The 106,955-nt window shown below is 41.9% G+C and overlaps 2 protein-coding genes across 3 annotated transcripts; one reads left to right on the top strand and one right to left on the bottom strand.

Moving 5' to 3' along the window:
• The first annotated feature begins 23,871 nt into the window (after positions 1 to 23,871).
• CC2D2A (coiled-coil and C2 domain containing 2A) lies at positions 23,872 to 75,652 on the top strand. The gene is made up of 35 exons (XM_033160039.1): positions 23,872 to 23,971; positions 28,262 to 28,350; positions 29,366 to 29,453; positions 30,001 to 30,008; positions 30,750 to 30,851; positions 31,548 to 31,730; positions 32,221 to 32,383; positions 34,572 to 34,708; positions 35,596 to 35,727; positions 36,623 to 36,832; positions 37,160 to 37,266; positions 43,953 to 44,093; positions 45,434 to 45,590; positions 46,848 to 47,101; positions 47,627 to 47,804; positions 49,127 to 49,283; positions 50,406 to 50,553; positions 52,275 to 52,413; positions 53,026 to 53,229; positions 53,951 to 54,043; positions 55,462 to 55,553; positions 56,900 to 57,067; positions 59,164 to 59,269; positions 60,016 to 60,125; positions 61,355 to 61,451; positions 62,796 to 62,897; positions 63,074 to 63,250; positions 66,565 to 66,768; positions 66,978 to 67,067; positions 68,972 to 69,085; positions 70,561 to 70,695; positions 71,838 to 71,960; positions 72,810 to 72,868; positions 74,130 to 74,307; positions 75,343 to 75,652. The coding sequence occupies exons 1-35, from the start codon at positions 23,941 to 23,943 to the stop codon at positions 75,529 to 75,531; spliced, it is 4,665 nt and encodes a 1,554-aa protein (XP_033015930.1). The 5' UTR covers positions 23,872 to 23,940; the 3' UTR covers positions 75,532 to 75,652.
• A 1,578-nt stretch (positions 75,653 to 77,230) lies between these two features.
• Positions 77,231 to 103,795, bottom strand: FBXL5 (F-box and leucine rich repeat protein 5). 2 transcript variants are annotated; one of them, XM_033160040.1, is made up of 11 exons: positions 103,606 to 103,795; positions 98,707 to 98,922; positions 96,577 to 96,672; positions 94,711 to 94,906; positions 93,292 to 93,474; positions 91,498 to 91,623; positions 90,114 to 90,262; positions 89,823 to 89,905; positions 86,665 to 87,387; positions 84,685 to 84,833; positions 77,231 to 78,044 (listed from the first exon to the last, which is right to left on the bottom strand). In XM_033160040.1, exons 1-11 carry the CDS (start codon positions 103,687 to 103,689, stop codon positions 77,968 to 77,970), a joined length of 2,082 nt encoding a protein of 693 aa, XP_033015931.1. In that variant the 5' UTR covers positions 103,690 to 103,795; the 3' UTR covers positions 77,231 to 77,967. The 2 variants fall into 2 exon arrangements, with proteins under 2 accessions (XP_033015931.1, XP_033015932.1); XM_033160041.1 differs by having other exon boundaries at positions 94,717 to 94,906; positions 103,606 to 103,794.
• Between the last annotated feature and the right edge of the window lie 3,160 nt (positions 103,796 to 106,955).

Here is a 106,955-nt window from a genome sequence, read left to right as displayed (position 1 = left end):
GAGTCGTTCGCGACTGGACCTAATGGTCAGGGTTCCCTTTACTTTTAAGCATATAATATTTTAAAAAAAGGTTAAGGACCCCTAGACGGGGCCGAGGAAGCCGACGTTTGTCCACAGACAGCTTTCTGGGTCATTTATAGCATGACTAAGCCACTTCTGGTGCAACAGAACACCATGACGGAAACCAGAGCGCACAGAAACGCTGTTTACCTTCCCGCCACAGCGGTACCTATTTATCTACTTGTACTGGTGTGCTTTTGAACTGCTAGGTTGGGAGGAGCTGGGACTGAACAACGGGAGCTCATCCTGTCACGGGGATTTGAACCACCAACCTTCTGATCGGCAAGCCCTAGGCTCTGTGGTTTAGACCACAGCACCACCCGCATCCCTGCATATATTATACATAAGACGACCCTGCTGGAGCAGGCCAACAGCCCTTCCAGTCCAGCATTCCATTCTCACAGGATCCAACTCGATGCTTGAATCCACCACTGCTTCAAGACAGGGTGATGCTCCACTTCACCCTGGAATTGATGACTAAGATTCTACCTTAACCGCCACATGATGCTGAGGATGTTCAGCGCAGCCAGCTTAAATGCATCGCTGGCCAGCAGGGTATGAAAGCAGAGAGTGCCTGGCCAAACAGTGAGACACTGACCAGAAATAAGGGCTTCTGATTTGCCCACTTGAACTTAAGGTTTTGTCAGGCCATTACATCCAGCAGACCAGCCACAACGTGATCTCTAACCACCTGGGGATGGTTGCTAGGAGAAAGGGGGAGGCCGTAAACATGGCCCACCCAGGAAAGGGGGTGAGCGGCCATTGCTGAGCCCCCAGCCCTTACCCAATTGTACGCTCATTGTTTTCATCCCTGCTTATAACACATATTCACTAGCAGCTGCTTCCAAATTGATTGTCCAAGTGATAACATGGCAAAAGGCAAAAATAATTCATTAATTCCAGCTGTGCTCCTGCCTCTGAGTGCAGCTGCTCGCCCTCTGTGTTAACAGCCACATAAAGCTAAAATGAAGTGTGGACTCACAAGTGTCTTAGCCACACCTATGACTGAAATTGAGTCACTAATATACGTAGCTGGAAAGACAGATGTTACCCTTTAACGGGGTCGTGACAGCAATGGAAAAGTGAGTTCAGTTTCCTTAGATTTCCCCACGTGGATTATGTATTTTCAACTGCTGAATAATATTGGCATGCATTTCCTTAAACAAGAAACACCTTAATCATTGCTCTTGTAGGTACTGGCAAAAACCGCTTAGGAATATGGGTGTATTTTGTAGAGACACACACAGCGTGCCCCACAGCTACCGCCCATATTCAGCCCGGCCATGTTTACCTCAGCGTGGTTGGCATGAGGAAAAGCCACATTTTCCATCACAGGCTGAGCCAATTCCAACTGCTCAGCCCCTCTCCCTTGCCTCAGGAGGGTTCTGGCATGGACTGTCTCGTACGGCACCAGGGAAGAAGAAGGATCACAGCCTGAAGGATCCTGGTCCCACATGTTCCTGTACCAGATTTCAGCACGAAGCAGCTCCAATGAGTAACAGCTACAGAAATAAGCAACACATATAGAATAAACAAAGAGTAGCGACTATAGAATAAACAGCACATCCACGACTTCGTAGCTGTTCTTGAAATACACTTAATGGTGATTTACAACAAGCCTGGCAATTTATTTTTCACTATTTGGTAACAAATATGGGTCGCAACTGACCCCTTTAGCATGCACAAATCACTGCAGGTCTTTCTGCTTGCTCTTGCTCCCCACCATCATTCTGCAACCCATTTTATTTATAGCTGAATGCTGAGTCAGGAGTCTGTCTTGCCCCTCCTGGTGGCAGAACACAATCCCTGGCATCTCCCAAGTAAAGCAAGGAAACACTGCAGCCTGAAACAACTGCGTCAGTATATAGACAATAATCAGCAGCAAGATGAACCTGTAGTCTGACTCACAGTGGGGCAGCTTTGAATGTTTACATTTTCTTTCTTTAAAAGAAATTTATAATGCTGTGTGCGCATTCATTCAATGTTGTGTACATTTATTGCTCTTTAAGAAAAAAGGTAGCATTCATTTTTAAATATTGAAAAGACTTCTTTGGGAAGTGAGTTAGTGACCTGACTTGTTTCTAACAAGCCACTGCTGTGTACAACAGCTTTTGCTGCAAAGAACGTATTTCCAAGAGAATTACATCAAAGTTCTATTGAAAACTTATTGCCTTCAAATTTATAAACTTCAGGGAGGAACAAAAATGTAAATAAAATTATTGGGCACTGAATTCCTCCCTCCCTCCCCCCAACTGCACAGGACACAGCTAGGCCTGCAGAAGATGTAGAAGAGATAAGCAACTCTCATTATTCACAGGTATTGCATGGCAGATACAGAAAAAGCTCCTCTGAAAATATCAATACTGGCAAAATAACAGCAAGATTGCTTGAGTGTGTGCTTTCTTACGGTGCCTGTGGCATAGCATGGGTTGCCAGTGCCCAGGACTGTGCAGAGGGGGAGGGAGGGAGGAAAACAGACAGAGCATGCATTCTGTCCACTACCACCCCACATTCCCAGCTGTCAATAAAGGTAAAATAATACATTTCTAGCATTTCATAGAATCAGAGAATTGTAGAGTTGGAAGGGACCCCCCAAGGGCCATCTAGTCCAACCCCCTGCAATGCAGGAATCTCAGCCAGAGCATCCATGGCTGATGGCCATCCAACCTCTGCTTAAATGTTGAACAGCTCTTACTGTCAGAAAAATTGTAGAACTTTTGGTATTAGACAAAATGAGTGGGAACTATTCTGAGTGCCTTTTCCTGCCGCCCAAAAAATCCTCTAAGGCCTTTGTACTAGGGTCGGGGAAGGCCGGGAAGCTGTGGCTCTCTACAGCTTCCACCATCCTGACCACTGGCAATGGATGGCTGGGAATTGGGAGCCCAACAACATATTGATGACCACAAGGACCCTCATGTCAGTTTTGTACCATCCGTGGCCAGTTCCTGGTCTCTCCTCATGTCTATTTACACAGTTAAAACACTTTCCTTCTAGCTGTTAAGTGGTGCTGGCGAATGCCCTTGCTACACCATTCATTCCAAAATGCTGCCTGGCAGCTGAAGAGTCTGCAGTCGGATCTCTTTACATCTGATGGTGCCTGTGGCATAGCATGGGTTGCCAGTGCCCGGGGCTCTGCAGAGGGGGAGGGAGGGAGGAAAATGGATGGAGCATGCATGCTTATTCAATTGCCTAATGATGTCCATGACACCTAGGAGATAGCAGCTGCAGAGATCAGAAGAGTCATTCCTATTTCTGGGGAGGGCACTTCCTGGTTTGCATGGAAAAGCCATTTTCAATGGAACCTGTGATGGAAGCGCACAGCTCTATTGAGGCAGCACCAGGTGTTGAAATTTTGTGCCCCTAATAATTTTGCGCCTAGGGCAACCACCCCAGTGACCCCCCACACCCCATGCTATGCCACTAGATAGTGCCCAAGAACACTTCCATAGCCATTTAGGAACTGCACAACTCTGGCAGTGTAAAGGAAGGAGATCTAGAACATGTGCAAGGAATCTGAAAAACAAAATTCATCCCAAGAGCAAAAGTGATGCTTGTGATAAGGAGAGTGAGGACACAAGTAGACATGATGTGGGAGATTGCCTGTCTGATGGTACTATCGGTCACAGGGGGAACCTGTAGATATTCTACTGGTATCTATATTATTTCTAAAAGAGCAAAGGTAGCTGTGTTTGGCAAATTCCATGGTAGGTCAAGCTCCCTGTAACTCTTCATAAGGCTAGTTTGCCCCCCCCAAAAAAAAAGTTCTGGAAAGTTCCCAAGTATATTCATTAGGTTATAGTGGCTGTCAAGACATAAAACCTGTTTACATAAGGGAATGTGAACTAATGCCGTGTTCTAAAATACCCATCAGCATGACTGGCTACTATGCAGTGCCCATTGGACCTTCTGTTTCCTGGTAGAGGCTGAGCACATTTTATTGTAGGATATAGGAAAAGTGTCTTGAGTGTGTGTACATTATCGCCTTGCTTCCCATTTTCAATGAAATAAAACATTTAAAAAACAACACCACCACCACTTTTTGGCAGTAACAGATTTAGCATTTGATACATCTTTAATATGCAGCACAGGTTTATTGATATTTTAGTGAGAAATTTGGTGAATCAATAAATGGTAACTGTGGCTTAATGTAGAGCATCCAGTTCATTTTTATAAATCTGTTCCAGAAGGTGATAAATCTGACTCAATAAGCCATCAATCTGAACCCCTAGGTGATAAATATGGCTAGGAAAGCCATCTATCTGAGTCAATAGGTTATATATCACCAACTGAACTGCATCTGCCCTGTCTTATTTAATAGTTATATCTTTCCCTTTGAGTAATTTATCTTTTCAAGAAACAATTTATTGCTTGCAGTTTAAATTCAGCATGTAGGACATTTATTGAAGGAAGCATACACATTTCAGTAGCATGTAATGTGCCACGTGTGATTTTTAGAAGCATCTCATGCACACATCACATTAGACTGAAGGAAATGCCAAGTGCTTTAGGGATGATCTTTCCATGAGACATTTTTTCTCATTTTGTTACACATTTCTGACTTGCCATCCATCATTTGTAGAACAAAACGTTAGTTTAGAAAGTAAATTAAAATGAGAAATGTAATCCAGTGTACTTTGTTGCTTTTTTTTTTTTACTGAACTTGTTGATAGTAAATCACTTTCAGCTGCTAGAGGGTGCTAAATCCCACTGATTTGACCAAAGTCCAGTTCCTCAATTAGCTCTTTGCAATTCAGAGCCATATGTAAATTAGCCAAGGTGTAGTGCAGTATTAAGAATAAACTCACTTGGTAAAGCCACCTCCCCCGTGGAATTTCTGGTTGCATTCCATTATATTCTTGCACATAAGAGTATGGTTGCTGTTTTCCCATATAGGATAATTTAAAAAAAAAAACAGACTGCTGCATCTGCAGACACCATTACAAAGGCAGCAAAGTACTGTATATTCACAAATCTGCCAGTGGATGGTCTCATGTGTGCAAACACAGTATATCTTCAAGAACAGACTGCACAAATATTTACTGCATTCCTCTATTTAATGCACACAAATATTTATTGCACATATATTCCAACTGTCATAACGGGAGTCATAGAATCATAGAACTGTAGAGCTGGAAAGGACCCTTAGGGTCATCTAGTCCAACCCCCAATGCAGGAACCTTTTCGCCCAACATGGGGCACAAACCCACAACCCGAGCCTCATGCTTTCCTGAGCTATCCCACATAGTTGGCAGCCTATTGGGCCAGAGAGATCTAGGTTTATTAAATCCCTGCCCGTCCACAAAGCTTAAAAGGTGACCTTGGGCCAGTTACCTGCCTCACATGCTTGTTGTGAGGACACAGAATAAATTAAATCAAAAAGAAGCAGCAGCAACAAAGAAGGGACACGCTGCTTCTAACGTGGCTGGCAGCAGTCCTCGACTTTGCACAACTCTCTGGGATCCTGTTGTTTCACATATGCTGTGCCAACTCTTTATCCTCATAGCACTGACATGAACAATATGCACCGTGATGTCTAGGGAGCAGCGCCCCGCCCCTGGGGGGTGCCCCTGCGTTTGCTGCTCCGGGCGGCAAAGGGGCTGTGTATGGGTCAGAGCTGCATATTCCTGCATTGCAGGGGGTTGGACCAGATGATCCTCAGGGTCTAGTCCAACTCTAAAATTCTATGATTCTAGTAATCCTGAGATAAGAGTGTGGAGGATTGCAGCCTTATTTATCTTTACATGGAAGACTGGGCTTTGTTTGGACAGGGCTGAAGGAACAATGGCTGACTCACTTGTGCCCAGTCACTGCCACTGTAAAATGTTGGTTTTCTCCGTTGAGTCCTGCATCGCAGGGGGTTGGACTAGATGACCTTTGGAGCTCCTTCCAACTCCACGATTCTATGATTCTAGAGTTCGCAGGGTATGTGAAACAGGAGGATCCCAGAGGACTGCAGAGTGCCAGCCAGGTTAAAGCAGCCTGTCCCTTCGTGTGATGTCATGCGTAGGAGCCAACTAGGGGTCTTTGGCCCCCAATAAAATATGTGAGGGGCCCCCCAGGATCAAAACTAGGGGGGCAAGCCATGGTCATTCAGGTTGTGACATTTCAGCACGGAAAGGCGAATGAAACCAAAATTTTAGGGAAATTATATATAATTATAGCAGTGCTTTATTGCGGTAGTTATTACAATTATTTGCTTGAATTTTTTTTTAATTTTTATTCTAGTTACATGTCTTATACCAGGGGTGGCCAACTCCCAAGAGACTGTGATCTACTTTAAGCAGTGATCTACCCCCGTTTTTTGGGGTTCAGCTCAAAGTTGTTGACCTTTTTTGGGAATGAGGAATGCCCCATTTTGGGGGGGGGGGGTTCGGTTCGTTTTTAGATTACTGACCACATTATGTAAACAGCAAACAAAAACAGCTTCAAAAAACAGAAAAACTTCCCCCCACAAACAGAAAGCCCAAAATGGCTGAAAAACTCAGTTTCCCAGGATCCTCAGCCCTCGCAAAGGAACTACTCACCATGCAAGGGAACCCCCCACCCCCCCTGGGTATGCCCCTGACTACAACTCCCATTATCCCTGACCCTCGGCCATGCTGGATGCGGCTGAAGGGAACTGGAGTCCAGCAACACCTGGAGAAACACTATGATTAAGATTTCGCTTGTGTTTGTGTAACTGATTACTCAATATGGTGAGCTGGCTCAAATATATTTACCTAATCAGTTAACACATGCAGACTATAAAGTAAAGAACACTGGATAATTTATTAGAGCACCAGATTCCATGCACTTTGTCTTATATCAAAGCAGTCCCAGGCTTGTCTGCTTCTCAGCACCCAAAATCTACCACAGTCCAAGAGTATCCGAGAGCAAAGAGTTCCCCGCTGGCTCCAGAACACAAAGCAGCATCTTGGCTCTAAGGATGGCATGTTCAGGGCCTCCTCTGACATCAGTAGCCCAGGGGCAAGTCCAGAGTCCAGCCAAGACTGTTGGGAAGGTTCCTGTTGCGGCCATCTATCAAGCCACCGGAGGCCCAAACAGGTCCATAGTTTCCACCACCAAGGAAAGATGCTCCAGGAAGGAGCCGATGGACATGCAGAATCCGGGCTTCATCTGCTCTCCATCAACTGCAAAAAAATAATATATATATTTTGTGTATACTGAAACATAAAACATCAACACTTGCACTACACTTAAGAGTCCTATGAACATGCCACTCCTTCTGCCAATATCCTCATTCTATTCCAGTCCTTGAGCTTCCCTTTTACTCTTGCCAGACACAGGGCACCTGGTCCAATACATTTTGATGCCAGAAAATATACTGTTTCCCTTAATTAATTTATTCTTATCATAGCACCACTTGAATGTAAAGGACTCAACAGAGAGGATGGGAGGAATTATTCTTATTATCCTCCTCCTCTATATAGGATCAGCAGCATGTATAGCACTTTACAGAAAATACGAGGGGATAGATCTCTGCCCTGACAGGCTTACAGTTTAAAATTTGGCACAACAGAGGAAGGAGAGAGACGTGGGGGCAGGGGAAGGAGGCGATGATTTGACTGAGAAGTGTTCAGGTTTAGTTAGAGGCCTGGCTGCTGTAGTGTCCCTGCTCCAAGGGCTTCATGAGAAAACTGATGTGGGGAGGCTTGAAGGAAATAAGCGAGGATGCACAGAGGGGTTCTGAGAGGTGGTACCAGGCATATGGGGCCCCATGGAGGAAAAGGCAGCGAGATTTTTCGGGGAACAGAAGACTTCTAGAGGTTGAGGAGCAAAGATCACAGCCAGAGATGTAACAGGATACAAAAATGCTGTCATAAGGATGGGAGAGGGCCTTCTGGCACTTCCCTCCTGTGAGAAATGAGGTTACAGAGAACAAGGCAGAGGGCCTCCTCGGTGGTGGCACCTGCCCTGTGGAATGTCCTCCCATCAGATGTCAAGGAGATAAATAACTATACAACTTTTAGAAGATATCTAAAAGCAGCCCTGTATAGGGATGTTTTAAATGTTTTATATTTTTATATCTATCGGAAACTGAGGCAACCTGGTCAGATGGGTGGGGTACAAATAATAAAATTATTGTTGTTGTTTATTTTTTTAAACAGAATTTATTAACATTTTCATAATATAACATAAACCCAACCCCACACCTACAAATAGAAAAACAACTACAAATACACATAAAGTCAGGATTCTTCTTCTTACTTGTAACCTTACAAAAAAAAAATTTCTAGTTCTGAATCTTGACGTTTGACTTCCCCCGCCTTTTCACCTTCGGTTTTAATTCAATATACTATTTCCTTAACAACTTTTCTCTATAAAAACAATTTAACTTTACTTAAAAAAAGAAAACATACTTATCTCCAACTTTGCATTATACCTTAAATCTTAACCAGATATTCTTATAGCTAAACTTATTTCTTCTGTCCTTTATCATGCTGCTTTTGACTTAAAGTTCAATATCTCCTTACTTATTTAAAATAAACTTATCATTAACCGACTTCACACTCCGACTTCGGATACCATGGCAGACCATTTAGATTATACATTTAGTTCTTCAACCCACTCCTCCTCTGTCCATTGTCTTTTCCTGTCTTTCTCCAGCGCCAAATCTCCCATTGTCTTGCTCCAAGTGTCCACAGGTCCAGGCTGCATCCACAGCAAATCCCGCATCGAGCCTCAAGGCGTTCCTCGTCTGCGTTCTGGGCTCCTCCGTTTCTTTTGCTTCTTCTTCTTGTAAAAATTTTAATTCCATGTCCCTCGCCCCCGAGCTGCCACCTCGGGGTCTGGATGTTGTAAGTTTTCCCATTTCCCGTTGCTTTTCCCGGTTTAAACCCTGGTTCAAGTCCAACAAGCCATCCATTACGGTGCCACCTTGTCTCTTGTGCAGGAGACCTTCCAGCAGGCTGCACCCAGGACTCAGAGCCCACCATCTGCCCCAACTGCCACCACACCTTGTGAAAGATACTTGGAGTCCAGTGTGATTTTCATGCTCTTTATTCAGCTCATAGTAGTGAGAAATGTAGTTCCCCCAAAACGTTTGCTTTATATACACTATTTACACAATGGGCCCCACGTGATTGGCTAATTCCAGGATACTCCTGTATGCCAATCAGAGTGCGGATTCACTTCCACCTGGAGCTGGATTGGGTGACTCCTGCAGACCAATCAGACTGCTGCAATCTCAATCCTATTGTTCTGGGACCAATCAGACTGCTGCAATCTCAATCCTATTGTTCTAGGACCAATCAGCCTGCTGCAGTTTGGATCCTATTCAACTCAGTACATAACACCTTGCCTCTTGTAGAAGGGGGTGCCAGAACAATACTCACACATGCAAGATGTCCTCTGTCACGTCCAATTCCTTGCTGATCCCTTCTTTGCGGGGCTCAGGGTCAGGGGCCAGGGAGCCCAGCGCAATCTCGGCCAATGATGATGATGGGAAAGGGATCCTCAGCTCACAGATGTTGGGGGCAGCGATAAGGAGCATAAAATGTACAAGAATGTTTGTATATTTAGGTTACTGTCTAAACAAACAATGCAAAATTAAGAGGCAGTCCTATATATATATATAAAAGAAGTAAGATTTTTGTTCCCTATGGCAAGGAGTGCTAGGATGGGAAGCATCCATGTAGTCCACCTTGTCTTAGTCACACACCAGTGACCTTGCTTCATTTAGCTCTTAAGGGGGAGAGAGAGAGAGAGAGAGAGAGAGAGAGAGAGGTTGCGTTGGAAGTAAGCAGGGACACCGCAGGGGCTTGAACCCCGTCCTGGAAACCAGGAGCGCCGACCACCAGCGTCTTTTGCTTTTTTTTGGCCAATGCAACAAGGTGAAAAGCAAAACCTGAGAGAACACTCTGAATACAGAATGTTCTCTCAGGAAAAAAGAAAACCCTTAAGAGTTATGAAGTTGCAAACAGAACACCATTGAGGTTTTATCCCTTGCCAAGCAAGGGATATTCACCTAGATGTGTTTAAGTCACAGAGTGCCATGTTGACTGCCATTAATTTGCAGGGCACAACAGAGAGACTGGTCCCAGTCTTCAAACTCTGCCTTTATGCTCACCTTTTTGTTTGTCCCTCTGAAGTGTGAATCCATGGGCCTGGAAGTTCATTCTGCTGGTCTGTGAAAAGCAATCTGGACTCATTAGTTTGTCCCCGGCCCTTTCCCGCCAATTCCAGAGAAATGTTTTTTGAACACAGCTGTTCTTACTGACCTGACTTCTGCAGGAAGAGCTGGCTTCACCTGAGGGTGGTGGGCTCTTGGGCAGAACTGTGAAGAGATCAAGCGGGGGGAAATGGAGAGGCCAGCACAAAAGGATTGTACTGAAAAAGATCACTGAATTGTGGAGTGTGAAGTTCACTTGCCGTTAAGTTTCCTGAAGGCTTGCAAAATTCTATTTCTCGTGTCCCTGAGATGCACATGGAAGAGACTAGGGTCTTCAGCAGCCCTCCCCTCCAGACACAGGAGCAAAAACAGCCGGTTACCTAAAGCAGCGCAGTCAAGACGCAGGTGTCTCTCAATCCTACACTGCAGATGTTCACTTGATGTATCAAGAGCTCTGACACTGCCTCTTACTTGGCAATGGAGCAGATCTGCTTCCGGCACAGGTAGCTCTGTGAGGTCTGTAAAAAAAAGAGCTGCAACAAAACAAGGATGGCTGCACCACCAAAAGATGTACCTTATTATGTGGTGGCAGCGGCACAGGAAAGGGCCTCCCCTGCAGTGGTGTCCCGACAATAGAAGTCCCTCCAGGTAGAAGCACGGAGAGCGACTACATTAGGCTTTCGAGTTCGCAGCTCTTCTGAAAAAGTGATTGAAAAACCAACATGGCTTAATACAAGCTCTTTGGAATATTTAGTTTGCATATTTGATGTATTATTCCAATTAAAGCCTACCTTTTCTCCAACAGGCTCCGGGTGCTTGAATGGTCCCCCTCACTGCGACCTGAAAAAATCTTTGTACAAAGAGTTGAAAGCAGAACACAACAGAGATTTTCTCCTCAGCCAAGCACAAGATACTCACCTAGTGGACCTTCAGCCAGAAGACACACAACTGTATTGCTGCTATAATTACGATAGAGCATTTAGAGATTACTTGTTAGTTATTAGTGCCTATCGCCACCTCTGATAATTCAAAAGGTTTTAATAGAAGCTACAATTGCAGTTGAAGGTAACCAAGTGAGAGGTTACAGGCAAAGGAAGCAGTTTCCTACACTAGGTTTTTAAATATATTGCCTTAGGAACAGAAGTACTGGCAAGGATCCAAATTTTAGTATTTGTCAGAAACCCAGCAACTATCAACCCTATCATGAAAGTTTTCACCAAAAAGCCAATTTGGGTCAAATGAAATTTCTAATAAAGTCTCAGCATTTATGGATCATGTTCCCTGCATTAAACAGACATACCTGTCTGTAGCCCAGGCAAAGAAAATTGGGAGCTACATGCCTCCTTTATCTACAGGATTTAAGGGTACAGACCTCTATTCCAAAATGTTTGACAAATGTGGGTTGTTATCATTATTTTGTGTGGCCCCGCTCTGGTCATTAGTGGAACCATCAGCCACCCCCTTATGTATGAGTCAAAATGGCCAGAGCGTCCGGATTAATAAGATTTCAAATATTTTCACAGTCAGTTCAGCCTTACCATTAGCAGACAAAATCTTCTGCCCTTTATGTACAGGAAAAAAGGGTCAAGGCTCATCCTTCCTAATTCTGAATATGTTTGTGCTTAAACGTTTGCTGGACTTTTTTTGCTTTAAAATGGTTGGCAAAATGGTGAAAAACTCTACTCACTCCAACGCCTCTACCAGGCCGCCTCTACTATTGCCGTCAGTAGATTCACCCTCAAAATGCCTTATTTGCTTTTTCACACTGAAATCAGCAAGGGAGCTGTTGCAGACAAAGGAAGCAGTTTGATGCATCAGGTCTTAAAATGGGTATTCTAAATGGGAATTCTACCTTAGGAACAAAAGTACTGGTGAGGATCCAAATTTTAGTATTTGTCAGAAACCCAGCAACTATCAACCCTATCGTGCACATTTTCACCAAAAAGCCAGTAATACAATTTGGGTCAAATTCAATTTCTAATAAAGTCTCAGCATTTATGGATAATGTTTACTGCATTAAAGAGACATACCTGTACCCCAGGCAAAGAGAAAATTGGGAGCTACATGCCTCCTTTATCTACAGGATTTAAGGGTACATACCTCTATTCCAAAATGTTTGACAAATGTGGGTTGTTATCATTATTTTGTGTGGCCCCGCTCTGGTCATTAGTGGAACCATCAGCCACCCCCTTATGTATGAGTCAAAATGGCCAGAGAGTCGGGATTCATGAGATTTCAAATATTTTCTCAGTTAGTTCAGCCTTACCATTAGCAGACAAAATCTTCTGCCCTTTATGTACAGGAAAAAAGGGTCAAGGCTTCATCCCTCCTTATTCTGAATATGTTTGTGCTTAAACATTTGCTGGACTTTTTTTTTTTTGCTTAAAAATGGTTGGCAAAATGGTGAAAAACTCTACTCACTCCAACGCCTCTACCAGGCCGCCTCTAACCATTGCCGTCAGTAGATTCACCCTCAAAATGCCTTATTTGCTTTTTCACAATGAAATCAGCAAGGCAACTATTACAAAGGAAGCAGTTTGATGCATCAGGTCTTAAAATGAGTATTCTAAATGGGAATTCTACCTTAGGAACAGAAGAACTGGTGAGGATCCAAATTTTAGTATTTGTCACAAACCCAGCAACTATCCACCCTATCAGGCAAGTTTTCACCAAAAAGCCAGTACAATGGTACCCCGCAAGGCGAATGCCTCGCACAACGAAAAACTTGCAAAACGAAAGGGTTTTGCGAGTTTTTAGTTGACTTGCGAGACAAATTCGTCTATGGCTCTTTTTCGCAAGACGAATTCGTCTGGTGAGGTACCACTGTAAGCCGGCACCGGACCGCGCCGCGCCGCGTTTTAAAGCTGCAGTGAGCGAACAGCAGCGGTGCTGTTCGCTTGCTGCAGCCTTAAAACGCGGCACCACGCAGCTCCGGTGCCGGTCGGGAGGGGCAGCGTCGGATCGCGCCCGCCATCTTGGGTGGGCGGGCGCAATCCGACACCGCCCCTCCCGACCGGCACCAGCACCGGAGCTGCGTGGCGTCGTGTTTTAAGGCTGCAGCGAGCAAACAGCACCGCTGCTGTTCGCTTGCTGCAGCCTTAAAACGCGGCGCGGCTCCGGTGCCGGTCGGAAGGGCCCCCCGGACTTTCCCCCCCATAGGAACACATTAATTAAATTTTAATGCCTTCCTATGGGAAACGGTGCCTCGCAAGAGGAAATTTCCGCAAGACGAAAAGTCTTGCAGAACGAATTAATTTCGTCTTGTGAGGCACCACTGTAATACAATTTGCGTCAAATTCATTCCCCTCAAAATGCCTCTTCTACAGTTTCCCAGTAACTACAATTAGGAATAATACTCTCACCCTTGGTTGTTGTTGTGTTTTTTTTTTTTTTTTGGCTGCTGCTGCTCCTTGTGGCCTTTTCAGTTATTTCCCTCTTTTTGCTTCTCCCACCACTACTCCTTGGAAGCCACATTATAAATAAAATGAAGTTCTGCCCATTAGCGAAGGATCTTATCTATAGCCCCCAAGAAGCTATCACAACATGGCTGCAAAGGGAACCTGAGCTAATATGAAATTATATGGAACTATGTTGTCTTCTCCCCCCTCTGCTTTGCTCTTCATCAAATGCACAGATTTCTTTCCCCCTGGATCCCCCTACCCTTCTCACTTCTAGGTCTTACCTGTGTTAAAATCTTACCAGTCTTAGTTTTTCCAGCTTCTGAAGTGAGGTTCTGGAGTGAGTGGTCGCAGACCAGATCCAGGTGCTCTTGGAAGAAGCTGCTTTTCTGGATCCATTTCAATCAGGGTTGAGGCCTGCTTTTGGCACAGAAACTGCCTTGGGTCGCCCTGTACAGTGACCTCTGTCAAGAGACAAGGGAAGGCACTCAGTGACCCGGAGTGCCTTCCATCACCTTCGGCTGGTGCCCCTATCTGGATACGCCCCTCTCTGGACAGGGATAGCCTGACTACTGTTGTCTATGCTCTGGTAACCCGTTATTGGGTTTTCTTTTTGTTTTGATTGTGTGTGTTGGATATTTTATGTGAACCGCTCTTAGACCTTTGGGTATAGGGTGATATAGAAATTAAATAAATGATGATGATTATATTAATAACTTCAGCAACAGAAATGCCAGCCTTCTTTTTACAAAACGGCTTTTCCAGTTGCCTTTCAAAAGAAAAGCCTTCTATTTTCTGCAATTATTCTTCACTCTGCTTGAAGCAGACTTCATATCCACCTACCTTTTCCTCTGCTCCTTCGTATGTCCAAAGACTTGTTGGCCGAAAGGTAGTAAATAAACTTGCTTTCGCCCCTCACGTTCTTTCATTTGTCTTAGTTTTCCCTTGGCTTTTCTAGTCATCAGGTTTATCTGCTTTTCTTGATTCTCTTTAAAATCTTCAATGTGGTATTTTTATGAGTTTTCAGTTTAAATTTTGCTTGGCTAAGCTTTTTTGGGGGGGCTTTCTCAAAGTCTATCATCTGTCCACAATTCACTCTCCCTGTTTTATTATGATTCTTTGTTGGTCTTCTATTTTCTTTCAGTTTCCTTTAAATTTAAAATGTATTGCCTCTCCTAACACTTTTTAGGGAGTTACTGAATTAAGCTATCTATCTACCTCTTTATCTATCTATCTATCTATCTATCTATCTATCTATCTACAAGCAACATTTACAATTGCCAACTGTGGAGATCACAAGTGAAAATTTGTTGTATCTCTTTTTAAAGTTGTAAATACCAACTTCAGCTCTGACCAGTGAGAGGACTAAAACCAGTATTACAGCCAGGGACAGTCTCACTCACTAGACTCTGGCTCGCTCCTTCCACCACCTGTTGGTCATAATGACACATAAAAAGTCCCTCGGCACATTGATACAGTGGATACAAATGTGTTTGTTTTCAACATAGGATCATTGCGCATGGGTGAGAAATTAGTACCGGCCCCACTCCGTAATAACAGGGTTGCTGCGGTGCCAACTTGAATAAAATATGGAGGGAGGGCGGCAAGCCCTGCCCTACATAATCACATGACACACCACACACCATTTAAATAGCAATGCCCATCAACTTGAGGGGGGGTCTCTGGCCCCCTCATATGTATTTGGGGGGGGGGTCTTAAGAGGAGTTTGCTCCTAAGCTGGGGTGTGTGTCATTCCTGGATCAATGTCTTTGCTTGCTTGGCTATGCGTAACACCTGCTGTGCCTTTTAATGGCATTTTGTCCATGTATCGCACTGATCTGAGCATTAAAGATTTTGGTAGACACTGCAGCCTGAGTGTGAATTCTTTGAGTGGGAGCCAGGAAACTCTCCTCCACAGTGTGCTTTTTTGGAGGTTCTCCTTGTGGGAGGGGCCCCAGGGCCCCAAAATGGATAGCCTATCGCTTTAAGAAAATGCTAAGAAATTGTTAAAGAAAGCTCTCTCTCTCTCTCTCTCTCTCTCTCTCTCTCTATATATATATATATATATATATATATCCATCCATCTATCTATCTATCAATCTATCTATCTACAAGCAACATTAAAAACAACAACTTTAGCTCTGACCAGTGAGAGGGCTAAAAGCAGTATTATTGCCAGGGACAGTCAGTGGTGGAGGTAGCCCCTCGGGCGCCTGGGGTGCGAGCTTCCCATAGGGGTGGGGCGAGGCGAGTCGCCCATAGGGGCAGGGCGCACCATGGGGCCTCCGGAGTCTGCCTGCCTCCTCCCACTTAGTCGCCCTGCAGCTGGGGGGGGGGGAGAGGCAGCAGACAGACCATTTGAGCAGTGTGGAGCCTGCGCGTGCCCAAGCCACTGTGTCTCACCCAGGAGAGACGCGTGGCTCGGGCACACTGCAGGCCCCGTGGTGAGTGCCGCCCTACATTTTGTCACCCCCCTCAGTGGTGACACCTGGGGCGGCCCGGCACCTACCACACACCCCTTCCTCCGCTCCTGGTTGCAGGGCTATCAGAAGAGTGACCGTGGTCAAAGATGGAATATTATGGTTGAGAACCCCACCCCCCAACCAAAAAAATGTGAGCCACGGATCCCTGTTTAGTTTATAACCGATTATTTATTTATTTATTCTGCCAAAATGGTACACAAGTGTTTTTGCACCATTTGTTCCCTACCGGGATGGGGCTTTCCAAACCATTGGAGCAATGGAGAGACAAGTAACCAGTCATTTTTGTTTCCTCTTTTTGGCAGGCCTATTCACACAACATGTGCATGGTTGGTCCTTAATGCAGGAACTGGGAAGCTGCGACCCTCCAGACGTTGGAAGCCAACTCTCACCCTCAGCCCAAGTCAGCATGGATGAGGGAAGCTGTAGGCCAACAACAGCACCTCACATCTCAGAATACAGTGGTACCTCGGGTTAAGAAGTTAGTTCGTTCTGGAGGTCCGTTCTTAACCTAAAACTGTTCTTAACCTGAGGTACCACTTTAGCTAATGGGGACTCCCACTGTTGCCGCGCAATTTCTGTTCTTATCCTGAAGCAAAGTTCTTTTTTTTTTTAACTTTATTATATAGATTCAAAACAAACAATCTTTAAAATATGTACATCCTTTCAACCTAAACAAACAAAGAAAATAAAAATTAACAAAACAAGTTTTTGGTGTCATATATAAAAATAAATATAGTTCACATTACATCTGCATGTAATAAATGTAGTATTACATATAGACTTTAAAGGAAACATAACCTTTACATTATTTTCTATTACCCTTTAGCGATACATATCTTTATCTTATTCCTTCAATCTAATTATATCTCTTCTTTTTCTACTACCTCCTTACTCAAGGCTTCCACTTGTCTGAGTCCTGGTAATCATTCTAACTCTCCTTTTACCACTCTGAAATCTTCTATGAGATCCTATACTCCTATTTCTACCTCATTTTCCTTTCCTTTGCTTCCTTTATTCTTTCCTTTGTTCAAGATACAGGATATCTAGAAATGGAGCCAGCATTTCACCATGGGGCACTGCTTTTTAAAGTATTCTCCAAACTTTCCCCAGTTTTGTTGAAAATTTTGGTCATTGCGTCCTCTTATTATGTCCGTTAATTTGGCTAAATCAATATAATTGAATAATTTTTCTTGCCATTCTTTAATTTCTGGTGTTTCTTCCTTTTTCCAATATTGGGCTATTAAAGTTCTGGCCGCAGCGGTAGCATAGTGGAATAATTTTTCATCTTGTTTTTTTATTTCTCCGTCTATAATTCCCAATAAGAATAATTCCTGGTTCTTTTTAATATTATATTTCATCATTTTTTTTATTTCTTCCAATACCTGGGTCCAGAATTTTTGGATCTTCTCGCAGTGCCACCACATGTGTGAAAAGGTCCCCTCTTCTTTATGACATCTCCAACAAGAGCTGCTCTTAGCTTTATACATTTTGTGAATCTTACTTGGTGTCATATACCACCTGTAGAACATCTTGATCAAATTTTCTCTAATCCCCTCCGCCGCCGTGAACTTCCACACCTTTCCCCACAATCTCTCCCACTTTTCAAATTCTATTGTTTTCCCCAAGTCTTTCGCCCATTTGATCATAGTTTCCTTAATCATCTCGTCCTTTACCTCCCACTCCAATAAGATATTATACATACTTGATATTAGTTTGCTTCTATTATGTAAGAGGTGTTTTTCTAGCAGAGAAGAGTCCTCTAAAAACCCTTTTTGTGCTCTATCTTGGTTGAATTTACTATTTATTTGATGATATTGGATCCAACCTGTTAGGAAATGTTTAATATCATTATAGTCTTTTAATTTTAGTTTCCCATTTTTTTCCTCTATCAGATCTTTATATTTGCCCCAATTTCCGTTTGAATTTCTTTTTTTGACTGTAATTATTTCAATCGGAGAGACCCATTTAGGTGTTTTGGGTTCCAATAGTCTCTTATGCTTTTCCCAAATTTTTAATAAAGATTTTTTAATGATATGGTTATTAAACCCCTTATGGGCTTTAATTTTGTCCTCCACCAGGTATGCGTGCCAGCCGAATTTATTTTCAAAACCCTCCAGATCTAGCAACTTATGATTTTCTAGTACCATCCATTCCTTTAGCCACATAAAGCCTGCCGCTGTATGGTAAAGTTCTAGATCTGGCAATGCCAGACCACCTCTACTTTTTGTGTCAATCAATAGTTTGTATTTAATTCTCGGAGGCTTATGGTTCCATATAAATCTTGTCAGGTCTTTTTTCCATTGTTTAAAGATGTTTGTACACGATCCCAAAATTGGGATCATTTGGAATAGGAATAGCATTTTGGGGAGGGTGTTCATTTTAATCGCTGCGATTTTACCAAGGAGGGATAATTTCAGTCTACTCCAAACCTCAAGATCTTTCTTTATCTCTTTCCAAACTCTGATGTAGTTATCCTTAAATAAATTATTGGTATTGTTCGTAATCCATATCCCCAAGTATTTGGTTCTGTCCACCACTCTCAATCCTATCTCATTTTGCAATCTCAGTACTTCTTCTTTGGACATATTTTTAGTCAAGATATTAGTTTTACTCATATTTAGGCTAAACCCAGCCAGTCGTCCGTATTCCTCCACTCTTACTATACTTTGTTTAATGCTTTCCGTTGGGTCCTCTACCATGATAATTACATCATCTGCGAATGCTTTAATTTTATGGACATCTCCTCCGTTTTTGATACCTTTAATTCCTTCATCGTTCCGTATGTTTTCCAACAAAAACTCCAAACTCAGTATGAAAAGTAAAGGAGATAAAGGACAACCCTGTCTTGTGCCTCTTTGTATCCTTATTTCTCCTGATATTGCGTTGTTTATTATAAGTTTAGCTCTTTGGGTCTTATAAATTGCTTCGACTGCATTTGAAATTTTTTGACCAAATCCTAGTAAACCTACTGCCCCTTTGAGGAATGGCCATGATACTCTATCGAAGGCTTTCTCGGCATCTAGGAGTAGAAGTGCTGCCTTTTTCTCTTTCTTTACACTCAAATATTCCAAAACACCAATTACATTCCTTACATTACTGTGCATTTGTCTACTTGGCAAAAAGCCCGTCTGATCTTTGTTCATCTTCTCTCCCAATATTTTCTTTAACCGATTTGCTATAATTCCAGTGAACAGTTTATAGTCATTGTTTAAAAGAGAAATTGGTCTGAAATTTTTAACCTGATTATTATCTACTCCTTGCTTGGGGATCACAGAAATGAGTGCTTCTTCCCAAGATTTAGGGATAATCCCTTTGTCGCAAATTCTATTCATGACCATCCTCAAAGGCTCATTCAAAAAATTTTCAAATTTTTTGTAGAATAACGCTGGTAGACCATCCACACCTGGGGATTTACCTGTCTTAGATTTTTTAATTGCTTCTTTTAATTCTGTTGCCGTAATTGGTTCGTTTATAATTTGTCTCTCGTTTCCATCAATTTCCCATAGGTTGGTTTTCTTTATATACTTCTCTATCTCCGCCTGATCTGATTTCTCTTCTTTGTATAAATCTGTATAAAATTCTACAAATAGATTTGTTATTTTTTTCGGATCTGTGATCGGTTCTCCCTGATCCATTATTTTCTCTATTAATCTTTCTTTTTCTTTTTTCTTTAGTTGCCATGCTAGATATTTGCCAGTCTTATTTGAGAATTCAAAGCTCCTTTGTTTAAGATATCTTATTTTATTTTCTATCTCTTTATCTAATATAGTAGAGACCTGAGTCTGCAGTAGTTTGATATTCCTTTCTATCTCCTCTTTATTCCCTTTCTTAGTTTTCATTAATGCTAGTTCATTCTGTCTTATTTCCTTTAATAACTCGTCTAGTTTTTTATTTTTCTGTCTTCTTTTCCAAATACTTTGGCTTATAAAGAAACCCCTAATTACAGATTTCCCCGCATCCCAGACCGTGTTTATATCGACTTCTTTATTATAATTCACTTCAAAATAATCAGCTAGGACCTTTTCGGCTTTTCTGATTACCGTCTCGTCATTCAACAAAAGCTCATTTAGTCTCCATCTCCTTACTCCTTCTGCTCTTCCTGATAGCTCCATATATACTGGGTTATGATCGGAGAGGGTTCTGGGCAATATTTCTACCTTTTCGCATCTCAGTAGTAAGCCTTTTGAGACCCAGATTGAATCAATTCTACTTTCTGAATCGTTTGGGTGGGAGAGGAAAGTAAATTGTCTTTGTGTGGGATGTCTACACCTCCACGCATCTTGTAGGTCCAAATTGTCTATCATTCCGAAAAAGGTCTTCGGTAATTTCCCTTGTCTTAAACAATTATCTTCCTTTCGTTTATCTATTTGTGGTGATACAACCCCATTCAGATCTTCCATTAGTATAATCTTTTGGTCCATATAGTCCAATAATATATTTTCGACCTTTTTATAAAATTCTGCTCTTTTTTCATTTGGGGCATAGATTCCCATTACAATGATCTTTTCCTGCTTCTCTTGAAGTTTAACTACTATGATCCTACCTTCGTTATCTTTGGTTATTTGTTCTGGCCTTAACCTCGGATTGATATACATCACTACTCCTCTCTTTTTTTTTATGTCAGATGAAATAAATTCGTCCCCTAATTTCCTATTTACAAGTAACTGGCGGTGGGCTTTTTTGATATGCGTTTCTTGTAAACATATTACATCTAATTTTTTCTTCTTTAACAGATGTTCTACCCGGTTTCTTTTTACCTTATTATTTAGTCCATTTACGTTCCAAGTAATCACTTTTAGATCCATATCTCTTAGTCAAAAGTTTATTAAAGCATAAGTTTTAAATCAGCTCTTTGGAGTTCAAGGTCTATTGCTAAGGGTTTTTTTTTTTTTTTAAAGAACCAACAAAGACATGCTGCCATGCGATTTCTGTTCTTATCCTGAAGCAAAGTTCTTAACCCGAGGTACTATTTCTGGGTTAGCAGAGTCTGTAAACCGAAGTGTCTGTAACCCGAGGTACCACTGTATATGGAAAATAACTGTGTACAGCTGAAAATGCTGGCAGTGTGAAGATACATTAAACACAGTAAATAATGCTTGATGGATGTAAAAGTGGGAAATTGATTTGAATGGTTATAGTAAAATATGCAGGGATATAGGATATGTAAAATGAACCATGGAAAGAGAAGAAAGGAAGTCATTGGATATTTTAAAGTTTGTAAAATGTTTATTTGAAATTGTAAAACAGAAAATTTAATAAAAAATATCTCTATATATATATAAATGTAAAAGGTGGATGTTTGTGACCGATCGATCTTCTCCGTAACCGCTTGACCGATTCCATTGAAATTTGGACACGTTACATGGCCATATGGGAGTGTTCGTACGTGCTTACATTGTACACGTATAGCTTCCAGGTCATGTGGCCGGCATGACTAAGCCGCTTCTGGCAAACCAGAGCAGCACACGGAAACGCCGTTTACCTTCCCGCCAGAGCAGTACCTATTTATCTACTTGTACTTCGTGCTTTCGAACTGCTAGGTTGGCAGGAGCAGGGACCGAGCAACAGGAGCTCACCCCGTTGCGGGGATTTGAACCGCCGACCTTCTGGTAAGCAAGCCCTATAAGTCTTTATGGTATCATAAGACTCCCTGCAGTTGTTTTTGTCATCCAAGAGCCCACCCAGCTCCTTTGCTATCAATGTATTTAAGTAACTTCTTGTTAGAATCATAGAGTGGAAGAGAGCCCAAGGGTCATCTAGTCCAGCCCCCTGCTAAAGCATGCCACCCAACCTATGCTTTGTTGTTGTTCAGTCGTTCGGTCGTGTCCGACTCAACCTCCAAGGAAGGACAGTAAGTCCACAGCCTCCAGAGGGAGTCTTGTTCCACCATCCAACAGCTCTTACTGTGGGAAAGTTATTACTGATGTTTAGTTTGAATCCCCTTGCTTGTAGCATGGTTTGTGTCCTACCAAGTTGATGGCCATTGCCATTCAAATAGTGAGTATGGGCTACATCTTGTGAACAACTACGGGGCTTACCTGCCCCCTATGTGTGTGTGGGGGGGGCGGCGGAGTATAAATTTGTTGTTGTTAAAGTTTGCACCCCGATTTCATATGATTTGAAAGGGCAGCTCCCGCCCCAATCCCAGGGGGCAGATATCTGAAAACCCCGAGGGACCTGCCTCCGTTCCCCCCCCCTTGCATTTCTATCCCCCTTCATAGTGACTCTGCGACGGGAGATTCTGGGCGCGTCCCTGGACGACGGAGACCCCCTGGCCGCCTGCGAGCGAGACTGTTGGCGGGCCTGGCCCTTGGGTCGAGAGGCAGGCGCCCAGCGGGGAGCCTTGCGCGCGGCTGCCGACGGTGTCGGGGGCGGTGGGCGGAGCGCCACGGAGAGCCGCCTCTCGCCGGCCGCGTCGAAGCGCGCAGCCGCCGCAGGAGGGAAGCCGCGTCCGCCCCGCCCCGAGGTCTCCGGGGGAACGGCGGGCCGCGCCGCGCAGTCGGGCGCGCGCTTCCTCCGGTCTTGCGCGGCCAACGGGGGCCGTCAGAAATGACGCTTCCGCCGCACGTTGGCAGGGAAAAGAGGGGGCCCCTTCCGCCCGCCCCCCGAGGTGTAAAAGGTATGTGCAAAAAAGAGAGAGGGGACGGAGAGGAGAAGCGGCTGGGAAGCTGAGCGCCGGCCTTCCAGGCGAGCAGCCGCCTCAGGAAGCCGCTTTCTCAGATGCATGGCGTGCATTTCTCCGCTGGGACGCCTTCCTCGGTGTGGCGAAGAGAGGGGGGCAGAACGGCCATAGAAGGCGGCCTGTGGCATTTCTGCGCAAAACCCCAACATGCGAATGGCGTCTCACACCAGCAGCATTCGGCGAGGGGGTTCCCTGTCATTCATGTTCCAACATGCGAACATAGGTGCCAACTTGAATAAAATACTTTGGGGGAGGGCAGGTCAGCGCTGCCCCGCATAATCGATACACGACGCGGTGTGCGCTCACACCATTTGAATGGCAATGCCCATCAGCTAGGAGTTGGTTCTTGTGCACAGTGACCCTTCTGAAATTCGAAATTAACCACATTGTGCCACTGTTCCAAAGTTGTTCCAAAGGATTATTTCAAAGACACCACCCCAATCTGTTCCCTGTTTTATGCCAACTAGCTGCAGTTTAACCTGAGCCCTAAACTGTAGTTACTCTAACTATGGTTTATTGAAATAGCCATCTTCAAACCATAGTTTATGATGCAGTTTAGGGTTAAGATTAATCACAAGGGGAGGACAGTGGAAGAACATCCTATAAGCCCAGTGCTTGTCTATGTAATGATAAACCATAGCTGTTATGTCGAAATGCAGTCATATCTGATTATGCTGAGAAGCTTCTTTGGAGCAAGCTGGTTTTATGGTGGCACTGGCATTGTGCCTTCGCAGTGAGCAGCTATTGAGTCACTGGGTTAGCTGCAGATGCATCCCATGCCACATTTACCTTCCATCACCTGTTAATGTGGCATGGGACCCCAAACTTGTTTCTAACAACATTGCAAATCTTTGTTTTGCAAGCGATGCTAAAGTCATTTAGATAAAGAAATTGAGAACCTTCTCTGGCAAGCTCAGTCACTTGCTTCTCATTCACGTACATAGAATAAAGTGTTCAAGCGAGATGCTCCAGGAATGAGCAGTGCATGGGTGTGTGTGCACTAGTGAAAAGCAGCCACACACATTTATTTCTTGCGTCTTTGGGAAAGCCATCTTCCACCCGTTGTTGCTTAGCAATGGGATCTCTGTTGCCATTCACTAACCCTCCTTCCCCCCTCCCTCTCTTCTTTCCCAATCAGACTTGTAAGCTGCAGAGAGAAGACAAGTAGTGCCTAAGAGATAGGAGGCTGAGTGAGAGGGACATACTATGGCAGCTACCAGTGACCGGTCACCACGCAGTAAGTGCTCCAATCATTTGGGACTGAGGGGTGGAGAGGGGCCTGTCCTTCCCTTGACTCATCTGCAGGAGTGGGCCTTGTTGAGCACTGATCACATTTGCCTGCCACTACGAGAGGGGAATCAGTTCTGTTGGCTCAGCAGAAATTAACCATACACTTTAGCTACTTTGTGACTAAAAATCAGCTACAGTAGCTCAAAAAGGAAGATGAAAATAACTACAGTAATACCTCTGCGAATGTCTGCCCCGTCGACCATTCCGGCGAACATCCGCGGCAAACCCGAAAGTAACGGAATGGGTTACTTCCGGGTTTGCCGTTTGCGCACGCACAGATACAGTGCTTTGCCCTGCATCCATTTCGGCTAGCGGCCAGGGCTTCGGAACAGATCCCGGTCGCCAAACAAAGTGCGACTGTACAGTGGTGCCTCATGTTGCGAACGGGATCTGTTCCAGAGCCCCATTCTCAACATGAGCAGAACGCAACATGGAAACTTTGCGTCTGCGCATGCGCATGATGTCATTTCGCACATCTGCGAACCGCTGAACCCGGAAGTAACCCGTTCCAGTACTTCCGGGTTTGGCGCGTTCGTAACCTGCGTCAAACGCAACCTGCAGCGGCCGTAACACGAGGTATGACTGTATTTTGTGAGCGTGCGTTTTGTTTTGCTGCTTTTGTAAGTTGCACTCTTTCAAGCTTTTCTCTTTGATGCAACCACAAGGACTAAAATCCTTTTCATAAGAAGAAATTGGTAGCAGTTACTTCCTATTATTTCTTATCTAAAGTACAGGGCAGAGAGCTTTCTAAATTGTAATGTAATTGTGTGACAGGTGGTTATAGTGCTGGGTTGTTGGGCTGGACTCTGCAGAGCCTTTTCAAATATTTAAATATTCTGTAGCAGAGGGAACTAAATAATGCAACTGTTCCCCACCTCCATAGGAAATAGTCCAAAATTCAGTTGAGTGTGGCTTATGTTCATTCTAGGTTAAGAGCCACCTGCCATATCAGACTGAAGCCCAAGTTAGCTCTGTGTTTTGTGTCAAGCAGTGGTTTCCCAAGTGCCTCTGAGAAGTTCACAAACAGGGCATATCATGTCAGCTCATCCTTCTTTATCCCCCCAGCACAGGTTACTTATAGCGAGAATGGACATTCCATTTACCTAATATTGTCATAGTTCTATTAATTTATCTATTTTTAAAATAAAACAATGCCTTAAGTTAGTTACTTCATGTATATCTTTGATAACTGGATGGTTTGAGCTGTTCAAAGTTATGCAGAGCCCTGAATAATTCAAAAGCCTGCATGCACTACCACTGTTAAGTCACTGGAATAAATACAATCATCATTCCTTGTCAATGTCCCTGTGCTGTCCATTGTGGCAGTTGAACTGAGCTACCTACAGACAGAGGTGTATGGTGCTGCATACCAAGGTGTGAAAGAAAATGAGGTGGGAAAACAGAACAGGAAGCTTAAGGGCTGTGCTCTTTGCTTGTGTCATGCTGCTTCCATCACGATTCCATCACACTGAGCCAAGTGCAGATGCAAGCTTAGTGGACCTTAGTGGACCTTAGTGGACCAAATGACAGGAAGGCTAAAACGAAGCAACTTGCTTCCCTTCAGCTCAAGGTCTAATGGGGAGTGGAAAGTGGATTGTTCCCATACCACTGTCAGATGACTCTCGCTCTGAGGTTGATCTAGACCCTCCAGAAACTTAGGAACAGCCCAGAACAACAACCAAGGAGCAGCCATGACCCTCAGAAGGACCCTTCCTGCAGAAAGGGAGCTGAGCATCTGAAGTAGGAGCAGAACAACCCCTTAGCCCCAGGAGGGATGGCAACTCTAGTCAGAAGCAGCTCTGCTTGTGGAGTAAAGGGCTACTCAGGAGTAGGTCCCTCAACATGTGAAGGACTCTCTGTAGAAACCTCTAAGAGGCAACAACTAGGCCCAGGGTATGGTTCTGGAGCTCTGGTTTAGAAGCCTCAGTGGGAGACTTCTGATCATGACCTTCTGTTTACCTGGCCCTTGGACTGCCCCTTGCCTGAATCCTTGTTAGATCCACTGCTTGCCTGAAATTGGACCTTGGTGAAGTTCCTTTGGAGGGGGATGGAAATAGTTTAGAATTTTAGGAGTAGGTCAAGAATGGACAGTAGAATATAGCAGGTTGAAAGGGACCACATGATCCACAAGGGCCTAGGTTTTGTGCATATGCCCCCACCCACAAATATTCCCACCCAGGTTATTCCCACCCTCTAGACCAGTGTGCTCTGAGCAGCATTGGACTGGATGTGTTTTCCTTGCTAAAAAGAATTGTTCAGGAAACCCACATTGGCGTCTGTGCAGGCAAGAATTCTAATTTGCTGTTCTCACAGATGCGATAACATATATGAGATTAGGAATCCCTGCTTTCTACCTGAAAGTAGATCACATGCATAGCTAAGAAGAAGGTTCCTTTTAAGATGGCACTATGTAACTTGATCTTCCAAAACATATATTCAGTATGCAACATGTCCTCATTAACTCTCTCTGCATTCTGATCTCTGCCTTCTCATGAGTGCTTTTACTCTGATTCTGGTTCCTTCCCCCACTAAATAGCTGTAACTTAATCATAATTGTTCTTGAAGGTTGGGGATCTGCTGTCTCCCATTTTTTAAACAGTCTTGAAATGCTGAGATTATTCTCATTTATTTTTGGGGGGTAGAGTGGTGGTGAGGAGGAATTGTGGGATGTCCAGAATCTACTCAATGTCCCTAGGAGCCACTCAGTGTAATATTTATTTTGTTATCCTCATTCCCCGTCTGACAACGTGTATTTAAAATTACATCCATAGAATGACTAACAATTGCAACAAGATACTTTCTTTACCCTTTGAGTATTGTTCAACGGTTTCTTTAGCCTTTTTAAAGGCTAAAGTCACTTGGCAAAAATCTTTCATTTCCCTTTTGTTTAATCTTTGCAGTCTCTTGGATTCAGAACTACCATTTTAATTCCAAGGCACTGGCAGTATTTTAATCCACTAATCAAGCAGACTAATAGTGAATAGAAAACAGCTGTGAATAATGAGGAAAAGGTGTTTTAGGAGACGTTAAGATTTGACATTTATTCCCATGACAAATGCAGGAAGATGAAAACATTGTGGAGTTCATTCTCTATTTGTAGTGCTGTTGTTAAGATGGCCACAGGGGTCGTGCCTCAGTACATTTTTATGAGCCGTGGGGTTTTTAGGAGTCTGCACAAGTTCACACACAAGGAGCAGTATCTGTATTTAGTCTGTCAGATACATATCTTGATTGTAGTCATTGATTTTTATTTTAATGAAAGGAGAAATGTTGGCCTGTTCCTTTCCTAGCTCAAGTGTTACTATTGCTGTAAAGAAAACTGTCCCTGAACAGCCTCTCCTCATTTGTATTCCTTACATTATTGTTGCACACAGACATTCTTTCACAAAAGCGCGAGGAAAGAAGTTAGAGTGGATTTCGTAAGAACTCTGCTTTCCTTACCCACTGCCTATGGCAAAACGGCCTGAGGATCCCACTGCCCTTGAATACATTCCATGCAGGCATTTATCAAAAGATCCCAGAGTACAACATCAATACATAGCATAATAATACACAAACAGTCCCCCCCCCCCCCCGGCATTTAACAGGCCATAGATTATTTTAATGGCTGAGGGCTTGGGTAAAGAGGAATGTTTTCACCTGCCATCTAAAGGCATGTAATGATGGCACCAGGCAAGGCTCTCTGGGGAGAGCATTCCACAGATGGGGAGCCACCGCAGAAAAGGCCCATTCTCATGTTGTACAAAGCTAATGTTCATGTTAGTTGATTCCTACCCAATTTTGCCTCTGGCCCTGGCCACCACTGGCATGTAAACCTCCCAGCAGGAACGTTTTCTAAAGAGCATGTGGCCTGTGGACTGAAAAAGATTCCCCAGCCCGATGTAGTGTGATTTAGAATCAGTTTACTGGGATAGATGGGGTAGATGTCTGGTCCAACAACGCAGTTCTTAAGTTCTTAAGTGTTTGTATTCTCTGTTTTGATAGAGCAGAACTTACCAGCTAGATTGGTTAATGTGTACAGTCTTACTGAGAGCCTTGGTAGCTAAAGTATAAGATTTCAATAATAAAACATGTTTTTTCTTTTAACCTTAAGTGTCTTCTTTCAAAGTTGATTCCTCTCTAACTCAGATTTCCAAATGCTGTAAATGTTTTGAAAAGTTCTCTTAACACAGTGTCAGATTAATCTCTATTGTGAAGATTCTTTTGTAATTTATGGGTATTGCTCTCTCCTGTATAGGCTTGCCTCCAGCTCCATGCACCTCGGGGACAAGCTTTGCGGAGTTCTCCATGAGAGAGCGAATGAGAGAGAAACTGAAAGCTGCACGGGTGAGACTACGTGTGTAAAGATTTTAAAGTGAACTCTGGTGGTTTAATGCTTATCAGTCTGGAAATGGAACAGGGCTGCCCTAAAACAAGGAAGAAGTGGCTGCATACTTGGAGACTCCCTAGCCATGCAGAGCTACCAATGGTTTCCAAACGCTTGGCAATTTGGCCTGCAAATGGCCTGACCAAAGACCTGTGAGCTTCCTGATTTGAGGACATAGAGTCAAGGAAATAGTAGAGATGTTCCTCTCATCTGGGGAGAGGATTTCCCAAGTCCACATTGAATGCCATTGTAAATCACATTGAAGACATGAACTCCTGTATCTGCAGAATGGGGTGCAGGGACTGAGTGGGAGGAAAGAGGTGCTAAGATCCAATCAAAGCTAGGTGTGGGTGGAAAAAAGGCATACTAGCCCCCATACCCACTCCAAACCTGAACTGTATTGAAAGAATCCTTCTCTAGGCTGGCTGGAGGCCTAGACTAGAGCACTCCTAGGTTACAGGGGTACACTGCATCATTCTCTTGCTGGTCCCAGTAACATACAACATTTCTGATTTCTTCCTTAACATACCTATTAATGTGCTGCTTGCTGACACCACATGCTTTCTGATAAGGACTCTTGTTACTGATTTTATACAGCTAATTCTAATAATACACCTGTTATACACCTGTTCTAATAATAGATTGTTGCTTGGAGGAAATATTTGTATTCTAAGTTGAGATTTGCCAAGATACTTAAACAGCTATGAAATAATATCACAATCTGTACACAGTTTGTTCATGTTAGCAAACCAGAAAATTGAAAGAGTTGGGCTACAACTTTGAAGCCTGGAGATTATGTATGCAGGAGTAGCATCTGGGTAGAATTCGGGAGTTTCTTCTTCGCCTGCCCTAATAGCCGCTCTGTGTGGAAGTTTTGTGTAAGCTGCCAAGCTGTTTTTTGTACTTCCTGGTGGTAGACTGTTAACGAAAAGCAGCGCATAACTAATAAAAGCTAAGATTCTTCCCTTTGTTTAGTCTAAAGCAGAAAGTGCTCTTCTGCAAGAAGCCTCAGGTCCTCATCTGCGGTCCCTGAAAAGCCTCAGAGAGATGAAAGCACAAACTGGTTTGGAGAATGAGGTGAGCAGATTGTGAATCCCTGTGTTGTTTCCCTTCATTACATCAAAATGTTTCACAAGAAAGAGATGGGTTGTCTGACATTTGGAAGGTTAATTTAATTCCTTTTTGATGACTTATACCAGTTCTTACTCTTATTTTTTTGTAAACCATTCCCTGTTTAGCAGAAATTGCACACGGTAACCCTGTACACTGAGTAGGAATCACTAAGTTTTAGGGAATCAAATGAAGGTTGCAGCCTATGTGAGGTTGAGCAAAATAACCTTTTGCACCAGACAGATGTCCTCGGTGTCACCCTTAATTGTAGTTCTTTCATGTTGTTATGCCCTTCCTCCACAGTGTTCAGGGTAGTTTTCATGATGTCACTTGTTCCCTTTTTACACCTCTGACAAGTCTGTGAGACGGGTCAGGCTGAGAGATGATGACAGCCCTTAGAAGATCACCCAGTAAGCTTTGTAGCTGAGTAGCCATTGTTTTGTTTTTAATTTTGCGGCTGGACAAGTGTGTGTTTTATCAGCCAGCTGTTTTTTAAAAAGAGATAGGAGTTTTTACTCTATTCCTGTCATCCCCAATGGAAAAGGACCGAGACCTGACTCTGCAACGTTGAGAACCCTTGTTTGTGTTGGTGATGCTTCCATTTCAGTTGAGCAGGCATTAACCACTGCTTCCAGCAGCTGCAGCTCAGCAGCAGTAAGTGGGTGAAGGGAACAAGTCCAGAGTCAGCCTTCAGCAGCAAGGAACTGCCTTATCGCATGCCCAAAAACTGAGTGGGAATTTGAACCCAGGGCTCCCTAGTCTAGGTCTAACATACTGTCTGCTACTCTACACTAGCTCTCTGTATCATGCTTCCCTCCTGAGCTTGGCAGAACTATTACGGTGTGTTCTAGGGCAGTGGTTTCAAATGAAATTGGGTGCTCAGCCCTTGATCCCCATTGCAGAGCCGCAGGGGGCATGCATTGTAGTGACACTGCATGTAGTGATGCCATGAACTGGCTTCAGTCTGGAGCACAACTTGACACACATTTGCTGTCTCTAACACTGGCCAACCTGACCTCTGCTGATAGAGATGCAGGGGTGTGTGTGTGTATGCATGTATATATGCATGCACAAAAACATTTTTTTTATTTAGATCCCCCATCATTTTGCACATGTTGGGTGGCCGACATGTGACAACACCTAAAATACACACCTCCCCACATTCCACCACTCATAATTAAGGACATGTTGGTAGCATAAATAAATTTGATCATTAACAGTGTGTGTGTGTGTGTGTGTGTGTGTGCAGACAGATGAAGGTGAACTGAGTGCAACAGAAGAGAATAAATGCAAGGTGTCAGCAAGAGTAAAGTTCCATGATTCTGTCAGAAAAGTCAAGCAAAAATCACAGGTAAGGGCTGATCTTATTTTGAAATAAAACATGAGGTGTATAATTGCAATTTAAAATACACAGGCTGAGCCCGCCAGTCCTTTATGTGTGCCATCTGTGATGTGCTGCCTTCCTCTTCCTTCTTGGGGAGAGGTCCCATCCCTGGAGCAGCAGCAGGGGGGGGGGGAGCATGTGGCAGGTGACCGGATCGACCCTGTAGTTTGTAAAGCAGCCTGCAGTCTCTCCAATTCTTCTACAGAAAGAGGCCTCCCTTCTCAACTCCAAAAGTATGCACATTCAGTATGTTTGCTTCAGTATTAATGAACAAAGTAAAACAGTTTTTTATTAAAAAGTAATAAACATATCAGTTGGTTGACAGTATAATCCCAAGGCTTGCTGAGCCTGCAAATACTTGCAGAGACTACGAAATATTAGCTGCTGCGTTTAATGAAAAGATTGCGAAACGTGACTTTTCAACAAGAGAGTTGGCAGTATATGATGCACAAGTTCAAATATTTTGGTTTGGAGTGTACAAGTTTTTTAAATAAAAAATCTGGGGGAAGCAATTTGTGTTTTTGTATTGTAAACCACCCTGTGATCCTCTGATGAATGGTGGTGTAGAAATATAAATAAGAACATAATTTTAACTGTTTTGCATGCATTGAAATATTGCACTGTGAAACTGATCTATAATTACCTTTTCCCCGTTCGTTCCAGGCTAGTTATCCTTCTTCTGAAGAAGCCTATAACTTCTTCACTTTCAATTTTGGTCCTGAACCAGAGAATGCTGTGGATGAAATGCAAAACAAGACTAAGGGCGTGTTGAATCTAGATGGCAAGGAGAGGGAAAATCAGGAATCTGCACTCAGCCCCCGAGAAGAACAGGAAGAAAATGAAATGGTACTAATCCCTACCTGTTTAGGCAAGGTTTTAGTGTTAGTTATTTGTTTTGTATTGTATATAAAACTTGGAAGTGTGCAGCCAGCAGCTGATGGGTAGCAGAATCCTATCTGTATGACTATTTGACTTGTCCTTGCATATTGAGCTTAATGGTACACCTGACATTTAAGCACATAATGTCCATCAGCCCAGACTTTTGTCTGAAACTCTGGTGATGCACTGCAAGTAAGTGTGGGCGATGCTGACCTAGTGGGACCAATATTCTGACTTTGTAGTTTCCTGAGTACAGGCGTGATTTGTGCAAGAATAGCCTTTGTGCTGAAGATGCTTGAGTGTAATTCAAATTATGAGTGGGAACTTTTTACTATACCAGCAATGCATTGGCTGAAAAAAAAACATTTGCATATTCAGACCTATGAAGTATGGTGTCGTTTGTCCAGGGATTGTGATGAAAACTTATTTTTTTAAAACGTTTGCATGTGAAAAGCAGGATGAAGAGGAGCATCTTGTTCATGAAAAAGAGGATGATGACCTATTCCTTATAGAACACACAGCCCCGGACTTCCTAGTGACTAGACCTGCAGAATATGAAAGCTACTCTGCTCGCGTGCAGAAAGAGAGAGAAATATTGTTTATCCCAAGTATGCTAAGAGGTATGCCTGGTGTATTTTTACTGTGAGGTTTTGTCTGTTATTCAAGTTGTTAATGTGCCACTTGTAGTTGCAATAATTATTAGTAGAGCTTATGGGTCTATAAGTCAAAGGATGTGTTTTCAGAATGATTGGGATATGAAATAATTCAAGATATACTTGGTGTACAAAAAAAACTGCTCTAGGTGGGTAGTTTGTCTCATACATCGCCAAGGAAACATCCATTCAGACCTTGAACAAAATACCTGTCATTAATCTCTGTTGGCTATCACTTCTCAAAAACTAAATGTACCCAGTACTGCAGTCCAAAGCACAGTTAACATGGAAATAGTTTAAATAGCCTCTATCTCTTTATTTTTAAATTCAAAATCAGAGAGACAAATCACAGTGAAAGTAAGGGTATGGTCAGGTGTGTAATTTACTGATGGTATGGAAGTGCCAAAATAAGCTGTAACTTCACAAGGGATTTTTTTTGCTGTTGCTGCAGAATTCAGAGGGGTGGTACTAAGTGGACGTGGTTGCAATGTAGAACTGAAGCTGCAAGACCAAGACGAAATGTACATGATGAAGGGCCAAAAAAATCAGTGGCAGGGGACATATTTTGTATGGAAGAGGTCACAGATCTCCAGACAGGACTGGGAAATACGGCTGTCTGCACCTCTGAAGAGGCATTGCAAGTCGGCATAGACCATTGTTTCTCAAATTTGGGTCTCCAGCTGTTGGACTACAACTCCCATCATGCCTAGCTAGCAGGATCAGTGGTCAGGGAAGATGGGAGTTGTACTCCAAAAACAGCTGGAGACCTAAGTTTGAGAAACACTGGTATAGACAAAACTGAGCTTGATAGACCAGTGGTCTGACCTAATATAAAGCAGCTTCCTAAGTTCCCAATTTGTTTTAATTTAAACCACTGAGAGAGATTGGAATAACCATTGACTTTTTTTTTTCAAGGAAAGTGCAGACATCTTGCTGTAAATAAATATATATTTTACACTGGGCAAACCTAACCCTTAAGGTTTGTATCCAATTAAGTCCTACTAATAGAAGAAGACCCATCAAAAATAACCGTGTTAAATCAGTCATGCCCATTAATTTCAATGTGTCTGCTCTGAGTAGGACTAAGATTGTGTTGTTGTTGTTGTTGTTGTTCAGTCGTGTCCGACTCTTCGTGACCCGATGGACCAGAGCACGCCAGGCACCCCTATCTTTCACTGCCTCCCACTGTTTGGCCAAACTCATGCTAGTCGCTTCGAGAACACTGTCCAACCATCTCATCCTCTGTCATCCCCTTGTGCCCTCCATCTTTCCCAACATCAGGGTCTTTTCCAGGGAGTCTTCTCTTCTCATGAGGTGGCCAAAGTATTGAAGCCTCAGCTTCAGGATCTGTCCTTCCAGTGAGCACTCAGGGTTGGTTTCATTCAGAATGGAGAGGTTTGATCTTCTTGCTGTGCATGGGACTCTCAAGAGTCTCCTCCAGCACCTTAATTCAAAAGCATCAATTCTTCGACGATCAGGATGTACAGACATTTACATAGAATGTATGTCCTGCCTTGTGTACTACTCAGGGCATCTTAAAATTATTTGAACTCACGAAGCTATATAGAACAGAAATAGTACATTAAAATTACAGCATCCTCTCTCTCTCTCTCTAAATATATATATATACAAGTATATATAACATACAGCCTGAATAATTGTTCTTGTTTTGTTTTTTGTTTTTGTTTTTAAAAAACCCACTATTTGTTGTGGTGGTTGGTCCTAAGAAAAGTATAATTTTACCACCAGTTTTTCCCTTCATTTTTCTGTAAAAATATAGTTTAATTGCTCAAGGTTTGTGCATACTTTTGCGTTTTTCTTCTTTGATGATTCTGACTCATCGATCTTCACAGCAGATTATTAAGGTACATTTGTATAGGACTACACAAAAGCTATTAAAATTTCATTCTTATTCATCTCAGTTAGATAGAGCCTTTGACTTAAGGACACCTAGAGTTATAGTTCTCAGCCATGTGCTTGGCTCATTCACTACTTCTGTCTTGAGTTCTTTCTGTAAGATGGGTATGGCAACTCCTCTCAAAGCTAAACAAATATTGCAAAGAAGAGTGCATGTTGAAAGTGCAGCACATAATGGCAACATTAATGGACTAGTGGCTAATGGTATGTTTGTGTACTGTGTGTCTCTTGCTTTTAGTGCCTGCCTCTCTGAAGGTACCAGAAAATATGCAGCCAAGGTACCTCGAGGATGAAGGTCTGTACACAGGAGTGCGTCCTGCTGTGTCACTGTCAAACCAAAATATTGTAGAGAACAGGATTCTCAAGCAGGAACAGGTAACATTGTGTATGGCATAAGAGCTGAAAATCAGCTCTGTGTGTGTCTTAATTAATCAACAAAGTGAACGACAGGCAGCTGGTTGTTTCCTTTGAGGTTTTCAGAATGCAGATATGGAACTGACAGAGCTGGTCAGACCGTATTTTAAACATTTAGCTATCTTCAACCATGCAGTCTTATCTATTTATTTTTTAATAAAACAATGAACAGAGTATGGGCAGAGCTGTCAGTCAGTGCTAGCTGAGCACTGAGGAAAGCGCAGGCATAGAGTTCAGCAGTACCTCAAGTAAGTACTGTGTGCCAGACAAAAGGAAGAGCTATGGGAGGATAGAACATTTGTTCCTTTAATGGCCTGTTGTGCTGTGTACTTGGCAATCCCTAAAGGAACAAAGCTCTATGGGGTTTTCTGCTGATCCCTTTGTGAGTGCGTAGTTATTCCCGCATGGAAGTGTGCCGTGCCCAATGTTGCATATCCCATCGCTTTAAAAGTACTTAATTCTGGTGATGGACACATGAATCCTGGATGCACACACCTTGCAGAATCACAGCAACTGTTAAACCTATTAAAAGCCTTTCTAAGCTACGCAATATCTACAAATTCTGGACAGTGTGCAGAAATAAAAGCATAAAAGCTTTGAAATGGTTATCATAAAAACAGAGATTTAGTAATTTGTCTGTGGGTCAGGGAAAGGCTGGACAAAAAGATATGACTTTGCAAGATGTCTGAAGCAGCTGAGAGATGATGTTTGGCAGAGAGAAGGACGTGGCAGAATGTAGGGTTAATGATGGAAAGTCACTGGACTTCCATTTACTGAAGAATTCTTTAATCCTGCAAGATAGTTTTGAGTGGAGTACAGGCATTTTTATTGCCTTCTGTTGTTTGTAGGGGAAAAGGTGGTTTGGAGATGATGGCCAGATTCGGGCTTTGCCCAATCCAGTTAAACAGTCTCTAACTAGACCTCCAATATTCCCAGTCGAGGACGGTAAAGAACCAGAGCTGGTGACATTTTATAAAAAGGTGAGTTTGTTACAACCTCTTACTGATCTGTCAGAGTAGTGTGGCTTGCTGTATAAAGAAGATTAAATTATTCTGTCTTAAAAGACTGGGCAGTTTTTCAGCCTTGGAGACAGCTATTTAAACAGACCCCAACTCCTCCTGTGCAATTGGTGTAGTTTCACATTCAGGTTTGTGAAACTGATACAACTCTAGGCTCCATAGCAATGTATTGAAGTGTGGCTCACACTGACTTCAGGAGCATAAGAAGGAGACTAGGATTTGTATGCACAATTCACCTCACATGAAATATTTTGTGACCTGGAGTGTACATAAAGATTTCTGTACACCTTGTACTTGCAGTCTATCTGCCTTACTAATTTTTGGGGTTTTGTGGCAAATGAATTAGGTGTACAACCAAAGTTTCATGTTAAGTTTTGCATATAATAGGGTGGGTGAGGGAGACACCCTAGATTCATTTATTCCTCCCTGCCTCCTTTCTTTGCATGCTGACTTTGGTGCTGCAATCCTTGCCAGTTAAAACCAGTGTTTCCCATTTCATGCAATACAGTAACTCGGGTTTAACATTGGTTTGCTAACTGGGAACTTATATCACATTCCTGGTTAGTAAATTGCCATTAAACTAGAGTTCCTAATTTTGGAAATAGTGGAGAACTCTGTTTCAAACAGTGTTGCAGTACTGAAGCCAGTGTATGAGGCGTGGGGAAGAGTGAGGCTCAATACTCATTTCCAGCTTGGCAGCCCATCGTTTAGCAAGCCAGGATCATTACATCCGAAAGGGGCCAAGATTTGTGGTTTGATGGCTGTGTTCTTTCCTGCTCTAATGTACACCTCAGAGAACTGTTTTATTTTTTTTCAAACCTCTGCTTTGTGTTTGCATTCTTGATCTGCTTCCTAGGCCATAAAAATGAGGCTTGCTAATCAGTACATTGTCGGATCCGGGGACCCTCAGGGGCAGTTTCAGCTGGATCTCGATATTTCTGGATTAATATTCACGCACCACCCCTGCTTTAGCCGTGAGCATGTCTTGGCAGCCAAGCTGGCTCAGTTGTATGATCAGTATCTATCAAGGAGACAGAAAAATATTACCGAACTTCTTACAGACAAGGTAATGTCATAGTTTTTAGAAGCTTTACAGTAAAATAGAAATCCTGGTGAAGCATTGCAAATATACCTTTCATAACATGTTTGATGAGGATATAGCAAGTGTCTAAAGATCCATTTTTATATACTTTATGTGACAAAAAGAAGCTATCGCTAGCCTGTCACCTGTCTGTGAGTTCTGCCTAGGTGTAGAATCTTCTTTTCTCTGCCAGTTTTTTAGGCTGAGTACTGTAGCACAATTACATTATATTAATTATTTGCTGGTCTATGACCGTAATAAAGATTTATTATTCTTATATTAATTAAACCCTCCAATTGATTTATTTTTAAGCTGCGTGCTCTGAGAAACGCCTTGGAGAATATTTCAGATCCTGGCGAAGGTGGGATTCTTAATCCAGTAGCAAAACAAAGCAGAACTGAATACAAGGTTGAAATAAGGCAAGTAGAGGACTGTGTTTTGTGCATGCATAGAAAAGTTATCCAACTTGGTGTTTGAAGGCCTAGTTTCTGTGACATGATCCGCTCCCTGAACCACTGCTCTAGTTTGCTCATTACTTGTCCTGTCGGAGACACTTGCCAAGCAGTCAGAAGAGAACAAATGGGTGCCTTTTTCCTTTTCTTGTCCCCTCCCTTTTTTTTCTTTTTTTTTACAAAGATTATCAAGCACCCTTCGTCCAGCATGCCTGACAACCTCTGCAGAAAGTTTTGGGAAAGGGTCCAATTCATTCCTTTCCTGTTTGTTTGTTTTTTTAAATAATATTTTATTATTTTCGTATAAAGAACAAAAAAGAAACACTACACATACACAAATACACAATAAAAACACAATAAACAATAAACACATCCAACAACAATCACAATAAACCTAAAGAAAAACATATACATACCTAAATAAACACTTATCTTTATACCATTCTAGTTTCTATCTTCTCAACACAGGACGGGACTTCCCCCGCTCCCTCCACTGCATTCAAAATCCATATATATTTTGGGTAACTTTGTATCCTTTTCCTTACACATTAACCATATCTCTTAATAATCTTTTAGATTTAGTTAATCAAATATAGTTCATCGCTTAAACCAAATATCCTAAGATATTACTAAACAATTAAATCATTTACAATAAAACCTCTTATAAACAATTTAATCTGACATTAACTAGCTAAAGCCATTTCTACTGGCTAATTCTGCTCAGAAATTCAATTTTACACAATTAACTAAGTAATCTTTAAATTTCTTCCACTCCTGCGACACCTTCTCCTCCCTCTGGTCTCGGATTCTCGCGGTCAGTTCGGCGAGTTCCATAAAGTCTATTAGCTTCATCTGCCATTCTTCCACTGTCGGGATCTCTTCACCTTTCCAGTTTCTTGCAAGTAAAATTCTAGCAGCTGTTGTGGCATACATAAAAAACACTCTGTCCTGACTGGGTATCTCGTCGTTAGTCATGCTCAGGAGGAAGGCCTCTGGTTTCTTACAAAAGGTAATTTTCATTACCTTCTTGAGTTCATTATAAATCTTATCCCAGAAAGCCTTTACCCCTGGACATGACCACCACATATGATGAAAGGTACCTTCTACAGATTTACATTTCCAACACACATTACTCATTGTAGGATTCATCTTAGCTATCTTAACTGGTGTCAGATACCATCTATAAATCATTTTCATTATATTTTCTCTTAAACTATTACAGGCTGTAAATTTCATACCTTCCTTCCACAACTTCTCCCAGTCATCCATCATGATATTATGTCCCACATCTTTCGCCCAGTCTGTCATTGTCGATTTAACCAGTTTATCTTTCGTATGCCACTCTAGCAACAGATTGTACATCCTGGAAAGGTTTTTAGAGTTCGGTTCTATTAACTCCGTTTCCAGCTTTGATTTCTCCATTTGAAAACCAACCTTTTTGTCTGCTTTAAAAATCTCATAAATTTGGTGATATTGCAGCCAGTCGGCGACTTCATTTTTTACTAAGTCATAGCTTTTCAACTTGTACAAGTCGCCTTCTCGCTGCAATATATCTGCATATCTTAACCATCTTGCAGACATATTAGGTCTCTTGTAGGCCTTGGCCTCCACAGGTGAAATCCATCTAGGCGTCTTTCTCTCTAATAAATCTTTATATCTCATCCAGACCTGATACAGGGCTTTTCTCACTATATGATTCTTAAAAGTCTTGTGGATTTTTACCTTGTCGTACCAAAGATAAGCATGCCATCCAAACATGTTGTCAAAACCTTCCAAGTCCAACACATCAACATTTTCTAATTTAAACCAATCTTTCAACCAGCAAAAGGCCGCGGCTTCAAAATAGATCTTTAAGTCTGGCAGGGCAAAGCCTCCTCTCACTTTAAGATCTTAAATTTGATTCTTGGCTTTTTCCCCTGCCAGATGAATTTTGACAGGTCCCTTTGCCATACCTTAAAGCAGTCCAGTTTATCTAGAATTGGGATGGCTTGGAATAGAAACAGCATCCTTGGTAGGACATTCATTTTAACGGCAGCAATTCTGCCCATCAACGAAAGTTTCAATCTTGACCATATCTCTAAGTCTCTTTATCTCTGTCCACACTTTTTCATAATTGTCCTTGTACAGATTCAGATTTTTTGCAGTAAGATTGATACCTAGATATTTTACTTTCTTAACAAAATTGAGGCCAGTGCAGTCCTGTAATTTCTGTATCTGCTCTGTAATCATATTTTTCGTCAATACTTTGGTTTTCAGTTTATTTAATTTGAAACCGGCTACACGCCCAAACGATTCAATTAATTCTAAAGCTTTGGGGACACTGCTTTCAGGTTCTTGTAGGGATAACATCAAATCGTCCGCAAAGGCGCGTAGTTTGTACTCCTTCTCCCCCACCCTTATTCCTTTTATCTGTTTCTCCATTCGTATCATCTTTAGGAGGACCTCGAGGACCGTGATAAATAACAAAGGGGAGATAGGGCACCCTTGTCGTGTTCCTTTCTCAACTCTAATTTCCTCCGATATCACACTGTTTATTATAATTGTGGCTTTTTGTTCTGCATAAATGGCGTTAATGCCATTTTAAAATCGTTGTCCAACTGCCATCATTTCCAAATTTTTCTTCATAAATGTCCAAGATATATTATCAAAGGCTTTTTCAGCATCTATAAACATTAGTGCCGCATCCGTATTTATGTTTTTTTTCCAGTTCTCTAAAATGTCCACAATAATTCTTGTATTGTTATTTATTTGCCTTCCTGGTAAAAAAACCCGCTTGGTCTTTGTGAATGCACTCCTTCAGCACTCTTTTTAATCTTGTAGCCATGATATTTGCAAAAATTTTATAATCCACATTTAAAAGGGAAATTGGACGATAGTTTTTCATCAAAGCCTTGTCTGAATCTGGTTTTAGAATCAGTGTGATATAGGCCTCCTTCCATGTCTCTGGTGCCCTACCTCCTTCTAATATTTCGTTGCAAACTTCTTTCAAAGGCTGTGATAGCCAATCTTTCAGAATTTTATAGTACTTTGCAGTCAATCCATCTGGTCCTGGGGCCTTCCCTATCTGCATGTTGTTAATTGCCTCCTCTATCTCTTGGGTAGATATCGGGTGGTTGAGCATGGTTATATTATCTTCTGGGACCTTTTGCAATCCATTTTTTTCCAGAAACCGGTCGATCTCTGATTCTTCTATTTTGTCCTCCTTGTACAATTGTTTATAAAAATTTTGAAAACACCATCTAATTTCCTCTGGACTCTCCACATTTCTTTCATTTACTACTAAATTATTGATGACATTTGCTTTCTGCCTTTTCTTCAACTGCCAGGCCAGTAATTTTCCACATTTATTTGCAGATTCAAAGGTTCTCTGTTTCATCATTTTAATTTTCCATTCAATATCTTGATTCATAATTTTGGCATATTGGGACTGCAAGTATTTGATTTCTTTTTGAATACTTTGATTTTTGGGATGTCCTCTTAGTTCTTTTTCTTTTGCTTTGATCAATTTCAAAAGTCTTTCCATTTCTGCATTTTGTTGTTTTTTCTTTTTTGCTTTTTCACTTATGAGGAACCCTCTCATCACCGCTTTACTTGCATCCCAAACAATTCTCTTTTCCACTTCAGAATTTAAATTAATTTGAAAATATTCTTTTATCTTTTTTACCGTTCTTTCTACCAGCTTGGTATCTCTAATCAAGGTGTCATCCATTCTCCATCTAAAAGAGTCCTTGGAAATTATTTTTAAATTCAATTGTACAGGATTATGATCAGAATACGTTTTTGGGCCGATTTCTGCTTTTTGTATTTTTGGTATCAATTCATTCGATATCCAGATGTAGTCTATTCTCGACCATGACTTCTGAGGTTCTGAGAAATAAGTTGCCTCTGTTTCAGTGGGGTTCCTTAACCTCCAAGCATCCACCAAATTCAAATTTTCCACCATTTCAAAGAAAGTCTTTGGGAGTTTCCCATCATTTGTTAGTTTGGCTCTTTGTGATCTATCCATTAATGTAGAAACTGCCCCATTAAAATCTCCGAGACAAACTATTTTATGATCCAAATAGTCCAATAGCAAGTCATGTATCGTCTTATAGAAAATTGACTTCCCATCATTCGGTGCGTAAAGTCCCAGAATCAAGAATTTTTCGCCTTGTACTTTAATTTCAATAGCGATGTATCTCCCTTCTTCATCTTTGAATAACTGTCTAGGACTGTATTTTTCCTTGACATAAATTATCACTCCTCTCTTCTTGACTTTATCCGATGATATAAATTCTTGGCCTAATTTTTTGTTTTGTAGAATTCTTCTATGCCGTCGAGTTACATGGGTCTCCTGTAAACATACTATATCCAAATTCTTTTTTCCAAACTATAAAAAACTCTGCGTCTCTTCGGTCTCTGATTCAATCCCCGGACATTGCACGTCATCAACTTAAGAGCCATTTCCCCCTTTTTTCTTTTCCTTTTTCAGTCTCCTCCTCCAGCTGCTTCCGCTTTCTTACCTTCTTCAGAGTCTTTTGAGTCGCTTGGTCCCGGTACCCCTGGCGGTGGAAATGCTCCTGGAAGTCGATAGAAGAAGGCTGGATCTAGTGCTGTACCTTTAAAATCTTCCAGATGTTTGTCCAAGAATTTTTGCTTGTCAGCCGGGGATTTTATCCTTATCCTCTTTTCCTTGAACGTAAAGGCGAGACCCTCTGGGAATTCCCAACTGAAGGGGATATTCCTTCTTCTTAGCTCTGAAGTTAAATCGTTGTACGATACTCTTTTGTCCAAGAAGTACCTGGGGATATCCTTATACAAAATGACTTTGCTCTGCTGTACCACTAGGTTGTTCTTATCGTGCAGGTCCTTTCCTGTTTGGTCCCTTTCCCCTCATACCTTTAGCTGGTGGTACAGGCTGCCCTTGCCATGTCTTTCTTTCTGCCTGTGGGAAATGAAGGTGCTGGGCAAGTCCACCCGGAACTTTTCCTTCAAAAGAGCAAGAAAGGAAGTTGTGGTTCCTGTTGCTAAGGCCACACCATAGAGTCCAGCCCTGGCAGCTCCTCTGTGTGAGAAAGTCCTTTCTGCTCATGCGGATCTGGACCAAAGTCTTAGTGTTCTGAGCCCCTCGTAGGCATGACTTCAATGGCATTGTTTCATAGCAGAAGGAACCAGGTTGTATCCAACTAGGTCATACTCAGAGTAGACCCATTGAAATCAGTGGACTTGATTAACTGAAGTCTATGTATTTCAGTTGGTCTACTCTGACTATTAGCTCATTGTTTTCAATGGCTTCATTCTGTTTGTGCCTCTATTCAGAAAATAGATAATTAAATATAGGGATATAAATAAATTGCCTTCGTGGTTTGTTTTCTTAACTGACACAATAATACATACCTTCAGTAAGTATTACTTCATAGGATCACTGAAATTGCTGTTTATACATGCTGGCAATAATTCATGTGTATGAATTTTCTGGCTTACAGATATTTGTTGGCAGCCACAACCATTGGCATGTTCCTGATGTGGTTTGTTTTAATGAACTCAATCTGAGCTGGAGATCTCTAGTTGGCTATTAAGAATCACATAATGCAGGTCCAAGGAGCTGCATCCAGTTATGGGATAGTGGACTGAGTGTTGGGCTAGGACTGGGAAGACCTAGATTAAAATTCCTATCAGCCATGAAGCTCACTGGGCAATCTTCAAACAATCACTACCTCTCAGCCACATCCACCTTATAAGGTTGTCGTGTAAACAAAATAGATGAGAACCATGAGCAAACTGGAGCAGGAAATGTGGGATAAAAATACAATAAATAATCGATAAAATAAAAAAATCATCTTTGTTTTAATGTTTTGTTTGGTCACATTTCTATTTGCTATTTTGAGCACCTCCAGTAGAAAGGACAGATAAATACATTTATAATAACGTTTTAAGCAATGACCAAACTAGATGCATGACAGTGTACGTGAGTCCTAAAGGTTTTGGGCTTTGTTTGTATTTCATGCAGCCACAATGACATTTTACTTGAGCAGTAGTAAGGGAGAGGGAATGCTTTAATCATTTTCCCTCTTGGTTATTTCCCCAGTAAAGGTAAAGGTGAAGGGACCCCTGACCATTAGGTCCAGTCGTGTCCGACTCTGGGGTTGCGGCGCTCATCTCGCGTTACTGGCTGAGGGAGCTGGCGTACAGCTTCCGGGTCATGTGGCCAGCATGACTAAGCCGCTTCTGGTGAACCAGAGCAGCGAACGGAAACGCCATTTACCTTCCCGCCGGAGTGGTACCTATTTATCTACTTGCACTTTGACGTGCTTTCAAACTGCTAGGTGGGCAGGAGCTGGGACCGAGCAACGGGAGCTCACCCCATTGCGGGGATTCGAACCGCCGACCTTCTGATCGGCAAGCCCTAGGCTCTGTGGTTTAACCCACAGCACCACCCACATCCCTATTTCCCTAGTAGCTTTACCCTAATTATAGAATTATAGAATTGCAGAGCTGGAAGGGACCACCAGAATCATCTAGTCCAACCCCCTGCAATGTAGGAACCCTAAGGCTCAGTTGAATCCAGCGCATTGTAATCGGGAAAGTTAAATGTCAGCACATCATTTGACTTTTAATGGTGCATGTATTCATTGTGTGGTTTCCTCTAATGGCCTGTGTGTTTGTGTGCACAGGCAGACAAGACGACTTCGTGATGTTGAGCAAGAAAGAGATAGGACATTGCTTAAGGCCATTATCAAAGTTTGGAAAGAAATAAAATCCCTGCGTGATTTCCAGAAGTTCACTAACACACCCCTGAAGCTCTACCTGAGGAAGTAGGTTTTTACAGGAACTTCGTTGTTTGTTGTAGCAGTAAGATAAGATTTAATCATGCTTCCATTTGGTGCTGATTCCTTTCTAAGGTCTAATGTACTACCCTAGCCTACTCACGGGATTGAATGTTCCTCCAGACCATAACATAAAAAACCCCAACAAACAGAAATCTAGCATGTTAACCCAAAGACTTATTTCATTTTATTTTTAAATCTTTGTATCCTACTTTCCCATTAATAGAAACATCCAAGGTGCCCAACAAGAGTTTAAGATATTCATTAAAAACAAGTACAGTAAATCAGTTGGAAAATAAAGTGTAACATTGGCAAAACCAACACAACTGGTGACATTAAGCCTGAAGTCCAAAAGACTTCCAAAAATTTTAACCCCACATCAAAGGAGCAAAGGAGGCAGATGGAACGGTCAAAGTTGTCACTGTATTGGTGTTACAGGCTGCCTCTCCATAGAATCATCGAGTAGGAAGAGACCACAAGGGCCATCCAGTCCAACCCCCTGCCAAGCAGGAAACACCATCAAAGCATTCCTGACATATGGCTGTCAAGCCTCCGCTTAAAGACCTCCAAAGAAGGAGACTCCACCACACTCCTTGGCAGCAAATTCCACTGTCAAACAGCTCTCACTGTCAGGAAGTTCTTCCTAATGTTTAGGTGGAATCTTCTTTCTTGTAGTTTGAATCCATTGCCCCATGTCCGCTTCTCTGGAGCAGCAGAAAACAACCTTTCTCCCTCCAGTTAGTACTTTCAACAGTTGAGTTTTGTACCAGTTGAAGCATTTTTCAGAGGCAGCCCTAGAAAGAGCATCTTGCCGACATTTAACATAGAGGTTACCAAGGCCTCCATTGACTATAGTCAGGCTCCTGCTCCCAAACTATGAACCTTTTTCAGAAAAGAAACACATACCCCATCCAAATAGTCTAAACACCAAAAGCTGGATCATTTTCACCCCCAAGCCATAAGTACTTCTATCTTGTATGGAGTAAGTTTTTGCTTGTAGCACCATCCAACCCTTCATTGATTATTATAGAATCTTCGAGTTGGAAGGGACCAAGGATCATCTAGTCCAACCCCCTGCAATTCCAGGTACCAATGTATTCTATTTAATTTGAACTGGAATCTGCTGGAAAGGAGATGCATTGAGACATAAGGGTGAACTAACAACCCCCTCCCAACCTTCTCTTTCATGGCTGCAAGGAGGATTTCAGCTTCACCCCCTCCCCTTTCCATTTTTAGATTTACCATAGCTTGTTGTGGTGTCAGAACTCTGAAGTGTGGATAAGCTTAAATAACCTTATAAGTAATAAATATGTTGCTTGTTGTTGAAGGGAAGATGTTGATCAAAGGTTGGACGAGAAGACATATGAAGCAGAAATTCAGGCTGAAATATCTGAGTTAATAGAAGAAAACATTGAAGAGTATGAAAAGAAAATGGAAGAATATAAAACTGAACTTCAAGAGTGGAAATCTTGGAAGAAGGCACAGGTTTGAGATAGCATAATTGTGTATTTGAACATGCATGGGACAGGCTCAAGACTATCTAACCCTTCCTTACTTCCTCCTTGCAAAATGGCATTTCTTGGATGAAATGTCATGGCAGTGTAGCAAGAGGGGAGATGTCCATGAGAAGCTGGGGAATCTTTAAGGGCTGGGGAAACTGGCACTTGAACTTAGCAGAATTTCCCCCAAAATGGGAGGACAGCTTCACCCCCATATATATCTGTTATTGGTAATATTTATAACTAGCACAATATTTGTGTGATTCTAGTCATCTGCACATTGCAGCCTTCCTGGGTGCCTGTGTTTCCTGAAAACTGCATGACTTTCCTCAGCTTGGCTTAGAGGAGACTGCCTCCTTTGTTCCTGACAGCTGTCTATCATTGCTTTAAAGTCTTTTTACTTTTGAAGAAATTGGTGTCACTGTGTTTTAGGGAAAAAGGAAGGACTTTCCTTCAAATCGGCAACTGCACATATCTCCGGCCCTCAACAGTCATCCTTCCAGGCTTCCTTGTGTTTCAAATAAACCTTGGAGGAAACACCACGAAACAACTGCTTCTGTGGAGCTTTTTCAGTTCAAAGGCAGCTGGGGAGGCTGGAGAGCAGTGGGGAAATGTTTAATGGGATTGCAGGGTGAGATGTGTACCACTCGTAGCTACCACACAGTGTTAAGTTAAATAAAGAGTTCTGAGAAAGAGGCTGAAGGGCAGAATCTTTCACAAGGAAGGAAAGTTTTGAGAAATGGAAGGACAAGTTTCAGTACAGCTTTAATTTTTGAACCTTTTTTTGTTAGTGTGCAAAGTTTTTCATTCTCGATAGATTTTTTAAAAAATGGCTATTTGTTTAATTACTTTTTATCTCGCTGTTTTATCTGTCTTTAAAAATTGTTATGTTGTGTTGTAAATTTGTGTTTGGATTTAGGTTTTAATGTCTTTATCTTATAAGCTGCCCTGGATCTCTCCCCAATGAAGTGTGAGATACAAGTTTGTGGATTAAATGACATTTCTGAGTGGCAGAAGATCACATGAGAAGTAATAGGAAAAATAAGTTCTGTGTGAAACTGAAAAGCAACTGATGCTAGAAATAGCAAAACTTTCTTTTCTTGGATATTTGGCTCTTTGTTATTATCAGTTTGGTTACTTCAAAATTATCAGAAGTAACTAATCCAAATTAGGTCCAGTTTTTATTGATGTTCTCTGCTGAAGGGGGGAAATCTTTTTTTAATGTGTATATACACGCACACAGAAAATCAGAAAGAAGAAGAAGAAGAAGAAAACAAGCCAAAATACAGATGATGAAGCAGAAGCAGAAGAAGCATCCGAGTGTGTGGAAGGGGAACGGATGAAACCTGTTTCTCCACCGCCCGTAGTTGACAGGTTGGAGGTGGAACAGGGGGTTCGAGAGAGAGCTGCTAAGATTAGAAGGAAACCAGGAGAATCCATTCTAATTCCTGAGTTGAGCTTGACGGGGAGCGTCACTCCAAACGAGCTTTGTCCTAGGTGAGCTTACACATGAACATTTTTATGAAGGTAAGGTGGAAATGTTTGTTCAGTCATTTAGCTCATGGTTAATATGAAGGCTTATAGGCGACTAAGTCCTACTCAGAGCAGACCCATAGAAATTAAGGGGTGCAAGTTAGTCATGTCCATTGATTTCAGTAGGTCTGATTTGAGTAGGACTAGCATTGGATGCAACCCATCCTTCTTTGGGCAATGCAGATTGCAATGCAAGGGGGCCCATTCTGGATCGGGACCACAGCAGGGAGGCAGAGGTTTAAAGCTGACCCACACCTATACATGGACATCCAGTGGTCAGATAATCTCTGATGGAGAAGGTGGGAAGGCAGCATCCTGTTAACCCACAGTGTGTGGAGCCAATACTTGTTTGGAGCTCTGTCATACTCTATAAATAACAAGTTCTGCATATTTGAAGTAATAAAAGTCCTATGAAGCACCCCAAAAGTGAAAGATAACTTTCTGGTGAATATGCACATTTTAAGGTGATCTTTTAAAACTTGGTTCCAGGGCTGAAGTTTCAAGACGCGAAGATGTAAAGAAACGTTCTCTGTTCCTAAAAGTCCTTTTCAATTCAAAAGAGGTGTCGAGAACAGTGTCCCGGCAGATGAGCTCAGACTTTAGAGTTCATTTTGGGCAGATTTTCAATTTGCAAATATTCAACTGGCCAGAGAGTTTGAAGCTGCAGGTATTTTGTATATTGGGTATATATATATATCTGTACATAGACATACATACTGAGGTCCTGTGCATTATTTATTTTATATACCTACAAAGTAAAAAACAACAACAACTTCATAATATTTATCCCAGCACGGTTCACAGAGTAATTTAAACAAAATCTTATTGAAATATTCAATAATCCAATTAAAGGTAATAAACAACATAAGCAGTGCAATAAGCAGTTAAAAAAGCCCTTAGAACTGCAAAGTGAAAACTTCAGTTCCAGTTTTATGAAGAGTTGTAATGAGGACCTGGCTATGCACAGCTCCATCTCAAAGGAATAGTCATTTGGGCCCAGGGGTTGTTGTTGTTTTTTGTCTTTGTTTTGGTTTTTCCCAATGAGTTGTCTGGATTGTACCACTTCAGACACCATGTGGAGGGCTTGAAGGACTGAATATTCCTCACAAAAAATCCATTTACATAGAGAGTTAAGACATCAGAGAAAAGATTTTTTCCCCTGCATTGCAGGGAGTTGGACTAGATGACCCTCAAGGTCCCTTCCATCACTGCAATTCTACAATTCTGTTATTTTAGCTTAGCACCTGCACCCTCTGGTGGTTCCCTCACTGCAAGAAGTGAGGCTACAGGGAACCAAGCAGAGGGTCTTCTCAGCAATGGCGCCTGCCCTGTGGAACGCCCCCCCCCCACCAGGTGTCAAGGAAATAAACAACTATCTGACTTTTAGAAGGTATCTGAAGGCCACCCTGTATCGGGAAATTTTTAATGTTTAATATTTTGCCATTTTTTGTGCTATAAGCCCCCCAGTATGGCTGGGGTATAAACAGTAAAATCATTTTCACTTCATGGTATCTGAAGAAGTGTGCATGCACACGAAGGCTTATATCCAGAACAAACTTAGTTGGTCTCTAAGGTGCTACTGGACAATTTTTTTATATATTTCGACTGTGTCAGACCAACATGGCTACCTACCTGAATCTAGTAAAATCATTATTATTATTTGGCTTAGTGTGTTATCAAAAACTGGTCTAATGGTTAACATCTCTCCAGGCAAAGCACAGGCCGCAGCCAGGGTTTCTCCTGTGGTTTACAGCTTGCGGTTCATCTGGGGTAGCTCAACCATGAGCCTGGGTTTGAGTGACCCCCTAAGCCAAACCCCAGCTGAGCTCCACATGCTGTAGTACTGGAAAGAACCAAGTGCCCTCCATCTCTTTCCTGGAAGGCCTCTTGTTTTCTCATTTGTGGTAAGCCATAGCATGACTGCGGTTATATGCAAATGAGGCCATAGTGTCTGGAAATGAAAATGGTGTCCTGCTCTTTGCCCCACAGCTCTATGAAACAGTTGGGCTCGGCAGTGCTAACTTGCTGATGGAAGTGTTCATACCAGTCCCTGAGACTACGGTTCTCACCGGCAGAGCTCCTGTGGAAGAAGTGGAATTCAGCAGTGACCAGCGTGTGCAACTGGACCACGAAGGCGTGGGAAGTGGTACAGAGTTGTCTTTTAAGTCCAAAGATTTAGAAGTGGCTCACATGCTTGTTGCAGACCCTGTGTTGTGACATAGGGGATTGTTTGCTGCACCTGGGTTAAAATCCCCAAAGGTCTCTGGGTGCCTATGAGTTAATCTTGATCTTTCGGCCTAAAAGGGTCTGTGTGTGGCCAAGGGGGGAACCATGTTGATATAGCAACCTGAGCTCCTCGTATGGTGATAAATGTAGTTAAAGAAAAGGCATTTGTTATCCTCCCCCCGCCCACAGCCCTGGATAGTAAGTGTGTGTCCTTGTTCCCCCACTACCACCCATTTTATTTTCACAAGCAAGTTCTGTAATGCAGATTTGGCTAAGAGATGGTGACATGCCCAAGGATACCCAGTGAGCATTATAGTTGAATGGGAGACAAGGATTGAAATCCAAATCTACCTGGTCCACATCCAATGCGCTGTTCTCTATACTGGCACTCTAATTGAGTCGAACAGCTCAATACATATTGGGTTTACTACTTTATTGGGCTGTAAAAGTCTTGTTTTATGATTGTTGGTACAAGCCAGCCAAGAGCTGCATGTGTTCCATATTACACTCATGATTAATTATTTCGATTTTTCTGCAGGATTAAAATGTAGGAAAACATTTCAGGTTTCTTTCGAAAAATACTCCCTAGCTTTCTTTTCCTGTTTCTTTTGTGATTATAAGCATTTAGAAGGAACCTTCACTTTGTTTTTATTTATTTATTTATTAATCAATTACTTACTAAGTAGAGATTTTGACTGGCTGTATTTCCTAGAGTTTGAGTTTCTAATCTGTTCAGGGTGTCCTGAAATTTTGGAGAGCTCATGAGATCAGCCTATATGGCCCATCTGGTGAATTTTCATGTCTAAATTTGACATGATATCCAGTGCCATTCTATAGGGCAGGGGTGGAGAACCTTTACATCCTGGTGGGCTAAATCTTTAAGACAGTCCCCACTCCAGCCTTGGTGGCCTTTGTGAAATATAGATATGCTTGTGAAAAGGGGCTGAGGCCTGAGATTTCTGGCCACTCATGCATGTAACAACAATCCACATTTTCGTTTGCTACATCTGATCAGGCTCATGTATTTGGTCTCTCATTGCAGGTGTACCAATTTCATTTGAAGTTGATGGCAGTAATAAAATGATTTTAATGACCTCAGGCAAAGTGTCCTGCAGTGTTTCCTGGGCAGTTGGAGAAAATGGGATACCCTTAATTCCACCAGCATCACAGAAGAGTGCTGGAATCTCAAGGTAGTGAACTTTAGTAAGCATTTCAGAAACGTTTTAAGTATATGCAATTAGATAAATCATTCTATGGGCAAGCAGTTTCATTTTAATATCTGTTTGGTCAGCAACATAAAGTGATGGAAACCTGCCTGCTCACTCCCTACAAAAGGTGTTTTATTTATTATGTGTGATTTCTAACTCTAATATACTCAGAGTAGGCCTGTTGAAATCTCTGTACTGACGTACATTGATTTCAGTGGGTCTTCTCTGAACATGACTAGCATGATAGACCAGACTACAGTTTTATATCACTATGTAAGTAAAATCTTTATTACGGTCAAGGACCAGAAAGCAATTTATAAAACCACATATTGGTGTAGGTTGTGTTATGCCACAAACAAAAACAGGAATGCGGGCCAATTCATGAAACCGACGCCCACACCCAAGCCAAATTTCAGCCTTTTAGTGTTTAAAATTTAAATTCATTGGTCTCTGCTAACTATTATCGTTCCATCGAGGTTAAAATTCGAAGTCTATTGTTGACATCACTACTCGTCTGATTCTAGTCGCGATGTAACAGTACTTTGCCACAGCCCTGGTAATTTCGGGGTCTTTATCTGCTAGGAGAAGTCTGGTATAGGTATCATCTATGCTACCAGGCAGTTTCCTCAGAATCGGTTCAATCAGTTCTTTTCTTGAATCTCAATATAATGGGCAATGTAAAATAACATGCCCAATAGTTTCTATCTCGTTGCTATTACAGGGACACAATCTTTGTTCGATCGCAATCTTGTTGTATCGTCCCTCTAGGTGGGCTGACGGGAGAGCGTTAAAGCGAGCCCTGGAGAAAGCCCATCGGTGTTTGGCGTTGTCTAGTATTTTGAAATAATTTGCTAGATGGGGCCTTTGAGAGTTATACTATTCATCAAGAGAGCTCAAGGTGCAACAGGTGGCTTTCTAGCTTGTCTCCATCTAAGCACTGACCAGACTCAGATGTAAATTTCAGCAGATTTCGAGTGTCATATGCCTTGAGACCAAGCCTTTCCCCCTAGATATAGTTTGCTGGTGTTCTGCACATCCATAAAGCAAAGCTCAAGGTCTGTCCATTTGTCTCCCTTATGTTAATAATATAAGAGTTTTGCTGAAATTACAAAAAAAGTTTGGTACCTTTTGCGTTCTGTGGAGAACTACACGAAACCATATTATTTTTCCTTACCTCAGATGAAGGGTGGTATATAATAAATAATAATAATAATAATATAAATAATAATAATAATAATATAAATAATAATAATAATAATAATAATCCCAATTAGGGAGTAGGGGGAGTATGTTGAATATTTTTTTCGCTGCCCCCCAAGAGTTGTAAGTTGAACTTGTGTAGTGGAGAGTCCTTGTAGTTGCCGCGTCTCTCTGTAATCTTAAAACTTGCCCTTTATTTATGCCCCAGTGCACAGGGAATCCTTAGGAGACAAATCAATACAGAAAGACTTTGTGGAGTTCTAGGACATTTTAGTTGTTGTTTAAGTTAAGTAATTAGGAATACTGAGAAGTGAGTTTCAAAATGTACCCTTAGGTGTACAAATAAGACGGCAAATGAACTAAGTTTCCAAACTACATACCTATTAGAACCATGAATTGTAGGACAAGTGTCACTTATCTGGTCCCAGAAAGAATAGGCAGATTTCTTTTAACTTTGTGGGTTTTTTTAAAAGAAAAAATAATGTTAAATGTTGTAATTTCAGTGCTTTAAAGAATATTGATGCCATTGCATCAATCGGCACATCGGGGTTGACTGACATGAAGAAACTTTCCAAGTGGGTAGCAGAGGCAAAGCTTGATCCAAATGACCCAAGCAATGCTGCTCTGATGCAACTCATAAAGGTAAGAATGGCTCCGTGAAACAATCCCCGCTCCCTCTGCCCCCGGAGTTCCATAGGGAACTTCCTGCCCAATGCTGAGAGAGCTACGCCGTATTTCTGCATATGGTTGAATAGTCACAGATTGCCACGTTGGGTGTAATAGCTAGATAATGTGAATATTCCATTTGATGGTTTTCCATATGCTTATCAGTTAATATAACAATGCATTTCATAAGCATGTATAATTTGGCCATGGGGAATGTAGCTTGTTTGCTCTTTTCATGGGCCTCAAATCTGATTTCCATACAGAGATATCTTCTGCCTATGTAAAACTCAGTATACCGGTAAGTAAACCAGGCTGGTTTACTTAGGGCAGATATCTAGTTTACAAGCTGTGTGGGATTATGCATGAACATGTACAGGTTCTTGGTCTGCAACTAATTTTGGCAGAGGGGGTGGGCCAGAATGTTGCTCCCCTGTGTCCTCAATATCTCTCTTGCATCTGGGTTGGCAAGGAGGTAGAAGCTGGGCCTCATCCAGGAGGAACCGGGTGCTGATCCCCAGTTCCGGGGGGCGGGTTAGAAGCCACCTAAATTTGCAATACCTTTCCATAAACTTAACATTTATCGTTTAGGTTGCTACAAGCGGTGATGCTTCTGTTCCTGATTTCTTCCGGCTGGAGCAGCTGCAGCAAGAATTTAATTTTGTTTCTGATGAGGAGTTTGACAGATCTAAAAGATTCCGGCTTCTCCAGCTCAGAAATAGCGAAGTGGCTGAGTTTCGAAGTTATAAGTGCGTCCCATTGCTGGAAAGAGAAATCAGCGAAAGAATCTTCCAGGTCAGAAGTCACCTAAAATGGTTGGGATTAAGTTCATCATCTTTTGGTTGGGGTATCCTCCTATTAAATAGATTCACTGCTGCAGTGTGTAAAAAAAACAAAACCCAGTGAACCTCATTTTAGAGTGTTCAGAGCAATTCTTCCCAAACTTTGTTAAGGCCAGTGCTCCATTGGTTCCATAAACTCATTCCCAACGTCCCCTACCCTGTCCTATAAAAAGCAGCATTTAGTATAGTGGTTTGCACAACACAGTAAGGAAGAAAACAGCACAATAAAATTCAAAACAGTTAACAATTAATTGCATATTTATTAATTGCACATTTTTAAAATCCAGTCAAAATTATTATATTAATTTAGATTAATTCCACTGGGGGCAGGACTACCCACTTTGGGAACCACTGGTTTAGAGGGTTGTGGAAGTATAATGCATTTGAAGCGGAAAAGTCCAGGACTACATTTTTAAAATAAATTTTCTGACTATTTACTTGCACCGCTAAAATTCTAGTTTCTTACTCATCTTTATCACCTTTTACCACCCTTTCATTAGTTTGCATGCATTTCTTGGAGGGTGTTTAGGGGTCCCTGCCCCTCCCCAAAAAGTGGGATTTTCTGTTTATACCTCAGGGTCCCTTTTAAATCCCTTTTAAGCCCCTTCTCTGCCTGACAGCACAAGAAGTGATGCAGAACATTTAAAGAGTGGTTGTTGGCATTTTCGTTTTAGGAGTACGAGAAAAGATTGCGCGAAAGGGATGTCGTTGATACTAAAGACCACCTGGATGCACACAGAGCATTAGTTGCAAAGTACCTCCAAAAGGTAGGAGGCAAAATAGAGTCTTTCTTTTTATTATGCACAATTGTTTATTTTGGCAATAACTGTGCTGGAGTGTAGACAAAATAAAAAATAAAGAAAAAATCCTTCCAGTAGCACCTTAGAGACCAACTAAGTTTGTTCTTGGTATGAGCTTTCGTGTATCTGAAGAAGTGTGCATGCACACGAAAGCTCATACCAAGAACAAACTTAGTTGGTCTCTAAGGTGCTACTGGAAGAATTGTTTTATTTTTTATTTTGTTTTGACTATGGCAGAGCAACATGGCTAACTACCTGTAACTGTGCTGGAGTGTGTGTATTGAAGTCTTCAGCAGCCACCCTCTGCGGCTTCTGCACTCTGATTCCTTCGATGCAAAGGGCCAAATTAGATGTTAATCAGAGGCAGAAGTGATAGCCAAGGCCTTCAAAGCAGGTTAATTTCTTCCACCTGAATGGCTAATCTTATCTGGCTGTTGCTGATCATGCTTGGGTGAGGGGGCTGTTAGGCTGCTCCCGTTCAGTTATCTTGTTTGTAGGCACTTACTCTGTTTTTAAAATGATTGTGTACTGTCCTGCGTGTCCTGTGGGTTGTTAAGCAGCCTAAGAGTATTTATATAGGTAAATAAACCCCCTAACTGGGTGTTTTCAAACAGTGCTTAGGTTGGGCAGGGAGCAATCTTATGAGAAGATCTACCAGAAGGAGCAGTTGAGGGTGCATTGGATCTCCAGCTCAGCCAAGCTCAGCTGGCATTTAGTCCTCAACCCGGTCTTATACCTCAGTGTAACTTGCTCATCCTGGCTGAGCCGGCTGAGCTGTGGCCAGTATAAGTCCCCCAAAGGGGGCGTTCCAGGGATGTGGTGGTGGTGGGACCAAAGAGATGAGACTTAGGCTGGATCCTAACCCTCTTCAGCTTGCTCATATGACCTGGCAACCTAGCATAAGATACTATTTTAAAGACCAATTTCCCCATCTTTCATTGTTTAGGCAGAGCAGGCTCAGTACTCAGCAGACCTTGAGTCTAGTGTAACTTTACACCATCTTAAATTACACCAGCGTGCTTTACGCTCGCTTCTTGTGCATAGGAATCCATCCTTTGTCATGGCCGATGGCTAGTACAATAAAGTTGCTTGATTTGGATTGGATTGCATCCTTGGTTTCAACTTAGCATAACTAATGCTGAGGAAAAAGTAGTGATTAAAATGCATGAAAGTGTGTTTACAAAGTGAAAGTAGGTGAAGCTACACAGCCCACTGAGAAGTCAGATCTTAGCATATGTTTTGAGATTGTGAAATAATTGGTTATGTAAGTACAGGCTGTAATCTTTGACCTGCCTTGTTGAGAAGTAAATGAAGATCCCTAGAAATGCTACTCCGGTGTCTTTTAAGTGATTTCAGATTCAAAGTAAGTTTTCTTTTCTTTTCAGGTTAGGGAATCAGTCATTAACCGATTTCTGGTCGCAAGGCATCATTTTCTCCTTTCCGATCTGGTCAATGAAGATGAAATCCCTACTCTTGGGTAAGGAAGAGAATGGAAAGTTAGATCAGAACCATAATAATGAGCTTCACGTCAAACACATTTCTGTCTTATTAAGTTTTTGATTTGTATTTTTGCCAAGCTCTGCTTTCACCTGCAATTCCTTTTCGTCATTTTAAAGTGGAAGATTTCTGCAAGGTGTCACAAACATCTCTGCAAGCAAATGTTATCTGACTTTTACACAAGTGTGTTTGCTTTTGAAATAATATAGGGGCCAAATGCAGCCCTCAAGTCTTCTCTGCCTGGCCCTCAGGACTCCCCTCAGCCCACACCCCTCCCCAAGTGCTTTTGCCTGGCTGAGATGTGACCTTGAACTGTGAGAATGCTCTCCTGCTTGGAAGAACCCGTGAGCTTTGTCACCTACTTACAAAGCTCCACCCACTTTTCCCCAGCCCCTGCTAGCATGCAGCCAGTGCTCTGTGTCTTTGGCCCAGGCTTGAGTTGTCCTTAAGAATCTCAGCGCAAGAAAAGGGAGTGGGGAGGACCATGTGTTTTGCAATGTTTCAGCAATGACCTCAGCCAGACGTTGGCTGAAATACAGTGTTTTAGAGCATTGTCACTGCCTTGAGCTAGTGAGGAGCTTACTAAGACTTGCATAATTTTATTTATACATTTAACTCGTCATCAATGCATGCTTAGGTAATTATCATTCCATACATGCAGATTTGACATAAAACATCTGTCAGGTGGTATTTCATGCTGCAGAAAAAGGCAACATTAGGCACACATTATTGATAGCTCCTTTCTCCTCCCCACTTCCCCCAAGTGGCTTGTAAGGAGAGCAGCTGAGATTTCACACACACACACACACACACACACACACACTTTAATTAACATGGGAATTTGACTATGATTCTTATTTGTTATTTCTGGGAAGTTTTCAGATACTGTAGTCTGCTGTATGCATGCATTTGTTTTTGCTTGAGATTCTCTAGAGTTGCTAACATACAAATCCACGTAACTGTGTTTTATTCTTGGTTTTTCTTTTTGTCCTGCTTTGCCTTCTGTTAAGTTCTGATGGCCCAGGGTATGTCATTATGCATCTGTTAATTTCTGCTTCTCTGTTGGTGGTTGTTTTTGCTATGATACATGCATCCAAACAGGCATGTTTTGTAGAGTACTATCATTGCTTATATGCCATATGTATCATACAGCGTAAGCTCTTATTTATACCTTCCCATATATATTTCCTCTGTCTGTTTTTCCTTTACTTTTTATGTCAATTAACATTGATAATTACCTTTTTAATACCAAGTATTTTACCATTTATTATAATAACAGAAAAAGTTACGTGTGCAAATCTATTTAACTCTGCTTTTTATAATTAGCATTTTGGGACTCAGCCTGTTTAAATTGGCGGAGACAAAAAGACCCTTAAAACCAAGACGGAAGGAGAGGAAAAAAGTAACTGTGCAAAATCTCTCAGATGGTGACATAAAACTCTTGGTGAACATCATTAGAGCATATGAGATTCCCATTAGAAAGCCTGTTGGGAGGTATGGAACTTTCTTTCCATTTTTCTTCACATACAAATTGCCTTTCCTGAGAAACATGTATGGTTTTTTTCTTTGCTGTCTTTAGAAGGCTGATCAAGATCTTCATTTTCTGAGGATCCTTTGTGTTGATCACTTGATTGATTTTGCCACTGGGTTTTTATTTTTTGCAGTGATTTATTTGTCTTTGTTTATCTTAAGTGTTTTCAGCACTTTATCTTTTGTATACTGTTTTGATGTTTTTCTCAAAAAGGTATAAATTATTTATCCATCTCTGTCTTAATGTAAATAATGTACAAATCCCTTGGGGCTTCTATCTCTAAACTAACCCACACCAACCTAATAACATGTGAAGATAAAAATGGAACAGTTTCTTGTACTCTGAGCTTCTTGGTAGGGTACAAACAATTCTAACCCTACCACACCCTGCACCCCCCCCCCCAAAAAAAGAAAATCCAAGTCATTTTGTTTCTGGCTATTTGCTCAAACTGGTTCTTCTTCATGGTCCAAAAATGCAGTAGCCCTAGGACTGCAGAAGCAAAGGGAAGGCACACTTTGGCATCTGCCACTAGTTAAGCACCAAGGGGCACTAAGAGACTAGCCCCTGCCTGCTAGGAAGAGTCAGTGTGTATCAGCTCTGAAAAAGGCAAATGACACACTAGGGTGGTCAGTAGGACAAGGATTGAAAAGAAAATTGCTGATGACATAACGCCACTATACAAACTGATGGTGCAATCACACCTTAAATAATGTGTACCCTTCTGGTCAACTCACCTTAAAAAAATATTGTGGATGCATCAGTATCATATTGGAGCACCCAGCCTATTTTGGACCAAATACACCTGAAATTCCATGTTTTCTAAAATTCTTTCCTTTCACAGAGTGTATATTTTGCGTGTGTGAATCACAGGTTCTTTTCCTGGCAAAGAGTTGGGTGTGCTACACCTTTCTCAGTCCCCCGTTTCCATATGCTCTGTGCTCACTTACCCACTCTGAAAGATGGAGATGGGCATGGAAGAGACTTGATCTGGATTATGGCTATTCCTTCAAACATGATCAAGAACCTTAGTCTTTAGTGCTGCAAAATCTCATTCATGAGAGGTGCATTTGCAGCAAACTACCCATTATATAAAGAGTGTAACTAAATAAAATCAAATAAGAGCAGAGCATGATCACTTAGCCTGGAATAACTAGCATGATGGATCCAGATATGATAATGATTAGGACAGATGTTCCTTTTACTCAGGGTCCCCTTGGCACACACTGTGCAGCTCTCAGTACAATGTTGAGTCTCTGTGTCTAACAGCCATTTCACAGTCCACACTTTTGCTTTCAACTTCTATCCACACTGACATCCTTCGTCCAGAACTGGCAGATCCAGACCATTGGCAACCATGGTCTTTTCCTCCTAAGCAGCAGCAGATGCAGTCCCTGTCTCTTAGGGCTGGTGGGGAATGCTCATCCTTTGGTTTCTGTAGCATCCATACTGATTTCAGTGTGGTTGCACCGTAAGGTGAGATTTCTGGTCTGCCCATTTTGGTTAAAGGATCTATTCATGCTTCTGAAACACTCTTGACAACTCCTGCATTGCTTACCTTGGCAATGTTGTTATAGGAAGGGCATAATTAAGTAGCATACATTTCCTTATATTGTTTGAATTTTAAGAAAAAGTGAAGACATCAAAAGCTAAATAACATGCTAATTTTAATACTAACATATTATTGTTAGCAAGCCTAAAATACATTTATTATATTTATATTTATGCATGATTCTTGGAGATAGACACCTGAAAAAGAAAAAGTTTATTACAACTTCAGGCAGCCTCATTTTGATTGGAATTGTATTACATCTGTTATGTATGTTATTCACTGATTACTTCTATGAAATAAAGCATTTTAAAAAAAGGTTTTTTAAAAAAAAATCCCAGGGAAAAACATTGCAGCAGAAAAACATCTGCCCTGCAAAGCTTTCTTACAAAGGTAGTGATTTATTTATTTATTTTGCAGAATCTTATTTTATTTAGTTTTCAGTGTACTGTATTTTTTCATAGTCTTCTTGGAAATTCACTGTGATTTAAAAAAAAATGTCTTCCTCTCTAGCAAGCTTCAGCAGCCATCTAAATCCTCATGGTCCTTCAATGAGATGTTTGCTGCTTCTGCGCCTCCACAGAGCCCAACCCACAGCATAGACTGGGCGTTTAATCAGGTAACACCAAGCACCAGCCAAACGCAAGTTTGGAAACTGCTATTTCAGATCTGATGATCAGTATAGGGGGGGGGGGGAACCATTTATTTTAGAAATATATTTCATGAGTTTGCAGCTAATTTTTTTTTAAAAAATCATAGAGAAATGGGGTTTATTGTCTCCTGTTTCCTTACAGCTCCTCAAGGTAATTCAGTTTGGTTCCATATCTTCTTACACTAATCTGAAAGTAATGGAACATTTATCCTTTTCTGGGAAACATAATACATACACTTGAGCAATAATCAGATGATTGGTAACCAATTCCAAGTCTATCTTTTAAGACAGCGTAACAAAATTATGGTGAGGTCCTTAGGGTTGGTGCGTCAAATTATTTCCAGTTTTCGAAAGTATTCCATCTGTTTGTTCTTAAGCAAATACTTTCCCGTTTCCATTATAGCCTTTCTTGACTGGCACTTTTTTTCTAGAGCCATGGTCACTGTTGTGTCCGATGTAGTTTTGTTATGCAGGCAATGACAATATATAACTTGATAAAACAACTATTTATCAATAATTGTTCATTGTACCTCTGTAGCAATGTATTAATAATAGTTATTACATCAATAATAAAATAATTTAAAAGCCCCCTTGAGATTAAAAGGTGCATCGTGGTTTACATGTTGGAAAGTTCATGCTTGTCATTAAATAATTTGCAAGTATCCTTCTGCACACTTTGGAAAAACGTGAGTGCTTTGTCTGTTTCATTGTAGGTCTTAGTACGACCTTTCGTAGAAGTTTCTTTTCAGCGAACGGTTTGCCGAACAACCACTGCTGAAGGACCAAACCCAAACTGGAATGAGGAGCTTGAACTTCCATTTAGGTGTGAATGCATCTTCTGAAATGTTTAATTCTCTGCCTTATGGTATGACAAAAGATAGCCTAGATGAATGTTTAAGTACTGCCCCCTCTCTCCATATAACCTAAATAGCTAGCTTTTGACTTCTGAATTCAGGAACACTGTTGAGGTGGCAGGGTAAGGCCTCAAGCCCTTTTCTGATATTGGTGTCACCAGTGTATGATGGTGCTAGAGTCTGGCTTTCTCGCTGCCACCGCCATGATGTCTCTGTTTGCCCTTCCTTTGCTTTCCCTTATTAAAACAGACGGCTTCCATTGGCTTGTCAGAGAGAAAGAAAAGATGTGTAGTTGAGATGGGCAGTCAATAGAATTTCCCCTTCCCCAGGCTCTGCTAATCCCAGTTTCAAGAGAAATGCAGTGGGTGGGCCCTACTCCATCTCATAAGCATTTCCGATAGCAATTCTATGAACTGCTTTCCATAGAAGTTAGTGAGATGCCCTGATGAACCTGAAGGAAGAGCTCTGGCAAATGGAGTTTGCTCACCACTGCTCCTTGGTCTGCAACCTAGCACTCATTATCAATGTGCTAGATATTTGAGCAACGTGAAATATTCCTGAATACAGGAAAACATTTTCACTGGCTAAGTTAAATGCTTTTTTGCCATCAGCATTTATGGAAAGTTAATCAAGCTACCTGGGCACCCGGCAGATTGTCCTTAATAAAGCAGCTTGGTGAAAACATTAGTTCATATTATTCTTGGCTGCAATTTTTGGCAGTGCATAAGAACCTGTTTGATCTCAACTTGGGAAGATTCACTTGGAGTTTAGTTTTATGTCTCAATTTTAATGACAGATTCCAACCCCAAGATCTCAGAAAGATTATTTCTATAGCCATGAAAACCAGGTCACCGTTGTTAAAGGGAAGATGAGTTCTGAGTAGATTATCCGTATTTTTTACTAGTTGGATTTTGTTATACTTTTGTTTGAAAAGCCACATTTTGCTTGCATATATATATATATATATATATATATATATTCTTTCTTTGTCTTGGTTGCCTTGATACTCATACATTATATCTGATGCTTATGGTCTGTATACCAAATAAATAAACTGAACTGAAGGAAAGAGGTGGTGGAGGAAGCAGGGAGGAGTGAGAGGGAAGATGCACATAAACTGGAACTATATATGTATGATTGCAAATTGTACAAAGTTTTTATTTCAGACATTTCTCTCATTTTTTTTATAATGTTGCAGAGCCCCTAATGGTGACTACAGCACCTCCAGCTTGCAGTCAGTGAAGGATGATATCTTCATCAACATTTTTGATGAAGTATTGTACGATGTCCTAGAGGTAAACAAAGCATCTCAAGAATTAGGTTGACTGTGTATGCATAATAAGGAGGTCAAGGCATAAAGAGCCAGGCTGCGGGAGCCTGACATGTTTGCCCGAATGGAGTCCAGCGATGGAAAGCCTCCAGGATTCACCAGCTGGCTCCTTGTGCCCGGCCCATATCAGCTTTTGTGGGCTGAACTGTCAAGCACTGGTCTCTGGCAGAGATGGGGCAAGAGATCAGGGCTGAGCCAAAATGGAGAACGCAGCGTCTGTAACCCAGAAGCCAACAAATGTTGGGCGGTCTTGGTAGCCAAGCATTAGTCTCTAAATCTGGTTCAGTCTCACTGTGGCAGTGCGATACAATTTGCATGCACTTCTCACTGCAGATGAGGTTACGCAACACTTGCATTATGTAGGCTGATGGAACACTGCTTTTGACAAATCCCACCCCCACCCTTTAGACCAGATACAGAGGTTTCAGTATAAACTCAAATATTTTCTGGCGTAAACCTAAAGGTGCCTATTTTAATTTTCTATAAGACATTTTGCTATTAAAAAATGAAGGCCGGCAGCTTGCAAAGGAGCAGGCCTTAGCTGCCTTAATGACAAGGGCTATTTGTGTGTGGCATGATTATTATCCAGAGCAAACTTACCTGGAAGTATTGCTCAGTGATTTTGACTTCTGAATGACTTAGGTTCAGTGTCTAAAAACACACTGGGCTTCAGCAAAGGGCAACTAAACTGCAACGTTTTAGCTTTTGATTATAAATGCAAAGGATCTTGCAAAGAGGTGTTGCCATTTAAACGGCTAGGCAGGCATAGGCAAACTCGGCCCTCCAGATATTTTGGGACTACAACTCCCATCATCCCTAGCTAACAGGGATGATGGTCAGGGATGATGGGAATTGTAGTCCCAAAACATTTGGAGGGCCAAATTTGCCTATGCCTGGGCTAGTGTGAAGTAAAAAGAAGTGCTCTGTTCTGTTTGGTCTCTCGTGGTGTGTGTGTGTGTGTGTGTGTGTGTGTGTGGTTTGGTGCTATAAGGGTGGGAATATTTTCTACCCAAGAACACTTTTGCATCATGATGCAGCACGGTTTGTGAAAGTCTTCTGTTTCAGGGAACGCAGCGAGGAGCCAGGGCACTGCTTAAAGCAGTTTCAGTAAAACCCAGAGCCATCTCGTATTTTAACATTGCAAAAGTTTTTATAATTCATCTCCCCCACACACACACACACCCAAAATCTCCTCCTCACTTTAATGGGGGAAATAATGCCGAATAGCCATGTTGGAAAAGGAGAGGCATGGGGAAGGAGCCACTTTATTTCTGGAAGAATTTGTCAAGATTTTTGTGACTTTCCTTAGGATGATCGTGAAAGAGAATGCGGCGGAGTTCATACGCGTGTCGAGAAGCACTGGCTTGGTTCTGTTCGGATTCCGTTTACAACCGTATATTTTCAAGCAAGGGTAAGTAAACATGAACTGGCAGAGGAGCATTAACGTTTTTGGAGCCTCGTGCGGTGAATAAAAAAATATCAAAATAAGGCATCCTTTTTATTACTAATAAAATAATGTCGTTGCCATTCATGGCTGCTTATGCTCAACTGCATATTGTTACATGGAGTTTTTGTTTTTTTTTGTAGATAGATGGTACGTTTAAGGTAGATATTCCTCCAGTTCTTCTTGGATACAGTAAGGGGAAAAATCTTGGAATTGAAAGAGCCTATGATTCCATTCGAAATCTGAGTGAAGGATCCTATCTATCGCTGTTTATTACCATTGAACCCCAGCTCATTCCTGGAGAATCAGTTCGCGAAAAGGTAAATCTCTTCACGTTTTACTTCTGGGCATGTTTTTAAAATCTACGGCATAGTTCACTTACCCCTTAACTGCTGAGCTTGACCAAAGATAGTGGAGCCAGAAGTCATATAAATGACCTGTGAGTTCCTGCTGGAGTGACTTGTTTTCTGAGCCAATGTGTATACACTTATTTTAATAGACTGTAAGCATGTGCAAGGGCAAGTGGCAGTAAAAAAAGTAGGAAATACATCACTTACAGAACTAGACTGAGTGGAAACCTGATTAGCAATAAATAAGGTGATTTGATTGACCAAATGCATTAATTAACTGTGGCAGTGCTATTGTTTGAAATAAATAATTGCCATTGCCACAATTCTGGCACTGCTGTTCCTTACAGGCTCTCAGGTGTGCTGTAAGGTGGGACATGGTGGGCTCCTACTTCCTCTCTTTACAGAGGTCTGACAGCATGCAGTCCTAGAGAGAGTAGCTGCAGGGGCGTTCCTAGCCCCTTGGCCGCCCGGGGCGGGAAGCCAAGAGGCACCCCTGGGGGCGGGGCATCGTGACGCGTGCGTGCGTCATGACGTCATGGCGCACATTCACAGCGCGATGCCACGCCCCCGGGGGAAAAAAGGAACATAGCAGGCGCTTGAGAGCGCCCGCTTTGCTCCCCCCCTTCCCTTTCGGCTTCTTTCAGCGCCGAAAGGGGAGGAAAAAAGGAAGCAACGCGCCGCTTTGCTTCCTTTTTTCCTCCCCTTTCGGCACTGAAAGAAGCCGAAAGGGAAGGGGGGGAAGCAAAGCCGGCGCATAAACGCGCCGCTTTGCTTCCTTTTTTCCTCCCCTTTCGGCAGTGAAAGAAGCCGAAAGGGAAGGGGGGGGAAGCAAAGCCGGCGCATAAACGCGCCGCTTTGCTTCCTTTTTTCCTCCCCTTTCGGCACTGAAAGAAGCCGAAAGGGAAGGGGGGGGAAGCAAAGCCGGCGCATAAACGCGCCGCTTTGCTTCCTTTTTTCCTCCCCTTTCGGCACTGAAAGAAGCCGAAAGGGAAGGGGGGGGGAGCAAAGCCGGCGCATAAACGCGCCGCTTTGCTTCCTTTTTTCCTCCCCTTTCGGCACTGAAAGAAGCCGAAAGGGGAGGAAAAAAGGAAGCAAAGCGGCGCGTTTAAGCGCCGGCTTTGCTTCCCTGCCTGCTTTCTCTTTCGGCCGCCGTTCGTTCTGTCGCCCCGGGAGCAGCAGCACCGCACACACTGTGCGCTGCTTCTCCCACGGCGACGGAGCGAGCGGCGGTGCTTGGAGGTGACAAGCGGCGGCCCCTCCTGCCACTCCCCACGCACCACCGGTCACCCCGGGAGCAGCAGCTGCTGCTCCCGGGGTGACGGAGGGAGCGGCGGCGCGTGGGAGGGGCCGCCGCTTCTCACCCCCACCCGCCGCTTATCACCCTGTCACTGGGGGCGTACCGCCCCTACCGCCCCTCCCCAACGACGCCCCTGAGTAGCTGACTGGGAGTCTCTGCAAGCCAAGCATAGGAGATGAGCTCAGCTTAGCTCTCCTCTCGACATCAATGGCAGTTTGTTAGCACGCATGCATAAATGCTTTCATATATATGTGGCCCTGTACAAAGTAATGTAAGCAACAAAAGAAGCTCCTTAGATTCCACTGACCTCATTTGTTCTCTTTCAGAAACTATGTTAGCTAGTTTCCTTCAAGACAGAATCCAGACTCTTAAGAGTTAGAAAGGAAAGGATGTACCATATACTCTGGAGTTGCAGCAAAAGCTATACTACCAACCTTTTTAAAAGTAGTAGCTAGAACCAAAATTTCAGTCTGAATGTTGGAAGACAGTCACTATCAAAATGCTAGCTAGACAGCGCTATTAAACATAGTAAATAACTCAGAGTGAACAATTCAGGTAAGAAATTTCACAGATCAGCTATTTGTTGTGCCTTAAGTTGGTAAGATGAGAATAGAATATATTTTGCAGGGGGCGGTGGGTGTTAACTTCTTTCTTGCATCAGTTCTTTTAACGTGATTATTCTCTCTTTAAATCTTCTATCTGATTTAAATCTTCTATCCGCATAGTTTCCAGAAATTTCCAGAAGGTCTCTTCCCTCTAGATTATGCAAGCACAATCCATGCTGTGTCATATCATGGAGACCATGCAGAATACCTAAACCTCTCCCCATCCCTATTATTACTTCAAAGCTTTCCACTAATACAAAATAATTGGATGTGTGCCTGTATGTTCTCAGCTGCTTAACTCTGATAGTCTTTCATGTTGTTGCATATTTTTTTTAATTGTTCCCACCTTTGTCTCTTTTCTTGCTTACCTTCCTGAATCTTTGTAGATGAATGAAATGCTTAAGAAGGTACAAAATGTTCATACTTCTTATTTTACAGTGGGGATGATCTGTTAGAATTGTTTCATGTGTCCATGGCCTAACAATTTTTTGTTAATGTAGTATGTTGTCTATAAGGTGCGAATTAATATTGTGCAAATTCCTATGTGTTTAATTGTTGTACTAAAAATGATGGGTGGCAGTTTTACTCAGAGTAAACCCACTGAAATTAATTGACATGACTAAGTTGGGGCCATTCATTTCAATGGGTTCACTCTGAGCAACAGTTGTTGCCAAATAATCTGTAAGAAACTGTTTTTAAACCAAAGGTGCAAACATTTCTGCAAAGTTTAGGAGCCAGCTAGAAGAAAGATAGGAGGGATGAAATTCTGAGTGCTCCACCCACCATGGCCACCATGTTGCAGTGAAAGTCAGTCATAGAAATGTCTCTGGACAATTCATGTTTTGTGTGTACCATAGATTCATTTTTTGCTGTTTGGAAAATTTTAAAAGTGTAAATTGGTATTTATTTTAATGGGAATCTAGAAAAGCATCAGTACTGGTACCTTTTTAGATGTCTGGCCAGATAAATATTATGTTGTTTCATTATGATAGTTAAATATACATTTCCTTCCTTTTTCTGTACAGAGGATGTATGCCCATTCTTTATCTAGAATTACAGCACCCACTCCCTATCAGCTGTTCTATCAGTTTATTCCTGACCACCTAACACCAGAACTAATTAGATATTACAGTGTTTTCATTGTGACTGGTAATACTGTACTTCCTGGTATGATATGGTATTTTGAGAGACATGAAAGTTGCACACAAAAACCTTGAAGGCTCCATCTAGACAACATACCAAAATCACAGTGTGTTACTTTCTTCTTGTACTTGAATGGAGGACATAGTTGTCCTCCTATTCATGAATGCGGGGATGTGGTGGTGGTGGTGGGGAGAATTCATAAGCAAAATCACATGCACTTTACTTGTTTTCCCCCCAAGTTCGACACCCAGGAAGATGAACAACTTCTCCAAGCAGCTGAGAGGTACCAAGCTGAATGTGCGCTCAAGTTTCCAAGTCGCCCGTGCCTGACTACTGTAATTGACATCAATGGGAAAACAGTCTTCATCACTCGCTACATCAAACCTCTGAACCCACCAGACGAGCTCCTGCGGGTTCATGCCGACAATCCCCAAGAAACGTCAGTAAGTGTTTCTCATGCGATAAAGGAATATGTTTTCAGTGATGGGTCAGAAAACAGGCTAGGAATCCTCACACAATCCAGTAAGTGTGTATATGTGTCTAAGAGTTTGGTGGTTGCCGTGATAAAGTCCGTTAGGCTCTGGGTTTCATTGGCAGCAGCAGCAGCTACAGCACCAGACTGATGGAGTGTCCTCTGCTTGTTTATGTATAGGAGTTGGTGGCCCGCTATGTTGCCTTGATTCCTTTCTTACCTGACAGCGTGTCATTTGCTGGAATCTGTGACTTGTGGAGTACATCAGATGTAAGTTAAAGGCTTAGAGTTTTTTATTTATTTCCTTACTTATTTACAAAGTAATAATCATAAATAAATAAGAATGAAAATGTGCAAATTTATTGAATTGGCCAAATTGACGGCGGCAATCAGACTACAAAGTAATCGAAATTTAAAGAAAGAATGGGTATGTGTTGATGAATATATGTTAAAACGATGTTCCAAAAGTGATGTCCTGATATGTTTCGACTGAGATCCACAAAGTTAGAAGGAAATAGAGATGAGATATTAAGGTTAATAGCAATAATATACCGTTCAAACACAATGTAAAGGATACCGTAAAAAAGCTAATAATGCCAAACATGGGTGGAGGGAAGTCACGGGGGGGGGGGAGGGTGATAAATAAGTAAAAGTGTTTGGAGATATGTATGTTGAATGTTTTGTTAGAAGGTTAAAAGAAGGTTGATCTATTTTTATTCACACAATTGTAATACTGTGATATGGTAAGAACTAAATGGGGGGGGAATTTTTTTTAAAAAAGAATGAAAATGTGCACCCCACCCCCAAGACCATTCCATTGTAACTATCCAACCTCTCAAAATTTTAACATCTCTTGCGATGGTTTGGCCCTTTTCCGTTTTAACAGTACAAATTCAACAAACACCCTCCATATCTCCTCAAAATCATTTCTCCTGCATATTCCCTGTTTTACCTTAATGGCAACATGTTAACTTATCATGAATAGCTATATCTCACACCTCTTTATACCATTCTTCCATTTTATTTCCGGTTGCCCTTTCCACTTCCTAGCTATAATAATACGTACAGCTGTCAATAAATTTGTGAGCAAGTCCTTCATAGCCTATGAGCCTTCTACCCCATCGTAAATTGATAATAATGCTACCTCTCGCCTTTTGGTCAGCTTTAACCCAGTGATTCCTGTTATCTGCTTTAAAACCCTTTGCCAAAAAAAATGTACATATTTACACCCCCACCACATGTGTAGAGTTCTTCTTAATGTCTGCTATCGTCTATTGTTGTAGTAGAGTCTCAGAACAGAACCAATAAATGTGTGTTTTAACCTACAAGAATTAAAATTTGGGGGAGGAAAAATTGATAATTGATTTTTAAATTCTGTGGGGTTGACCTTTTTGAGTTCATTATGATATTTTTTACTACAGAACTATCCTTCGGCTGCTATGTGTGCCTAGAATGCACAGTTCAAGGTCCAGATTAGATAGAATGAAGAGCTAATTGCTGAGGCAATGAATCCTCTTTAAATGGTTCTGGGTTCTTTATGCCAGAAATGCTCTTAGGTCAGAACTGGAATCTAATGCCTTAAATATAAATAGATCCCAAATCCTGTCATTATTATGGTGAAGTTCCATATCCAAACTGCAGGTGGGGGTTCTTTCCACAGACACCTGAGAGACTTTATCCAGTCTGTTTTTACAGTACACCTCCACAGAACTCTGAATTGTAGGAGACAGGGACATTGCATGCACCTCATTAACCTCAAAAGTTCCTTGTCTGCTTTTGTTTCTAGTTGTTTGGTTCATTTGTGAACTAGAAAGATGGTGTGTATCTTTTTAATAAGAAAATGTTTTTCTTCATCTTGCCATTTAGCTTAAAGCTAAAGGCTGGAGGAAGAAAAAGATATTTATTTTTACATAGTTTTCATATGCCTTTCATGGTTCATAAATTAACCATTCAAAATGAATGGAGTTTGGAGCAATGGTTTGCCAAGTCAGACATTATGTAAAATCACAGTTCAGCTTCTTGAATTCTAGTTTCAATTGAGCCAAAATCTTTGGGGACATAAACATATTTCCAGACAAACAGAGCCATACTTCATGGAAGATTCCTGAACAGTGCAGATAAACTAGAAACATTGGCTATATTGTTAATGCAACTTGTTTGCTTGCATTCATTAGCAATTCCTTGATCTTTTGGCTGGAGATGAAGAAGAGCATGCTGTACTCTTGTGCAATTATTTTCTTGCTCTAGGCAAAAAGGCCTGGCTTTTAATTGGAAGTGCTATTCCTGAGGTAAGTCAGTAATTTATTTATGCTCCAACAAACTTCCACATGCCTGAGAATGCAGTACACACACTGAATGAATTGCGTCACAAATAATGGTCAGATTTATATTGCAGTCAAACTTTTAAAGCAATTCCGTTGAGCAAAGGCGTGATGCAAGCAAAACTCTGGTTTTGATATTGTTATCAATAAAAAACTAGTGGTTGCAACTTAATCTTCTTCAAATGGAATTGAATGGTATTGCATGGATCAAATACCTGGTTGTGCTAGACTAGGGTATTTGCAAGGACCCATAATAAGATAGAGATGTCTCCACCTGCTTCCTAATGCTGGTCTAAGTTACATGCAGAAAATAGTAGAAAAACAAGAACTCAGGCCACAATGATGATTCAAGTCTCTTATGAAAAGATTTATTTCTTAAAGTTTATATACCAGGTGAAATTAATGTGCCAGGACAAGGCCCCGTTTCGGTGATTCTTCTTCAGCTAATAGAGTCTTAAAGTCTTAAGGTCAACGTGTACTGTTTGCTATTTTCTGCATGGTCTAAGTTACATGGCAAATTTACTGTGTGTGCTCAGCCCTACAAATTCCCCCACAGAATATGTATATTTGCCTAGAGTTGAAGATACGCACATGGTCCTCTCAGGTGTTCAAAGCACCTCACATTTATTATCTTCTTGTAGTTCTCAAATACACCCTCATAGGAGGAAGATGATACTTATCTCCTGTTTCAGGGATGTGTGTGCTGAGGCTAAGAGAGATGAGTTGCCTAAAGCCATCTTGTGAGTTCAGGAAAGGGGAAATAATTCAAAACAAGGAATTATTGGTCAGTAGCTAAGAGCCTTATCCATTATACTTACAACAGCCGCCTTGCAAGCTGTCTCCACCCTCGCAAGTTAAAACCCTTAAATCTTAATAGGCCTGCTAAAGAAAAACTTAATTTTTAAAAACTTGAAAGCTTGGTGCATGCAGCCTGTTACAGGAATCCATACATTGCAGAATCTCCTAGATTTTACTGTATGCAACACTTAGCAGCCCTTGCCAAGGCAGTGTGAAACTGCAAGCCTGTGAGTAATTGGAAAGTCCTGATCTTGGCATTGGACAGAATTCATTAATACCAAAGGACGGGATACAAAATATGTAAAATAGTATTGTTTCGTTGGACAAACCTCTGTTGGCAATGGAGTAAACAGGTTTCCAGTTACATGGAATTCTTCACTGTGCAAAATGGGAAAATAGTTCATCCTGTTTAGCGGCTTAGCAAGAATAATATTTTTTCAGGGTATGAATTGCAGATATAAGCCCCAAAGTGTGTGCTGGGTAGCCTTCACAGAGGCTAGTGCAGAGAAAATCAGCTGAAACTTATATCACATACATCAGCTGCACCCACTACTAAGTTCTGAGGGGGAGGAAATGCATGTAAAATGTAAATATATTCTGCATTGCAGAAGCAAGGTTTTAAGGAACTTGACAATTATTTCCAGGGACCAACAGCATATGTGCTAACTTGGGAACAGAATCAGTATGTGATCTGGAATCCAAGTTGTGGCCGTTTTTATGGACAGTATGATGCTTTCTGCCCCTTGCAGAGTGTGGGCTGCCTCATTTCCTGTGACAATGTAAGTAATTCACATCTCGCTATCTGCCATTCTTTGAACTTATGAAGCTGCCTTATATTGAGTCAGACCATTCAATTCATTTAGGCCAGGATTGCTCTCCAGACCCGGAGGCCAGCTGTTCAAAGAGAGTGGGGGGAAATTCCACTGGCTCTTCCATGAATCAAAGTTAACTCAAACAGAGGGCAGAATTAGGACTGATTTATGGTTAAGATGAAGAAAGTACAGTGGTGCCTCGCAAGACGAAATTAATTCGTTCCGCAAGTCTTTTCGTCTTGCGGAAATTTCGTCTTGTGAAGCACGGTTTCCCATAGGAATGCATTGAAACTTAATTAATGCGTTCCTATAGGAAAAAACCAATCGGGGCCGGGTGTCGGGAAAGCGAGCGGGGAGAGCGGTTACTTACAGTACTGTAGTGAGCGGCGGTGGCGGGAGGAAGCCGGGTGTGGGGAGTGCGATGGGGAGCGTGGGGAGGGCGAGCAGGAGGAAGCCGGGTGTCAGGTGTGCGATGGGGGAGCGCGAACGGGAGGAAGCCGGGTGTCAGGTGTGCGATCGGGGAGCGCGGGGAGCACGAACGGGAGGATCCAGGCGTGGGGAGGGCGATGGGGAGCGCGGGCAGGGCGAGCAGGAGGAAGCCGGATGTCGGGTGTGCGATCGGGGAGCGCGGGGAGCGCGAACGGGAGGATCCAGGCGTGGGGAGGGCGATGGGGAGCGCGGGGAAGGCGAGCAGGAGGAAGCCGGGTGTCGGGTGTGCGATGGGGGAGCGCGAACGGGAGGAAGCCGGGTGTCAGGTGTGCGATCGGGGAGCGCGGGGATCCAGAACGGGAGGATCCAGGCGTGGGGAGGGCGATGGGGAGCGCGGGGAAGGCGAGCAGGAGGAAGCCGGGTGTCGGGTGTGCGATCGGGGAGCGCGGGGAGGGCGATCGTTAGTGAGCAGCAAGCAGGGAGGGCCAGCGCAAGCGGGAGGGTTCTTCTTACAGTGGTACTGCGCAAGACGAATGCTTCGTCTTGCGAAGCACGACCATAGCGAAATTCGTCTTGCGGGTCAACCAAAAAATCGCAAAACCCTTTCATCTTGCGAGTTTTTCGTTGTGCGAGGCATTCGTTTTGCGGGGTACCACTTAACTAAAAAAGTTCTCTTTCAGGTTTGGTTCAATATTCAACAATATGATTCTCCACTAAGAATAAACTTCGATGTCAGCAAACCAAAATTCTGGAAACCCTTTTTTTCACGAAGTTTACCATTTCCTGGTCTCTCCAGTGTGCAGGTATTAGGATTTTAAATTTTATAGGGCTGCATCATAATACCTGCATCATTTCATCTGTATCTGAAATTGTTTTGACCTTAAGGGAGAGATTATAGGACAGATACGTTAAAGAACTTTAACAAAATGAGAGTTAAAACTTGTTTTACTATTTTAGGAAATGCAATAATGAATTTTGCTTGCTGAAAACATTTGCATGTGGTTTGTTCCACAAACTGGATACCAATTAAGACTGCATTCCTACCTTATTCGTAAGCATGGAAAATCAGAAAGTTTCAAATAGCATTGCAAAATGCTTATTATAGTATACAGATGCTTAAGCCTAGGTTAACATTGAGATGATTTTGCAACAAGGAGATGAGGTAATATTTTGTAGTATCCAGATAAGTATCCAGAGAACAACTTTAGTTGCTGTATTTGCATTGCCCACTTCTTACTATATACAAATTATTCCAGATAATCAGGGAGTTGGGAATCTCTCTCCTAAGTTTGGAGTCTAATGTCCACCAGAATTTGGAAACATTATCCAGCTAATGGGAGGGAGTAGGGAAACAATCTGAAGCTCAGCTTTTAGTACAGTACTGAGAATCAAGAGAACTGCAAGTTGGCTGAAGACAAAAAACTCTGGCTACAGGGTCTCTCTGGGGTTCTTGTGCATGTTTGTAGATTCCCTGCTTGCTGTAAGAGTGCCCACTTTAAGGTGCCTACCACAGGTACAATTCTCCAGGTCTTGTGGGTGGCAGAGTGGGTGGGTTGAATTATCAGTATATCCCAGTACATCTTAAAAGCAAGATTGCATATTTCACATTATGTAAATACCAAATTATACCTTACCCCTTCATATTTTGTTAGCCTGACAAACTAGTCTATCAACGGGTGGACAAGACAGCTGCCCTAGAACTACAGAACAGGTACCCATGTCTATTGAATGTGTTTTGCAACTGCATTTAACCATGACGTACATCAGATGTCAAGTGTATGGTGTTTTAAGAGGAGAGGCAGTACCTCTGGTGGGGGGACAGATCATGCTTCTTCTGGGGTAGTTTGTCCACCTTTGGTCCCCACCCTGCACTCAGCTCTCACCTGTGGTTCCTAGAAGCTGTCAGCATGCGACAGTGGTCACATCCTGGGAATGGCTTCAACAGGCCAGCTAAACCAGGTGAGGTAACTGATGGGTCTCAAACCCTTGGGTGAGTTAGGGGCTTCCCCTGCATGCAAAGACAGACTCTGGCAGATGGCATGGATGAAACCAATAGTGGGTCCAATGTTCAAGAAGGTTTCTGCATGTGCTGTAGAGGGAAGTAGAGGGGAGGACAGATGGGGCTCATCAACCTAGAAAGGTAGCCCATCTAGGAGAAAAAAACTTACTCTAAACCCACTGCCTTGCAAGATACCTTTGGGAGAAGAAAAGTCTAGGAGTAAACCCTACACAAATCCAGAGTGGAGTCCCTAAGATGGTTGGATAGCACCTTGTATGCCTCCTTCCAGTGGCTCCTGCAACCCAGCTGGTGCCATACGTATTGCTCTGCTTTCCTTTGGACCGCATCAGCAAGGCCGAGGGTGGGGGGGTCTTGTTATCTGGGCAGCCCAGCACCTCCATACACACACTCTCAAGAAAAATGAATGCCAGCAAATGTCAGTTCCTATTGGATATGAAATACTTGGTGGTTCTGTGCAATTATTTGATTCATAGCTCTTTTAAGCTCAATACTTTATAAAGGGATCTAGAGAATTCTAGTGACTTGGACTACTTTATTATGTAGCCATTTTGGTTACCTTGCAATATATTTAGCTTGGCCCTCTCCACGTTTGACATTCCATAACATCCTTTGTTCTAACAAATAGCAGAAGAAAACTAGTAAGTCAAAAGAGCTTAGAACATTTATCCCAAGCATCTATTTTTTAAATGTAGGTTATTTTACCGGAGGAGCATTCAATAATGTAAGACTTGGTCCTCTTCCAATCTAAAATGATGCTTGAGAAGTAGGTTTGCCACCTCAGTTTCTTACGTAAGCATGTTGTGAAGAAGTCATTGAAATACGGAATGCCTGTGGCATTTCAAATCTGGCTGTAATTATGGAATTCTAAAGATCTCTAGTGTGTTTGTGAAACCACAGTTGCACTGGAGCAGCAAAATTTCAAATGCAACTTTTAAAACATATTAAAATGCAGACTTGAGAAGATACTGAAAGAAAAAATCATGGGATGGAGGCCAAGACACTTGACACGTTGGAACAGATACTGTACCTCTACTCTCCGACACTTCTTACCTCTGCTGGAAAAAAATCAAGGCAAAGATGTAGAGGATGACCATCAGGCGGAATTACAGAAGCAACTAGGAGATTACAGGGTAATGTATAGAATAATGGCCCCTAGGGAACTGGGAGTTTAGTAATATTACTGGGATTATAGGATGGTGCTTCCCTCCCTCCCTCCCTCCCCCCAGGATGATGCTTGTATTGGGGCTTAGCAGTAATTCGCTCCATGTGCATGAGGAAATCTCTCCATTCTAGCTTGTGATACAGTGAAAGCATTTTGCCGTCTTATTTGTTGGGTCATGTTGAAAGTGGTCTAGAAATTTGTCTCTTAAATTTTCCAAAGCTTAACAAGTTTTTATTGCTGGGAGAGAGGGCATCAGCATGGGTGGTCAACCTGGGCAGGGGGAAAGTGCTACCTGCTATTGTACTACGATGACAAGCACAGAAGTGTAATGCTTCAATCTAAGAGAAAGCTAGCTGTCAAGATACCCCAGTCAACAGGGGAGAGCGGTCAGAAGGAAGGCATGCAGTTGATTTGTTGTTCTCCCAGTCATCTTGAGCCAAGAGATTCAATTTACCTTAAGTCAGACATGGCCAAACTTGGCCCTCCATATGTTTTGGGACTACAATTCCCATCATCCCTGACCTGGCCCCGTTAGCTAGGGATGATGGGAGGTGTAGTCCCAAAAGATCTGGAGGGCCACGTTTGGCCATGCCTGCCTTAAGTGGAAGGGCTGGCCCATAATTGCAGGATGTATATAGCATCATTTCATTCATCATAACATCTACAGTGGAACTCTGGGAGCTGAACAGCTGTAAACTCGAACGTTTTGGCTCCTGAATGATCAAAAACCGGAAGTGATTGTTCCGGTTTTCGAATGATTTTCATAAGCTGAACATCCGGTGCAGCTTCCGATTAGCTGCAGGATGCTCCTGCAACCAATCAGAAGCCACGCCTTGGAAGTCAAACATTTTGGAAGTCGAACGGACTTCCGGAATGGATTCCGTTCAACTTCCAAGGTACGACTGTATTTCATTTTCTTAGTGGCCAACTGAGTCCAGAGGTGGTATTGTGGGTAAATTGACAAACTTCAGGAAATTTTTAAATTTTCCCCTCTTACTTGCAGGTGTCAGGATTTCCTATCCACATGGCATTTTCAGAAGTTACACCTTTAGTGGAGGCGGTATATAGTACTGGAGTTCATAGCATTGATGTTCCAAACATAGAGTTTGCATTAGCTGTGTATGTTCATGCATACCCTAAAAACATTCTTTCAGTGTGGATTTATGTTGCTTCACTGGTTCGTAATAGGTAAGAGTTACTCAGACTTACTTTTTACTTGTAGTATTTAAATTCATTAGTATCACCTTATGATTTTGTATTAAACTCTGGATCATTAAAATGTGCAGATTAAAATGCTGGAAGGAGTTTCTTAATTTGATCAGTTTTCTGCAATGCCCCATTAAAGTTGTATAAAACCTTTCAGCTCCAGTCACACTGCAAATCATGTGCTCAAAACCCTTGAAGCTATGCTGTGCTGTGTATTCACAATTAGGCAGAGCAGCATAGCAGATTATTTTCCTGTGATTAAGAATTGCCACAGCAAAGGCAGGCTGCAGAAAACACTTGCATACCTCTGCTAAGGAAATATCTCAGATGTTTAAATTCCTCCTGACATACTGCCATGTCTGTATGGGTTACTCACTCATCAACTTGACATGTGAAATGCTCTATGAAGTCAAGGCAGCTATTATGTCAGTCTGGCAGCTTATTTTCACTGCCCCCATATGGCAGTATCAGCACAGAAAAGGTATTTGCCTAGTCCTGGCAGCAATCTGAAGTAAAAAGAAATTCCTGCCCCCTCCCCTATATCAAGGAACATCTTAATATTTTCTGATGCACAAAGTGAATGCTGCTTTAGCTGGAACACAGTTAAAATGTAACAGGGCAGGCATAAGATTTCAACATGCATAAGTTTGATAATACAGTGGTGGCCCGCTAGACGAAAAACTCGCTAGACGAACGGCATTCGCTAGCGGAAGGCTGCCTCGCAAGATGAAAAAGTCAATGGGGCTGCCTTGCAAGATGAAAAAAAAAAATTGGCGCGAAAACCTCCGCTCTGCATTGCTGCTTTGCTAGACGAAAAATTTGCTCTACAAAGACACTCGTAGAACAAATTATTTTTGTCTAGCGGGGCACCACTGTAAGGACTATTTAAAGATGCTGCACAAGAGGTGGGACCAATCTGTCTACTGGTTTAACACTCTCTGTACCGCATATACCTTTCCTGTTTTTATGCTAACAATTGAAACTCAGGGTCACTATACAAAATTAAAGAGATGGGATGAAACGTCTGTTGTTGTCCCTAAATTTCATACCAGTTGCGGCAGAAAGTTTTGTGCAAATTCATCTTCAGTTTAATGCCATACACAGTTTGAGAGCTCTAGTTTACTTGATGTGCAAACACAGCAATTACTCATACAGCAGCAGTACAGTCTGACCGTGTCTTGTGCAGAGGTTCCATTCCTGGGGTAAAACATATGGGGGGAAGCATGTATACTCAAACCACCCACCTCCCTGGAACCATTGTGCAAGCATGCTTACCTTTCCAGAGCTATGCAATGAGTAGGCCTTGCCCACCCCACAAAAAATGCAGGGGAGAACTTGGTTTGACCACAAACACTGCTTTGTTTTGCTCTTCTCCTGGGATGCTCTTGTGAGAGCACTGCAGAGCCTGATAAGCAAAGCAGAGAGCTTAAAAGCTTTCTGCGCCCAAAAAACTCTGCGCTAAAATAACTTTTAAGCTGTCTTCCTTCCAGGCATTTATGTGATTTCAACCAACCTTCAACTGAGTTAAGTTGAAATTGCACATGTTAAACACATGTAAGTTGTGGCGATACTGCATTAAAAAGTTTACCAACACATTTAACTCTCAAGTTGCTGGAACAATATTGTTATTTTGCAATGCCACTGAACTTCCCCTCCATTTAAATGAGCAGATTACCACCAGCAAGTTCCTTAAAGCTGAAAATTTATTTATTTCAGTTGCTCTTACAGCAGAGAAATCACTTCTTGGAAAGTCCCTTTCAGAATTCAGCATCTTTAATGAATTTCTATAGACGATACAGAGGGTCCTGGTTGCTATGCAACTACAGTTAAGCAAATACTTTGTGAAGCCCACAAAAAGATGTGGCAAACAGTCATTGGCTAGCTAACTTATCCAGACTCTAACAAACTCAGATGCTGATGGGAATGTTTCATTTACTGTTCTTTAAGCTTATAACATATGAAGTCAGTGCTAAGACAAAGTATCTGTAATTCTGCAGTAAGACAATTCTGGGATCAGAAGTTATGGGAGAAATCACTACTGAACAATATATATTGTTATCCAGATGTATTTAATATTTATATTGAAGCATGAGCTTAAAAAATAATAATCTTAAGGGCTTAGCACAAAACACAAAATAAAAATATTAAGTGCCAAACATTAGGGGGAAAGTGTCAAAACAATCCGAGTAAGTTTCACGGCACAAAGAATTAAACCTCTCACCTTCTGAAATCAGAGTGAAACATTGTGAGAATGGTGTGACACTACACAGTTTGCTTATAAGATTCTGAGTTATGGGGCAGAAAGGACCTACAATTTGCACTTCAGAAGGGAACTGTTAACACAAGATGCGGACTGTAAGTAAAGTGCATGAAAGGAAGCCTGCTGAGCTAATGAAGTAGACTGAAAAGGAAAGTAGTCAGGTCATTCACCAGAGCGGCAGCAGGCTCTGAAACCACACTGCAAGTTCTGGCATCCACTGGCGGTTTCGGCGTGAGGACCTGTGTAAAGACAGAACAAATGTGAAAGGAAGAAAAAGGGATGGTGTTCATCTTGTGCAGTAGCCATTCATAGCCTTTTTCATCAAGGGATATTTCATATTCATTAAAAGTCTCACATTGCCTTTGTAATATCTTACTGGTATACAACTGATTATACCGCATTTAAATATGCAGCATATTATTTGCCCAACAGACTTCACAGCAGCGCTGTGGCCTTCCAGGTGCTAGACTACAAAACCCATTATCCTTGGCTGGGGATGATAAATGTTGGAGTCCAGCAGCACCTGGAGGGCCCAGGTTAGCTTCCTTGGGCTCAACAAATTTAGCTCCTGTATGAGCTACCTATTGTACCTGGAAGAAATGATAAAGCACCTAACTTTTTAAAAACCCTCCAGAATAATCTGTTTCCCAAAAGTATACTCTGATGAGTAGAAGGTTGCCAGTTCTGGCTCAAGATTGTAACTTTTTTTTTTAAGTCCCATACCAAAGTTTTACCAAGTTTCAGCAACCATTACTTACCTTCATTTGCAAGTAATTTTAATAAATAGTGAAATTACTGCACTATTGGCAAAAGCCACATATGCATTTAAAAACAGGTGCCCTACATTATTTCAGGCACAGGACATTCATCTTAATGAATTAAAGCCATGAAACTGGCCAGACCAACCCTGCTGTCTCCTTGCAATACTCGGGGTATTTTATATAATCTAAACTGGACAGAAAGTATGTGAGGGTGTGTTATCAAACAATAACATGTCTGAAAACAGTTAAGGGGGAAATGAACCTCTTTCATTACTGAAACCAGCATTTGTTAGTACAATTCAATATTCTGGAAATACACCGAACACACACTTCTGGCTATTCATCTTGTAGGATTCATGTGAAGGGCACCTTCATGTAACAGCAGAATACTATTATTTATTAATTAACAGCTTATATGTCAAAATGGCTTCTAAGCAGATTACAGCTATAAAATAAATCCATAATTAAAACGCACAGCAACATTAACACATTTGTAATTAAAATGCACAACAATTTAAACAGTAACAGTTAAAATAACCAAGTCATAAGATCAGGGAAAGGCTTGCCTAAACAGGTGTGTTTTTAGGATCATATGAAACTATCAGCAGTGCTTTGCCTTCCATAAAGCCGCAAGTAAAATAATTTATTTCATGTACTGTACCTGGGTTAAACAGACCAATTTTCATAAAGAGAGGTGTCTTTTTTCCCTTTTTTTGCATGTCCTGTCGTAAGGCCAAACTACATATGCTATTCATGCTTTATAAAACCATAAATTTATATTGAAGGCCATGTGTCCTGTTCCAGAGTCACACTTGTTTCCTGCCAAAATTTGATCTCCCAATCTGCTATTTGCTCCTTGTGCTTGTAATAAACGGCATCTCTTTGGGCAAATAGCAGCTGGGATTCTTGGCAAGAAATGAAGGTAGTGTCTCATTTCAGATTGGGAGAGTGCAACTGGTTTTCCTCAAAACAAAGTTAAGCATGCTTTTTAAAAGTGTAAATGCAGTCTGGTTCTTAGATGGATACTCAGTTCCTTAATTTAAAAAGTTTGAAGGTGAAATTTACTGAGACAAAACTAGAGAAATAGCAATTTTGAATTAGGATTTTAAGACATACATTCAAGTTAGGATATGTATCATCATCTAATTGTGTAATATAAATTAACAAATTAATTACCATACTTTTCTATGTATAAGACTAGGTTGTTGTTTTTTTACTAAAAATAATGTTAAAAGGGGGGCATTTATACATGGGGGCAATCGCCCCCATTTTCTTAATTTTGAGTCCCCCAAAATAGGGGACATCTTATACACAGGGGGGGTCTTATACACAGAAAAATAAATAACAGCATATGCTGGAAGATCAGATCAGAAAAACTGGTTTTGCGCCCCATACTCAGAATTAGAGAATTTCCATGATCAACAAGAAAACTAGCTAGCTTTTGGGAGGGTTGAATGATTTTCTTTTCCTCTGAGAGCCCAACACTAAAAATATAGCTTCCCCCACCCCAAAACACAAATCTTAACTAAAAACCTTTGGTCATTGATGAAAGCCTAGTTGACTGAAGCATTTTTTTAGACCAACCACAAATGCTTTCCCTTTTACCCAACAAATCATATTCAATGTGGTTTATTTGCTGGTTTTCCAAGTACTCTGACAGTGCACTTCTATACATGCCAACTCAGAATTAAGTTTAATTAAATGCAGTGGGATCATTTTCCAGGTAAATAATCCCAAATCTTATATCTATTCAGACGACACTCAAGCTACAATTTTAACAAGTTTAGGAAAATCAGGGCAGGGGCAATTTAATTATTTGCTGCTGCAAAACAAAAAAACGGGAAAACTGAATGATTCTCTCTCACCCAATTGATACCAATTCACAAGTGATAAAATGAAATGAAAAAAACTAAACAGATAATGTTTCAAGAAATATTATCTAGAAAAACAGCAAAAGTGTAAAATGTTTGGCTTTTAAAAAGCACATTAAATAGAGAAATAAACTTTTAACAAGAAAGTGACAGAAAAAATAGTTATCTTCCGTCCCCCCCATTTAAACATAATGGCGATTGAGCTAAAGGAATGACGTTAAGGGCTGTTTTGTGAAGCTGTTACAATTCAGAGGTAAAAAGATGGAGGTATGCTTTACAGATTTACTATATTTTCTATTAAGGAAAAGATTGGTTTGATCACCACTTTAGTAATAAACATAAAATTTTAGAATGAATAAATTAGAATAAAGAAGAAATCTCCTGTACCAATCATTTTGTTGTGGTATACTATAAAACACTTTCTAGGAGATACTGGTTCCTGTTTTTGATTAATGTAATTAAGAGTAGTATCCAATTAGTCACTCTCAACTTAAAGAACACATCCATCAGGAGAGGGATTTTTTGGCACCTTACACCTTGTCAGCAAGAATATAGACAGATAAGGTAGTGTTAGGTATGAAGGTAGTGTTATAGATATAGATAGATAGATATGGAATGTATCATTATCTCCATATTTCAAAAAAGAAGCCATTTAGCAAGCCTTTTACTTTGGAAGGGGAAAATGTTAACACTTAACAGAAAAGGATGACATCTGTTTGGCAGTACCTAATTTAAAGGGTGTATTATGAAGCTCATCAGTTCTGTTAGTTAGCTTCACATTTTCACAATGAGAATGCAAAAGCCCTACACCATAGAGCAGGAATTGTTTTATTTATCTGCAAATGTTTAAACTGCTTTTCAGGCACATTGCCCTCACAAGGCAGCACACGAAGATTCACAACAGTGTACTATATAAGACCATCAGATTAAAACCATATCACATCTCTCTTCAAGTGAGCTGTAGTAATAAAACACAGCAATTGGTTAACTCAGATAAAACTAAATATCAAAAGCTTGTTTAAAAGTCAACAATGACAGCATGTATTGTACTGTCTGGGGGTAGGGCATTCAAAAAATGTGTGAACAAGGAGGACCTGTTCCTGTCACCTGTCAAGTTTAACATCCTTCACTAGTAGGGCACTAGCTGTTGATGTTATTATAGCTTTACAGAAATTTAACAACTTGGAATAAGTATAGAAAAATTCTTTCAGAAGGTATTGTCGCCATTAGCATTGAAACTAGGGTAAAGGTAAAGGACCCCTGACAGTTAAGTCCAGATGCAAACAACTCTGGGGTTGCGGCGCTCATCTCACTTTACTGGCTGAGGGAGCTGGCGTTTGTCCGCAGGCATTTTTCCAGGTCATGTGGCCAGCATGACTAAGCCGCTTCTGGCGAAACCAGAGCAGCGCACAGAAATAACCTATTTATCTACTTGCACTGTGACGTGCTATCAAACTGCTAGGTTGGTAGGAGCTGGGACTGAGCAACGGGAGCTCACCCCGTCACGGGGCTTTGAACCGCCGACCTTCCGACCAGCAAGCCCAAGGTTCAGTGGTTTACATTTAAGTTGAATTAATCTGTTAATTATCTTTCACCTTTCTGTGCACTACCACATTCACCAACTTACTTCCTGTTGTATCCAACAACTTGGAGCTTGTTTATGAACTTACTTTCTAAAAATGAAACAGATTTCCCAGAAGATCAAGTACATATGACCTCTGATTTCAACAATTGCTACATATGCACACAACTAAGAGAGCACCCCTATCTTGCCATCACCTTGTTCTGCACTCTTGAGAAGAGCATCACACCCACAGCACAGCCTTATTCTTCCTTATCAAAGCAAATAAGAATATCATAGCAGTTTTTCTTCCCTAGCAGAAAGCTGCTTTTCCTTGTCATAACTGCAGCATGAGCACACACCATCAGAAAAAATAAGGGAGGTATGCAGTCAGTGTGCTTTATTTATTTATACAGCAAGAAAAACTGAGGTAGGCGAGAAGCTGCAGCATATATGGGCTTTCCAAAAATGAAGCGCAAGGCATAGCTGGAATTGAATACCATAGTTGCCTAGCCTAAAGGCACTAGAGGGCTTTATGACCCCTCATTAAGAGTGAACAAACCCACACACCCATCCCAAAGGGAAACAACATCCAAACAAGGAAATGTTTGTTAAGACATGAACCATCCAGTACAGTACTTACATTTTGAGAAGAGATATTATGTTAAGAGCTATCCATTATAGCAGTTCTTCACAATCTACTCTTAAAGATGATGTCAGCAAAATAGTTACAGTTTATGCAAGCATTAGCCAAGGTGAAATATTTTTCAGTGGCTGACATTTGGTCACTTACACGCGTTAAATGAGACTTTTAGGTTGTCGGCAAGGCAAAATGCGCTGTTGAACCATGCAAGAGGAACAGGATAAAACAAAATCTGGGCAAGCCACTCTCAATAGCAGATACGCCCCAGGATGTTTCCAACTGATCCAGTTAGGACAAGTTAGTCTTCTTTTCCAGAAACAGCCAAACAGCATAATGTTTTGGGAGGCAATAAACTGTGCAATGAGGATTTGTTGTTGTTACTGAAAGGGTTGGTGTAAGTCTGCTCCTTAGGCTAATTTCAAATGGCCCAAAACTCCTTTTATTCATTAATTCCAATAGCTACCTTAAGACAAACCATCCATGCATCCACTGTACACTAAGGACAAATTATTTAAAAAGAGAGAACTCTCCATTTATGTTGTGAGAAACTTCAAAGAGGAGCACAAAGTAACACTACTGGAAGAGATACAGACGTGAAACGTTCAGAAGTAATTGGATGACTTCAGAGTTTGTTCCAATAATATTATCTGAGGCAGACTTGGGAAGGGGAAATTATGTTGTGGTCTACTAGCTTGAGAGTTGCATCATGTCAATAACTAATCCAGTATCACAGCTCCTCTTCTGTGAAACAAACCAGTCAAAGTACCTGTGCCAACAAGATTCCCACAGAACACGGAGGTCTAGGCTAGGCTTGATGGGATTTCAGCCTTGTACACTACCATCACTTTTGTCATATTAAAATAAAGGCATTTCAATAGTTAGGAAGTTAGCAGCAAATGTCAAACGGAATCAATCCATTTTCAAGAGCTCAAGATCAGTGTTAGAAACAGAGATATGAAAGCTAAGAGCTAAATGGCACCTTAATACAAGTTATGGGCGCAACAACGGAATGTCTAGGTGTGCTTTTTTATAACAAGAATACAAAGCTGAAAACGAATGAACTGCAGCTAAAATATTATGCTCATTTTTCACATGTCTTCCCCTGCCCACCCCCCTAATATTCTTAAGAGGGTCTCTTCTCCAGTCTTCAGAGAGTAGCTGGAAGTGGGGAGGCAGAAAAAGGTCCTCCTTTCCTTCTACTCTGCAGTTTTAATCTGCAATCTTGGGCGCAGTACTGTGCTCAGAGCTCGGAAACTGCTCACACTAATGAAATTCCCTGTCACAAAATGCGCCTAGAACAATGGGAGTTTTGAACACTGCTCAAGATACACAACACTCCATATTAACATTACTCTTTCCACTGATTCAAACTTTTTCAATCCTAATGTAATCTCATTATACCAAAATGAGAGCTATCAAGAAGTGGAGCCAGATACTTAAGTGAAATGGGATTTTAAATGATCCATCACAAGTATGTTTAGAATGGTATCAATAAAATCAATCAATAAATATTTATTGCGGTCAAAGACCAGACAGCAAAGTTAACAACAGCAACATATGCCACAACCGCATAAAGAAGCAGATGTAATTGAGAATTCCCTATAAACTTATTTACATTAAAAATAACACTCCTTTAGCTAAAATCTGTATTCCAGAGATCATAATCAGTACTCATTCGCCAGCCATCACTGTCACCACTGCCTGTCTTGTCCCTGCTGCTATAAAACAGAATTTCCGCAACAGGCATGATATCCAAATCTTCATTGGCAAGAGGGTATTTAACATAGGTTTCCTCTGAACCGCAAGATAATTTCCTCAATAACAGTAAAATTAGCTCTCTTCAGGTATCACGGTACAACGGGCAGTATAGAAGAATGTGTAATATTTAAATCTATGCCTTCATACACATTAAACTTTTAACAATGAAAGGCTAACATAACTCAGAGGACCTGCAACTACAGAAAGGAAGTGGCTTCAAATTCTGTTCATTCCAAGGGTTAAATATAAATGCTTTTAAAAGGTACTTTATTCAAAAGACATTACCGTTAATGTTATCACAGTAGTAAAAGTGTTCAGGATTCAGAGAAGGGCATACAGACACCAAATCCTGCAGGCCTGCACCGGTTACAGTCAGGCAACCGGAGAGATTGAGGTGTTCTAGATGAGGGAGCCCACCTCCCAGAGTCAGCATCCTAGGAGTGGAAAATAAAGGCACATTAAGACCATGCCAGGAACCAAACAGGCAGCAGGAGAATTCTGCTTGTTTAACAAGATGATATATACATTTGAACTACTCAGGACTTTTGATATTTGAGCATTTATTTCCTCGACCTTCATTATAGCAGCCATAAAGTTCATTAAACACTACCCTGCTTCATGCAAAATGAATTCAAGACTGCCACTATTAGTGTAGGGCCCTGCTGGAATATATGGTTTGTTCAGACTTAAACCAAACTTTCTTAGAATTAGACACCTACTATGCTCACCCAGTCCTACTGTAGATAATACAGTACAGTGGATGAAAGGCAAGGAACAGAGGTGGGTTGTGGTACTACAGTCATATAGGATCCTGTTTGACTTTTGTCTGTAACCAAACTTAGAGGAAAGCAGAGATTCCATAGTAGTGATAGGTAAATAAGCAAACAAATCAGAGTTAGATCACAGAAGAAATTGACCATGGTAGTAACAAAAAAGGAGTAACCTGGCATCAAGACAACTTGATGAAGCTTGAAGTGCATGAGAGTAGACAGCAGTTATTAAGTGACAGGGGTAAGGCAGCAGATGTCTTCCTATGCCAATCTAGAAAGCCTATTCAAAGTAAATGAACCAATTCCCCCCGTTCTCAAGTTAGCTTTTGCACATACTATAAGTGGATGTCTCCCATGCTATGTCAGATCTAACAGCGAGTCCCAACAGAAAGCATGTAGTTGTCTAAACTGGTGGCAAGATGTTCTAGAACAGGGGTAGGCAACCTAAGGCCTGGGGGCCAGATGCGGCCCATTCGCCTTCTAAATCCAATTCCTGGTCCAGGAACCAGCATGTTTTTACATGAGTAGACTGTGTCCTTTTATTTAAAATGCATCTCTGGGTTATTTGTGGGGCCTGCCTGGTGTTTTCACTTGAGTACAATTATTTAAAATGCATCTCTGGGTTATCTGTGGGGCGCAGGAATTCATTCATTATTATTTTTCAAAATATAGTCCGGCCCACCACATGGTCTGAGGGACGGTGGACCCAGCCCCCTGCAGAAAAAGGTTGCTCACACCTGTTTTGGAAAACCCTTCTTTTGAAGACCGCATCAGTGTATGTGTGTAGTTCTAACTTGTAATGTCTGGTGAATGTTGACGCACACATTCATCCCAAGGGCTATTTAAATTTCCAAGCCAGAAACTGGTTTCATGTATTTTAGAAGATGGTAGTCATGGGTACTCCAGTGGGAGCATATAACAGCAGCATGATAATGCCCAGGTCCAGTTGAGATGGAAGAGCAGTTAAGGTCATCCTGAGTTGTAGGAAGAGATGAACTCTCTCCACTCTAAAAGAGAAGCTATTCAGCAACCCAGCTGAGCTCGCTCGCTTGTGATGGCTGAATTAGCATCCAGTGTTTGGTAGGGAGTTTTCTTCCCGATGATGAACATGTTTTCTTTTATTGTCTTCAGATATACCTAAAGGAGGGGGGGGGGAGCAAGGAGACACCAGAAGGGGGGAAAGTGTAGTTGGGTTTTTTGGGGTTTTTTTTAGAAAATAAAGCTCCCCTCCCCACCCCGGATTTTGGAAGAGAAAACTTTACAGAGGATTGTAGTCTAAGAGAAAAAAATTCAGAAAAAGGAATGTGAACTCAAAGGCATAGAGGAATAATCATATCTGCTTTGGGCAAAGCACTTCTCTACCTCCAATCGTCAACGCATTACCACCAGATTCAGTGATTAAGTAATGATGAGATAACAATATGATTTTGTGTTGTTTGTTTGTTTTTTAAATGATATTAATGGATTTTGGTGGGGTTTCAAAGCGGCTACATACCTGAGACCATGGTCTGTTATCTGGTAACATCCTGACAGACTGAGGAACTGAAGAACTCGCGCTGTCTCATGGTCTGATTTTGCACTCCTGAAGTATGCAAAGTCTTTCCCCTCTGACTGTTTACTAGTCCTTGGTGCATGTTTAGATAGTGCAGAGGATCCTGGGAGTGCCTGAATAGTTCTTAAAGCTGTCCCAGCACAACAGAAAGAGTGACCGCAGTAGGTCAAGGCAGGAGCACAGTGCTGCTGCCAGCAAATACTAGTCCTTAGTCCAAAAATGTCTTTGCTGCAGCATGATGCAGAACAAGTGAAATTTGATGAAGGTTCTACCACACAAACTCCTTCAATATTTCTGTGTTTCCACTCAGCAGCATCTTCAATATCTGCTAGATCTTCCGCATCTAACATCCAGATATAGGCAGAGTTAAAGCTCTCTGATCTGACAGGTGCAATCCAATGGCTTTCATTTCCTTCTCCTTTAATCAAATTTTCATTTGCAATATCATGCAAACTACAGTTATTTTTGCTGGTCTGCATGGCAATGTCTTTGCTTTTCCACACAGTTTTTCCATTCCTGTTTTGATAACTTTTCGGAGTTCCTGCTTCATTGGGTAACAAAATACCCAAGGCTCTGGAAATCTTTTTTACAGCCACATCTGTGATTCTCTCACATCCAGAGAGATCAAGATGCTGGAGATTCTGGCAGCAACCAACCCAAGACCAACTGAAACAAATATTAACATATTTGTTAACCAATATTTTGTTATTGTCCCAACCAGCATATTCAAGCTACTGCAGATAAAGTATTCTTATTTGGATCAATGAATGTTCAACTCTAAGTGCATAAAATACTAAAAGAAATCAGTTAAGGATTAATAGCAACCATGCCATGCATACCCAACAAACTAGCTTTTCCCTTCTGAAAAGGGCATATAACTCTCCCTTGTAATGTATGTAATGTAAGTGCAATTCATAGATTCTACGACATTCATCACCTTCCCCTACTATTGTCCCTCAACATAGTTCAGGTGACCTTCCAGATGTTGCTGAACTACAACTCCCATGACCATTCCTTGCCATTGGGTATGCTAGCCAAGAGCAATAAGATTTAAGTCCAACAATACTTGGAGGGGCAGATGTTCTCCACCTTTGCTTTAAATTATCTGACTGCTGCATTGTAGGACAGGTCAAAGGGTACGAACAAAAGGTTGCAACTCCTGGTTCCCACTGTTGTTTTGACTATCTGGCTGCACTGAGAATAAGAAAGTATAATGCTCCCTCCAACCCTTCCCCCTCCTTTCATGCACAAGAAGGGAAGGTTAAAGTATTGTGCCCAGTTCTGGATACCGCAGTTTAAAAGGAAAATTAACGAGTGGGATATGTACAGAGGAGGGTGACCAAGAAGATCAAGGATCTGGAAGTCATGCCTTAGGTGGAACAGCTGAGGGAGTTGGGAATGTTTAGCCTGGAAAAGGACCCTAAATGGAGATATGATAGCCATCTTCAAATATCTTGAGGGCTGTCACATGAAAGAGGTAACTAGTTTGTTTTCTCCTGCTCTGGAGGATAGGATCCAAACCAATGGCTTCAAGTTACAAGAAAGCAGATTTTTGACAGTGGAATCAACTCCCTCAGAAGATTATGGACTCTCCTTTATTGGAGATATTTAAGCAGATGTTGGGTGGTCATCTGGCACTGGTGCTTCACGCAGGAGGTTGGACTAGATGGCCCTCAGGCCATGGTCCCTTCCAACTCTACAATTCTACAATAAGCTTCCATTATTGGTTTGTTGTCTGCTTCCAGCAAAATAGCAAACCACCAACAGGAGCCTCTGATCTCCTCCCCTCATGAATAGACGGAGACAAAAAAAGAAGATAGTGCATATATCCATGGCTTGTCTGTTCATTACCATGCCAAACCATGAGTTCGTGTTGCATTTGAATAGGATCTCTGTCTTTGTAAGATAGGCAGCTCAGTCAAAGCTTTGCTACCAACAGAATGTCAGCTGCTGCTTGTGTGTGCATGCTGCACTAAGCCTTCTTTAAGAATCAAAGCAATGATAACTAAATGAACCAAATGGTGTGGACAGACAATCATTCTCCATCATTTGCCAGGTCAAATGCAGAGGAAAAGACTGAAAAGGGTACTTCCCTACAGAAACTGAGTGAACAGTCTACTTTTAGCAAGGAAAAGATGTCCCAGCCTATCACCCATGCCGGAAACACTGGAGGGAAATAACAGGGAAGCCCTATTCTGTATATATAAGCATGGTACAGAACTGGACAATGCAGAAAACAAAACATTTTAACTACATTTTCCACATTCATGGATCACTATGGTTTAATAAGCATTATTAGCCAAGAGTGTCAGACTAGGACCTGGGAGACCAAAGTTCATATCCCACTCAGCAATGAAGCGGACAGGGTGGCCTAACCTACTTACAAAGTTATGTGATGATAAAATGGGGAGAGGAAGACCCATGAATGCCACCTTCAGCTTCTATCTAATAGCAAGCTGCCATTCTTGCAGCACTGGGATTTCTTTTTTTAACCGTTTTGCTGTGGGCAGTTTCAGACTAGGTGGGCAGTTTTTTCTTTTACCTACTCCTCCCATTTACCAGGATCCAAGGTACATTATCTTTCCCACACAGATAGTGTAACAAAGTCATCCATCAAAATGGATTTATGGATCTTGTCCTGCTAAAAAGCACATTTGCTTTTAATGTCTCAATTTCAGCTTTAACACACATATTAGTTTGTAGTTATTATCAGAAGGTTGTAGCTTTCTCAATAGGTGCTCCCACACCTTTCCAGTGAATTGTAAATCCCATATGATTATAGAAAACCAATTATTGTTAATAATGTGTTAGGTATGCCTAGGTATTGCTGGTCTGCTCTGCAAAAACAATGTGCCGCAGAAGCAAAAGACTCACACTTTATCAGAGACAGGAGCAATGGAATGTAGTCTTAGACAGAATCATAACCCTTGTCTAACTCTTTTTCCTCATTCTGCAGGTAGTGTATGATACGTAACAACGTCCAAAACTAACATTTATCCCTGCCAAAAACAGTTCACATAATCAAGGCACTAGTAATTACTATACTGTTGGCTATTTACCAATGGCAAAGTAAGCAACAGACACCCCAAAGGATTACCAACCTTTCAAATGCAGAATCAGAAATATCAGTTTGAGTGAGATCAAGATGCTCCAAGTTTGGACAGAGTTCTAAGATCTGTCTGACCTAGGTTTAAAAGAAAATGGAGTATCAGTTTATGGTTGCAATAAAAACTATGTCAGAGATTATATTGCTGTCTTTATACTGTTAATGCATCTTGAATACAGAGCAGGCAGAAAAGCAACACAGAGATTATTTTATTGAAAAACACCCACTTAAGCACCCTTATTATTCTTTACAGATTCCCCAGTTGTATTCATTATGTATACTGTACCATTTTGTTAGATATGGCTGAGCTGTAAGCCAGCACAATTGTTTTCACTGAGGTGCCTACACGTGGGAGAACATTATGAATTAAGCCCTGAAGAAAGTCCTTTTCTTTTTGAATAATGCTGATAGCCAAGGATTCTTCCACATTTTCTTCTATAAAAGGGATCAAAAGACAAATTTAAGAATAAAAAAGTACATATATACAAAGTATGCAAATATATTAATTTTAAAAAACATCTATATATCAAATGCTGTCTGTGCCAATGGAAGACCGGCTAATTAGTATAATAAAAGCTGCAACATAAGTACTTTAGTCAAAAGGACAAATTCCAGGTGCACAGCTTCTCCCTGTATTTTTTGCCAACCACCACAAGAGGTCAGCCTTCAGAGTAATGAAAGTAATCTACGGTGTTAACAGTCACAATCTGACACTGATCAAAAGTACACTATTCTATTCTGAAGCTAACTTACCATATACATACAAACCAAGCTTTCCCCAAAACAACAAGGAAACTATGCCTTAAATTTGATGGGCTTGGTAGTTCTAACTTTATGAGAAATACCGGTATGTCAATCAATAGATGTACAAATGTACAAGTATGCTTACTTAACTCTAAACATCAGTCCAAAAGACCAGGAGTACTAATAAATAGTGAAGGAAGGGGTAGAATGCTGATTAACACAAAAATGAGGGAAAATCAGTTTTTCTCAAGAATAGCCCCCTTTAAATGTCCTGCTATTGGTGACATGCTTTTTTTGGTCACTAGTGTCTACATCCCTCAAACAAACAGACCTATTCCTCTGCAAAAACAAGCCATGATCTCATAGTATCCTTGCCAAGTATAATACTCTAGATGAGAGGTTTTCAAGCTTTTTGGGTCCACAGCTCCCTTGACCAACTACCTTCTTTCTGCAGCACCTCTGTGGGGCTCAGGAGCCCAGTTATGTCACCCCTTCCCTGCAGAGCTGGCAGCCTCTCACCCTTTTTCGAACATCCTCCCTTGTGGAGTGTTCCCTTAGCCTCCTCTCCCCTCTTGGGAGCCCTCTGGGCAGCTGCTGCCCCTGGTTTCTGAGCTGCCCCTGCCCCGCTCCAAAGAGAGTTGCCTCCTCCCACTGCTCCTCAGGGACCTGGAAAGCCCCGCCCCTGACCAGTCCCAGAAGCACCATTTGCCTGCGGAGCTTGCAGCCAGGGCTGCTGCAACAAACAGCTGTGCAATCCTTTGGGAGGCAGGGAAGCAAGAGGGCATCAGAGGAGAGAGGAAAGAAAAGAGGGACAGAGGCCAATGTTGCCCACGGCACCTCCATAGCACACTGGTTGAAAAGCACTGCTCTAGACCACCCAAGACAAAACTGTAAAGGGAAGGTATACAGTTCAACCCTTAACTTACCAGACTCATCTATATCAGCATCTTCATCCCATTCCTGAAAAGCACGGCTTTCATCTTTTCTGTTTTTTACCCATTCTTCATCAGGATCTGTATCAAGGTCACCTGGTGGGCCACTGGACCAGACTCCTAAGTAGCCAACAAGAAAGCATTTAATTATGTTACAGCATAACATATGCTGGAATTACCCACACAGAACAGGAAGGAGTAGGCTCTTTAAGAAGTGTCAGCCAGCAGAAAACACAATGGTGTTACAAAGATCATGCATGCTGCTCTCCTTGTCCTTAATCCTTGGAGACTGGGAAAGTAGCACATGTAGAATTTGTATCTCCCCTCTTCTATTCTGAAAAGGGCCCTCCCTTTTCAGAACATACTAGCGGTTCAGTGCTTGGGTGTCGTTCCCGGAATCAGACATTTATTGCTAGAGCTTAGTCATCAAGGTGTCAAAATCAGTTGTAATAGAATTGCACTAAATTAACAAGTAGAATAAGGAAAATTAAAATTAAAAATCCTCATTTTTTCTTTAATTTTCCTTTAATTTTAATCACAAGTGGACTCTTTATTACTGCAATTGCAGTTGTTCAAGATAAAAATCTAAAGTCGTACCTTGGTTTTGGAATAGCCTAATTTGCAAATGTTTTGGCCCCCAAACACCGCAAACCCGGAAGTGACTGTTCTGGTTTGTGAATGTTCTTTTGGAAGCCGAACGTCCGACGGGGCTGCTGATTGGCTGCAGGAGCTTCCTGAAGCCAATCAGAAGCCATTCTTTGGTTTCCGAACATTTTGGAAGTTGAATGGACTTCCGGAATGGATTCCGTTCGACTTCCAAGGTACGACTATTTTGGAAAGAGAAGAAATGAGCACTGAAATACTTATTTTAATCTCTTTACTGCACTCTTTACTGCATTTGCAATTGTTTATGATAAAACGGATTTGAGAAGGAAACTACTTTTGCCATTGTTATGGACATTTATTGTTTGTTTACAGATGGTTGCCTTATTGATATTTTCTTGTCTAATCAGGTGCCCTCCAGATATAGTATGACTACAGCACCCATCATCCCTGACCATTGGTCATGATGGTTGGGGGCCGGATGAAAATTGAATCCAACAATATCTGCTGGAGGTCATTTAAAATAACTAAGACTGAACATAATGAATTCTGTCTGTCTTGTATGTAGTATATCAGCAGTAACTGGTCAATGTAGGGCTATTCACAAGTTACACTGGTAGCTGGCCATCATACAGGATTCTCAGGGCAGTGAGGGTCTAAACTGCTGATTGGGATGACTCAGAATGTATCGTCACCTCAGTTGACATGGTGGGTTGCAGCTGTACTGATTTGGATGCCTCCTGAGATAATGTTGCTCACCTCGGCAACAGGTTCCCGAGATAAAGGCAACAGTCTTATCTAAGCTAGGAAACTGGATGCCATTTTGACTCAAGATGATAGACCAAAATGTGACATTGGTGTCACTTCACTTAAACTGGAGGTGGTTTTCACCTACATTTGAATTTCATTGGATGCAATGAGATATGTTTCACTGTGTGTACAGTCCCAAAACTCACAAATTACACTAGCCATTTAAAAATCACTTGGGGGGGTCTTCAAATTTCTGGGAAGCACTGGACACTCCGCACTAGCCAAATAATATAGATATGCCATGAAAAAAGAGTAATTTACATTTACAATGCTTGATCTCAGAAATTATATACCCTACTCCTTAATGGCTTTTCTTTTATACATAAATGGATGGTAATCTAAGCTTCTAAAGAGCTGGGAATTTCAGCAACTTACCTCTGGCCCAGTGCACGGGGTAAAGATGTTTCCAAAGAGATCCAGTTTTAGCCAGCTGAGACCATTTGCTATTTACTTGACTGCATCGACACAACTCCTGAGGGCTAAGGTAACTAAAAATAGTCAGCACAACCTCAGAAGGAAGATCAACAATATTGGTGGTTTGCCCTGTTTCTTCAGTTTCTGAAATATATGGGAATACATTCAGTATATTGGTAGTGGATAGAAGAGCATTATTCTGTTTAGGATGCAACAATAAAAAAAATCATCACTGAAGCTGTGGCACAAGAGCAGAGCTGACAGCATGTATAAATGGGGAGCGGGGGCAGAGCCCATCAACTTATACATCTCTCTCTCAGGGCCATAGCACTGAGTGTTGAAATCCTTTTCCAAAAGAATAAGAAACATAAATACTACCCAAACTCAACTGCTACTAAATTGCACAAACATTAAGCAATTAAAAAAAGTATAACATGTGAAAAACCAACAAACATAAGCACACTCAGCTGTCCTGGATTGAAGCCTAAATGTTACTTCCCAAGCTCTCTAGTGTCAATTCAGCCAGCCATCACTTTTTAAAGTCTTGATTTATTTGTTGCCATTTATCTAACTGGTTTTCATATTAGCCACCTCATCCAAAAACAAAGAAGCATGCAGGACAAAATCATTGTGTTTTTATTTATTTTTATTATTTTATTAAATTTATATACAGCCCTATACCTGCATGTCTCAGGGCGGTTCACAGGATAAAATCAGAATATTAAACCACAATATACATAATTCAAAATAAAAACATAACCAACCCATTTTAGAATATTTTCCAACCTTTTCTTACCATGCTGCAGGTGTTCCTTATTAATCTCTATACCACAAAGTAAAAGATGTACTTGGAAATAAATGCTGCTATTTTCAAGAAAGCTCATCAAAGCACTGCTGCTACTTGTTCTGGCAACCCTGCAGGACCCTACTCTGCAGCATTATTATTATTATTATTATTAGGCACTACCTTCAATCAGAAAATGAAAGCTAGTCGGGGGTGAAAATGTGCAGTCTAGGATATGAAAAATGTTTAAATGAGTAAGACTGACCAGACCTGAGTATAACAGAGACAAGATCACTGAAGAGACTGAAAGTAACTGCAACCTGCATCAAAAGCTCAACTTATAATAATAATTTATTATTTATACCCCGCCCATCTGGATGGATTTCCCCAGCCACTCTGGGCGGCTTCCAACAGAATGTTAAAATACAATAATCTATTAAAAGCCTCCCTAAACAGGGCTGCCTTCAGATGTCTTCTAAAAGTCTGGTAGTTGTTTTTCTCTTTGACATCTGGTGGGAGGGCCATGGAGTTATGTGACATTATTTTCTAGAAAAGCAGCTGAGAAATTCAGAAGATTGCTGCAAATAAAAGGTTACCTTCACCTTGATCTGCTTTTTCATCCACAGAATATTTAAAAGCTTTCTGCAGTTCCTCAGCTTGATTCCAGAGACTAATACCTCTACGTATTTCTGCTGCAGCTTCCTTCTGGGAGCAGTGTTGCGCAATTACTTTCTTTTTTATGTCTTTCAATTCCTCATAAGTAAAATATTCCATCAACATTGGCTGGAAAACCTAAGATACACAACAAACGTCACTTTTTGCATAACCCACTTGTTCCTGTTTTTGAAATACTACATATAACTTTCTCAGTCTAAGATTATCAAACACATATGATACACATACAAGGATGAGAAAGAACATACACATAGGATTAGCTGCAGAAGGGCTGGGCGATATCTGGTTTTTAACATGAAATATCACCAGCTAACCATTGCAATATAGCAATATATCATGATGTCTGAAATAAGGATGGGTGACTGGACTGAGGAGGGAGGGAGCAAGCAGGAAGTGCGCCCAGGAGAAAGGAGGCAGCCAGCTTGCTCCAGTGAAGGTGTAGGCAGGCAGGCGCCCAGGTTCTTGGGCTCCCTCTGCCAATTCCAGCAACTGGACTGCAGAGGGAGCGAGAGAGCACTGGGCGCCCAGGGGTGAAATATGCTTTGCTGGCAGCAGCTGGGGAGCAAATGGAGATGTACAATATATTGCCAGCTCAAAAATTTTGAAGCAGCTATCACAATCTGAACTTCAAACCAGTTTCAAACGATGTATTGATATAACACCAAGCTCTGCATATTATTTTGCAGATGAGCACCTGGACAGACAGTAACTCATAAAAACAGACATAGAAGCATAGAATTGTAGAGTTGGAAGGAACCCAAGGTCAATTGGTCCAACCTGCTGCAATGCTGCAAAGGCCCTGCCACAGGTCACTGTCAACTCGGCAACCCCCAGTGGTGACAACCACCAACAGAGCCTCTTCTGCTGATTGTATGGCCTGGAGAAGGTGCTCTTTTAGGTAATTGTGTTCCAAGCCATTTAGGGCACTGTATGCTCAAACTATTCTTGAACTGGGTCTGGTAGCACAATGGCAGTCGTGTAGTGATCCAAGTACTGGTCCCATTGGGCTGTCATACTTACCAACCTAACAACTGCATTCTGCACTAGTTGCTGTCTCCAAGGGCAGCTATACAGAGAGCACATAACAGTAGCCCAGGTGTGAGGTCACCAGAGCATGGACAACTGAGGCCAGGCAGGCCATCCCAATTCAGGAAAAGCTGATGAACAAGCCTAGGCTGTGCATAAGAACTCCCAGCCATGGAAGCCATTTGAGACTCCAATGACAAATTGGAAACCCAGACTATGAACCTGGGGTATAACCCTACTGAAAACAGGTTGTACATCCAATTCCTAGACCCGGGAACTACTGGCCCACAACACCTCCAACTTATCAGAATTCTGCCTTAGTTTATTAGTCCCTCTCTCTCCCATAAAGGCTTCCAGACACTGGTCCACCTTCACAGCCTTTCCCGAAAAAAGTGATGGAATGGAGAGATAGAGCTGTGTGTCCTCAACATACTGATGGCACTGTGCTCCAAATATCCTTGCAGAAAATGGAAAAGAAGAGAAGCAGACATGAGCTTGCCATTTTTGGCAGCAGACCACTTTTGTCTTTTGAGGAGGACACCCTTTTTTATTTGCTTTGAATACCAAAACCCCCATACCACAAACTGCTCTTAAAGCTTCAAGCATTTGCCACAAAGTAAATATACCTCCTGCTCAAAAAGCACATCTAAAGCTGGCTTGGACACATGGCATTCTGAAGCTGATTTAACCATCCAATTCCTATCCGTTCACTGAGTACAATCTAATGTAATAGCCAGAAACCATTTCCTAGTACAGCTCACCTCCTCCTCTTCTTTCATGTGAGGAAGGAAATCCCTGGTAAAAGCTTCAAGCCTCTCCTTTAGCTGTTTCGCATAGTTTAGTTGTTCATATTCATTCTGAGAATAATAAAAAATAAATACCATTACTAAGCATTTGAGCCATTTGAAGCTTTAAACACTTATGATCAATTGTTAGAAATTGTTAAGTTCTAAAATCCTTACAATTAAATATGAAGCAATATTGAAGTACCAATTGCTTTGTGTCAGTTTCCACAGTAAGTTCAAGCCATCAAAAACAACACACCTCTTCTTTAGATGTCTTAAAACAGATGCCCAGAGACCAACGTATATAAAATATGTTAGCATTTCATTTCTAAAATGCTATCATTTTAGTGCAAATGTAAACACTTGTTGTCAGCATGTCTAAATATATAAGGTAGATTTTGAAATAATTCCCCAGATGATGCTTCAGATTCATTTTAAAGCAGTGTTTTTCAACCTTTTTTGGGCAAAGGCACACTTGTTTCATGAAAAAAATCACGAGGCACACCACCATTAGAAAATGTTAAAAAATTTAACTCTGTGCCTATATTGACTATATATAAAGTAATTTTTCAATTTTTCCCACGGCACACCAGGCAACATCTCGTGGCACATTAGTGTGCCGCGGAACAGTGGTTGAAAAACACTGTTTTAAAGAACTTGCAGGTGACCAGATTTTGGGAGTATTTCATTGTATCATTTAAGTACTTAACAGGCACTGAAAACTAGCAGTGGTACCAGTAGAATTCAACAAATGAAAAGGTTAGAAAGGATTGCCGTCTGACGTGTCAGAAGCATGGAAAAGTAACTACTGTATATTCTGGCGTATAAGACTACTTTTTAATCCAGGAAAATCTTCTCAAAAGTCGGGGGTCGTCTTATACGCCGGGTGGAGAATCTGCAGTCGAGTATACCTCAAACTCTATATTTTAACTGGAAAAGTTGGTGGTCATCTTATACGCCCAGTCGTCTTATACACCGGAATATACGGTACATATGCCACTTTGCAAAGATAACATACAGTGAGCCAGCAGCCTATAAACTCATGGGTCTCTCTGATATACCTATACATTTAAAAGGGGTTAGAAAATGGCAGTCCAGGGGCCAGATGCAGCCCCTCCATTCAGTCTACATAACCCCCTTCTCCTGCCAGACAAGTTTTAGAGTTTAAAAAAAAAACCCTAGGGGTCTAATTTTGGGAGGGAGGAATCAGGCAGGGTTTGCATCTGCGGAGGGAAGTGCTTACCCTCTTTGTGATGTGAATCCCTCATGCCAGAATAAGGCTTGGGGGGAAAGCCTTCTACTACTGCTAATGGAGGGCTGTTTTCAATGCTAACTGCCACTTGGGGAATTTGCCTATCTTTAAAGGAAGTACCACTAGGAAAGGAAGGCTTAAACTTCCCCTTCCTAACTGATATCTATGAAGATCACACACACCCCTCCATCAGCTATTTTCCCACCCTAGTGTGGTGGAGGGAAGAAAGAGCAAGAATCTGCATACATGCATGTGTAAGGAATGTGCTGTATGTGCATTCTTGTGGTGCAGGAGAGAAAGAGCATGGTGTGCCCATGGGCACTTTAATCATATACTCCATAATTAGCCTCTCCTGCCAATGGCATACGACCCCCAAGAGGGGTGGTCAAGGTGGAACAGAGCCCTCCAACTGAAAAAGATTCCCCACCCATCAAATCTTAAAGCTATGATGTTCTTATTCATCCACGTCCCATGTGACTCCTGTTTTATAAGGGGTGTTATTCAGGCATGTCATACTCCCAGAAATGTCAGCTGCTGCCCAAACTGCTCTCAACAAAAAGCAGCTGCATGCTAAGAAGTAAACAATATGTTTAGAGAGGTTCCTTCTACCTGAAGGAGTCAAGGATGCACAATAAAGTTATGACAAAGCCTGAAATTCTAAAGCACACTTACAAGAAATAAGTTTCACTAAGCGTAGCATGGCTTCTTTCTAAGCAAGCATATATACAACCAGCCTCGTAGCACCAGAACTACGCTTATGTAAATGAGATTGCACAAATTCACACATGATCTCAGAAATGTGATTTTGCATTCCACCACCCAGAAACCAAATACTCTTCTTTCTGAAAGCTCACCTTCACATTTTTCAACCCTTTCTCAAAGAGGCTAAGCATTTCTGAGAGTTTATTGTCTGAGTGTACATTATACACAGTCCGGCTGCGTTGCTGAAGTAATCCAATTATGTATTCATTTTCAATTTGTTCATGCATTTTGAATTCCTTAAAAGTAGCATATAGGGATTGAAGGAGAGCCCGGAAATCATTGTTGTTGGAGAAGTTGGTCTTAGAAAGCTGATGGGAAGAAACAAAAAGTGATCAGTTTCTTTCTGGGAAATACTCAATAAATCATTTTATCCTCTAAAAAGATATCTGACACCACCCCATTTCCCTGGTCAAATGTGTTTCCCCTCCCCACCACAGGTGTTTCTAACTCTGATTAAGAACAAAACAAAACCTACCTGACAACACATTATTCATACAGGTAAAAAGTCCTTTAAAGTTATTTAAACATATGGCAAATATATCAAAACCTCAGTTTTAACTTCAGTAGTAAATGTAAAGCGCCTTCTCGGTAGTGGTACCCGCCCTGTGGAACGGCCTCCTACCAGATGTCAAAGAGAAAAACAACTACCAGACTTTTAGAAGACATCTGAAGGAAATCAGTTCCTACACTCAGGAGTATAGCCCAGGACGATGCTCTTCTACAATAAGTTAGCAACCATCCTTCTACACTAGAAATATGTGACTATGGACTATTCTGAGGTATCAGTGTTCCCAACCAGTGTCAAAGGACAAGCCCCAGAACAACCACAGAGGCAACATCCAGGCAAACCTCAGCACCCAGACCAGGAACATCTGGCCAGACAACAAAGACTTCTTCCCTACTTGGGACCCCCAAAGTAGGGATCAATGCCAACTCTGCCACTAGTATCCAGCACTCTTGTTTCTCAATTGGCACTCACAGCTGCCCTTTCCAAGACGGCTGCTGCTTGCAAGCTGCCACAACCTATCTTGAACAGTTTGTGCTTTCTCACTCCGTGGGTGTGTCCCACTGTCCTGGGGGGTGGTTCCTCCCATCTTGGTAATTCTACAATGTACAAAAGTGAATGCCAATGCACAGACAGTATGAGATCACTTTAAGCTTTGTATTTGGTGTGCATAGAAATAACATGAGAAGAGCAACTGCCAAACACCACAAGCATTACCATTTACCAAAGGGAACCATTACACCACTACCCACTGAGACTACAGCATAGCTACAGAATGAAGCCTTTGGCACTTCTCTCTTTTGCAACAGGAAAGAGAAGACACAGCAGCATCTGTTGGAACTAGATGACAACACCTTCTCAGAAGCAACCTAACCTCTAACAGTGTTCCTCCATCTTTCCTACACTTTTCTTCTAGAGTGCAGATGAACAAGAGTAACATGAAAACTGCTCACCTTGAACAACAGCTGCAGGAGGTGCTGCTGCTGCTGATCAACATGCAAGTAGGAGGTAGGCTAAGGAACCAAAAGAGATTGGTTGTATACAGCTCAAAGGACTCAGCTAACGCTGCTAAAATCATTGAGAATAGGGTTACAGAATAGGGTTGTACAGGGCTTGCATTCCGGGTCATCAAGAAGATGCAAACCCAACCCACTGCCTTCCGGGGATGAAACTGGCATGCACATTGGGCGGCTGAGTGTGCCTTGGTCACACACAAAATGATCATTCCCTGTACTGAGACCCTTTACAAGCTTGATAACTGCAAACATCTCCTTGTTTATGAACAAAAGTGCATGAAATATCTAATCCAGGAGTCCTTCATTGGGTGAGGGGGAAAAAGAAGAGAGAGAAATCCTTTTGCAAATTGCAAACACAATTAAGGTCAAAGGTTTATTTAAGAGATTATGTAGCATGTTCTGACATAACTGTGTAAGCCCTGCAAATGCACTAATTAAAGACTAAGAATTTCAGAGGACTCCTCCTCCTCTCTTCTTTCCACTCCCATATTCCATCAAATGACTGAAAGGAAAACAAAGGAAACCATCAACCCAAATTGATAGTGTCCTTAGTACTGGCAGCAACAAATGACATAACTTGAGAGGATAGTGCAGGGGCAAGGTGGTGATTTAAAACACCAAGGGGGGGGGGGGAAACAAATTTAAACCACCAATTTAGATCAAGTTTCCCACTGATACTTTTCATATAGTACCAAAATAATAGTGTAAATATGACCAATACACCATGTTAACTTATAACTACAGTATCATAATATTTAATTACTACAGTGAAGCCTTACATCTATTTGTCACACCTGCCTCTCATAAAAACAAAAATGAAATACCCATGACTGAAGAAAATGTTTCAATGTGACTGTGAAAGGAAGACAGCAGAAGAAACCACAGGAGATGGGTAAAAATACTCTGAAAGGCAGGGGGGGAATGTAAGGGGGAAATGTAAAGGAAAAGCCTTCGCTACTAGAAGCTTCTGAATCAGGAAGTTCTGCCTAAAGCGTGGAGGCTGAGTGACAATCCCTTCAGAGAAAATGTCTGTACTTAGCCTGAGAAAAGCTGAGCTATGGAACTTATTGCCACAAGGAAATGTGACCAAAAAAGCAAATCCACTGATTAAATATCAGTGGAAAATGATGTCTGTAATTGCCCGCTGATTTTGTCAACGCTTCCATCTGCCACCATTTGCCCTGCACCACCATCTTGTTGGGCCTCAGTATTTTTCAGTCATCTCAAGTGGACTCTGGGGGTTGAGAGCTGTACTACAGCAACCCACACCACATGTGATCATATACAGCAAATTCTGTGTATTTGACATGCATATGGCCAAGTAAAATGGCCCCTCACCTGAAATTTTTTTATTAAACTGCAAATAAAGTTTACCCTGAGCTTCTCTTTTCTACAAAGGCTTTCCTGTAGTAGAGCAGGGGCAGGGTGTGGGGAGATAGATCAGGATATACCTGTACATCTGGGAGTGACCTGAAGTAGATCAAGTCTTTCTTACTCCAAGATAATTATGGTAACAATGGCAACAATTATGCTACTGACATGAAGTAAGGGTGGGGAAGAGGCGTACACAGAAATGGATATTTGTGTATTGGAAGGTGTGTGAGTTCAATTCAGTTCTGGTTCAAAAAAAACCCTCATGGACTGAGATTTAATTCTAAGTACCTGTATTTTGTACCTCTCTCCACTTAGTAGACCTCAGGAATCTAGTGAAAAACTAAGTCCTACAAGCCTGGAATCTGCCCTGCCCTACAGTTCGATAGCACCCACCTGAAACCTACAGTTTATATTGTTTTATGTTATTCTTTACTGGCAACTTGAAATAAAGGCGCATGAACACACTCAATAATCAAAATCTGCATTGCTACATGGAAAAAACTGCTAACAAAAATTGTAGTTGCAGATTACTTTTGAGGGAAGAGGGGTGTGCAGCTGCCAGGTAAATCAGTTATGTTGCTCATTCACAGTGTGGGACTGCCTATTTTACAGAGTGCTAGACCACCTTTCTTCAACCTTGAGCCTTTAAACCTTGTTGGGATTACAACTCCCATAACCCCTGATCATTGGCTAAACTGACTGGGTCATGCCATCAGCATCAGGAAGCTGCACTAACCAAAATACTGTACATTGAGCAATACATTATCTTCGGCACATCTCTGAGGATTGGGCCCCTGTGATCTCTGCATTTCCTTGCTCTCTTTTACTTGTTAAGCTGCCACCTTAAAAAGCAAAGACACCTGCTTCAAGGAACGTGCACTCTAAAAGGATACAAGGAGAGAAAATCTGCTTTTAAGTTGGGCCTGCTGACACACCAACTCTGCATTACAAATGTGACATGAAGGCTGGCAACATTAACCTCACCCACAGCAGTGACAGGAGGAGGAGGGACTGCTGGGAGAAGCGCAGAGAAAAGAAATGCCATAGTGCACCTGCAGCAGCACAACCGGGTACCGTCATCTGCCCCACCTGCAACAAAACTTGTCTCTCCCATAGCAGTTTCCACAGATTCACGCAGCAGATTCACTTGACCTAGGCCTTGGAGGGCTAAGCCAGCTTCTGGGTCCTGCCAGAAACCAGCTGCTTTTTTGCCTGTGTTTATAACTTTATTCTAATAAGACTTCCGCCCTTGTCCTCAGACAAGCTTGCATGGGCCTGGGTCTTTACAGCCACAGCAGGCACTGCAACTTTCCTAGAGTTTAACTTCAACCCCGGAGGCGCACGCATCCACTGTATCCTGAGAGAGAGGGATGCCAACAACCTATGTTTTTTAACATTTGGACTTTTGAACGAGTTTTTATTTGTTCATATTCGACACGCATGGTTCATGTCATCAAAAGTCTAATGATGTATTCTACAGAGTTTCAGCCTCATGTAGCAGCGCAGTTGGGAATCGCTGTGGCCGAGGGGTGTCGGAGGGAAAGTCGGCGGCTAACGCACTTAGGCCGCGGTTCGTTCGGGGGTGCTGCCTTTCAAAAATACTGTATTATTGAGCCAAGGACACGCGTGCGTGCGTGCACACGTGTGGCGAGAAGGCCGCATCAGAGATTTAAAAAAAAACATGCGGAGAAGCTGCGTCACGTCTCCGCTAATACCGGGAAGGAAGCGCAGCCGGCGACGGACCCCCTGCGAGGGAAAGAGGTTCGCAACCAAGCGCATAAAAACCAGGGGGAAAAGAGGGGAAATCTGCAAGTGGAGGAATGTGGCCATCGGCGAGTGGAGGGTGGGGACAAGTGTGCGGACGACGGTGGCCGAGAGGAGTCACGGCGCGCGCCAGGCGGTGGCGGCTGCGCAGGCGCACCTCTCTCCTTCGGCTCCCCTGAGGGTGCGCGCGCATCCCCTCTCACGCAGCAAACGAACGCCGGCCGAGCGAGGCCTGAGGGGGGCGAGGGGCGCACGACCTCCCCGCGCCCCCCACGCGGCTATGCCCGGCGCGCCGCCTGCCCCTCAGAAACCACCTCCTCCTCCCCTCATACCTTGTCACAATAAAGCCCGACGAGTTGCTTCATCCGCCAGTGCGGGGCCGTGAAAACATCCACCTCCTCAGGGAAGGGAGCCATCTTCTCTCCCCCATATATATATAGACGTCTATATAGACAGAAAGAGAGACCCAGGCGCTCTCGCTCGGCAGCCGCGGCCAGAGACGCTGCCCCTTCTGCGCGTGCGCCCCGCCTCCAACCGCCGCTCTCGCGGCCCGGGAGACAGTTGGCGCAAGCGCCGCCACCTCCCTCGCCGGAGTCACGTGCTTGAAGGACAAACCCGAGAGCTGGGGAGGGTAGAGGAGACGCGCGGACTGGATAGGCCGTTTCCGAGTTTGTCATGGAGGAGCCTCCCCCCCCCCTTCGTTTGACTTAAATGTCTCCCAAGGGAAAAGTGGGAATCTGCCCCGGAAGGCGGTGAAGAAATCAATCCAGGGATCTACATCCACACACCAGTTCACAGAGAAGTTCCAGCTCTTCCTAAATCAGTTTTCATTTTGTGGTCAAACATCTTAAGTTTTTAGTTTCTTTTTTTATATATAATTTTTATTAAATTTTCTGTTTTACTTTTTAGAATGTTCATTTAAACATCCCGAAAATATCATGGTTCATTTTGCTTATCACAAATCCCTGCTTATTTTATATAAACTATTACTATACCATTCAGTATTCCATCACTACATCCATCAAAACTTATTTACACTGTTGAATTTATCTTAATGCTGCCAACGTTTCCAGGTGTGCATAATTTCCCCCCATATAGTCAAACATTTCCCAATCTTCTTTAAACGTATTTTCTTCCTGTTCTCTTATTCTATGTGTTAAATCTGCAAACTGCGCATATTCCATCAGCTTGTTGCCATTCTTTACTTGGGACCTCGCTTCTTTTCCATTTGGGGACCTAAGTTTTTAGTTTCTACACATACTTTTTGAAAGATGTGCCTCCGCAAATTCCAGCTGTTGTGTGGCCATTGTTTTATTTTTATCTATTGCCACCCCCTCATCGGAAGATCACAAGGCAGTTTACGATATAAAAACACGGAATACATTACATAGCAACAAAGTTACCCACATATTCCAGGTTGGAGGTCTGAGACTTGGAGAGAAAGAAATGGATCACAACTTAGTACTGCATAGTAGCTACTCTAGAAGGTGGGAGGTCAGAGTAAGGCTGAAATAATAGTGTATGCAGGGGGTGGCAAACCTATTGCACGCCCACCTCCAGCATCTCCAATGCATCTCCTCCAGCATCTCCAATGCATCTCCTTCCAGGTAGGAAGGAGAATGGCAATCCAGCAACACCTGGTGGGTCACAGTTTCCCCCAAGCCCGCTCTTCAGACCCCACCAAATGTGGAGAGACTCCACTCCTTTGTGGTTTTATATGGGGAGAACCAGCTTTTATCCAAACCTACTGATTCCTCCAACCGCTGCTATCACTTACCTGTACTATACCAAGGCCTTAACGATAAAGCCAGTAGCTTGGGGGGGGGCGTTTAGGAATTGTGCCAAACCAGCCTTTTGCACATCCATAATTAAACATTAAATTAAACTATATAATCCTACTTTGCTATGAAATCTAAAGGCAAATCCTTCAGATCTGCTGTACACCACTGTGTGATGCGAGGTTCCAGGTGCTTAGCCAGGGTTCATGTTTCCTTTGGAAGGGCAAAGACCGGAGATGTTTTATGATATAGGGTAAAATGTGGGCTGGGCAAGGTACCGGTAATTGTTAGGTGGATTTGTAGCTTCTTGACTGACCAAATCCAAAGAGTGCTGAAAAACAGTGACTAGTGAGGTGCCACAGGGTTTTGTCCTGAAGCCATTGTTGTTCAACATCTTTATGAAGGACCTGGAGTGAGGAATTGAGGGGATGCTAATCAAATCTGCAGGTGATAGCAAACAGGGATGGGTAACCAATGCCACAGAAAACCAGATTGGAGAATTGGGCCCAAACTAACAAAATGAATTTCAGTAGGGACACATGTGTGTATCTGAAGAAGTGTGCATGCACACGAAAGCTCATACCAAGAACAAACTCAGTTGGTCTCTAAGGTGCTACTGGAAAGAATTTTCTATTTTGTTTCGACTATGGCAGACCAACACGGCTACCCACCTGTAACTGGAAGTAGGGACACATGTAAGATTCTGTACTTAGCCAGGAAGAACCAGCTGAACACGAGTCAACAGTGTGGTGCGGGGGGGGGGGGGAACTGCTGCTATTCCAGGCTGCATCAACAGAAGTATATTGTTGTCATCTTCAAATATCTAAAGGACTGTCACATTGAAGAGGGAACAAGGAGATTCTGATTAAACATCAGGAAGATCTTTCTGACAGAGCTTTCCAACAGTAGAACGAACTCCAACAAAAGGTGGTGGACTCTCCCAATTTACCCTCTAACACAGAGGAACTTCCTTTGTTCAAGAAATGAATCAAGAAACTTGCCTGGCTAATTTAGGACTGCCATACGTCAGGAATTTCCCGGACATATTCGGAATACTGCAGTCAGAAGCAGTGTCCATGTGGAAATCACACACACAAAAATGTCTGGGAAAATCCAGACATATATGGCAACTCGTGTCAGCACTGCCATTCCCCCCCCTCCCCCAGCTCAAACACTTAAAAAAAAACAAAAAACCCACAACCACTTCAAGAGCTCAACAACTTTTCTGTCTAGATTTTCACTGTTTGAAATATGGCAAACCTTAGGCTAGTTCAACAATGGAATCCTCAATTAGATTTTAACAGGGGTGTAGAATGGGGGTCCCCTTCATGGATCACTGCCTTGTCGTGGCGAAGGGGCTTGAATTACTCAGGAAGCTATGGACAGGTCAAGATGGACAGGTCATAGTGGAGAGTTTGGACCAAACGTGATCCACCTGGAGTAGGAACTGGCAAGCCACTCCAGTATCCCTGCCAAGAAAACTCCATGGACAAAGACAACAGGCATATAAAAGATATGACGCTGGAAGATGAGCCCCTCAGGTCGGAAGGCGTCCAACATGCTACTGGGGAAGAGCGGAGGACAAGTACAAGTAGATCCAGAGCTGATGAAGCGGCTGGGCCAAAGCCGAAAGGACGCACAGTTGCTGATATGCCTGGAAGCGAAAGGAAAGTCCAATGCTGTAAAGAAAAGTATTGCATAGGAACCTGGAATGTAAGAACCATGAACCTTGGAAAGCTGGATGTGGTAAAAAATGAGATGGCAAGAATAAACATTGACATCCTAGGCATCAGTGAACTAAAATGGACAGGAATGGGCGAATTCAGTTCGGATGACTATCATATCTACTACTGTGGGCAGGAATCCCGTAAAAGAAATGGAGTGGCCCTCATAGTCAACAAAAG

Source organism: Lacerta agilis, chromosome 9 (genome assembly GCF_009819535.1).
Source record: "Lacerta agilis isolate rLacAgi1 chromosome 9, rLacAgi1.pri, whole genome shotgun sequence".
NCBI classification, from domain to species: Eukaryota; Metazoa; Chordata; class Lepidosauria; order Squamata; family Lacertidae; genus Lacerta; species Lacerta agilis.
This window is presented reverse-complemented; position numbering and strand designations above follow the sequence as displayed.

Excerpts from the sequence above, each read along its gene's own strand:
- FBXL5 (XM_033160040.1), bottom strand. The coding sequence starts at position 103,689 with ATGGCTCCCTTCCCTGAGGAGGTGGATGTTTTCACGGCCCCGCACTGG. Across the intron at positions 93,475-94,710 it reads AAAAGCAGATCAAGGTGAAG|AAACTGAAGAAACAGGGCAA; the intron begins GTAACCTTTTAT and ends CATATATTTCAG. Across the intron at positions 78,045-84,684 it reads CTACTGTGATAACATTAACG|GTCCTCACGCCGAAACCGCC; the intron begins GTAATGTCTTTT and ends GTCTTTACACAG.
- CC2D2A (XM_033160039.1), top strand. The coding sequence starts at position 23,941 with ATGGCAGCTACCAGTGACCGGTCACCACGCA. Across the intron at positions 36,833-37,159 it reads CCGAACTTCTTACAGACAAG|CTGCGTGCTCTGAGAAACGC; the intron begins GTAATGTCATAG and ends TTTATTTTTAAG. Across the intron at positions 54,044-55,461 it reads TTGCAAAGTACCTCCAAAAG|GTTAGGGAATCAGTCATTAA; the intron begins GTAGGAGGCAAA and ends TTTTCTTTTCAG.